Source organism: Indicator indicator, chromosome 1 (assembly GCF_027791375.1).
Source record: "Indicator indicator isolate 239-I01 chromosome 1, UM_Iind_1.1, whole genome shotgun sequence".
NCBI classification, from domain to species: Eukaryota; Metazoa; Chordata; class Aves; order Piciformes; family Indicatoridae; genus Indicator; species Indicator indicator.
This window is the reverse complement of record NC_072010.1, coordinates 6,500,423-6,644,601: the sequence shown is the minus strand read 5'-3', so window position 1 is coordinate 6,644,601 and position 144,179 is coordinate 6,500,423. Positions and strand designations below refer to the sequence as shown.

At 39.8% G+C, this 144,179-nt stretch overlaps 2 protein-coding genes across 3 annotated transcripts; one reads left to right on the top strand and one right to left on the bottom strand.

Moving 5' to 3' along the window:
* The first annotated feature begins 39,313 nt into the window (after window positions 1-39,313).
* Window positions 39,314-58,457, top strand: CCDC83 (coiled-coil domain containing 83). The gene is made up of 10 exons (XM_054383639.1): window positions 39,314-39,402; window positions 43,593-43,677; window positions 46,133-46,301; window positions 46,952-47,119; window positions 49,783-49,874; window positions 51,011-51,079; window positions 53,738-53,859; window positions 54,835-54,920; window positions 56,413-56,597; window positions 58,275-58,457. Exons 1-10 carry the CDS (start codon window positions 39,317-39,319, stop codon window positions 58,455-58,457), a joined length of 1,245 nt encoding a protein of 414 aa, XP_054239614.1. The 5' UTR covers window positions 39,314-39,316.
* Window positions 58,458-65,186: 6,729 nt separating this feature from the next.
* Window positions 65,187-136,277, bottom strand: PICALM (phosphatidylinositol binding clathrin assembly protein). Of its 2 annotated transcripts, XM_054383620.1 has the most exons (23): window positions 136,148-136,277; window positions 106,020-106,162; window positions 103,589-103,664; window positions 102,238-102,340; window positions 99,987-100,080; window positions 99,361-99,472; window positions 97,555-97,661; window positions 96,304-96,345; window positions 95,498-95,583; window positions 94,282-94,405; window positions 93,805-93,941; window positions 91,352-91,452; window positions 86,415-86,564; window positions 84,935-85,018; window positions 84,502-84,582; window positions 81,850-81,957; window positions 80,866-80,997; window positions 80,748-80,778; window positions 79,807-79,906; window positions 78,133-78,156; window positions 76,046-76,105; window positions 74,065-74,169; window positions 67,099-67,191 (listed from the first exon to the last, which is right to left on the bottom strand). In XM_054383620.1, the coding sequence occupies exons 1-23, from the start codon at window positions 136,275-136,277 to the stop codon at window positions 67,099-67,101; spliced, it is 2,223 nt and encodes a 740-aa protein (XP_054239595.1). The 2 variants fall into 2 exon arrangements, with proteins under 2 accessions (XP_054239603.1, XP_054239595.1); XM_054383628.1 differs by lacking the exons at window positions 67,099-67,191; window positions 78,133-78,156; window positions 84,502-84,582; window positions 84,935-85,018; window positions 86,415-86,564 and adding an exon at window positions 65,187-66,137.
* Between the last annotated feature and the right edge of the window lie 7,902 nt (window positions 136,278-144,179).

Below are 144,179 nucleotides of genomic sequence, written 5' to 3'. Positions count from 1 at the left end.
TTTAACAAAACAAACAAAAAACCCCACACCACCACAAATCCCCCAACTTTCTGCACAAAGAGCAATAAAACAGACCAAGTATCTTCAGATTAAAAGGCCAGATGCTGGGAGACTGGTAACAGAAGTCCATAAAGTCCTGTATATTGTATTATATATGGTTTGTGACTATAGATGACTGTTCACTTTCTCTCTCAAGGGTGATCAGTTCAAAACCAGAATGGGTAATGGTCACTGCTTCTGTGGGAAATCTTCATTTTAAAATGCCTCAAGAGACAACACGTTGAGTGTTAAAGGTAAGGTTTTACAGCTTTAAAGAACTTCCTAAAGAAATTAATGGGGACAAAAAAAAAAAAAAATCCAGAAAACACGTCCTCTATTTCAAATTGGCTGCAGGCTAGTCCTGGCCTTGGAGCATACACGTTGCCAGGAACTCTCAGAGGCAAGGTGCTAGGGAGGCTCTCTTTCCCCTCTACTCTGCCCTAGTGAGGCCACATTTGGAGTGTTATGACCAGGTCTGTGCTCCCCAGTTTGAGACAAGGATCTGCTAGACAGAGTCTAGCAGTGGTGCTAGACAGAGTCTAGCAGAGGCTATGAAGATGATGAGAGTACTGGAGGCAATTTCTCTTATAAATAAAGGCTCAGAGACCTGGGGCTCTTTATCCTGGAGAAGACAACTGAAAGGGGATCTTATCAATGCTTATCGATATCTAAAGGATGGGGGTCAAGAGGATGAGGTCAGACTCTTCTTATTGCTGGCCAGTAACATGACAAGGGGCAACCAGCACAAATTAGAAAACAGGAAGTTCCACCTATATATAAAGAAGAGCATTTTAACTTTGAGGGTGACAGAACACTGGAACAGGATGCCCAGAATGGTTGTGGAGCCTGCTTTTCTGGAGACTTTCAAAACCCACCTGGACGTGTTCCTGTGCAACATGCTCTAGGTGAGGGAGCTTTAATACAAGGCTTGGACTAGATGATCCCCAGAGCTCCCTTCCATCACCTAACATTACTGAATCAGACCAGAAGCCTATCTCACAGAGAATGGCTCTTATGTTCTGCTCTCGTTTTGTTTCTCTCCAAACAAAATACTATTTACTTCTGATGTTAAACAGAACACACTACCTTCCCAAGATAATCAAGTAAGACTTTCAGAATGTAATATTTATCATCAAGTGAGCACCAAGCTTGTCAACATTACTCAATTTACACACAATTACTTATCTGTACAACTAAATTAACATCTGCAACTGTTGTCTGGCATGTGAACACAACTGGCTTTAACAAACATTTCTAGCAGAACACTTGAGGGCATCCACCACGATGTGGGGGTTGGTGGATGAATTTAAAGGTAAAGTGGACACAGGATGTCAGTTCTGGCTGCCAGAGCTCCCAGCACACGTATTTCAGTAGTCATAAGCACCAGCTCTACTTCATGATCCCTAACATTTCCAAGCAACCATTGGGCTCCTGAAAAATAAAAAAGGAACCACAGAGGTCTCAAAGCAAGCATGCAAAATCTTGGAAATCCACATGGAAGAGCAATTTTCTCAGTCTCCAGTTCTTTGCATGTTCTAGGGTAGCTCATAAAGCCTCAAAGATTAAAATGACAATGAAGTCCAGGAGTGCAGAGGACTTTTAGTCCTAAACATAAACAGGAGGCAGTCCCTCCTCTTGGCAGTCATCACAGAATTTTGTCTTTAATCCCTAGCATTGAGGGAGAGGAAAGCTTACACTGAGCAACACGGGACATCTCTTTTTGTATAATTTTGTAGAGATATTGATATTATTCTTGTATATCACAGACAACAGTGTCTGAAGTTAGCTAAGGGAGAGACAGCTTTTCCAAAACAAAATAGAAACCAAATGCTTACCATGAGGGGCAGGCTTCCGTCGCATGGAAGCTCTAATAATATCTGCTCCATGTATCTTATCTCTGTGCCTCTTCGACTTTGCTTCATAAAACCACTGCCCACTCATATTCTTCAGCTGAACATCATCTTTGACTTTTTCTGGTAAATGCCTGTGGAGGGGGGAGAAATAAATAAAATAAAAGGGGGGAAAAAAGCTACACAAGCTACTTACCTACATGAACATGGTAAAAGACCGTTTTAGGAGGTTTGGGGGTATTGTGTTTTGCTTTTGTTTTTGCTACTGTTTTGGATTTTTTCAATCCTGTCTCAGCACACTATGGCCTGTTACTCTCCTTATTTATTTATGAAAGATGACAATGAGCTGGAAAGGGAAAAATCCTCAACCCTCTTACCCTCAGAGCATCAGTAGTAACTCTTAAAAAAAGTAAATGCTTTGCTATGATAAAACTCTCAAGTAGACACAGCTGTGGAGAAGCTTCCCATAACTGCAGATCTTGACTTCCTGCCTCCAAAGGCCAGATTTCAAAGTTAAAATTGACATAAACTAGAAAGGCAGCATATGAAATCTGTGCCAGAATGAAGTCTGTGGCTGCTCTGGGGCTCAGAAAATGCCTTTTTAGGCTGTTCACATGCCACTATATTTATGTCCATATTGCAAAAGTGCACTGGAAAGATGGTGCCAATTTTTCCATGGGTTACACTAAAAATCCTTATATGAATACATTGAGTTACAAAGAAAGACAACATTACATGGTACAACAAAATAAGTTTGTGGAGTTTATCTATTGCACAAACCTCAGACATTTTAAATACTGTGAAACAAAATTTTAATTTATTTTCAGGCTTCAGGGTCATCTTGCTTTCCTGGAGCACAATTAAACAGAATGTAGAATCAGTGTGTGTAGTCTGAGGGGTTGTTTTCTTTCCCTGTCAGGCATATAACTCACTAGGCATATGCTTACACGGCCTGGAGAATAACCTGCAAACCAGGAAAGATACTACACAGATTTAAGGATTACTTAATTTTAAAAAGTCAAGTCAGGCTTCATCTGTGTGGTGGGTTGAAATTACCCCCCCCCAACATAAAATTGCCAGATGAGCTCAGTTGAAAGCAAATGAAACTGTATTTACAAGCAAAACTACAATTTAAAACGAAATGCAACGAATATGTACAAAATATACAATATTTACAGATATTTACAATTTATAAACAGTACAAGAACCCCCTGGACAAGCCAGGGGGCTAATAATAGCTTCCCCTTCCCTGCTCCTTTTCCTACCCCCCTATACATGAGATAGGAGAAAGAGTAGAGTTGTTTGTTAGATACTCTGACAACAAAGCGATGCAGCCAAGGTCAGCAAAGCCAGCAGAAGCCAGAACTACTATCTGCTAGAGCAAATAAGTCAAAAAGAAATCAAAAAGAAACAATTAGCTTATGTTTGTTATCTATCCAATGGGATTATTTAGACTTATTATTTTCCATTTTACACACAATGGGGATTTATTTACATTCTACTACTTTCTGTTCAAGATCTGTGGAAAATTTTCCAGGCACAGGCTGAAACTACCACAACCTGCTTTCTCCATTTATGTCCTTTATTTCAGCAAACAAGCTAATAAATAGAGCTCAGGGGAGAGATCAGAACAAATCAAGTTCCTCAGAGACTTTAACACTAAACACAGACTCACTCACAGAATGCCAGGTTGGAAGCACCCCCAAGGATCATCTGGTCCAACCTTTCTTGGTGATAGTATAGTTTAAATGAGATGGCCTAGCACCCTGTCAAGCTGAGTCTTAAAACTGTTCAATGCAGAGGAATCTTCAGTACTTCCCTTAGCAGATTATTCCAATGTCTAACTGTCTAACTGGTGAAAAATTTTCTTCTGGATCCCAATGGGAACCTCCCCAGGAGTAATTTGTACCCATTACCCCTTGTCTTTTCCATGTGATTCCTTGTAAAAAGGGAGTCTCCATCCTCCTGGTTAGCCACCCTTTACGTACTGTGGGATGGTGCTATCTTCCACAGGGTCTGATGGCCCATCATAGAATTGTAAAATGGTTTGGATTAGAAGGAACTTTTAAAGGTCATCTAGTCCAACCCTAAGGAAGGTCATGCCAGTTTTATACTGCTTATGAGTTTAGAAGGAACTTGCAGTGCAATCAAGTAGCTATGACGGACACTCACTTTTTTATATATTTGACTGTCAAGTATAATAATCATTCACAACAGAGAAAGGACAAGGAACCAGTTCCAGCCCCCACCTAAGATAGAGTATTCTCACCTATCATTGAGCTTCTTCATCCTTGTATGGCCAGAAATGAAAAGACTTATTTGAATGCATCAACTATATTAGAATATGAATATCTAAACTTGTTTTTGAAAAGTACTGTCAACAGCCAGTCCCTCCTAGGAGTGTAAACCACTTCTCTGTCACAAATCAGCTACACACGGTCAAGGCTGCCAGGAGTTGAGGGCACCACTAGCATTTTTTATGTCAATATTCAACAGTCCATAGCTGAGCCATTTAAAATTTGGCTCTTCTTCTTGCTTGTAACTCTATGCTTCTCCAAGAGTCAAAATACGTACTTGACCTATGCTGCAGGTCTTCCAAGTTGGAACAGGAACAAAGCAGTAGCTTCCCTCTGTCCTCAAGCAAATATATTACTCAGGTCTGAACCAACTCCTCATTGCTCAGCCAGTTTATGAGCACAGCCAGCAGGAATAGTGAAAATATGGCATGCAAGAACGTTTTACACAGAGGACTGCATCTTCTTTTCACCTTCTTTCCCATGTGTTATTTGCGTTTCCAGAACAGATGCTCCTTAGGGCTAGGGATTGGCTTTTCAGCTGTTTGTACAGCCTGCAGGGCAGCAGAGCTCTGACCACAGCTAGTGCTTCAGGGCAGTACGACAACATGTGCCAAGGGAGGTTCTCTAGAGAGAAGGTACTGAGTCACAGGACAAGTATTTAATGCCCTCACCCTGTTTGGTTCAACCCTTTTATCCCAGACACTGCCCACCCTGTTCCCCTTTGTATTCAACCACTGAAACTAGGGTGTGTTAGGAGACCTTTACAAGTCAGGTCAAACCAATAAGTCACTGTAGAAAGAGACAGGATCACAGGCCTCTCAACTGTGTCAGCCTTCCTACCTGCTTGTTGGACTCTGAGATCTGTAACTCAATAGCATAACATAAGCAGGATGGAGACAGAGGCATGGATCCATCATGGCTCTAGACTCATTAAATGTCGCCCATGGCCAATGCAGCTAGAAGTGAATGCCAGGCACCTTGCTACCCACTCTGCTTGCTGGCTATGGAAATTAGCATAACTTAACTCCACCAGCTCAACAGACCTTCTAGCCTTCGGAGATAATTATGCTTACTAACAAAGATACACACGTGCTCCCAATTTACCCAGTATTTCCCCTACAGATCATCTGCCTCCTGATAGAGTTTATATGGTAAGAAGGGACAGAAGGTCATAGCAGCTGGCTTACAAATTACTTTTACCTTCTCACCTCAACATCGCTTGACCTTTGTTAGCTTGACTTACTTTCCTCTTCAAGAGAGGTAGTTAGCCTCTGAATCCCATCTTTCAAGGGACATAAAAGTATTAAAGCTATTCCCTGACATTCACCAACCACAAATAAAACTGCAGATTTCTATTGACAGAGAAACAATTTGTTCTAGATCTCGGCAGGAAAAAAACACTTTTAAGAACCTGTGTTCACTGACATCACAGACCTGCTGCAAAAGCAACTGCTGAAATTATGAATGGCAATTTTTACATAGCAGAGCTTGAGAATTCAAGCAGCAATGAGCCAGTCCTAGCAGTAATATCAAACTGAATCACAGAGTATCTTTGGTTGGAAGACACATTCCAGATCGTCTTCAACCCAGCACTGCAAGATCACCACTAAACCATGTCCCTAAGCACCAGGTCCACACACTGCTTAAACTCCACCAGGGATGGGTAACTCCATCACTGCTCCTGAGCAGACTATTGCATTGGTTCATAACCCTTTCAGTGAAGAAACACTTCATAATATCCAGCCTAAAACTACTTACGTTGTGTAGGCCTGTTTCCCTGCTAAGCATTAGATTTAGGCTTACTTTGAGAGGAATCACGAAGAAAGACTGCAGGCATGGTTTTCCACTGGTACATATGCCTCCCAGCACACCCCAACAGGATTAAAAGCCAACAGCTGATTCTATACAAGCTGCCCAGTCAGCAGAAAGGCTCACCAAATTGTCATTACATTTTGTTCCTTCCTGGAGACCAAAGAACTAGTAGGCATCCAGACAGATTCAGATTGCAGGCTCAGTTGCCAAGCTTGCAATTAGAGAAAATGCAATAACAGCTTTGTACATGATTTAAGCATGTATTCTGGAATCCCTCAGTGGTCTGTTAAAACACTGGTTAGCTTATGTTAGTTTTTGGAGTGAAACAGCCTAAAGTTATAATAAAGCTAGTGCTTATCTCTTCTATAGGAGCATTAAACTCAAGAAAATGAAGGAACTCTAAAATCCTCTTTAAAATAAGTCCGACTTCCCCCATTACGTAATGTGATTTTTCTACTGTGTCTAGGTTAAACATTTTTGATGGCAAGATGACAAATTTTTCATCCCATTAGGGCACTAAGTACATGCAGAATTACACTAAATTGGGCACAGGAAGTAACTGTCTGGCACAATGCAGGCAAAGAGAAAATTTAGACACATACTGATTGGGCTGTTTCTCCCCACCTCTGAAACATCTGATAATGGGCTAAATCACATGGTAGCACTATAAGGCAGGAAATCTGCTCTGATATAATCAGCCCCTCTCAACCTTCCTATCACCAAATCCATAATGGTTATCTTGTGCTTTGCAGGCTAGTGGCGTACTGCATGTTGGCGTGAAGCAATCATGGCTTCTGTTTCTTTTTTTGAAATGGCATCTAGCAATATATACTTGTACCTAAAACTGTTCAGCTACACCTCTCCTCAGTGTCTCTTAATTCATTGCCCTGCACCTCACTTATTCATAGTCTATATTGCAAACCACCACAGAATTTGCAAGATGTGACAAGAGAGCCTATATGGTGTTAGTCCATTCTGGATTTTTGTTTTGCAAACTAAGAAGTATTTGAATCGAGGGTCTATGTTTGGCTCAAGGAGAAAGATACATTAGCTTCTCACATCCCCTGTTCTGAACCCATGAAAAAAGCACCCCAGTAAAGGTGGCAAAATAAAGACTTTTTAAAGTCTGATATCACCACCCTATCTACAAATTCACTCCCAAAAGCTCCCTCCTGCAAATGAAATGCCAAATGAGCAGATAAGGTGGAAGGAGAGACACTTTTGAGGAATTTATCCTCAGTTCTATTTGCTTCAAACAGGAACAACAAACCCCAAACCAACAAAAAGATTACAAATGATTTAGTGTCTGGGTTTCCTTCCAAACACTGACCAGATAAACTTTTTGCAGTATCACTCACACAAGTGCAGGAGTAAAAAGGTGTTAGATCAGGCATTACAAGTGTCAGACTTGCTGATTAGATCTTTATTTTTCTGTCTTCAATGGCTGTTTCTCAATCTTACTGAAGTTTTACAAGGCAAAAGGAGTAATTGTTTGAACACTCCACTCTGTGTGAGCATGCCTCTTTAGATTGCACATATCTAGACAGGAAAAAAGTCTGTTCTGGCATTTGTTAGAGAACTACACCCAAAATGTTTGTAATGGCCACCCTCACGTTGGAAATATGGATTATTCCTTTTGCACGGCAAATGCACATTTCCAAAACAAGCAAAGTCTGCCAGCCTTTGGTTTCTGTTAGCTTTCAATTGTTTCATTTCTGTAACAGCCTTCCATTGTTTTGTTTGCTTGTTTTAAAAGAATTAGAGAAAGATGATCTGGGGGCTGGAGCACCCCTCCTATCTTCACAGGCTGAGGAAGTTGGGCTTGTTCAGCCTGGAAAAGAGAAAGCTCCAGAGACCAGGTAGCAGCCTTCCGATATTTGAAGGGGGCCTACAGGATAGCTAGAGAGGGACTTTTTACAAAGGCATGTAGTGACAGGTCAAGGACTAAGCTTCAGACTGGAAGAAGCTAGTTTTAGGTTAGACATTACAACTAAATTCTTCCCCGTGAGGGTATTGAGGCACTGGAGCAAGTTGCCCGAGGTTGCGGAAGCCCTGACCCTAGAAATGCTCAAAGCCAGGTTGGATGTCGCCTTGAGCAACCTGGTCTAGCAGGAGATGTCCCTGCCCATGGCAAGGGCTTAAAACTAAATGATCTTTAAAGGTGCCTCCCAATATAAACCATTCAATTATGCTATTTGCATGGATGGTCCCTAATCCTCCCTTTCTTCATATACAACCCAAGTATATCTGCCATGAAAAATAAACAAAAACTTCACAATGAAGGGACACCTATCCTGGGACAATACACCTTTGGTATTAGAGTCAGCCTGGACAGCAGTACAGGATGACCTGAATCTGGGGAGCAGGGATCGCTAGAAAGCCTAAGTATGTGCATTCACTTACAGGTTCTGCCAAACAGCATTCCTGGTACTAAGACCTCTCTGTTTGAATTTCCAATAAAAGCATTCAAGACACTTAATTCTTAGTCTCGTACAATAAATCAACCCATGCAGATTTTATCATCACTAAGGTTAGACTTTATTTCAATTTAAAAAGCTGTACTCCCACTGTAAGCAAGCATTTGTTGACAGAAACATATGACCTAAAAAATACAAAAATTAAACATGCTGCAAAGTGAGTTTAGGGTTTATATATGTGTTTTAATAATCATCTCCACAAGAATTGTTGACTTGATTTTCTTATTAGTTGCATTTTGCTTATTACTAATTTGAATCCACAAAGGATTAAGGATGACATCAGAATTCTGATAAGAACCTCAGAATCATGTTGCTAAAGGGGATGCTCTGACAGGATCTTAACATATCCTTAGGTCTATATTTTTAAAAAAAGAAAAAAAAAAGTAGTGCTGATCAGAAGGGATGACGGCCAGCCTAAGAGACCTCAGTTAGACACAGAAAGTGCCATTTCATTTATTGGTCAGAACAGAATGTAGAATACATAGATGCATACTCTGCTCTTGCCTTCCCTATAAGCCTGTGTTATTTTTTCATTCATTCATTTATTCATTCATTAATTCATAGATAACCAAACTTTTATAATGAAGTACTGCAAATTTATATATAAAAAGGTGTTTATAAAGAAGGAGGTGGAGAACTGGTAAAATCAGTATTTTGGCAGAAATTTAGCTTTTGATGAGTCCCCAGGTATTGTATAGCAATGAGAAAGAGTGATACTTCATAATTATGAAGTTGCAGTTGGTGCCTAACTGCGTGGACATTATCAAATTGCTACAATCATTTTGAGTGGATGCTGAGGACAAATTTTGAAAGTTGCTAGAACTTTTGGAAAAAATACCCTGGGGGCTGAGTAGAAAAAAGAGGTAATTTTCAGAAGCAAAAAGGGTAGCTCTGGCAGCACCTCTAAATTCTATCTTCATCAGCCCTTTAAACTTGAACTGGTACCCATGTTCAAAACCATCTCCACCAGGAACCTTGTCTTTGTTAAGCTCACCTTGTTGTACCTATCAGAAAAGTATTTTATGAAGATTTTCAAAAGGTATTCTGGCAAGTCATTGAATATCATTTTGACACCACAGCGGTCTCGTTCCCCAATACAAATATTCAGCTCACCTCAATGCCTTAAATATATCCCATCCTAAGAAATAAAAAGAAGCTTTCCTTCTGACAGCCTACAATACACACAAAATTCATTGAAAAGTGGCTTTAAATGGTATCTGTTAAGCTGACCAGGATCAAAACACTATTTTCACCACAGTTTCAACAGCCAAGCACTCCCACTAAACACTGACAGAGTTAAGCATATGTAGCATGCAGCAGAATCAGAGCCCTGAAGATTTTTTTTTTTTGGCAGTGCTACACCATGTATGTATTAAAAGGGTTTGGCACATGGCAGTCACCACCCACAACACAAACATCTCCACACCAGAATTTCCTCTATCACCACTCTCCTTCAGTTTGCACAGTGAGCAAACAATCCCAAAGACAGCTCAAAGACATTGCCAGGAGGTTCTGCTGGGAAGGGTTGATTGCTGCAGCAGGGAACCTTGTCACAAAGGCAACCAAAACAGCTTTCTGCTTCAGACACGCTGGTGCCAGGGGCCAGTCACTCCACCACAGACAGTCACCCAAACACAGTCCAGAACTTCACAGGCAGTGAACTTCTGTTCCACATTACTGTCTCCAGAAAGAGCCTGAAACTCTGTTAATTCTGAACTACAAAACAGTTAAGAGTTAGGAAATTCAATTTAATACCCAAGCTCATCTGGAGTAGGGTATTTCAGAGATTCCTAGACAAGAAGGGAGGACAACAACAAAATCAATATGTAGTATGCTGAAAAATAGCTTCTAGTCATGACGAGCTGCCCCTCAGCTCTTCCATTTCCTATCAGTTTTCCCCTCCTCAGCAACATGCTCTTCAGGGGCTGGCAGCAGCTCCTGGAATAATGGAGCAAATAGAGGAATCTTCCTGCACTAGGAATAAAATGGGATGCATTTCCTTGCATTGCATCCCCTTGTCATCTGAAATTTCATCACCTTTTCACCCATTAGAAGAAAATGACCATATCCACTTTCCTTTGGGACACTGTACGCAAACCCATGCTGTTCTTGAATCTATCAGCCTGATTCAGATCAACAAAAAAGGAGCCACAGGACAGGGCAAGAACTTATTGCAGCACTCAAAGAATTCAGGCTGCTGGGCTAGTCTAATCAGCACAGCTTTATCACACCTAAGCAATACTAGGAGCTGTTAGCAGCAAAGGGACTCTATCAGGCGATTTGTAAAATTCCACTAGGAAGTTGCTCAAAGAGGATTTTGTCACATTACCAGTTTGTCCACACTCCATGAACCTGGCATAATTAGAACACGCTTTAAACCTTAGAATTTATTCTAAAGGGAAAGAGATCACATTAAAAGGCTTCCATTATATACACATACAAACAACACTTTGTGAGTGTGCAATGTTTGTGTGATGACATTTGATCACAGCTCGTGGGATCTTTCAAGTCTGCAAGGCTGTAGAACTCCAACTAAAATATATTGCATCTCCTTGGCTGAAGATATAATGCAGGTAGTGTTTTAATATATAATATATAAGATCCATGTGCCACATGTATACAGGAAAATCAGTTTCAGATGTAAGCTTCCAGCTTCTCAGAAGTTGTAATATTCAAAAACCAGAAGAGACATTTAATTGTAGAAACAAACATGCTGATTACAGGCTGCTACAACCTGCAGTCCCTCACATTTTCCACCACACCCTCTTGAACTAGAATTATAAAGTTATTCAGACAAAAATACTTGTTGACAACTCAGACCATGACTGAGAGTGTTTTTTTTTTTTTTATTTTCTGTTCCAGGAAGGATTCCTTTCCCCAGATACTGTTTTCAAACTCACATCTAGAATTACTTTCCCTGAGCACTTTCAGACCTGGCACTGATGCACCATTCCATGACTGAAGCCAGTGTTTGTCTGCCTGAAGCACCAAAAAAAAAAAAAAAGGCAATTCTGTTTCAGCAGATTCTGTTTTCTGCTTTTTGAAGCAAGACACAAAACTATGTGGTGAAAATATCTCCTCCTCAAGCTGAATTAACATAGTAGGGAGAAAAAGGAAAGAAAAAAAAAGGAATGTTGCCTGTGTTGCCTGTAATGATTTTACCTTCAGTTTTCATTGAAGCCAGTGCCTTGAGAGAAGAAGCCTTACTAACCAGCAAAAGCTACTGGTTTGCCCTTGGACTGAAAGGAGCAAGAGGAATAACTCAACATGCTGACCAAACGACTTCAAGTGGTAGGCTGCTATTTCATTTACAGGATAGGGTATGCCTGCCTACACAGAGGGCATTTGTCAAAAAGTATTTCTCAGCAGAGGAGAAGCATCACAGATGCATCATGGTAGGAAGATTGCAATGAGAAAAAAATCCTAGAGAAGATTACTGAAGGAGACCTGTAAGCATTTATTTGTGCTACATTCTTTCCTTCACATTGACAAAAAAAAAAAAAAAAAAAAGAGGATAACTACTGTAATTTTCACTCTTGAGCAGGCAGCTATCTATATTAGCTGAAAGCGCTATTCAAATGCTACTTATGCTGCTTCAGCCATGGATTGCAAGGACTTCTCTTGGCAATGGAGCATATTCTGCAGCTTCAGTGCTCTACATCTGAGGTATACCTTTACGCAGACATACACTGCTGACTGCATCTCTACAGGCTTATTTGGGGTGCTAGTACTCCTTTTGAATCAAATCACCCAACTTATTACACCTTAGTTCAGCTTTCAGAGGTTTTGATACTTGTAAACTGAATCTGTCTCTGAGGAAATCAAGCCAGATGCACACCAGGCATGCATTCCTTATGGAATTTTAAGGGTCAGTAATTTTGGCCAGTAATGCACCATTTGTGTGGTAGAGACATTTCATCCAGGGACTATGCTAAATCCAGTCCAGAGTAAAAAAAGTCTTCAATCCACATATACAGTGGGAGCCTATATATGGGGCCCTCAGCAACAACTGTTTTATCTACTCCTGTGCTCTGAGTAGCTCAGTATGTGAACTGTGTAGGCCTTCCCAGGACAACCCAGGGCACTAGATGCCTTACCTGACTCTTTCTTCTTCAGTTCTTTTAAGCTCTGCATCCCGTTGCAGCACCTTCATTATTGCCTCTTGTTCCTCCTCCGTTAGGAAGCTTAAGTCAAGCATCTTGTTATGTGTGTAGAGGTTGGTAGAGGGTCCAGGAAGTTCTTAAATCCTGCTGAGGAGGGTCTTGTAGTCTGCTTTAAATGTACAGAAAAAGAGAAGTCTTTTCCAGCAGGCTCTGAGAAGGTTGGGCCAGGTTACAGTCAGTGGTTTAAAAAGCCCCAAATGTTGCCTTTTTATCAGTATAATATGTGCGTGCTTCTCTAGATGAGAGACTTTTGGGAAAGTGTTGTATTTCTTCTTGCCATGGTAAGAGTGTCTTCTCAGATTGTTTTCTCAGTTCTGCTTCCTGGAGTAACAGTTCAGTGACCCAGCACATCCAGTGTTCAAGAACAAATAAAACATGAACTAAAAAGAGACAAGAAAGAACAAGCTGTAATATCAGGGAAATATATTATGTATGCATTTTTAATTAAAAGAAACAAGTTTTTCAGTGTGATTAAACTACTTTGTGAAGTTCAAATAGTCACTTAGAGTCAAACCTGTTTTACAGCCTCCTAAACAAGGGGGCCATTAAAATATATTCCTTTCCAATATGACAACTCAGATTCTAAAACATGGAGCCAAATGTCATTCAAATGACAACATTTTAAAATAAGTGCATTTTGAGTTGTTCCTTAAATCAGCATAACAATTTGGAGTAGAGGGAAGTGGAAAGAAAAGACCCAATCAAAAAAATAAGCCAAGAATACTTATCACATTAATTTAAAGTTTAAAACAACAGAGCAGTCACAAGTTGACATTATATTCAGGAGCACACAAGAAATCTGCGTCTATGTCTTTCATATACAGATAGACAAGAGTCAGGTGTCTCAGAAGAAAAATCCACTGCAGCTCTGATTCATAGCAAAGCAATAGACAGAGTGAGGTAGCCCGATGCCCATCCATGGTGTTCACCTGTCAGCACTGACTTAGATCAAGACCATGAACTCGCTTGGCAAGGGCTAGAAGTTGGATTTTGTTTATGTAAAGAAAGATTGACTGAATGCCAAGAACAGAAGACTTTAAAAAAACAAAACAACAACAAACACCCCCACGCCCCCAGCCAGTTAAGCTAAAACTCATAAGCTTGCCATGCTGGTTTACTTATCATTAGCACATTTCTAGGACACCACTTTTTTTTTTTTGGCAAATCACCAACCCAACAAAACAAAAAGACCCATCCCATTAGGAAAAGCCACTGAACTTCTGGACCCTACTGCACTCCTACCAAACTGTGTGCCTTGCCCTCCACACCTGTCTTCCTACTCCAAGTCTTCAAAGACTCCTTTCCCCTCTCAGGAGATCAGAAAGGCAGCAGTTATCACAAGCCCTAAGGAAAACCCCTGAGGAAGTAATGAGAACCCTGCCAGTTGCAACATGTTGCAGCAGTGAGCTGAGAGGAGGCTGTAAACTTTAGAGGAATTTTTGTGCTCCAATTCAAGACCAGGGAGTGTGTTTACAAATTGGTGCAATGTCTCTTCCTGCAGGGCTTCATGTTCCTTCTGTAACAAAAATGTCTATGTTCATAAAAGCTTCTCACTGGTACTCAGACTAAAATCAACAGGTTTAAGAGCTTATTTCCTCAGAATCCCCTCAAGTGGGAATTCTGTAACAGACTTTTAACCAAAATAGTCTTTTCCCCCCAAACACATGACACTCCTCACTGAAATCAGTAAACCTTTTAAACTTTCATGCATGTATCAGTAAACCTTTTAAACATTCCAGAAGTTGCTGGATGGAGTCAGAATTGTTAAATTGTTCTGACTGGTTACCTTGAGGCCAAGAGGAAGGTAACCATTCATTTGAGTCATTTCCCTTTCCTTTGTACTAGCCCCTGCTTTGGGAAGTCAAGTTATCTATGGTCATCACAGGCTGCAATACAACTTAGTTCCCAAGATATAAATGTAACTTTCACTCATAACATTTTACCACTAATAGTATATAATTATGTCAGGAATACAACCCTATGTATTCAAATCACTGTCCTACAGAACATATGGAATAAATGTGAAGCAATTTCTACAAAACCATCTTGAGTATATGGAATTAGTAGTCATGTGGTAACACGAACCTTACTGCTTTATCCAAACCAAACTGCATTTACAAGCAGTAATTTAAAATACTGATTTGCCTCTGCCGTTTATAGGCCATCATTCCAGAGGACTATGCATTTACAAGGCAATTTCAGCTGCCAAAGACAAACCTCTTCTTCATTAAAAAAAAAAAAAAACTCAGAGAAATAAATAGGGGGGGGTGGAGGGGTGGGGAGTCAATTCTATCTGGCCTAAAGTCTTAGTGCCTCGAGGTTACAGCACCATGGATGTCATAAAGCCAGAGAAAAATAAATAAATAGCTTGAATTTAAATGTAAGCCTCAGAAGTGACAAACCTGGTGAGAGATAGAAGAGTAGATTCCCTTGGACAGATCTCTTTTTTTAGGCAGTGATTATCACAACCAACCCTTTAGGTCTGCATGTGCTTGCCTTAGGCTCTTGCAGACCAGTACTGTGATCTCGCAGACAGGATGGTGACATTGTACTGATGTGATTGGTAGCGCTCATTAGATAAGTCATTGTGCTTGCTTCCCTGGCCACAGAGTCCATCCAGAACATTAAAGCCAGATATTTGCACTGGCACTAGTCAAGGGGAAGCTTCATCTAAAGATAACAGTATTTCTTACAGATGTGGAAAGCAGCTGCAGCCAAGTTAATGAGTAACACCTTGACTACCCCAATGCCCAGCAACATTTTGCAGGTGGTTATATGTGATTGCCATCTATCTGCTCCAGGATTCTCATTGTGATTTCATTCTGTGAAGTTGCTGTAACAGTATCTCAAACAACCTGCCAACTTTATTTGTATCTTGAAAACTAAAACTTTATGATTAAGCAAAAGTAAAAAGTGCTTACTGTAAGGCTACCAACAAACATGAGAGTCTTTAATTTGTTGAGGATCTACAACAGCACTCCATCTTACGAAGAACTATGGATCTCTCTTTTGACAATCATATGGAAACTTTTCGTACCATCTGGTACACCTGTCAGCTTCTACAGTGCTAAACCAAAGCCCTGGAGGCTGACTGGATGGCACGTGTGTCAATCAAGCATTAAGAAAGCTGTTGTAAGAATGATGTCTTACCATGTCTTTGTGTTTAAAGAATGGAAGAGGTGCTATACTATTAGGTCCATTTAGAAATCTAAAAAAGAAAAAAAAAGAAAGGAAGAAAAAAATGTTGGACGGCATTTACAAAACCAGTTGTTGCAAGCTTCTTGAAAGTCTCGCAATATACAAACTAATGAAACTAATTCCCTAAATCAGCCCTCCCCAAAAGAGCAGTTTGCAAGGGCTGAGCATCTACACACACTGTGGGAGCTCACAGCAAGCTGCACTACTGCTAAACTTCCTAGATACCGCCATTCCATAGAGCAGTTTCTGCAACTCAGGTGGCATGTCCATCTTGTTTACAATCAGGTGCAAGATACCACCTATAGAATCCTTTAGGCTGGAAAATACCCTTAAGAACATCAAGTCCAACCATTAACCTACCACTACCAAGTCTGCTGCTAAACCATGTGCCTCAACACCACATCTGTCTTTTAGGTACCTCCAGGGATGGCAATTCAACCTCTTACCTGGGCAGCCAGTTCCAGGGCTTGACAACCCTTTCAGTGAAGAAATTTTTCCTGATGTCCAACCTAAACCTCCCCAGCACAATTTGAGGCTATTTCTTCTTGTCCTATAGCTTGTCACTTGGGAGAACAAACCAAACACCACCTTACTACAACCTCCTTTAAGGTAGTTGTATAGAGTGATGAAGTTTCCTTTCTTCTTCTTCAGGCTAAACAACCCCAGTTCCCTTATCTGCTTCTCATAGGACTTGTTCTCTATACCCTTTACAAGCTCTGTTGCTCTTCTATCCTGGCAGGCTTTTAACCATTTTATTTTTTTCCCTTCCTGGTAGATACCATACAGTATGGTTCCACCGTTCACAAAGTCATGTTTTGCAATGTTTAACATACCGACTATGTCTGCCTTAACTGGAGCACATTATCCTTCTGGCTCTCAGAAGAGAATCCTACATGAATTTGTTCTGACAATCCACTTGCACACATCCTATATTCAGATTGATATGGTATCATAATTGGTTTTCCTCCCACTTTAGGTTATGATCTAAAGCTTCCCCAGTCTTAAGCAGAGAATCTTTAGGTTCCTTTGCAAAGCTAACAACGATTCAGTCAAGGCATGTCCGAGTACCTGAAAAACTGGCCCTGATCTCACTGGATAAGCAGCTAAAAAGAAAAAAAAACACCACAAAAAAAAAAAAAACAAACCCCAGCAATAATCATTTTGGTTCCCCCACCTCCCTTTAATGTCTATTATTCATATAGTGCAAATTGGATCATTTTTCACTGTGATACCAAGTCTTTAGTCACTGAAACCACGCCAGTCACAAACTGAAACCAGAGTAGTTTTTAGTCTGCAGAAGCAAGAAGCAGCCTCTTTCTGTGTGTAGTATACTTGGTCAACCTCATGAGACCTGCTGACAAAAGTCACTGCAAGGCTGGCTTTCTGCACAAGACAGCACTGATTCCAAGCAGAGAAGGTAAAAAATGGTGGCCTGGAGTATAGCACCTGTTATAAGGCCTCAGGCTACTTTAAAAATAATTAAAAGGTGAATTAAAAAAAAAAAAAAAGGCAACCAAACAAATCAAGGCCTTTCTCCAAGTCACCCACTACTACTATTGCAAGCTCAATTCTTTTGATTTCTTTTTTTTTTTGACAATTTTTTTCCCTATCTCTTAAAAGCCCCTATTTACTGAACAAAAAGCTGAGAGTTCTCAGCAGTTTCTTTGGTGCCCCTGCAGGTTCAGTGGGAAGTTTGCCAGGAGAGTTTTCAGACCCAAGCTTCAAATAGGACTGAAAAATTCATATCAGATTGATTAAATCACGAAATCAGCAGAAATACCACACTGACTGATTTCTGAAGAAAGGCTGTCATGTGCTGTCGGCTAACACTTGTGAGTCTTCGGATATTTGGTTTGTTTCGTTGTTGGGTTTTTTTTTTTTTTAACACCCTTAAACCTTAAATTCAAGTGAAACCATATAAAAATGTTCCCTTTCATAAAAATCTCCTAATCCCTGTAATAAACAGGAATCTGAAATTATGTTTTATGTAATTCATATTATGTTTTGACAATAAAAAAAATTGAAAACAGATCCAAAACAAAGTTTCCACATCCATTAAGTCACTCAAATTCCAAATGCTTTAGGCTAAGCACTCATCCAAAAAATTGATCTTATACAGTTTCTCAAAACCTCTCAGGCAGTTTTACACCTCAATTCCTTTAAGGAAGACTTTACAGTTTTCTAGAACAGAAGTCATAACAGAATGACAACCTTGTCCACAAACTTGTTTACCCTACAGAGAGCTTTGTTTGCCCCACCTGCTGCTTTCTCCCAAGAAGGGAACATTAATTCAAATACTGCATTCCAAACATTATGAGACATCACATTAGGAGGCACTACAAGCATAGTTTAGATTTTAAGGGTTTTATGCAGTGTATACATATGGGATGTAATAAGGGAGAGGCAAGGAAGAGGTTGGATTAGTTTGCCATGGCTGACATGAAGTTCATCAACAGGAGCAGAAAACAAACAGCAAAACCCCAGAGCCAGCTGTTCCATCCAAATCAACAAGACTTCCTTTTGCATGCAAAAAACAACTCATAATGGCCTAGATTTACATTGCTAAATTACTTTTCAAGTGATCCTTGCACAGTAAAGCTAAGCTGCTAGAGTTTTACTCCAGAGAATCTCTTGCAGGCAGATCTTCTACAAGGGGCAGGAAGTGACAATTAATTCCACACTTTTGGCTGCCTTTACATCCATTTTCCCAGCTCCTTCAGCTGAACCTGGAGGCCTGGCTGATTAAGTGACTATCACCTGTATACATCACCATCCCATAAAGCATTTATTCACTTACAAGTAACCTCTTTGCTCTTAAAAATGAGAGAGTTTGGGGTTATGCATTTGAATGCCATGTATTTTACTAATTGTTTCTCCACTGCTGACATATCTGTGTTAGCAATGAGGATGAGCTGGAAGCCCAAACCTAAGGCAACAGGAAGCTGAGGAAGACAGATAAATTAAATTGTGTAACAACAATTGGTATCTGCAGAGAAACTCATTCTCAGAAGAGAAGTAGTTAAGTTTGGCCTACAACCATGCTCAGGAAATAATAAACCTTTGTTTTGAAGTAAGGAATCCTGACCAAGAGCAGTAGCAGCTTCACAGAATTGGTCCCTGCCACTCTGTAAGGTCACATTAGGCAGTAATGGTACCTCTGAGTTCTACAAGCTACAGCTTTAAAAATCATCATGCTCTCCTAAACAAATGTAATTCCCCACTGACATTTTAAGCAATACAGCCACCATCTTAGGCTTCAAGAAAACAATTTCTCTGTAAATATGAGGCAAATAACATGAAGAGACAGCAGCTAATGAAGCTAAACGCCAGTGCTGGCACAAGTGCAAATAATTTAAGATGCTCATCAACATATTTGTGCAGAAAATCAGAGGATTATGGATTTCAGTTTGAACAGTGGAGAAACAAAGGCTGTTAACATCCTAGAGAGGCTTAAGTCATCATTCAAGAGTTTGAAACATGGTTGCCTGCAATGGTAAGGACCATTCAAGCAAACTGAAGGCAAACACAAGAAGGCCTGTTGTCATTTTAATTCTTAACGGGGTAGAAAGGGAGAGATCATTAAGACAGTATGTGTATCTGTAGCAAATCCAGTTGCTCTTTCAAAGGGGTGTTATCAGAGTATATTCAAAATGATGATGCCTATGTGCACACAGCTTATCATATCTCCAACAGGCCCAGTGATTAACTGAGAGAATAGCATTTGCCAACATGTATGTTCAGTCAGTAGGAGGTAGAGAAGTTAGGTAGCTGATTGTGGAGAGTGTTGGAGGAACAGGAACTTCTGCAGAAGTGGGAGATATCTATAATAAGACAACATTGAACTTGCTCTTACCAACATAGCAAAGCTTCATTTCATTCCAGTAGTAAATCTACATGTTCTGTCCAATACTCATCACAATACAATTAAAGGAAATAATCTTACTTAATTATAGGATCAGGTAACTGCTTGAAACAGCCACAATAGGAAGAGAGAAAAAAAACCCTGAAAATATGATACACAACAAGTCTTGCTCACACCTCACCCTTGCTCAACAGCACCAAAATAATCCCTTTTGTGACTATTTTGCAGGTTAAAAACAATCTTAAAATACTCTCACCAACAGTCTTATATAATGATCTTCAGCCAGCTAGAAAAAAATGCAGCTAGAATAATACAAGCACTTCAGAAAAATTCCACGTTTCTCCAGGAACATCTGCTTTGCTGGTCCACATGGCTCTGCCTGTGATTTAATTTTACGCTTGCTTGGTAAGAAGTCAAAACCTCCATCACTTTGAAGACTATACAGGCAATTATCCTGCTTTTACACAAAATTTACTTTGAGCAAGAAGGAAAAATGTTGATAACACAAAGGACAAAAGTTAACTGAAAATTAGAAGAGAAAAAGAATAATTTGCTTTGGTTGAAGCCTAATTCCTCTAATCACACATGGCAGCTTGCCCTTTCTTTCCTAGGGCTTGGATATTGGCAGCAGTACCTAATGATGTCAGTCTTTCTATTATGGTATACAACTATTACATCAGTGGTTTCAGGAGGATATGGTTTGTAGAAAAAGAGGTTCATGAATTAAAGAGAAGCCTCAGAGAAAGATACCTAAGCTTTTCTTTTCCCTGTGACCACTTATTGTCAGATCATCTACAGATGCAATGCCATTTATTTCACATCACCCTAAGTCTAGAAACACTACCAAAAAAATTAAAAATTAAGCAGATTCAAAATTACAAAGATTCCAGCAAATTAATATCAATAGCATCAGAATATCTCATTATAAATTCCAGGGTTCTTCAAATCTAGTTGCATTTCCTTGCACACCACATCATTGGCACTTCATTGTGGTTCTATCTTGATAGACACATTGTTGGAATTAAAAACAGTTTGCTTGCAAGAACTTCATTATTCTTGTTGCTAATTCTTTTCATTAATATTTACAATAGAATTTTTTTGTTAAGGGTAAGAGACTTGAAATATAATTATGAAGGTGGCTCAGACCTCTAGATGTCTCAAGGCAGAGCACTGCCTACTGTGTAACAATTATTCACATGTCCCTTTGGAGAGGGACTAGATGTAGGGGGGTAGGCGATGGAGGAGCATCCTAAGACTCAAAATCCCATTGTCACTTTCTCATTCTTCATGTTAGCATTAGACCCAAAGAGGGTCCATCCTAAGAGTGCTTTTAGGTCTTGCTTGAAAACAGATTTAAGTAAAACACTACAACATTTAAGATTGGAAGCAAACCGATCAGTTGGAGGGGAAATTATTTCCTGACCGTACACAGGATTATCTGATGCACTTCTGCATTTAATGGCTAACTCTTTCTGAATGTTTCCCAATGGAATTAGAAGACATTCAAATCCCAGAGAGGAAGTTCCACAAGAAACAGCCAGAAGACTGCCACCCAAAAAACCTGAAAGGCACAATGCAAATAATTAATAAAACATTTTAAAATTAGTCAAAGATGACAATTGAATCTTCTCATTTTATGGGAAAGAAGTGCTCATCCTCTTCTGGAGACTTGCCACCCTAAATGTACAGACTCAGTACAGAAATAAAAGTGAGAATGGGCCACCAGCACCTCCACTCTCTTCTCACAAATATTTGTTGCAGGTTAGAAAACATGCCTGCTTTCCCTCTCACCCGCAATGTTCCCCAGATAGAATGTGCTATGAGTGTAATTCTCCCTTGTTCAGCCTAGGTTTTCCTTCACTCAGTAGCTTGTACACATAAGAAATCTGAATTTCAAAAAGGCAACTAACCCTATATCCCCCTCCTCTTTGCTTAAAAAAAAAAGCCCAGATTCTGTGAGCAGTTATCATATAACTGTAAGACATCTAAGTAGTGATTTGCTTTATTTTGTTTCCTTCCTAGGCAAGTGATCACAAAGTCTTCATTGTACTTATAGGGTGTTTTCTACAAGAATTCTCTTGATATGGATGATCAAAGAGTATTGCTCTAGAATTGATAAAACCTTCTGTTGTCAAACTTTTTTGGTTTTGACAAATTTTAGTCTTAAGAGCATCAAAGTCACAATGTTCCCAGTGTAAAGGTGTTTACAAGTTTAGACACTAGAGACTTCAGCAGAACTCTCCTACCTCTATTCTGCTTTCTTGGCCTACTACTATTTACCAAACACTTGGGTTTGTTCTAAAAATAGTACCTCTCAAGAATGGAAGTGTGCAAAATGGTGCAACTAATTAACAATTATTTCCCACCATTGGCTACTGGGAAGTGACACACTTCCGGCACCTTGGTTAGATATGTCTTTATGTGAAAGCAAAGAGCTGAGCAGCACTTTACACAGCACTGTGTGGCTCTGACTCTGCTAATGCAGCCTTTCCAAAGATGGTTCCTCAGCAAGGGGCTAGCAGTGCTGATGCAAAGAAATTCAGATTACAAAAAGCAAACAGGTCTGCATTGAAATACTTAGACTCACTCAGTCTCACTTACTAATCCTCACTTAGTACACAAAGAGCAGTTGTAGAGCAGTTTCAGTCTTGGACAGCCATTGGAAGACTCTTAAGCATACAGTTTCTGAAGAAACTTTGAAAAACACTGATTTCAAAGCTGGTCCACATGACTTCTCAGATGATTTTTATCTCTTTGTTATGGGAATGCATTAGTCAGTATCTGTTGCATTCCTGTGATGAGTCTCCATTCTCACTCATATGAATTGAGGCAATGAGCTAGTTGAACAAGGACAGCCACTTGGCTGGTTAAATAGATTGCCCCTTTTACACATCACCATGATCTGCTCTAAAGCACTGCCATAGCTATGTGAAGGAGCTTTGTGGTACAGGTTGAGCACAAAACTGCCACATCAAGAAGGCCGTCCTTTCTGCATCACCTTCGCCTCCTCTGAGGGAGGCCAACAATCTCAGTTTCACCAGAGCAGCTTTGCCTGTAGACCAGTATGAAACCTAAACCACACTGAACATTCTAAAAACCACTCCATCATTCTCAGACATGATTATCTGTATAACTAAGTAGCTGTGAGAAACAAAATCATCCCTTATTGACCTGAACCACTCTAATTTGTCACTGCCCCCCTTACCTATCAGCCACTAACCTTATTATTTTAACTGCAGCTCTGTTTAACTGATGACTAATGTGCAATAAGAGCCAGTGAACAAAACAAGCCCTTTGGCTGTCCTTTCTCATGAGATGGCTAGTTACTGACCTTAGACACTCATACAAACTTTTAAGGTTAAAATTACCCACCTAACAATGGATGTAATCTGAAGGTCACTAAGCAAGCTTCCATCAATTAATCCGGGCCTTGCTACAGTAACCAAGGCAGATGCCTACCCAAGAACAGGGCCTTACACAGGAATCAGGTGCCAGAGGAGGGGGGGAAAAAAAAAAAAAATTGTTCTTTAGGAGTCCTGCAGTGATAAGAAAGCTAAGGAGGGAAGTGGGAGAACAAGCATATTGGAGAAATTTCCAGACAAAAATCAGAACTATTCCATCTGCCTATAGACTGCAGATAGAATAGTCAGAATCAGATCTCTACTCTATCATCAAAAATAATCCTTGCAATTACGTTTTTATTTCAGAATTACTGTTGGTTAACAGATTCATTTTTTAAAAGCTTACTATCACTCCCTAGGAAGAGGAAAACCACTCCTCTACCCATGCATAATGATGTGTTAATGGATAGACCCATAATATGAATATTTCCTCTGCTAGCAGGTTCATTCTGGCCAAGTTGAAACCAGCTAGCAGCAATGTCAGTCCTCCTTAATAGTGCTATTAAATTGGAAGAATAACAGGAAGCCTATGAGCCATGAAAACTTCACTCACAAGATTATTTGCACTGCTAGGCTGGGCCATGTCATGCAAAACCCAGTCTTCTCCCTGACTAGCACCGGTTTCACTGAATACTTACAGCCACATCTAAACAGAGCACTCAAGCACCTAAAAGTGAGGTGGCTGGCTCTGAGCATAGAGTGGTATGATGCAAGGAGCCTAAATAGGCATGCAGGCTAACCCCAACTACTACACATAAGGGAGGGACAGGGAACAGTTTCTGTGCAGCCTGTAGTTGCACTAAATAAGGTGTGTCAAATCACACTGCATAAATGGGATTTGCTCTGTAAATGCTGCTGAACAGCACAGAGATTCGAAAGAGGGAGCTGAAGATTGTCACTGAAATTGTTTCTCAGGCACAGGTAACAAAATCAGGAGTTCAGAGCTGGTGAGGCTGGAGTGTAATGCCTGAATAGGTATTTAGTTTTGCAGGAGTAGCTCGTTCATTAAGAGCATAGCTGTGCAAGGTGTTAGCTCTGTCTTGCCCAAGAAGATTCAAATTCACACCCCCAAATTCAATCCATCCCTGCAGATTTTAGTTGGTTCACTTTTAAACTTTCCTAGCACCACACTGCCAAGGGTTAAACCATCCAGCTCACAGAATGAGTATTAAAGTGCTGTCACAATGAGGCCAGCAGAAACAGGAGCCCAGGTCCCCTTCTCTCAAGTCAGGCCAACACGTCACAAACCAAGCTCACTCCCAACTTCCCTCTTCATCCAGGGAGCCCTGTACTCTTGGCTACATAGTAGCTGAGTTCTACTAGAGAAAAAGCAACTGGAGAATAGCCCAAGGGTATTAATTTTCAAACCAGGTTTCTTAATCTCCAGATAAGTACTGTATTCAGAATGAAACAAACCAAAATTCATGAAATTTCCACTAACAAATTATCACAAACCTAAAAAACAAAACAAAAACCCACAACACAAAAAAAAAAAAAAATCAAAACCCAACCACCACCAAATAAAAAACCCAACCCATAACTCAAAAAGCTAAATATCCATGCAATATCCAGGTGGAATATAGGCAACCTGCAAATTCAGCATTGTCAAAAAGAAGACTAACAGTTTTGTTAAGAAGGTCAAGGGCTCACTACTTCTGGTTGCCTGATAGATTCCTACCTAGGACTTAGACACATACCTTTTGTTTATGGTATCTAAAGTGCGGGCAGTCTCTCTGTCTTTCTGTCTGGTGCTTCTCTGCTGAGCAGTCTGCTGGCTTTGGGAGGTAACACACACACACCTGCATACTGACCTTGAGAAGCTAAGTCTAACCTCTGCTTCTTGGCTTTCTTGCCCTTTGCATGTTTGCTCTAGAAAGGGGGGCAGAGGGGAGAAGAAGCACAGCCCCTCTGGGGGTCAACGGGCTTTGTTGTAGTTTGCTGTTAATTGTACATATTTGTAAATGTTGTGAATAGTGTATATTGTACATATTCATTGCATTTCATTATAGATTGTAGTTTTGCTTGTAAATACAGCTTCATTTGCTTCCAAACTGAGTTAGCCTGGTTATTGTCAATGTGGGAGGGGAATTTCAGCCCACCACACTGTAACATAACATCACTGGCTTGACATACAATAAGACCAAACTAAGGAGCCTCCTCAAATTGACTCATGAACAACCCAAACAGGCTGACTTCAAGTGTAACAGGTGATGGATTTTAAGCACCAGAAGGCCACCTACTGCTTTTAGCAGCTGTTAGTCAGCTGCCAGCCTGGATGAAGAGAACTTTCTGTGCAGAGAAAAAAAAATTCTCACTATGGTTGACAAGAAATCACTACTGAATAAAGACTGACTTCCACAGAACAGAACAATCACCTTTAACTAAACAAACAAAGTACTCTTTCAGTAGGAAAAAAAAGTTTATGAATTACTTTCATGTTTCCCTGGAAATAATGATTTATTACGTTTTTGTTTGAAATATGTTCTATTCCTCTCTGTAAGGAGCACAGAAAACAATGCAGGGTAGGAAAAAAGTCATTCCCTGGACGTCATCACAGCATTCAGCTTCCTAGTTAAGCCTTTCTTCTAGATGTAACAGTTAAAATTTCATCTTCTGGGCAAGCATTAAAGGAATTTAATCCAGGGAATACCTGTCCATGAGCTCTACCCAGTGCTTTAGAGAAAAGACTAATTCACCTTTCTGTCATTCATTTTTGGGGGCAATGGATTGTTGTTTTCTCTGGCTTTTGTCAGCATTTACAAGAACATAAAGAACTATTTCACTGAATTTTAAACATCTGACAAAGTAACTGATAATACATAATTCTAGACTGCAAGAAATGCTAGAAGGAAATTTCTTTTACATCAGACAGGTCCAATGACAGCTTCAGAAAATTCAAGAACGTGCTCTGCAACCAAAACAGAGGCTGCTGGACCCGTAAGTAGGAAGCAGACTAAGCAACATGCTTGCCTTAAACCTAAGCACAGGCAATTAAAACTATGGTGTGTGTCTTAAGAGTGCATAGGCATTTTGTAACATTAAGAGAAGTATTTTATAACACAGCTGTACATAAATATATTGGTAACACACAAGTGCAAATGGGCTGAGACTTGTGGCATACTCATTTGAATAGCACACAGAAAAAAACAATAGTAAAATCTGCAACATAAGAGCAAATTATGTACAGTGGGGGAGGTGAAACCAAAATAAACTTGCAGAACAGAGGAGATACATCTGATGGAACCAGAATAACCCTGCAAAATAAGTAAGATGGATGCCTAGCAAAACTTGGGGTTTAGTCCCCCAAATAATATGAACTATGTCAAAGGCAGGTGAGATCACCCTCTTCTCTTCCAGGGAAGCAGAAAGGTGCATAAGTTACTAACGATGAGCAAAGAAGTATGGTAATGCAAAGCACAAAATGCTGCCTTTGATTCCTCTTGCCAAAAGGCTCTCTAGTGCTTTAACTCTGGCAACAGAGACCGTCAGAAACTGCATTCATAAGTGCTAAATACAGTGCATCAATTCCACTGCCCTGAGCATCTCCAGGTTTACTACAGCTTAGAGATGTGATATTCAAGAAACGTTTGGACAACGTAGTGATAACCATTGATGCTAACTGATAAGTAATGACTGGAAATCTGTACTGCTGCTATCAGTTTAGTAAAGCAGCTTGATTTATCAGTCTTTTGAATACCCCATCACAGACATCTCCAATTCTTTGATGCACACAAACACAGAAATATTTGGTTGCAACACTTTAATTGCTTTGTTTACCATTATGGTTTTCATCAAAATGCTTTAAGTCCCCTCCCCTTACACTTTTGAGAAAATTCAGAAATATTTCCCTTGCCACTTGACAATCTGCCCCCAGATTTAAGTGACCCTTATCCTGCAATGGCAAACGCAGAAACAGATCTTTCTGCTCACACAGGAAAGACGCAACCGACTTAACAGACTGCAGTACCAGGTCCAAGTCACTCCAGACACAGCACAGAAGATGCAACTAATTTAGTGTTTTAAAATTAAAGTGTTTGCTATTTACACAAAGGTCATTAACATCTCCCAACTGAGATCTAAGCATCCTTTTTAAATAAAGAGAGCTCTTTTATTAAAGCAGACCTCTACAGAAACAAGGTGCAGGAAAGTTTTCACAGTTACTCAGCTCTCACCACCAGACAGGATCCCTTGAGCAGAACAGGAGTGTCCCAGGGCACAGCCCCCGCTGCAGGCAGGAGCCAGCAGTTCTTCACACCGGTTCTCGAGAAGGGCAGCGCATTCCCCCAGCCTTAGTAACAGAGGCTGAGCGGGGGAGACCCCTGTGCGACCTCCTCCATCCTCAGGCAAAAATACGGGGACACGGGGCAGCTCGGCTGCCGAAAGAGGCATTCCTCAGCTGATAACACCCCTTCCTCTCGCTGTCCCAGCATTACAGGTGGTGTATGTGCTTTTTTTTTTTTTTTTTTTTTTTTGGTCTCACTCCATTAGCAAGACACCCCCACTCCCCGAAACCTCTCAGGGCAGCCTCACCTCTCCCACCGCCTCAGCGAGCTGGGGCAGCGCGACACCCTGCCACCTCAACGCCGCAAGATCCCTCTGCGGCTCGTTCAGTCCTTCCCCTCCGCTGGGAGACAGCCTCAATTACGACGTCCCATCCAACAGCTGCTGCCCACGCCACCTCCCCGCTTGTCTGAGGGGAAAGAGGCGGTGGCGCGGGGCGAGGCAGCCCCAGTCCGCCGCCGCTGGGCCAATGGCGGCGCCGCGTCCCTCAGAGCAGGGCGGGTCCCTGCGTCTCGGGGCTGCTGGAGTCTCTCCCGCTGGAGCCGCTCTCCGGTTCGTGTCACCTGTGGCACCGAGAGGGCGTTCCGAGGGACCGGAGAGGAGCGGTTCTGTCTCAGGTGTAGTAGAAGCCTTTGGGGTGAATTTGAGCGGCACTTCTGAGGCAGAAGCTCGTGAAAGCGGGTTCGCTTTACAGCAGAAAGGACTCCACGAGGAAAACTTCGTATTTCATGTTTTACAGGAAGGCTACGCAGGGAATATCCACTGGACTTGACTAGCTTTCCTGCGGTAAAATAATCAGCATTTCACTTACCAGGTGATAAGTAACCTAAGAGGTGTAAACATACGCCCCTGTTTGCAGTAAAGATACAGGCGATGATAAGGGAGGTTTCAGTCATTAGTCCAGGAAGCTGCTGTTAGTGCTTTGCTGTTTAATTAGTGGCACAAAGTGCACAAGACGCCATTTCATAGGATATTTCAGCAGGTCATTCCTCTTGAAGCCAAGGCACCAGGGTGATCTCTGGAGTGCCTCTGAGTGCTGGGGGACAGCACCGAACCCCTGCCATGGGGAGAGTTGGTGTGGTGGCATTTTTCTGTTATTCATGTTCTTCTCACAGCTCTTGCTTTGTATTTTAATAGTGTTTTGTGGCAGCTGGAGAATTTCAGTCTCTGGAGTACCTGGGAGTGAGGCCTGCCTTGTGGGCAGCCCAGAAGGCGCTTGCTCTGGTCTCACTTGCAGCAGCTTGGTTTTAAATTAGTTCCTCATTATGTTCCTAGCCTGGACCCATTCACTCCCCAAATCCTAGATCATTTGCACTAGTTTCCTGCTAACCATAAATTCTTGTTTCACCTCCTACTCAAACTTGGATATGTTGAAACTATTTAATGCTTTTTAAAGAGAATTTTGTATACATGGCATTGGTATACAGGCTTGGCAAATTACTTGTCTTTTCAATTGTTTGTATTTTACATGTGGCCTTCCTTATGACAAAAATAGGGACTAGAGCATGCTTTACTCACTATCCAGTAAAATTCTGGCTTAATAAGCCTTTAACAAGTCTTCAATTCATTTTGCATAGATCAAAGTGAATTGGAGACCATGTAAAAGCTTAAAATTTGGTTACTCCCCACAATTTTCATTCAGGTATTTCTTATCCCCGTATTTTTATTCAGCCTAATGCAGTGTACTAAGCTATATCTAGTCAAACTGGCATTGAATCTCTATTCAGATCAAGAAACATTCATTAGAGGTGGAGGCCTTTTTGGCACTCTTGGTATATGAAATGTATTTTCCTGTCCTCCAGTCCCAAAGAAGGAAGACAGAGGTAAAGCTGAGTCTTTTTAGACCAGACACACTGTATCAGCTGGCAGGTATGGGGGTGTATGGCCTCTGCTGGAACTGATGAGCATAGTGTCCCCATTGCCCAAACCATCACCCCTTTAAGCACGGACTTTGTACCTAAGTTTAGAGGAAAGCAGCTCCTTGCTGTTGGAAGCTCCAGGTGACAAAGGCTACCAGCATTGTTACGAGTGACAGGTGAGAAACTGTGTATGGGGGTGTGTGCTCTGTCTATTAACATATATATGTTTTCTCTCCTAGTCACATTTAGCTTAGTGATTTGTTCTTGAAGTGGATTCAGATTAAATCTGCGGGACTATGTATGCAAGGGCTGTCCCTTCATAACGAAGAAATTGCATCTTTAAAAAGCAAGTCTTCAAAAAACTCTTCTTACAATAATTTTAAAATCCTTTTAAAGCATAACAAGAAAATGCATACTGACAGTGTAAGCTGTGAAAAGAAACTGTGGGTGCTTTTAGCTGTATATGGTGCCCTCTGTGGTAAGAAAGAGGTTGGCTTGATAATAATGATCATGAAGGAGATGGCTTTAAAGAGCAGAAGCAGGGCCTGATTCTTTTTCTGTTCTTTTGCTGCAAAACAAAACAAACGTAAGTCCTGCTGCCACTGACCAGTACATCTTTAAATGTGAGCTACTTTGCAGCATTGCTAGAGATTGCTTTAAAACATCAGTTGAGGAAAAGACATAAAGCCTTAATGTGCTGTTTGATGATTACTAGCAGGTGAGAAGCAGCCCATGAATAACTGTAGTTTTTCTCAAGGATTGCTCAAGATAGTTTGGGCTTTTGAGAAGAAATGTTTCCTCATGCTTAATTAAGTTAACTCTTTATAGTAGGTGTTTTCAGGTCCTTTCCATATACAGTTTTAGTCTGTGACAATTGTCCTGTGTGTGCATGTCTGTAAAAAGGTGAATTTTCAGATTTAAACTTGATCAGAACATGAAGCCAAAACAAATTTCATGTAGTAGTGATACATAAAAAGTGGCTCTGGCACTTAGCATGGAAATTTCCGATGTCACTGTGGCTTCGCCCTCTCTTATCACATTTCCAAAGTAAAAAAAAAAAAAAAGAGAGAGAGAGAGGGGAAAAAAAATGTTTAAAGAGGCAATCTTGCCAGAGCTGCTTGTTTCTCTGTCAGGAACTGCCTATCACCTTCACTCCATCTCAGCCTTCAGACAGAAGTTTTAAAAGCAGAACAAGACTTCCAATGCTTACTGGAGTATTTGAACACCTCTTGTGTATTTTTGCAATAAAAAGAACAGCAATTCTCATTCCCTCTTCAGATTTTCCCCAGACTCTTCTTGGACAAGCTCCCACTGAGTGTTAGGCAACATAAAAATCAGAGCTGAAACTCCCAGAAGTAGCCCAACAATGCTCCTCCAGACAAGGTCTTGCCAAGAGACCATGGGTCCAAAGGAAGTGCCCTGGCTCCTGTTCAATGTGCAATGCTTTAATCTTCTCTGCTGATGGCATTGGCTCTGTGGTAACATCAGCAGCCAACTCTCTGTGGCCTGGTTGCTATTTCCTTGACTGTATGGTCTCCCTATTCTTCACTTTCCTGTGGGAGGTGCTTTTTGATTACCTCTTCCTTGCTCTGAAGATTTTGCAGATCTTCCCAGTTCTTCAAGAGCTGCTGCCTGCTGCACAGTAGGATACTTGTCTTCTTGCAGTCAGTGGAGGGCTGTAATGACACAGGAAGATGCATCAGTGACTGAAATCCCAGGTCAAAAGTCATGTGCTCCCTGGCTTTCCAGAGCAACACCTGAGATAGCTTGAAAGCCTTTCCTGGGTTCAGTCTCATATGCAGCATTGGATTTGGGACGGGGCATCAGAGAGAAGAGGCAATGTAGGACAGGAGGTGACATCTTCTCCCAGTCAAGGAGACAATTTCAAAGAGGAAAGACAATTTTAACCTACATATCCTCCTAAAACTCATACCCTATTCAGTCAACTGGTACATCTGGCCAAATGTGTGCCCTTGAAAGTCTTTGTGAAGAAGGAAGCCTATCATAGCCACCACAACTCCAGTGATGGCCTAGTTAAGCTGCCCTGGTGAGGCCACATCTGGAATATTGTGTCCAGTTCTGGGCCCCTCAGTTCAAGAAGGACAGGGAACTGCTTAAAAAAGTCCAGCGCAGAGTGATGAAACTGATTAAGGGAGTGGGACATCTCCCTTATGAGGAGAGACTGAGGGAGCTGGGGCTCTTCAGCTTGGAGAAGAGGAAACTAAGTGGTGACCGCATTAATGTTTATAAATACATAAAGGGTGAGTGCCAAGAGGATGGAGCCAGGCTCTTCTTGGCAATGCCCAATAACAGGACAAGGGGCAATGGGTGAAAGCTGAGGCACAGGAAGTTCCATGGAAACAGGAGGAAGAATTATTTCACTGTGAGAGTGACAGAACACTGAAACAGGCTGGCCAGGGGGGTTGTGGAGTCTCCCTCTCTGGAGATATTCAAGACCCCCCTGGCTGAGTTCCTGTGTGGCCTGGTATAGATAATCCTGCTTTGGCAGGGGGGTTAGACTAGATGATCTCCTGAGGTCCCTTCCAGCCCCTAACATTCTGTGATTCTCAAGGGCAAGAAGAAAGATCCAGGGGACTACAGAGCAGTCAGCCTAATCTCAGGCTCCAGGAAGCTTATGGATCAGATCTTCCTGGCCTCAGTGTTCAAGTTTGTTAGCAGAGGGTCAAAGAAGATCTGAAAGCACTGCCCAGTCCTGACAACACTGTCCACCTGCAAAACAGGTGAACATAGTATTATCTTAGTATTTTTTTTTCTTTCTGGGTATAAGATAAGACTTTCTGAAAGATGTAAATATTGCTGGCCATGCAGATAGAAAAAAACAAAGGTTGTCCACAGGTGAATTTAAGCCCTGTACCTTTTTGGGATAGTACCATTTAAATATGTCCAAGTTAAAGATCTTGTGCTACAAAGTTACAAAGGTAAAGTCTGTGTCTATCTTTGCCTTAAGATACTATTCTTTCCTATTCTCTGTCTTCTATTTAATGCCTGGCTTATGTGTCAGCTGGCTACTGTGTAGCATCAGTCAATCCATAGTATAGGAGAAGGACATTAAAATTGCTAGTTTTTTATGATTTGGTTGTTTGCTGTTGGTTTTTTTTGGGGGGTAGGGGAGTGGAGAGTGTTTGGATTTGTTTTTTTATTGTTTTGGGTATTTTGCTTTCTCATTTCTTACCATATATGAGGCCACTGAATAAACATAAATAGCATTTTCCTACTGTCTTCCATAAAGATATATTACAAATTAAGATTTCTGCCCATAGGCCTAAAAGTGCTCTGTCCTTGCTTTAATGAATATGTCTTAATTATGAGACTGCTGTACTTTGTCAAACAGGAATTATCACAGGATAACAAAAGTCCCCACAGGACTGGACAAAAGCTCTGAACAAAGTAGGCAAATATGACTTTCACCCAAGAATGAGGACAAAGGCATTTATTACAGTTATTTACAATTTAATTTTGTTGTAGAATGTGGCTTCCAGGGTTATGTGGCTCAGATACCAATGTCCGATGAAGGAAGACAATGTACAGAGCTCATCCAAAAACAATGGAAGTCTGCTGTCCAGCAAAAGTAACACAGAAATAGTTTGGGATTAGCCTCCATCTCTCTCTGCCATCTTTTTATGCTCACTCTGTCCCTTACTATTACAGCACAGCTTTTTGCACAACACTGCTATATGGGGCAAAGGAAGTTACAGGCAGTAGTGCATGGTTGCCTGTTAGTGCATGTGCAAGAGCTTTCTCCAGCTCAGTGCTTTGGATGATTTAGGCAGCTTGTTCCTGAGAGAACATCTCTGCAGTCAGAGCTGACTGCACAGTTGGTTTGGAACTGCAGGTACCACTTCAGGGCTTGGAAATGCTCTTTTTCCTGAAGACAGCAGTAATTTTACTTCAAAGCTCTTAGGCCCGCTGCTGTAGGTATCCATTTGGATAAAATTCTGGCCATCCATATGGAAATCCCTCTCAGGGCTTGAATTACTCCTATGCTGTTGTTAACATTTGCTTTTCTCATTTCATAGAATCACAGAATAGTTTTGTTTGTAAGGGACCTTTAAAGGTCTGCAATAAGCAGAGCATTCTTCAAGTAGATCAGGTTGCTCGGAGCCCTGCCCAACTTGACCTTGAATGTTTGCAGGGTTGGGGCACCTACAGCCTCTCTGAGCAAATTGTCCCAGTGTTTAACCACCCTCATAGTAAAAAATTTCTTCCTTATATCTAGTCTTACTCTCCCCTCTTTTAGTTCAGAACTGTTACCCTTTGTCCTGTCACAAGAGGCCCTGCTAAATAGTCTCTCCCTATCTTTCTTATAGGCCCATATTCTGGTTTTGCTGGGACTCACAGGCCAGCCATGTGCTGCAGGCTATCAGCAGTTCCTGAGTTAGCGTTGGTTCACATGTGTATCCTAGGCCATGAGCATCACACTCAGTATAAAGAAGTTTGCTGAGTGGAGTTTCCTGCTTGGGCTCTTCCTCTCTCTGCTCTTTTTTCCTTTGCTTGCTCTTGAGCACTGTTTTCCTGATTGTTGTGACTGCTGTACCTTTGCTGAGCCTAATTTTATATACTTTGTAATGACATTGATAAGAGTTTTGCTCTTTCATTAAATCTGTTTTCATTTCAACCTGTGGGTCTTCTCTCCTTTTCCTGATCCCCCCTTCCCTGCTGGGAAGCATTCACTGGGTGATAGAGTAACTGCTCAGATAGAGTTCACTGGGTGATAGAGTTCAGCTGCAGATATGGACTGAATGTAGATAGACCTCTTTAATTATTGAAAGGCTGCAATAAGGTCTGGAGCCTTCTCATCTTTAGGCTGAACAAGCCCAACTTCCAGCCTTTCCTCAGAGGTATTCCAGTCTCTAATAATTTTTGTGACCCCCTCTGGATCTGCTCCAACATGTCTTTCCTGTGCTGAAGACCCCAGACCTGGACACCATACTGCAGATGAGGCCTCACCACAGTGGAGGAGCAGAATCGCATCCCTTGACACACTTGTGATGATACACGTTTCTTTTGATACAGCCTGGGATGTGATTGGCCTGGCTGCACATTGCCAGCTCATGTCCAGCTTTTCCAAGAATCGTAGAATCATTTTTGTTGGAAATGGCCTTTATGATCACTGAGTCCAACCACTATTTAACACTACCAAGTCTGGTGCTAAACTGTGCCCCTTAGTACCACATCTGTGCATCTTATAAACCTGCCCAGGGATTGTGATTCAAGCACCCACCTTGGGGAGCTTATTCTAGTGTTTAAGAACCCTCTCAGTGAAGATTCTTCTAATATTCAACCTAAACTTTCCTTGGCACTGTGTGAGACTGTTTTCTCTTGTTCTATCACTCGTTATTAGGGAGACGAGACAAACCCCCACCTTGTTACAATCTCCGTTTGGGTAGTTGTAGAGAGCAATGCGGTCTCCCCTCAGCCTCCTTTTCTCCAGACTAAACAACCCCAGCTCTGTCAGCTGCTCCTCATAGGACCTGTTCTCCAGACCCTTCACCAGCTTCCTTGCCTTTCTCTGAATATGTTCCAGGACTTCCATGTCTTTCTTGTAGCGAGGGGTCCAAAACTGAATGCAATATTCAAGGTGTGGCCTCACCAGTGCAGAGTACAGGGGGTCAGTTACTTCACTGATCCTGCTTGTCACACTGTTTCTGACAGGAGCCAGGATGCTGTTGTGCTGTTGGCCACCTGAGTGCACGGCAGGCTCACGTTCAGCCGGCTGTCAGCTAGCACTCCCAGGTCCTTTCCAGCCACTCTGTCCCAGGCCTGTAGCTTTGCATGGGTTTTTCATCTACCAGTACCCCCAAGCCCTTCTCTGCAGGCTACTTCCTAAACTGGGGTGCCAGCAGAGGGCTCACAAGGTGAACACATATCCAGCGCCGCCGACAGTTCCCGCAGCCATGGCCGCCTACCTGCTCGGGGCACGCCGCTTTTCGCGGGCTTTTCCTAAGCGGCAGCTTCCTCACGTCGCCGCCAGAGGGCGCCGCCCCCCTTCGAAAGGCGGGGAGGGAGGGGCACCAGTTGCCTCGGCGACCGGCAGGGTCCTGGCAGTCGTGGTGGCGCCGGGTGGGTCCTGATTGACTACCACCCGCCCTGCGTGACCGCCCCCCCGCCGGCTGTACCTGCGGAAGGAAGGGCCGGGGAGCAGAAACAGCGTGTGGGTGCAGCAAGAATCCGGTGCTGACTGGGTGTCGGGAACAGGGCGGGTTGTTGTGACTATTGAGGCCTTGGGAACGTAGGTGCCCAGGGCCATGAGGAGGACTTGGATGTGGGTGGTGGTAGAGCATGGTCCTGTAGGGAACCTCCTTGGTGGTGGTGGGTGCTCGGAGGTCATGGGGGGCAGAGGGGGTTGGGGGGGGGGGGGCATAGTCACAGAGTGACTACCGGTGGGGTTTGGTGGCAGAGGACAGGCAGTTTCAGGCCACTGTCAGTAGCGATGGCCCAGCTGTGTCCACTGAGGTATCCAATTGTGAAGGGGGTAGTGGGGAATATGTGCTAGGGACTTGAAGAAAGGCATTGAGGATGGAGGTCGAGAGGATGACAGGACAAAGGGCAGCGGGCACAAACTGGAACACAGGGAGTTCCGCCTGAACATGAGGAAAAACTATTTTGAGAGTGACAGAGCACTGGAACAGGCTGGCTAGAGAGGCTGTGGGGTTTCCTTTTCTGGAAACCTACAAAACCCATCTGAATGCATTCCTATGCCACCTGGTCTAGGCAAACTTGCTTTACCAGGAGAGTTGGACTAGATCTCTAAAGGTCCCTTCCAATGCCTGTGATTCTGTGAGAGCAGAGGAAATTTTTAGCCTGGTTTAGATATTAGAAAGCGGTTATGATGTAGCTGCAGAGTGCTGATGTAATTATAGATGGGGGCTGAGGGAGGAGAGGGTACTGATAATGCAGCTGCTTGAGATGCAGGGTTAATAGTGTGAGCACAGGTGTGGGTGGTGATGGTGATAGTGGCTGGGCTCCTGGAACTGGTGAGCTGCCATACAGGTGGTCCCAGCACTGAGTGTCTGGGAGTTGAGTTAGCATATTAGATCTGCTTGCTCCTCCCAAGGATGTGATAGCAGTGTAGTTACTGATTTTAAAAGTGCTGGTAGTGATAACGGAGGGCTGGCAAGAGTTATGCCCCATGATTTATTAGTTTGGGAGAAGAAATAAATCTTGCCCTCTGCAAATGTTTTCCTGCTGGTTTAAAATTTGAAGTCAATTTTCAGTCCCCTTAAACATTTCCTTCTCTCTTGTGTGTGTGCATTTTCTATGGTTTGCAAAATCCAGCAAATGTATTATTCTAGATTTTTTTTTACCTTGTTGTACAGCCTGCAGACTTTCCTGTTGCTCTCTGCACAGGAAGAATATCATAAATATGTCATTGAAGCTCACCTGTGGGTAAAGCTCCAAAAACCAACCAAAGAAACAAACAATCCCGCAAAATTTTCCAAAGTGCCACTCCAAATGTTTCTGTTTATATCCAGTTTTAAGCATGGGATTTGATTATGAGTGATACAGAAATAATAAGAAAACTAGAGATTGCTTCAGTGGTCTTCCATTTCTGAGAAAAATCAGTAAAAAAAAGTGCTTAAGTGAAAGTGAAGTCAATACCAGTACAGTTAATTCTGCACTGAGGAAGAATAACAGATCCTTTCTCATACTTAAAAAAATGTATCCTGCATTTGTGCTTTTGGGCTGTAAATTTCAGAGGGGTCTAGGGGAGCTAAGAACCTAACTTCCTGTCACAGTGAGATTTTTTTCTTAATTCACCTGTTCTCTTTTAAAAGTCTCATTAAAAGTTTCATGAAAAATACTTTATTGTTATCTGCAAAGGTTGTGTATGAATATTAAGGGCTTAATCAGCTTCAGACTCAAGTGGATGCTCTGGTACAAGAGGTTTTTCTTGTATGGTAAAAGTAACATTTACTGCAATCACATGGTGATATTGTGACACAGGCATGATTGCATTGGAAGTTCTATGGTATAAATATTTTACTAATATGTAGCAACCATTAAAACTTACATCTGGGACATTTCAGGAGTTCCAGGTATTACTGGTGGCAGTCAGAGTTGTCCAGGTTTCTGTGAATAGAATTAGCTGTATCTGTGACATGATTAATCAGATAGTGCAAAGATGGTGATTGATAGCTCTTAGACAGTTGTCAATATGAATGTGAACTTTTCTTCAGCAGCAGAACAGACAAAATCTGCACAAACAGGTTTTCGTCAGAGTGTAAGGAAAATTACTCTGAATCAAGCATTGTAAGAAATAGATTCCCAGGTTTAAGGACCTGTATGGGGACAGAGTCCAAGATATGCTTACCCTTTCTCTCGCTTAACTTATAGAGCTGCCACGTAGTGAGACTTCCTTTTACATGTCTTTCTGCCCTGGCTGCCCTCAGCACCCTTGCTTGTTTCATCAGCAGGTGTCAGCTATTCATCTAGGGTAGAGAGTGGTTTTGTGTACAGAGAGCTGACATTGCCACACCTTAGGGTACAGTGAGTGCAGCAAGAAGGCATGTGCCAGCATATAGATTAGAGTGTGTCTGTTGATAGTTGCTTTAACTTCATTCTCTTGTTTTTGCATTGATTTGGCAGGCTTGCTGTGTGGTTTTTCACTGATTTTTTTTTTTTTCCCCCCTCACACCCATTTAAATATAGCAGGCTGGATACTGTTCTTATTAAGTCACAAGAAGTTGTTACAAATTTTAGCTACTAGAATGGTAATTGTTAGAATTCAGAACTTCAGAAAAGCAGTTTAATAGAAGAACAGGTTTTGTACAATGTTTATACTCATTCAGTAATAAAACCTCCTATGTTGTATGAACTAAATCATAGAATCATTTTAGTTGGAAAAGACCTTTAAGATCACCAAGTCCAACCATTGACCTAACACCGCTATGACCATTAAACCATGTCCCAATTCTGATGCTCCAGAGTACACTTAAGTGTGTTGCATTTGCTTGTGTTGCTTTGCAGTGGTGATCTTTTATTACCCCCCACAAAAAATATCTTTATATTTCATATACTGAATTACTAGGATGGTTAATGATTAAATCAGATGTGTTCTCTTGCCCAGTGAAATAGTTTCATTTTAATCTCTCCTTCACTAGGCTTCCTTCTGCTAGCTGACTGGGATTAGAAAGATGGTATTTATTAAGTTTCTTTAAATTCAATCCAGGCAGAAGTAAAATGGAGTCTATAAACCAAAGAGAAACATAAAACTTACTTTTTGTCTCTCTTTTTGTAAGAAAAGTGGGAAAGTATTTGTTCTACGAGTTTGTAATACTGAGGTGTTAGCCCACCTTGGGTCCCAGGCTCTGCTGGATATGCCAATAAGTGGTAGATGCCAGTAATATGGATTATGACATTTCATAATGTGACCACTAGAAGTGAGAAATCTTCCTAAGTGCCCTTTTCTTGTGACTTTTAAATTTTTTAATATAATATATGCTGCCACTACAGAACTATTCATTGTCATTTGCATTCCGAGGTTGGTCGTTGAGACAACATGCCTAGGGAGAATACTGCTGACATGCATATCCCTTCAGAGAGTGGTTTTGTTCCAGCTCCAACAATGAAAACTGATATCAGAGTTGCAGTGAAAGGCAAATATTCATAGTGCTAGGAGAACAGAAGGAGAGGGAAAGAGATGCATATTAACAAGTGGACTTGATAAAACAAGCCTGAAAAAGAAACAAAGGACTGGGAAAGGAACAACTGCTTGTTTCATTTGCAAGAATGTAAAACACAGCCTGCAGCAAGAGATGCAATAAGTAACTGGTGATAGAGGACACTGTTCACAAACGTATCTTTATTCAGGACAACAATTCAGGGTGTCCCAAAACCATAGGACTGAGTGCTAACCCGAGCAGAATTACTGTTGTCAAAAAAACCCATCTTGTTCTGTTTATTTCAGAACTGTTGGGAACTTGTCACAAGTGACAAAGGCTGGTGAACATAAGACATTTTGTAAATAATTAATTTAGATTTTTTTTCTTTTTTTTTTTTTGCTCGCCATTTTCTCCCTTTAGATCTAAGTTCTAGCCACAAGCACAGCAAAAAAGCATGGAAGAGAAGAAGAAAGAGGAGACATCAGAAGAGCAACTTACAGACCCTGAATCAGGTTTTCCAGAAGTCTTACTAGAATTTCTGTAAGCTTAATATATTTAACTTTTCACTTGTACAGAATATGTGATTGGATTGGCATACTCTGAAGTTGAAAGATCACATTTGATTGTCTTCTTTTAGGGTTCCTTGCTGTTCACAGAGAAGTGTAGTTACTAGCCAGACCCTCAAGACCTACAGTTTGCTCCCTTGGTGGAGCTGAGAGTGGAGCACAAAGGAAATCGGTTTATTTTGATAATAATGGAGGGATGACTTCAAGGTCTCTTAAAATCAATCAAAGAAAAATAAGAGCTAAGAAGGCAATATCGGAAGTAGTTAAAAAATAGTCTAATTTACGTGATCTCCAGTCTTTTGAGGAGATGATTAAAATGAGAAAAAATAGGCTCTGTGACTTTCACAGAGTCACAGAATTGTCAGAGTTGGAAGGGACCTCAAGGATCATCTATTTCCAACCACTTTCCACTAGATGAGGTTGCACAGAATATCATCCAGCTTGGCCTTAAAAGCATCCAGGGATGGGGCTTCCACTACCTCTTTGAGCAACCTGTTGCAGTGTCTCACCACCCTTATGGGGAAGAACTTCTTCCCAATGGCTATCTAAATCTACCCTCCTCTAGCTTGGATCCATTCCACCTAATGCTATCGCTACCCAATATCCTAAAATGTCCCTCACCAGGTTTCTTTTAGGCCCCCTTCAGATACTGGAAGGCCACAATAAGGTCTCCTTGGAGCCTGCACTTCTCCAGACTGAAGAACCCAAATTCTCTCAGCCTGTCCTCATAGAAGAGGAGCTCCAGCCCTCTGATCATCCTCATGGCCCTTCTCTGGACACGTTCCAGCATGTCCATATCTTTCTCATAATAAGGGCTCCAGAACTGGGGTGGGGTCTCACAAGAGTGGTGTAGAGGGGGAGAATCACCTCCCTCGACCTGCTGGCTATGCTTCTATTGATGCAGCCCTGGATACGATCAGCTTTCTGGGCTGCAAGTGCACCCTGACGGCTCACATTGAGCTTCTCATCCACCAGCACCCCCAAGTCCTTTTCTTCAGGGCTGCTCTCCAGCCAGTCACTGCCCAGCCTATACTGGTGCCTGGGATTGCCCCAACCCAGATGTAGGACCCTGCACTTGGTCTTGTTGAACCTCATGAGGGTGTCATGGGCTCACCTCTCCAGCATGTCAGCTGTACCACACGTCTCTTGATAAAAGAGAGAGCAAAAGGGGAAAACCTCAGCAGTATCCAGGATTGAACAGCAGTATCCAGTATTGAACAGCAGTATCAGTGTTTAGGGAGCGAAGATTACTGCCTTAGTGTACAAATGAAAAGTGGGGTAAACAGACTGAAGAGTAACTGCATATATTTTGGAGACATCTATAGGAGTTTACAGGGTTTGAGTGGGATTTTCTGTTTCATTTTACAAAGAACAGAGCACAAGTTTCCATAGCAAAACAGGCTGGATTTAGCTGAGTCACAGTATCACAGTATATCAGAGGTTGGAAGGGACCTCAAGAAATCATCAAGTCCAACCCCCCTGCCAGAGCAGGATCACTTAGGATAGTCTGCACAGGAATGCATCCAGGTGGGTTTTGAAAGTCTCCAGAGGAGACTCCACAACCCCCCTGGAGAGCCTGTTCCATGTTCCAGTGCTCTGTACCTGCACTGTAAAGAAGTTTCTCCTCATGTTGAGCTGAAATCTTCTGAGTTCTAGTTTGAACCCATTGTTTCTTGTCCTATCACTGTGAACAACCAAAAAGAGCCTGGCCCCCTCCACTCGACACCCACCCCTCAGATATTTATAGACATTGATCAGATCCCCTCTCAGTCTTCTCTTCTCCAGACTAAACAGCCCCAGGGCTCTCAGTCTCTCTTCACAGGGGAGATGCTCAAGTCCCCTAATCATCCTGATGGCTCTCCGTTGGATTCTCTCCTGCAGTTCTGTCTCTCTTGAACTGGGGAGCCCAAAACTGGGAACAGTATACTAGGTGTGGTCTCACCAGGGCAGAGGAGAGAGGTAGAAGAACTTCCCTAGACCTGCTGGACACACCTTTCTTGATACATCCCCAGATCCCATTGGCTCTCTTGGCCACAAGGGCACATTGTTGTTCCATGGAGAACCTGCTGTCCACCAGCACTCCAAGGTCTTTCTCTGTGGAGCTGCTTTCCAGCAGGGCAGCCCCTAACCTGTACTGGTTCCTGTTGTTATTTCTCCCCAGATGTAGGACCCTGCACTTGTCCTTATTAAACTTCATGAGGTTTGCCTGCACCCAGCTCTCAGCCTGTCCAGGTCACGTTGGATGGCTGCACAGCCTGACAGGTGTCAACCAACCCCCCCCCCAGTTTTGTATCATCAGGAACTTGCTGAGGGTACTCTCAATGCCCTCATCCAGGTTGTTGATAAAGATATTGAACAAAACTGGACCCAGTACTGATTCCTGGGGGACACCACTGGCCACAGGCCTCCAAGTTGACTCTGTGCCATTGATGACGACCTTCTGAATTCTGTTGTGGAGCCAGTTTGCAATCCACCTCACTGACCAACCATTTATGCCACATCTGATGAAATTGTTTTTGTGCATATTCAAATAGCCAAGTAAACTTGTTCGCCTGAAGAGTCTTCCACTGAAATAGGTGCTATATTAACACAGGATATTTAGTTCCTACAGCAACAGTAGGAGAAAAAGGGAAGAAATTACTCTTTCTGTCTTTGCCCCCTCTCTCTTCTTTTTCACACTCTCCCTCTCTCCTTTCACCTCTGTAATCCATAACTTGATTGAACAAAGTAGCATGGAGAGAAGTGTTGTTTCTGGATTATTAAATTGTCTCTATGAACCTAATATACAGAGAATAGTATCAAAGGTAGCATCAGTCTATCTGGTTTGTAGCTTTAATCTGACAAATACCATAGAAAAATAATCTAAAGAGGAGAGTTCCAATATGTAGCATGCAAAATAGCAACTCCTACTCATGTAAATTGTTGACATTAACAAAGTGACAGATACAGACTGCCACATCATGGGAAATCTTTAAGCAGCATAAATTAAGACTGTCAGCAGTGTTTCAAAATGCAGAAATGGTTTAAAATGGCTGGTGATTTATGAGGTCCTATTGTGTGGACAAGGTGTCACCTCTGCCTAGTAAGTGATATATTTTTCCTGTAGGTACCATGATCATACCCCTACATCTTTGTTATAGTCTAATATCCCTGTACTTAGTAGAAAACCTGAAGAATACCTTGGAGCTCACTGGCACCAGAGGATGCAAATCTAGCAATCTGGAATTTGCATGACTGAGTGATTCAGGAAAAAATGAACAAGGAAAAAAATTGTTTTACTTCAAAACAACTTAATACAATAGGGAGGAGCAAGAAAACCCTTCCCAAACAAACCCCCAAGGAGCAATAGCTGTTGAAACAGTAAAAGATATTGTGATAATTGTAATACTTGCCTCTATTGTGCTGTATGCTGAATGAATTCTGGGAACAGCAAGAAAGATTACACAGAATTTTGCAAATAGACAGCATCTGCAATTGACTGTTTCTCATTCTAGGTGAGAGAACACCAAAAAAAAACCCCAAAACTTATTTTGCAGCCGTGGGAAGGAAGATAACAAGTAGTCTATGAAAATTGTGAAAGCAGTGAGATAGTTCTTTGACAAAAATGTGTAAACATACTTAGAGGGTGCTACCTGGATTCTCCTCATTCCCTTGGCATTTCTAAAAGGCTAACTAGTTCTTGGTGTACAAATGCAGTTTATGAAACTCAAAAAAGCACATTTTCAGAAGAATTGAATCCCATTTAATTCTCCCATTCAGGATTCATCTGACTTATGTCTGAGTGAGTTGCCCAGGCTTCCTCTGTAGTGAGCGGTGAGTAATTATTTCCAGAGGACAAATAATCTTGTCCTAAAAAAGACCTGTGCAATAGGTCAGCAAAACCACATCCAGAAAGAATAAACCAGCTTAATGGTCTCTAGTGTTCACAAAGGAACAGTATAATTGGGGAATCTGTTTTTCAGGAGGAGAATGAGGTCCAAACTAATATCAAGGTCCAGATGTATATGGGAAATAATTTCTTGATGTGGAATAAGCACAGAGTGGTATCTACCCAAAAGAGCCAAGCAATCTGATACAAAAATAAATATTTCAGTAGTATTTGTGTCTGTTTAAGTAACATTCCTTTTGTTCATGTAAGAATGTCTCTTTACTCTTTCTCTGTAGAGTTGAGACGAAAGAAGAAGCAGTTGATCAGCTTTTGTTTGATCTGAAACAAGTGGAAAAAAAGAACAAAGAATATCATGAAAAAGTAAGTAACCACGTATCCTTCTTCCACATTTGGTATGTGGTATTCCACCCCACAGATTTAATTTTATTCTTTTAGTCCTAATACTAGGTTCACTAGGTTGCAGTGAATTACTTACAAACAATGAAGCTAGAGTTAGTGAGTCTCTTTATGTGCTAAAAGTTGGTGTTATCTGAATTAAATGTGACATGAAGCATAAATGTTCTAAATTTAACCATGCAAGAAAAGGAGTTGCAGAAGCAGAACATTGCAGAACAGGAGTCAGCAGTAAGGTAATGAGAGTTCAGTGAAGGTGGCACAGTAGCCAAGTATTTAATCTTCATTAACAAAGTATTTAATCTTACTCAGCAACAAACAGGACAGTAAGCCCCCTTCCAGTAGGTAACTTCACTGCAGTACATTCAGATGTGTCCTTTTAAGCAGTCCTGCAAATACTCCTCAGTATTTTAGCACAGAGAGAATAAGTGATAATAACTTCATTTTTTGTCAGTAGTATTAGCAGACCTAACCAAGTGCTGACTTTTGATTCACTCCTGAGGTAATGGAATTGCACAGGTTTCTCTGAGAGTTTAGTTATTCTTGCAAACTTACTTGCAGTGAAAATGGAACAGAGAAGAAAGAACATCACGTAACTGTCTAGGTGCAACTTCTAGCACCGATTGATGAAGACTTACTTTTTTGGGCTTTAAGAGTTGTGTTGCATCATTTTTAGAACAAGGTTTTATAACTACTGATTGCACCTGAGTGATACTTTAAAGAGCTGTATATAAAGAACTGTAATATGGCACCTGATGACTGACAGACTGAACTGTGAAAGCGGATATATGGACAAGAACCTAACAAAATTTGTTCAAATCACTCAAAAATCCTGAAAATAGATCATGTGGTAAAACAATGCTGCACCCTGCACTTCCTATAGCAGCAAAACATTGAAGTAAACAATGTGTCTCTGTCCTTCTCATACCTTGTGTTGCCCTGCTTTTCTAAGCACCTGTTTAGCTTTTCTTAGTGTCCCTTTCAGTGTTGAAGCCCGGATAGTGTCTCATTTGTGACCTAAACTATCAGTGGAAGTGTCATTTGGCTCTTTGCAAACATTTGAAGTCTCTCACGGTTATTCCCCCAATACGCAGCTATTTCAAAGAGTCTTTCGTATTTTAGACTGTGCAAGGTACTTCAGGGCATGCTTGAAGTGCTGTTTACCTAATTTACCCATGTTTTGACAGTTCTTTGAGCTCCTGTCTTTGTTTTCTGTTTAATGTTTCTGAGTGGTTTAGAGTTCTATCCTTCTAGAGGTCAGGAATGCTTGAGAGTCTCTCTACTGCATAGTTACTGTTACTGTTTGGCTGGTGTGGTTATTTCATAGAATCATAGAATCAAGAAGGCTGGAAGAGACCTCAAAGATCATCGAGTCCAACCTGTCACCCTAAACCTCATGACTATCTAAACCATGGCACCAAGTGCCACGTCCAATCCCCTCTTGAACACCTCCAGGGATGGTGACTCCACCACCTCCCTGGGCAGCCCATTCCAATGGCCAACCACTCTCTCTGTGAAGAACTTTCTCCTCACCTCCAGCCTAAACCTCCCCTAGCGCAGCTTGAGACTGTGTCCTCTTGTTCTGGTGCTGGTTGCCTGGGAGAAGAGACCAAACCCCTCCTTTATGGTCTCTTTTGGGACCAAATATACATATGGTCTCTTTTGGGAGCAAACATACACGATCTGTCATTTCAAATCATGGTAGATATAACTATCCCAGCTCTGACAAGACTCTTTACTGCGGTTATATGCAAGTGACTTGATTGTCTGATGACATTTCTATATGAAGGTGTTACATTCTTAGGAAGAATGTTGATGTGATGTAAATAACTCCTACCAAAAAATACTGTTATTAAATTGATCCACAAGGAACATTCTTCCCAGGCATTGGAGGACTGCTGATGTGCTGCACCAAATACAGCAGTCAGAATCACAGAATCATAGAATGTTAGAGGTTGGAAGGAACCTCCAGAGATCATTGAGTCCAACTTCCATGCCAAAAGCAGAATCATCTAGGGCAGTCTGCACAGGAATGCATCGAGGCGTGTTTTGAAAATCTCCAGAGAAGGAGACTCCAAATCCCCCCGGGCAGCTTGTTCCATTTCTCCATCATCCTCACCATAAAGAAGTTTCTCCTCATGAAACCTCCTATGTTCAGGTTCATATCCATTGTTCCACTGTGCACCACTGAAAAGAGATTTGTCTCTCATTTCCTTGCAATGGTCTTGAACTTACTGAGAAACTTATGAGACTTTCAGATTCTCTCTTCTGCTCCATCCTTTCCAAATACGAAGACTAGGTGTTCAGCTGAGTGCATCCTGGCTCTAGGTCAGGTTTTACTTTTTATCATTACTTAAGTTTGTCACTTTGAAAACTGGTTTGAAACTGTTTTAATACCTTGTCTTCTTTTGTTCTTTCATAGAATGACCTTCTGAAGAAAGAACGGCAGGCACAGATCAGACGCATAATAGCACACCTAGAAGATGAGGAGAAAGAACGAGATGAAAAGGAGGTTGTAACTAGGGATGATGTGGAAGAGTCACTGAAAACCAAATGTCAGTATGTTAAGGACAAAGAACAACTTCTGAAAGGTATGTTGTGAGTTATGGAAGTGGAGATTGCAATTGATGCAGTCGGGATTGACTACCTCTTTTTGGTATTTTAGAGACTCAATTTCCTTGTTGCATAAAATGCATAAGCCTTTTCCTTCCCAAAATAAAGCGCTCTCAATGTGGTATGAGATTGTGGAGGATTTATAAGTAAATGTTTCTTCCATGTGTTATATATTGCTTTGCAAGTACAGAGCCCTTGATTTTATTTTTTTTTCCTATAAGAGTGAAACTCATGAAAGCCCTGTGCACTGGTTCCACTAGAAGATTTGTAAAAAAAAAAAAAAAAAATCTGCTGCTGATGGCAGCAAAAATGACCAGTTTAGATTGTTGCAAGTTCTGGCTGCCATCCCCGTGATTCTCTGTGGGAGATACATGTGTCATTGATAACAAAATTTCAGTGAGAACTGTTGTCTCTCCTTGGCAGAGTAAGATCAAGCTGTGTTCAGCAGTGATGGTGGCCCTCAACACTATTCAAGGCCATCATGTTGTAATGCATTGTAGTGTAGAGGAATCATCCTTAATTCTCCAATCCCAGTGAAAGTGCCTTTATTAAGGAATTTGTTGAAGTTGTAAAGATGATGAATTATCAGTTCAAGAAATTGGTAATGAAATTGTTCTTATTTCAATAGATCTGCAGTCCCAAATTGAAGAAACTGAACAAAGACTTTTAGCAAAACAGAAAGAAAGAGATTACTGGTTGGAGTACAAAAATGTGGAAAGAAAAGTACAGGCCATCAGGATTATAAATCTGGGAAAAGACATTAAGGAAGTAAAAGATGATCTTCACAGAGCTAAAGGTCAGTTTACAGCTGGTGTAACACAAGTCTTACAGGCTCTTTGTGTATTACTTGCAGGAATTAATTAAATTATAAAGTTCTATTTTTTTCTATAAACTTTTCCAAGACAATGCACCAAAGGTGGGCTTCTTACTCCTGGAAAATGGAATAACTCTTTCTTGCTCTATCTTTGTGAAAATCCTCTTATTAATGAAATCCATAGAGTTACAGAATTTATGAGCATTTAAAGAAACAGCTAGTCTTGCCTTCTAATTGTTTTTGTGTAAAATACAGGCAAATCATTATAAAAAATGTTACTGTGAAGGACAGCAGTTTTCTAAAAATAAGTCTACAACTATTTAGGTCACCTACACACCAGATTCCCTTAGCAGTAGTACTTGAAAATGTTGATTCCACTCTTGTTGCATCTCATCACACTACAAGCATTTTACATGTTGAAAACTCCTTTGACAGGAAAGTAGCATGAGCTCATTCTTGGAACAGTCTTTTCAGCTGAACATACAGGTTTACAGAATTAGAGGGAGCTGTTTAGCCAGTGGTCTGAATGTTGCTATCTAGTTGCATAGTCTCATGTATGAGGCCCTGTAAAATTGCCAGTACAGCCATATCCAAACACTGGGAACTGTTTCAATAGTGACACAACAGGGGAATTGAGAGCTTACGTGTTCTTGTATTAAGTGCTTTACAAAAATTTCTTTACTACTGCATTATTTTAAAATAATTTAAATATTTTACTGTTGCATAACCCATGCTTCTAATGGGAGAGGGATGTCTTGGTTTTCTTCCTTGATGTCCCTCTCAGTATGCATGACAAGCAGCTGGTAGTAACAGGCAGTGACACTGCTCTAAGTGTCTCTGTATATTCTGTGCCAACCATTACCAGGCATCAACTACTGTGGATAAGAGCCAGCCTAGCTATCTTTTTGTCCCTTGATACATATTTTATCACAATTAAAATCTGCACTGTTTTCTACATTGATAGACAGCTTGTCAGATACCCATCTATGTATTCAGGAGAGGTTGATATTTTTCACTGTATGTTTTCAGTGTTCTTAATCAGTTTTGAACTTTTCTGCTGAAATATGAAATGAAGAAAAAGAATGGGCTTATTATATAGAATGCCAGAATGAGCCTGTAGGAACATTCAGCCTGACCTCCTGCATGTCACAGGGTACAGATACGATCTTTTGTGGTTGGACGGAAGTGTATTTATATAGACAGATTGTTACAGAGGTGCATATAGCAATTGCCTAATTAATATACTGGCCAGTGATGCCCATACTGAATATTAGCATTCTACTTTAATCAACTTCTTAAAATCGAACTTAGAAAGTGGCTGGGGAGTACAGTCTTTTAGCATACGAAACCAAAAGCAAACACAAACAAACACAATCTAACAAGCTTCCAGAGTGATGTGAGAGCAAATTGGCCTCAAATGTGTGACAGGCTTAGGGAATAAGGTGAAGAGGCTTCTGTGTCTGTAGGTACCACTGAAGGGCTTGATACCTGCACAGTCCATGTGGTCTGGAGATGACATTGTAAACAAAATTACTGGAAGAGAGAGGAAGCAAAAGAAGATTACCTGAGGTGCAGAGAAAACTCTTGCAGTGAGAGAGTTAGGGAAAACAGCCTCATTAGAAGCAGTAGGTACGCCTGAACAGTTCTCCCTTTTCTTCATTCTCTCTGCTTGTGTAGCTGTCGGAAAGAATGAAGAGATTAATTAATTATACTGCATAAGTAATTCCATTCCATTTCATTCTGCCAAGCCTAGGTGGTGGATTGATTAAGGCAGGCCAACCCCCACAGTGTTAAATTAAGAACTAATGCACAACTAATGCACCTTTCATATTTGACTGCCTTTGTCAGTGGGTCCATGACCACATACTCATTTACAGCCAGATCAGCAGTAGGCTATCTCCAACACAAGTGCAGAGCTAGGATGAATTTCAAGCCTCTGGAACAAGTGTGAAGTGCCTTCCTTCAAAGAAAATTACCACAGTCTCCTTAATTCCTTTAGGAAGGAGAAAATACTAGACGGCAATGGGCTATTTGGGGTAGCAGCAGAAGGGAAGGATGAAATAATTACATAGCAAGTGGCTAGAACCTGAAGATGAACAAAATCTGTTTGATGGAAGATGCAGTTTCAGAATAATGACCACAAGTAATGATGAAAGCAAATCACTGAGGCAATTGCCATGTTCTCTGTTTTTATCCTGTTGTCAAATTAGAACCCCCTGACAGGCTTAGATAAGTCAGAAAATTTATTATGCTCTTTATAATAACTGACTTTAAAAAATAAAAGTTTTCTATCTCTCATGTGACTCCAGCAGCTCTATTATTGATAGAGACAACATTTAGTGTTAAGATAATCACTACCAATATTTTAGCAGAGTTGGTCATTTAGCAGTGAATTGCTCAGCTGTTGTAGTGGTCAACAGAAATGTGTAAACCACTTCAGGTTTTTAGTTTTGTAGATAGCATTACTGTCCTTTGGGGTCAATTTCTATGGAGAAGGATGTTTGAATCCTTTTCTGTGCAGCATCTACGTATGTGGTGCTGGCTGAGAAGTTCCAGTTTAGGATCAATATGCCAATTATCTATTTGTTGTCAGGAGAAATTGATGTCAAATGATGATTTCTGATTCATGTTTCTTTGTTTTGAAGAACATTATAGAAACATTTTAAAAGCAGTGCAAGAGAAAAATGACATACTACTTGAGAAGAATGTGGAGATAAGTAAGGAACAGGCCCTTGAGGTATTCCTTCTGTCTTTTTTAAAAGTGCTAACTGCATCATAGTTAGAATTTATTTTAACTCAAATTGAGACTTGGAAATATTCTAATAAATTGAAAGTAAAATTAACTGTAAATCATCTTATTAAATATGTCATTGATTACTATTAATCACACATACTTTTTTTTTTTTCCTCTGCATCAGATTAACAACAAATGAATGTGAGGGCATTTCACAAATGAGATATGTGAAATCCAGGTGCCACGCACTGATGTGCCTTGTTCAAGAATGTGTTACTTCTGCTGTGACTTAGATTTTGGTGTTTGCATTGACTTCAAAAAACAGTAACACACTAAGAGATTGTCTGCATGGAAATATGCATCAATTTGAAATTTTTTTTCCTACTTGTAAATTACGTTTTTAATAGTGGAATCTATGGTAAAATACAGGATTCTTGGTACATATATTTATTTTTTTGGTCATATCTGCTAGCTTTGATTTGCAGATGATTGACAAAGTATTTATAGTGATGACTCCTTACACTCATACAACTCTAAGCATACTTCAGTACAACTCACTGGCTGATCCCATTAGATATTTAAACTCCCTGGCTTCAGTGCTGGAATTCAGTCATGTGAGAACATAATCCGAAGTACTGTGTTTATGGTGATCTACAGAGGCATCTTCCCTCCCAGATATTCCTCTCCACTTCCTGATGATAATTAAATTGTAGCCTTGGCTGATTAGCATAGATCTCTACATGCTTAAATCACTTGTCATAGATCACTGCTGCCTCATCTGTGATTTTTCCTGGATTTTTTATTAACTAAAGGTTTGATTTCCTGAAAACAGGATTTGAGCAGTAGTGGGAACATAGCAAAACTCGTTGGGCAAAAGGAAATGTCCTATTTTAATATGGGAAATTATAAAATATCGGTAAATTGCTTGACATATGAAGTGCCTCAGGCAGGATGATGGGGAAGAAACAGCTGGCCTGGAGGCCTAAATCCCCCTGTAATCCCTCAGGGGATGCTACAGTCTGTTGTGTGGATGTTTCTTAATTATTTTCTGCTAAACAGCAGAAGGTTCTTCTTTATAGTATGCAGCACTGTCAAAGTCCTGCTTTCAGCTGAGATTACCTTTAATTGTGTTTTCTCAGAATGCTGTAAGATATTTACACAAAAACATTTGCAGAGAAATTGAAGAGAATGCATGGCTAAAAGAAGAGGTAAGAGGATCACTTGTGTATAGTTTACCCTGATGATTCCTGTTTGAAATACCATGGCCTACAGCCATAACTATTTTCAGTGATGGCCTCTGAAGACTTTCATAGAAAAAGGAGAGCAATTTTCCTGTAATTAATCCATAATCCTGAGTAGCACACAGTGTATGTGGTGAATAAAGGTAAAGATGAACATATACTTTCACAAATAAAGGGTGCCTTTTCCTGCCCAAGCAGTTCTATGAAGGACTACAACATTCCATACAATTAAGTATTGGTATCTCTAGAGCCACAAATACAATGTAGAATAAAGGCTGAACCATGTAAGTATCTGAAGGGTGTGGTTTTGACTTGCATTAAAGTTCTAGTGCTGCTGTATTGAAAGATAATGGATATGAATCTTGGAAACATTTTTGGAGAAAGAGCTTGAGAGCTTTAAACAGGAGATAAAGTTATCCTGGAGATTAATACACTGAAGAGAGGAAAATTAAAATTGTGTATAATTGTAATTCGTTACTTAATAGCTTTTATATTGTCCTTTAATAGGAAATTAGAGCTATATATTCTTGAAAAAAATACAAAAAAACCCACCACAACTTATTTGTGAACCATGGTGGAAGTTGGATTGTGCTTGTTCCGATCAATACAGGTTCTTTGTTGCCATCAAGTCTAAACAAGAGATTGGAGGGAGCAAATACCCTTCCACAGCTTTACAACCTCACAGTTTAAAACTGAGCAAAAGGGTTTGGGAAATTAATAAATGAACTCACTATTTTTCAGTGCCACATCAACAAATATGGCAGAGATTTCTCTGTTTACTTACTAGATTAAGATACTTGCCAGTATGCAGGGATACAGCTTTCCTTCTTCCCCTTAATGAGCTCTGAGCCCTACATCTTCAACTTTCCAGGGAGGGTGTCCAAACCACAACTTCTGAGCCAATGAGGTAGGGGTCAATAGGAAAGAATTAATGTTTTAATCTGTAAAAACAAAGAAGAGCTTGAATTTATGCATCCTATCACCAAATGAGTATGAATTCCTGAACACAGTGAAATTTACACAGGCAGTATCCACAAGGGAGATCTACTTTGGAGTACCCTTATGCCTTGACAGGCTCTCACTTTGGAGTTGAGGGATTTGGGTTTCTTTTCTCTCAACTAGAATTTTCCTATGATGTGAATTAGTTTCCTGTGTTACTAGTTTCCTATGTTATGAATTAGTGCTTTGGATTATTGTGGAAAACAAAACTATTACCACTAGTTTATCCAGTCCTCTGAATTCACCCATTCATTGTCTCTGCTTTTCTTACACAGATTAAATATTTTCTGACAGACTAATGTTTATATGTTGCTGACAGCTTCTTCCAGTATTTTCTTTTGAGATGACTCAAAAATTGAAGTTTTGTCCCTGTTAAAAATCTATCATTTTTTCATCTTGGCCACTGAACTTATCAAAACAGTCCTGAACTAGTTACCTCCAGCTTTTAACAGATCTGGAGACTTCAGCCACATTTTTTCCATGGCTACTGTGTCACACCATGATGGTACAAAGCGGCATCACTTCATTGTGCCAAGCTGTATCCTGCTCATAGAATCATAGAATGGTCTGAGCCAGAAGGGACCTCCAAAGGTCATCTAGTCTGACCTCACTGCAGTCAGCAGGGACATCCTCAACTAGACCAGGCTGCCCAGGGCCTCGTAGAGTCTTACCTTGAATATCTCCAGGGAAGGGGCCTCAACCACCTCCCTGGGCAACCTGTTTCAGCGTTCCACCACCCTCATAGTAAAGAACTTGCTCCTAATATCCAATCTAAATCTGCCCTTCTCTAGTTTGAAGCTGGTTCTTCTTCTTCTTTACTTTGTTACCAGTTAATGTCTTGTTATTTACATCTTTTCTAATCCCTGGCAGAAATGGGAACTGTTTTTTAACTGCAGTTCTGGATGATTAGAGATGGGTTAATTTGACTTTACTGAGAACAGATGCATTCATATCACTAGGTACTGCTTTTCCACACATGCACAAGGCTAAGATTTCTGGGAAGATATCTGTCTCATAGTACATTCCACTTCCCAGTGAAGAGGTAGGAACTTGCTTGTACATCAGGAAAATTGAGAGGAATTGCGAGATTTGAATAACTCTCATCCTTTGGTTAATATAACTTCATGACATAACTTCATGGGTAATCACCAGTCCAAGAGAAACCAGAACCTGGGGTTTAGTCCATGTCGTAGCCAACTTGGACTGAAAGCTTCACCAGTAGGAAGGTTTTGTATATTGGCAGGAATTAGAAAAGCAACACTTGCTAAGAAGGAGCCTGAAATTAACTCTGCAAAGAATGTTTTAGTCAAAGCTCTGATCTGAAAGAACAAAAGAAAAACCCAAAGCTCATTTTTCCCACATGAGAAGGTTCTCCTGTCAGGATTGCATCACCTGACTCTGCAGCTATCATTGTCAGAGTTGTGCTAGTAAAGGGTACTTAGGAAAGGTGTGAAAGAATCAGAGGCCTTCCCTGTGCCTGAAAATGTGTCTTTATATTTCTCCACTGTATGCACAGCCTTTCTAGTACAGCTGCATCCTTTCTAAGTGTGTGCTATTAAGATAGTTATGATAAAAGCTTTCCAGAATGCTAAGAGGATCCTTTTTTTTTTTTTGAACTGTCAAAAGGTTAAGATATACCAAAAGGAAGTAAATGATTTAAAAGCCTCTGTTCAGCTCCTGGAAGAAGAAAATATCCGTTTAGTGACAAAACTGATTGACAGCAGACTTCAGAATCTGAATGTTCCCAGGTAAAATGATGCCTTTACAGTCTCAAAAGTGATTTGTTTTTTAAAAAGGGATAGTGCCTTCTCCTGCCACTAGAGCCATTTGGGCTCTCCCACAACAAAGTCAAGGTAGCTTCCCAGTTCAGGGAAGGCAGGATTTGACTATGTGTGGGATTTGTGACTCTAAAGGATGGCAGTGACATTGTAACCTCCTAAATATTAAGACCTAGTGGCACTCCCTTTTAGTGGGGATAATATTGGATAATGCTTAGAAATAACTTCTTTTTGTTGTAATTGTCTCAGCTTCTCAGACCAAGTGCTGAGTCATAGATTTTTCCTTTGCTGTTAGCAAAATGTTTAAGGATGTGAAGATTAATATACAAATATACAGAGCCTTGCAATCTCAAGTAGTACAGAAGAGCTGGTACTGAATGAGGAAGAGACCTAGGGGTAGGTCTGTAGAGGTGTCTGTAGTATTAGTATCTTTTATATTGAAATTATTTAACTGCTTCCCTAGAGAAGGATTAATTTAGCTGCAAAATGTCAGCATGAGTGGTATCAAAAGCACAGTGTAACAATGGGAAAGATCCATCTTCATTTTCCAGTCCCAGCTCAGTGATTCCAGCCATATTGCATAAAAAAGTTCCAAGTCTTAAGAACTGACCATTTTTCTGTCCAAACTGTTTTTAAGTGAGAGCTGCCAGTTGTGGTTTGAATCTTGGACTGACTGGAGACTGTAACATTTGTTTCCTTTTAGTCTCATGGACATAGTTTAACTTAGGCAGTAAGAATAAAAAGGAGCAGCTTATTAGCTGCTAAGCTACCTGGCTGCCTCCATTGCATTTTTAAACCATTGCGCTGTTCTGCATTTGTGGTTAAGCAGCAAATGACTTTCAGAAGGGGTGTCCTCACCCTCACCCCAGCAGATTGCACAGGACAATTTAAAGAGAAAATTCAGACCTCTAATATGAGTTTCACTTCATCTTCTTAATTTTGTAGGCATTCGTTTCATATCCAGGCAACTGGTCTGCAAGATGAATTTCCTAAGGATGAGATGAAGGAAGTAGCATGTAAAGAGCATGTAGGTAATGCACATACCAGCACCTTGTAAGAACTGATAAGTTAATGAACGTTTTCCTACTTTTTATTTCTTAATTTTTTAATCAAATTGCCTATTTGGTGGGGCAAACTTAATTTCCACTTAATTGCAGCCATCACAGCAGTGACAGATTGTACTTCAAGTTAAGAGGACAAAACCACTACCTGTAATACAGTTTTAAAATGGGAATTGATGTTTAGATTGCTGAATGCAATTATTTATATAGAGCTAGCCTGAGATGTGATTAACAGCATCAGTCATCCTTTATGTAGATATGATTCATATCTTAATCAGCTCTTTACTGATCCATATCATCATAACTTCATTGCCTCTTGTCCCTGAGAGGACACTCTTGAACTCTGCTCTGGCTTTCACTTGAAGTGTATGTGATCTTACAGTCGTTCAGCTCATAAAGATACACTGGAGTGAAATTATCAATAAATCCCTAGCTAGAGCAGATGAAGACTCATGGAGCTCAGCCTGAACCGAAAATCTTGGTATGCAATACTTAATTTGGGGCTGAATCTCCATCTATTCTGGTAGGTGTCCTCAGGAAAAGTTATATCACTAGGCAAGAAGGACTGTATGAGTGTGCTTATCCATTCAGGGTGGTTTGTATGGATTCCTTAGTATCTTGTTCTGTGTATTCACTTTGTGTGAGTAGAGGAAAGAGAGGGGAAAAAAGGGACAAAATTTAATTGTTCAGTTCCAAAAATTGAAGTCATACAGTTATGAATATGTGAACAAATCTGTTGAAGTTCTGATCACTTCCAGCCATACGTGGGCCTTTCTGGAACTATAAGGCAACAAGCGAACATGTTGACTAAGACTTCAGAATTCAGTAGATGTTTACTTTGAACAGTTGATCTCAATTTCCTTTGTTATACCTTTACAGTAGTTACTGGGAGGAGCAGGTTTTGTTCCAATAAGATGGGGTCGAGTCACTGTCCCAGGCAAATGTAGCTTGGCAGTCCATGTCCAGAATTGTCTATCACCCTGAGAATTGGTCACCTGTAAATGTAAGCTTTTCAGGCAGTTATAAGTAGACTAGCTGTTCTTCAGGCACTTGTATATATGTACATATAGAGATACATACGTTGTTATAGGAAAGATTTTACTTGGGTTTGCTGCCTTTCCTGTTTTTTAACTATTCATGGTTATATGGGATTTAACCTGAGCTGATAAAAGCTCATTTTTTCCCCCTGCCCTGTCCCACAAACCCCTTACTTGTAACTTCTAATCAATTTCATTCCTGGATCTTGAAGAGAAATCGCAAACAGAAATAAACATAGAAAAATCAGTGTGCAAAATCAACATTTGGCTTGGATTGCCAATTAAAAATCTTATCAATCTGTTCATTACATCACGCTGGCCAAGCCACATTAAAGATTGCAGGCTAGTGGTCATACTGAATACTAATTCTGATCTTCATAAAGATTAACAACTACATACACAGAATTGTTCATCTCTTTAAATAGCAAAAGCAGATGGAGAGGAAAGTCTCAGAGGTGCCACGGTCCCCTGTCAGGAAAAGAAGACCTTTTTAGAGATTGAGTCTAAAATAGAGACTGGGAAGCCTCAAGACAGTGATGAGAAGCTGCAGGTAAAGCCTTTCCCTCCAACTCTTGACAGCTTGTTGTATGAAGATGAAAAAGATCTTCAGGTATGAGTTAAACTAATTGAGTCTTTCACTGACACAAACCTGTTTCAGTAGCATGAGCTACTGCCAGGAGCTTTCTATTCCCAGTGGTGGTACAGCAGAAAAACTCCCATGTCTTTTACCTAGTGTACAATTCAGATGCTTAATCATAGGCACCTGGTGCTATTTGAGATGGTGAAGACTCTCCCTGTCCTTGAGATGCTAATGCAGAAGAGCACATAGCTTCTGCCATACAGACCAGCTTCACAGGAATGTTTTTGATGCTTCAGAACATTTCTGATAGTACCAGACACATTGAATGGTGTCCCAGGAGTCAGGATACACAGAGTTTTGGATTCCCACCATTCCAAATGTCACCAAGCAGCAGTTTTCTATGGTGTTGCACAGATTCCTGTCTGCTTGGATGCTGGTCTTTTTAGAACTTTTTATAGTGACATTAAAGGATCAACAAGTCATTTCATCCTTCAGTGGAAAGCTAGGATGAAGGTGTTCCTGAGTGCAAAACACAAGGGTGAGAGAATTGAAAGGTACTGGTTATATGTTAAATAGGCAGTTTGTGTGGTTCTTGAGAGAGGTGGTGGCACCTGCTTCAGGAGATCCTCCATCCTAACCTGTGAAAAGATGTTTCCTGGGTGCCCTTCAAATGACACTTTTGGGTATGAAAACTTGAATACATTTCTAAATAATTACTGTCAGAAAATTATCACTCTACATCATCAATTTCTCCTGCAAATGAAAGAAGATCTAGACATAATGCAAACTGAAGGGCCTGCTATGTGAAAATACTTCCCTGTAATGTCTCTTTACTCTTGAATATTGTATTCAAACTTACTCAATAATGATTCAAAAACAAACAAACAAACAAAACCCAACCAAACAAAAAACCAAAACCCCCCCAACCACTCTTTTTTTTCTAGAAATACATTAGCTTGATTAATACCCTGCAACTTGTGGTCAGAGAAATCATCCTGTTGCCTTGACCAGAGACTAAATTTGAGGAGTGGCTCTGCCCTGAAGAGTCATTACAGAGAAAATCTTAATGTTTAACAAAAAAACCCCAATCTGTCCAGGTGTTCAGTTCCTTGCAGTGGTTGTCTTGGGATAGGAATACTAACTTCACTTCTTTCTTCCTCCTTTATTAAATAGAGGTGATTCAAGAGCTTGCACTGCAAGGTTCTTGCTTCACCCTCCCTGGCCTTGGCTGAATGGTCCTGTTCCTGCCCTTAGGGGACTCGTGGTGCACATTGGCCTTTTCTGTAGCTGATGCGCTCACTAACCCAGCAGAAAAGTTTCCATTTTTGACTCCTCCTGAATTAGTTTTCTGTTGGGTTAGTCAAGCAAATTGACTCAGAGGTTTGGAGAAGACCAGAGCCACCGCAGACATGGTGGAAGCATATGGCTGGACTTGGGCCTCTCTCTTTTGGCAGTCATGAGCTGTTGGATTAGCTAAATTCTTCTCCAGCACTGAACCTGGGAGCAGAATTTGGTTTGGAAAGAAAGTAGGCTGCAGCCTCCTAAGGTGAGCTGACTTGTAAACCAAACCCATTAACACTAACACTACCAAACACAGCAACCCCAGGGCAGCATCTTCATAGCTCCTATTGAAAGGAAAGTTGTTTTTTTTTTAAAAAGGATGGCCACTTTTTATGTAATTGCAGAAAAATATTCTTTCTTCTTAAGGAACATGAAAAACTGGATCCTTTGGAGACAAACCTGATGTTTGTGGTTGGAAAAGCAATGCCTATTCATAAAGAACCAGAAGAAATGCCAAGTAGCAGCGAGAGAGATGATGTTGCTGGTAAATCAGATGGGCACATCACAGCTCAGATGATCAGAGCCCTATGTCAAGAAAAGGTTGAATGAAAAAGAGAGGAGTTGGACTCTTCCCATACAAATGTAACATTCTCAGTTCATTAAATGTCTGCACTTTTCTTCAGGCAGTGTGCGGCACTGGGCTTTGTGGAAACTATTTCTGAGTGTCCAAATCGTGATTTACACATAGGGTTTTAATGAGAGGGATATCTGTGTGCAGATGGCTCACTGAAGGGTTGCTTTCCTTGGCACTTTCAGAACTCCTGTGTGCTTCTTGGGCTTCTCAATCCAAGTAGCTGCACAGGTACCTAATAAAGGATCCGAGTTAATAGTTAACTTTTGTGGGCCCCACTTGCAGTCACTCTTATGTGGAATTCCTCTCTTGATCAGCCACTGAATGGGTAAATGCAGGCTGCCATACAATACAGAACCATTGCAAAATGCTTAATACTCTACTAACGCAGAATCCGATTTATCCAAGCCCGAGTCAGCTGTTGCTAGAAGTTGAACGTTCGAATGCATTTTGTCTGTCTGCATAAAACCCCTACAAAAATATATTGAAATAACCAAAAGTTAATTGGGGAAAAAAAAACCCACAAAACCAAACAAACAGGAGCATGAAAATAATCAAAGTTTTAAACACTCTGTTTATTAGAATTGGATAAATGTATTGTATAACTGTAGCTGTAGTTTGTGTCTTTATGGACACATACCTTAGTGCAGTGACTCAGTGGGGATGGTTCCACTCTTACTGTGGCCCCAGCACACCCTATCAGGCATAGACATCACGGTTTCTGCCCACAGGCACAAGCAAGCATCTGACCTGTGCGTTTCCTGTTTACAGACTTGTGAAAGCATAGAATAATCTGATTTTAACCCCTATCAGGTTAACCAGCTGTTAGGATGAAAACATTTTTTAAAGTGAAACATTTTAAGCAAGCTATATCTATGTAGCGTCTCATCTTATCTGGTACTTCAGCACAAACAGTTCTCATTCTTCAAGCGAGCTCACATATTCCTGCCCAGCAGCATCTCCTTGCAGGTAAGTTGAACTGTTCCCTGGGCTCCACTGATTGCAGCTCCCCAAAAACTGGGTTCACAAGCAATACCTAAAGGTTTGAGCCTTAATCTGAGACTGAACCTTTCTTGCATTGTCATGTAGTAAACAAGTAAGTTTGGGGGTGCCCCTGCTCTAACCCAGCTAAGCTACTGCAGAGGCTGAGGTCACCTGTAGTGGTCCAGTGTCCAGAGAATGGGGATCTGTACTTGCAAGGTGATGATGTTTTCAGCACAGCAGGTCTCCTCTCAGCTACAGTGGCTTTCTTTGGGTGAAGTACAAGCCCCATTAAATGGTTTACTTGAAAGAGATTAGTTCTGCTCAGTGATGAGTTCAGCTTTATCTTTTAGGTGCAGAACTAGAAGGCGGCTTATGTTTAGCAGCTTTTCAGTGGAAGGCCTCTCCTTCCCACTGCTCCTCAAAGGGCATTTACATGTCCCAATGATGTAAATGTAGGGCCCATCTCTACACTTCTCTTTGCTTATGCCCATAACACATACCACCATGTGTGGAACATATGGCTGGACAACATAAACTTGAACCTTTGGAAAAAGAAACTTTGCCTCTTGAAGTCACTGTTTAGCCTTTTGCCATCAATGCCTGTGAGGGTGAGAGGGAGTTGAAAAACCATGTGAAACATGCTCATTAGGGTAGAAGCCACAGGCAACCTGCACAAGCCAGAAGCAACAGCCTGTAGCAAAACATATTTAGTGAAGTGTCCCAAATCCCCCTGATTTCTATAGGATTAACATTAAGGCCAGCATGAGGCTTTCATATGAAGAAAGCCAGGCCCTCAGCAAAGGAGGCATCTGGATTTGATAAATCTGTTGCTGGCAAAATCTCTCAGAAATGAGCAACATGTTGTAATGCAGAGGGCTGATCAGTCCTGCTCTCTAGCAGCTCCTACTTAAACATTGGGAGTGAGGGCTCACTGCTCCAGCTAGGACAAAGCTAACAGGAATAACCCTTAAATCCCTAGCATTATGAAATACCTTTTCTTTACCATGTTTGTGCTGCACATGACAACTCTAGGACACTAAGTTAGGCTCCAAGATGCAGTAAAGCGTCCATGTGTCCCCAGAACTATAATCCAAGCAAAGCCTCGGTTGAGCTGGATGTAGTTTACTGGCAGATGACTAAGAAATTTGCAGTTTCAACAAGAAAAAAACCCCTCACAAGTATTTGTTGGAAATCCGAAGTTAAAGAAATATAAGCATCACCCAAGTTGCATGCAAGCTGGGATAATAAAAGCCATTTTAGGAGAACTGAAGTCCATGTGTTGGAACTGAAAAACATCAATCCATCAAATGCTTAACAAGCACAGTGTGTGGTGGGGTGTACTGGGAGCCTGTATCCACTCAAGCGATGAAAGGAGCTGCTCACCTCAGCACACTGCTGGTTTGAAACCAGTCTGAGCAATTTCCATGTAAAGGCAGGCAACTGGATGATGTTGCTTTACAGTCTGGCTGTGCAAGCATGAGCTGTGGGGAATGTAGGTTACTTGTGGTCTGTTTTTTGAGAGGTCTGCAGCTTCCACTGCAGCTGGGTTATGTAACAAGGCAATCTTTCCACAGGTTCAGACCTGTGTGTTTTGGGAACTGCGAGTAGGAGACTCGTTCTGCAGCATTTGTTCTTGTTTAGGTGCTTTCTGAGAGAGAAGTTGTTGAACACTGCTTCTGTGGGCCAAAAGGGAGTTTGCCAGAATGAGGTCAAGGCAGAAGCTAATGGACTCAAAAGTTACACCAGAGCAACAAGCAAGGGACAGAGACTTTACTGGTATTAGTGTCTTAAGCCACTGCTGGTTTGCAGTTGGGTGTTCCTCTGAAAAAGGCTTTCCCTTGGACTTCCAAGTCCACTGAAAAAATAAAGATGTTTCTCTGTAATGTTCATGTTCCACAGGTCACCACAAACATGATGTTGTTCTAGAACATGACAGGGTAGCAAGATGCCAGCAACTGTTCTCATATGTGGCCCATCAAACATCTCTGCTAAGCCATGGAAAATTGGCATTTGACGTGGTGCTGGATATTTTCCTCACTTTTAGTGAATAAAGTGCAGCAAGAGGCTAAAATGATATCAAATAAAGGTTTTCTAGAAAAACAATACTGGGGCAATTGCTGTAGCTGGCATGGAGAAGGTCAGCAGTTACCATGAGGAGCTAAGTGGATATCCATGCTACGAAAATAAACCTGAGACCTCAGCTCTCCTCAAACAGCACAGCTGCCAGACCCCCACAGCAGTAAGCTTGCACCCAACACATTTTCAGTACCATTATCAACTCACACGACTGAACTGCTAAGAAAGTTGGCTGTCAGTTTCCAAGGCTTTTCGGTCTTTGTCTCAGGAAACTTCATCAGCAGAAGCAAGAATAAACTGATCAACAAAACTTACAAACTGATTTGTTGTCTGGGGCAGCTCATCTCCCCCAGGTGAGATGGATATACTATTTACCCGGCCTTCAGTGACCAAAAGGTGCCAAGTGGGTAGCAGCAATATTACACCTTCAGAGGAACCTATTCCAGGTTCACTCCTTGCTCATTGTCTTGCTGAAGCCGGGACACAGCATTCTGATCAGCCAAAGTCCCTTGATTCTCCAGTTTGACCATGGAAAACAGCAGTAACTCACAGATTGCTCTGTTTGGGCAAAGTCAGCAGAAACTGTCAAGACCATTTCTGCTCTCTCCACAGCAGTGTGAGCGAGCTTCAAAGGTCAAGAGACTGTCAACAGGCCAAGGAGAAAGCTCTTACATAGCTTACACATGCTCACATTAACACTGCTTTTTCTCTTGTATCTGGTACTTTTCCTCACTACCCCTCACATTATCTTGTCAATCTTCTGCACCCAGCAGCATTTCCTATCTTTCCAAGTGGTTTTGGCACCCAATTCTGTTGTTTTTCTTTTTCCTGCCACAATCTTTATCTCAATTATGTCATGGCCTTCAAGTTGCAATTCATTCAGAGCACCACAAAATTGATAGTAGACTGTGAAAACAGGCACTTTTTGTCTAATAAAAGATGCGAGGTTTCACCCTGTCCCTTCTTGCTGAAAGGCTGTTTGGCAGGGAGGAGAGTCTGTGACACATTCCAGCAGCTGGCTGAATGGACCATCTGATCTCATGTAAAGTCAGGCAACGGGTTTTCAAGTGTTTCCTGAGGTGCTGTCAGTGTCAATTTACTGCACAGAACAGTTCAGTTTGGTTTGTAACGCTGAAACGAAGAGAAGCAGCAAGAGGATTTAAACTTCTTTTCAGATGAAGATTCTACATGTGGGCTTTTAGAAAACACTAGTCACACTCATTTAGGAAAAGAACCTCTAGCATTATCAAGTCCAACTATTAACCTAGAACTCCCAAGACTGCTGTTAAACCATGCTCCTCAGCACCATATCTATAGTCTTTTAAACACCTCCAAGGATGGTGACTCAACCACTTCCCTGGGCAGCCTGTTCCACTGCTTGACAATCCTTTCAGTGAAGAAATTTTTCGTACTAACCTTAACGTTCCTGTGTGCATGATGTTACTGTTAAGGATCTTGTTCTCACAAGAGCAATTGTCTCAAGAGGAGACAACTGTCTTAATTGTAGAATTCTCTGATAAAAGAAATGTAGAAATACTGTGACAGTGTTACCCTGTAAGTTGCCTTCACAAATTTCTAACAGGAAGCACATCCCTCTAACAAAGCTCTGCATCTGCTGCTTGCCAAGAACAGGCAGCCTTCCCGGACAGCCTTCTAGGTTAAATTACCTTTGAACTCAGTTTTGAGGAGAACTGGGTTTCCATGACCCCTCATTATTGCAGATGGTCAGTAATTCAAAAGAAACATGTCTATCAGCTATGCTTTTTAAATTAAGCTACAACTGTTATTCCAGTCATACTGCAAGCAAAATGTGCTTCTTAGGAGCAAGAGTAAAAGGGAAAATAACCCTCAGGGAAATTTTCTAGCCAGTTTGTCTCTAAGAGTAAACCAAAAGCAAGGTTTATTAGCAATGCCTCCCTCAAGAAAGCTTCATCTGCACAGCCACTGTTACAGAACACAGAGCAGCCATGAGTGAACAGTAAAGGACAGCAGATGCATTCACCATCCCTGCAGAAGAAGTCCCTTTGTCTGTTCAGAGATTTTGTCATCTGCATTGCAACCTCAAGTCTACAGCCCCACAAAGAAGGTCCGAGGGATCAAAAGGTTTTAAGAAAGCAGATCCATCCTCAGTCAATAACCTCATAATGGAGGCTGAACTCCCTGTACAGAGCTAGACAGATGGCAATGGTGGTGTCTGTTTTTTATCACAACCCAGTACACTGGGATATGGAGGAGGAGGAGGAGGTCTTACCTTAATCTTACACAAAAGCCCTGGACTGTGCTTCACAACAATTTGTACCCTGCTAGTTAGCTAATAGCACATGAAAGCGCACCCTTTCTACAGCTGACCCCTGATTCAGACAATCCACATTTTTGATATTCTGAGCATAAGCAAAAACTAAAAAGCAGTTGTTTTCTGGTGGCAACACTCCCAGGCTGAAAAGCCTCATTTGTAGAAAGATTCAAGTAAACTGTGCATGAAATTCCCAAATCTAGGCACATGCATTATACACCCTAAAAGTATCAGCATCAGGGTTTGGTTGGTTGCTTTTTTTATGGATGCTTGTAGAAAGGAATTTTAAGTCTCCTGATCTGTACTGATCATTTTATGATCCTTCATTTTACTGGTTTCAGTGCTGGGTTGAAGGTTGAACTAGACCATCTTTGAGGTATCTTTCAACTGGATATTTTCTGTGATCCCTTCAGTACAAGCCTTGGGTAGTTGAGAAGAAGAAAGTTCCACATCTATCATAAAAATACAATTGCTTAGGTTGGAAAAGACCTTAACTTTTCACTACATGGAGATCTTTATGTCTAAACGAGATGATCTCAAACTCTTCAAAGCTTCTCCAGCATTACCTTCTGCTGGAAGATTAGGGAAGATACCTAAATAATTTTGGGGGGCATATTTATGCATCTTGCTCAGTTATACACAGCACAAGTTTATTGCCATGAACACTTTGAAAAACTAGCTTGTGAAATATTTTAAGTAAAGAATCCAGCTCTTCATGAGACAACTCCTGAGGGTGGAACTAAGGCCACCTACCACAGCACTACGAGTCATGTCATTCACAGGTCGATGGTGCTGCACTCCCTGCAATACACTATGCACATAAGAAATACATTTGGTGTTTTATTAAGGAAACAAAGCAATTATTGGTGCACATTTTAAGCAGCAAAAAAAGAAAAGAAGCACCTCAGACGCTCATACCGTAACAAAAGTTCTGTGGAAGCTGCATTTTATTTGAAAATCCACCCATTTTTGCTAACATACATTTTAATATTTTAAACAAAAATAGAATCTGCAGAGACAATGCAGCAAGTATGCTTAATTCATGTACAGAATTGCTTTCATATCGTGGACTATCCTTCTGAAGGCCCTACTCCACCCAGAAGTTGTGATGTATTTACACAAAGCACCGATCAACAGTGCTGCTTTAATTCTTCGATAACTAAATACCCACTAGACACGTGTACGGAAGCTACTTCCCCCCTTTTTTGACTTTTTTAAAAGGTACATGATCAGAAACGTGGCACTAGCCAAATGAAAAGGCTTTCACCCCCACCACACATCTTTTTTTTTTCTTTTTTTTTTTTTTTTTTTTACAGAAAGGAAGGAAAGTCTTAAAGTGAAAGCAATTCCTCACATTCATTTTGGAAAGGCCTTATAATGTCAAATGTAAAAATAATGACATGCCAAGCACAAAGCAGTAAAGTTCCTTCCCAATGCACTAATGCTGAATTAAAAATGTAGTGCTTCTTCTAGTCAGTTAACTGTTCCCTTGCAAAATCCTAGGCACAGAATTGACTATAAGGATTAATGCATTTTACAGCTCTTCCCTAATTCCCATATATATTGAGAATTCATTAGATTCAGACCTTTTAAAATATTTAGTGCTCTGTATGTCAGCTGAAAAGCTTTCTGAATCAGATTCATTCTTCGTGGATAAAAATCAGACATACTGTATACACCCATACTCATTTTCATAAGGAGGTTTGGTTTTTTTTTGATACAATATTAATGTTAAGTTGATAATCATAAATAAATACAAACAATAATACATAAGGAATGTCTACTGCAAACTGAATATATCATTTAAAAAAAAAAGTTAATTTCCATTACTGCTGTGCCTACATTTGTGAGGACTGAAGAAAAGGTAACTGCAGAATTAAGAGTTAGGATTTGACCCTCCCCTGCCCAAAGTCTTGTTTCATGTTATGGTAAATGACACATCTCTATTCCAGACAGCACTTCCAAACACCAATCTCAATTACCAGAATAAAGGCTTCTTTTTGATTGTTACCAATTATGGATATTATTAGAAGCTGAACGTATTGACGTGTTAGTCACCAGGACAAAAAACAGATCTGTCTGAATCCATGGCAATTCTTGGCTTTGTCTTGTACAGTGACGTTTTCTGACAGAGTTGTCCCAGCTTCCTTCGTCGGTCTTCTTCATTTCACTGCATCACTTAATGGAAGAGGAGAGTTTGAGAGACTGAAGTTCATTTTCTCCTGGAAGTGAGGGTTCACTGGTGAGCACATCTTTTTGGAAACCTTCCTTTCTCTTCCATTTAACACAGTTACATAAACTGAATCTGGAAAGATTAAAAATCCTCGTGTTAACATCCAACAGAAGTAGGACTTCACTATAAATCTGTTTTCTTCAAAAAACTTCCATTCTTCGATTGCCCAGGCTACCCCAAGATCTGGAGGTTTGACAAAATCAGGGGCAGAAAACAACCAAAAGCCATCAGGATGTTCATCCAGCTACACCAGCCTATGGAACATCTCTCTGCATTAAGCTGACTTATCCAACAATAAGAAAATGCCCTGACTCATCCATGCAACATTATCACCAGTGGCAGCAAAACACAGATCAATATGAAGAGAACTCAAAGTCATTTTTCATGCTGAACCAAAAGAAGTGCAAAAAAAAAAAAAAAGCAGACACTGTGTGCAGTAAAGCCCACTCTCTTTATGCTGTCACCTTCCTTATGCTGAATTCTTGAATTTTTCCAGGTTCTCCCTCATTTTGGTATTTAATTCCCACCTGCCCCGACTGGAAAGAACAGAAGAACTCCAGTGCACGCGTACCAGAACGGAGCCCTCGCATGCATGAAATGAGTACCTCCTCCTGCATAAAGTGAGCTCCTTGATGTGGGTGCTTGTGCAGGCTGCCAGCAGCAGCCAGGGGTTTGATGCTGACCAAATGGCAAATACCAGGCAGTACCAACTCCTTCTCCCTAACTGCAGCAAGCACCATGGGTGCTGGTGCTTGCAGGTCAGAAGGGAACTATCACACATCACTTCCAATGAGTCAGATGGGAGCTGTCACACATCACTTCCAATGACTTGATCAGGCCTTTAAAATACTGCAGTTAGATACACTGAGTTTCCAAGTCACTTCCACAATGCTTCCAACTCAACATGACCTGTTTCTATTTTCTTCAGAAACAGTTCTAGTCACGTTATTAAAACTTGAGTTAGAGCTTTAATTTTGTGTTATATCACAAAAAACAGCATCTCCCCAGAGTAACGGACAATACCTAAGTTGTTCTACAAGAAATCCTGGAGAGAGAGCTCTGCAAAAGGATCCTTTCCTGAGGCTCTGTGAGGACTCTGACTGGAAGGGCTGGATGCTGCAGACAGCTAGTAGGAAAGACGACAGAGAAAGGGAAAGAAAAAAAGAAAAAAAGGTCTCAGAATGACAGAATATGAAAGCTGAACATGTAATGAAAGGACAAAGGGAGGTTAAGAGGCAAACCTGGCAGAAATCAACTATTAAAACAAGGTGCTTGGTCATGTGGAAAACAGAAAGCCTTGTCAATGGTTGGTGTAATGCAGAAACAAGCTGGACAAGACCCTCTAAAAAAATAAAGTTCAACTGTCATTTGCCAAATCAGCTTGCATCTTCACTGCAGCTTTCTTCAAAAGAAGATACAAACACTAAGCCTGAGTCCTGTGAAACAGGTTAGTGCTCTCCCTGCCTTACTGGCAACCATATGTACTGGCAGGGACAGATGGGCCCAGGGTCTGGCCAGAGCATGGCAACTTTCCAGATACCTTCTCCAGAAATAACAGCTCTTGGCATCTTTTCCCTTGACAGCAAGATCTGTATAGAAAGAGGCTGGAGAGCAGACAATGGGTAATTGTCAATTTGGGGCCTAGAAGGAGAACACAGTATATATTTTGCAGGTAGAAAATTAAAAATAGATGAGTTTGTTCACTGCTGCCATTTAAAGTGAGAACTGAAGACTGAGACCACAAGTGTATACTATCTGTATTAAGAAAAATCACATCCTGTAGCCAGGTACTTAAAGCACCACATGACAAATTAATCCACATAAAGCGTATTATTTACAAGTAGGTAATATTGGTGTTCCAGCTGCTGCTGGTGGAAAGGACCAATGACCTGCAGGCTGTAATTGCAGGAGTATCTGCTATTTGTTGATTTATTTTTCTTTTTAGTCCTTTTCCTTCTTTATTAGTGCCTTCTCAGTTATAAATGGTGCTTTATTAAGTTCTGTTTGCCTCCCTCATAGAGCTTGCATGTTTTTGCACATACAATTAACACAGTCAACTTCCTCCATTTCAGGTTCCATCACTTTAAGTTTACTCATAATTGAGTTATTGATCACCACTGCACCCCTGCACTTCATACCCGTAGCAGAAAACATCTTCTGAAGATGTATTTAGTATGGAAATCCTGAATGCCTGCTGACCTAGGCATGACAGAGAACATGCTTATGGGAAATGCTGGCAGAAGTGCCTAGAGTGTAAGTATTGCCATTGCACATTTAAAGCTTTCAGGTTAATGTCTATCTCAGAAACCATGTGGGGAGAAGGATTTTTTTTTCAGGATAAATATTCTCTGTCTGGGTTGAAATCTTTATCCCCACTCCCCATGGGACACTTGGATCCAGTCTCCATAAATAGATTGTAGAAGAGTCATGAGACAGAATGGGAAGTGCTTGAGAAGCAGTTTCAGGATGTCAGAAGTTCCCCTTTTAAACTTGGTTCTTCCCTTTGGAAAGCTGTAGCTGACACCCCCCACACTCTCCAGGATTTGAGCCAGACTAATGATGAAGTCCAGCAGTCACAACTTCAGCAAGCCAGGCCTCTGACTTGATTCCATGAGACATCTTCCTCTTCATGGTCAAATGGCCTGAAGTCATGTATGAAAAGTCCTGTTAAATTGAGTTGGCAAATCTCCAGTTGATACCAAGTCCAACGTAATGTCCCAGTTTGAAAGCAGTGTGGAAGCCTGGTAGAGCTCTGTCATTTATGCAACATCAGCATGTAACCAGAAAGAGGTGAAATTTTAGGAAGCCTGTTCAGATTAAATACTGGGAAAAAAAAACAACTTGACAATGCTACTTCCTAGATGCCACAGCCAGATTGAGACCTGACACAGCATCTTACAGTAAATACACTCTTAAATCAGCTGCCTCTAATTAAAAAAAGAAGCCTAAAAAAAAAAAAAAAGTATAAAGTATACTTTGATAGTTTCCTACTTTGCATCTATATAGAATACTGGCTATAAATAGATCTGAAAGCCTGAACCTACCAGAGCAGTTTCTAAGCAGCAGCATTTGAAACAGCAGCACTGGCCACTACTTTCTCTAGTGCAAATACATTTAGAACTGTGATTTAGCTTCCTTACTGCCCAGCACTTGTGTGATCCAAAAGGCAACATCCTGTGCTGGATCTGGTACAAAGTTTGCCTCACCTCCAACAGTGGTCATCACCTCTTGCTGCTTCCAACGAAGCCAAAAACTCGCCAGAGACACAGCAACACAGAAGAGCCCATCTCTAACTGAGTGTTGGGCTGATTGTCATCACTAGATACTGATTTCTCATCAAACAGGTCTACTTTACATGTCTGTAAAGTCTACTTTCTGGCATAAGTCTGTTCTTATGGCACACCCTGTTCTTCCATTTTAAAAAAAAAAAAAACAAACAACAACCAACAAAAACAAACCAAAACCCCAACTAAACAAACCAAGAGAAAAGCCCAACAAAATTCATCCAAAACACAACAACAAAGCCCCACCCAACCACACAAAATCAACTTGCTTACTTGCACATTTGCCTATTCTTTATTACCAGGCAATCACTCCAACCACCCTTTCTGTCCAATTCAGTGATGTTAATGACTGCAGCGTTACAATTCCCACAGATGTGAGCAGTAGGCCAAGTAAGTTCTTAACTGTTTTTTCAAATCTTAAAATTTTCACTGCCTAGCTGCTCCCCCTCCTAAGGCTACCTTGTTTTGGGGATAATCAGACCAGAGTACATAACACTTAAACCCATACCAGCAGTTTCTTAATATCACTTTGTACTAGCCAAGATCATACAATCAGAGTAGTTTGAGTCAGAAGAGACTTTAAAGATCATCTATTTTCACCACCCTGCCATGGGCAGGGACACCTTCCACTAAACCAGGTTACTCAAGGCCCTGTCCAGCCTGGCCCTGAACATCTCCAGGGAAGCAGCACGCACAACCTCCCTGGGCAACCTGTTCCAGTGTCTCACCACCCTCACTGTAAAGATTTTTTTCCTAATATCCAGTCACATCTATTCTCTTTCAGTCCAGCTTAATTAAGATAATGCTTCTTTCAAAATTATGAATATTACCTTTCCCATGATTTTCAAAGCAACTCTTCTAGTGTCATTCTCAATTGTTTCAAATTATTTTGCCCTTAAAACCCCTCATATTACTCTTGCTTTTGATAGCAACAATTGGAAATCAAGTTGCATGCCTGTAAACAGAACATTTGAAACAGAAGCAAAATATGTATGTCTAGAGGTAGGAGAAGTATTTAGGCTAGTCTTTAAAGAGTATCAAGTCAGGAACACCCATTTAAATTACAGAGAAACTGGACAACACTGGTATGCATAGTTTACCAGTCTGTGTACAAAGCAGGAGGAACTCCCAATATAATTTTTTGGCAACAACTTCATATCTGTCATTATGCCTTTAAGTACCTTCAGGTTTCTTTATTGTAGACAACAACTAAAATCCATCAGCAGACTAGAGGTAAGTGATGTAATCTGGTGCTTTAAACAAATATTAAAAACTATTTGCTTTTTCTCACCAGGATGCCATGGACAAAACCTGTATCAGAATCCTGGTGTTTAGAGTGATCCATGTAGGCTGCAGGCACTCTGTGTGCCTTTCCAGACAACCACTCTACGCTTTGTACTCCAAGAACATACATTTTTCATCTTTATTTTCTGATGTCTGCCACAACAGCAACATGAACTAAACACAAAGAGGCAAGTACTCTCAGAACCACCTCAGGACTAAGCATAAAGTAAATTCAATGTAACAATGTAGTTCTCTGAGGCTGTAAGTTAGTAAATGCCATCTCTGCAGATAGGGGGCAGCTCTCACAAGCAGCCTTTGTTTCAGTTCAGTTGCTTTATTGGGGTCAGACTTCTGAGAACACATCACCTGAAAGCAAGACAGATTCTGTGTCTCAGGGAAAACCCTTCCAATGATGCAAATGATCCTTCATGATCCAAAAGGTGTGCTTTCTACCAAATTAATTGTCACAAGAGCCAAACGTGTTGTCAGATAAGCACAAAATAAAGCTCTGCATACATCACTTGTGACTAATTCCTCCTTTTCCTGTTACGACAGCCAGCTGGGATTCAACCTAGACAAGACCTGCAATGTCAAACAAAGCAGAAAGGCTCACCCAGCTGTTCAGATCTACCTACCTGTTACAACTAAATTAGGCAGGTAAGCAGATTATTTTTTTTTCCTCAGGGATACTTCCAAATGGAAATTGCAGAAAACAACTCCTATTCCTGAGGATTCTTTCACTTTTTCTCTATTTAAGAGCTGTCACACATATTTTCCCCCTTGAAGTACTGTAAGACCCATGTGAAAGATACTGAATCACTTGTCTGATGTGTCTGTGACTGTGCAAAGCAGCTCTCAGAAGTTCATGAAAAGGTCAGTAGAAAACTGCATTTCCATCTACAGGTATCTAGCAGTATCCCTTTCAAATAAAGCCTTTAAAAATAATAATAATAATAATAAAATCTGTCCACAAGGCTGTGTTTTAAGGAGGACAACACACATGCTGTATGCCCACTGGCAGAACCCAGCACAGTCACTCCTGTTAAAGGATCAGGAGTCAGGCACTGCAGAAGGTTTGAGGCTTTCCCCTTCCAATCTTCTGCTGAGTTGTTCTCCCTCCACAGTCCAGTCCCCAGCAGCATACATACACTTAGGTGAAGTCACACATGCATGATTTTCTGCATGCACCTACAGAGACAGAGCTCTTCATAGTAAGATCAAGATACAGTCCTGATACACTGCATTTTTCTAACAATCCATGATGTACTGTGGGAACGCTGACAAGAGCATTTGACTGCTAGCTAAGTAAAGCCACGCTTAACACTAGAGTTCCTAATTTAGCTGACAGATTGGCTCTGCCTCTAGCCACAGTCCAAACACAAAATCTTAAGTATCTCGATATTTTTGGAAAATAGCATGAAGGTGTTCAAGGTTCTCCATCCTTCCTCACCTCTACTATGGGGTTAAAGTGAATTTGGTGACAGAATTTTGCAAAACAAACAATAAAAAGGTAGGCATTTAAGTACCATTATTAATAAAGTCAGTTCTTATTGATACTCAGAGTAACTCTTCAACACACTTGCATTCTTGTATGCTAGGTGATGAATCAACACTCAACAGGAGAAGCAGAACAGCAGGCAATGTAAGGAACACTCCCTTTAACACCACACCTTTACCTAACAGGGAAAGGTCAGACAGGTTGGCATAGCTATTATCTTCACAATCGTGTCCTCTGCAAAACATGGAGGAATGCAGAAACCTTTGGACAAAACAAGGGTTAAAACTGGATGCACATGCCATATGCCTTCCACAGAGTGCTCAGTTCCAACAGCCAGGTGCTGGGTTGAAGTTCCACCAGGTTTTGATACAAAGTTCTTTTCCAACCCACCTATAACATTCATTCATTTAAAAGGCTACATACAACCTGTTTCTCCTTTGCAAAATCATAGAATGGTTTGGGTTGGCAGGGACCTCTGAAGGTTATCTAGTCCAACCGCCCTGCAGTGAACAGGGGACACCTTTAGATCTGATTACTCGGAGCCCTATCCCACCTGAGCTTGAATGTTTCCAGGGCATCTACCACCTTCTCTGGGAATCCTGTTCCAGTCTTTCACCACTCTCACAGTAAAAATTTCTTGTTTCTATCTACTTTAAACTGACCCTCATTTAGTTTAAAACTATCATTCCTGTTGTGTCACAAGAGGTCCTGCTCAAAAGACTGTCCCCATCTTTCTTAATAGTCCCCCTGAAAGGCCACAGTAAGGTCTCCCCAGACCCTTCTCCTCTTCAGCCTGAACAACCCCAGCTCTCAGTCTGTCTTCACCAGCAAGGGTACTCCAGTCCTCTGATCATTTTTGTAGCCCTCCTCTAAACCTGCTCCAATGCATCACATCCTTCTTACACTGAGGGTCCCAGAGCTGGGCACAGTACTCCAGGTGTGATGTCACCAGAGCAGAGGAGCAGGAATCACCTCCCTTGACCTGCTGCTCACTCTTTCTGGTGCAGCCCAGAAGTATTCTGGCCTGCAAGAACTACCACTTACGTTGTCGTATAAACACACAGCTTACACTTAGAAGCTTACAGCTACAGTCAGACTGTTACTTTACAAACTAATACTTTTAAGTGTAACAGGTCACAAACCAGTGCCACCTGTATTTAGCAAAAAGCTATAATGGCACAATCTCACAAAGCCACACTTGGAGGAAAAGCAGCAGAGAACATGAACTTCAAGGAAGAAGCTTGTCTTCATCAAAGAGAACTGTTATTAACTATTCCTGTCCTTTCAGTCCAGAGTTGAGGATAATCTCAAACAAACTGCCAGAAAAACAATACCTTCAAAATGCTATCTTCTTTGCTTCTTTAAAAGAAACTTGATACTGCTAATATATATATTAGAAGCTAGGAAGCAATCCCTACAGGAACCACTGGGCTTGTGCAATACATTTGCCCAATGCAAGAAAATATCAAAATACTTTTGAAGAAACTGACCCACTACAGTTTTAGGCTCCTAGTTCAAGAGGGACATGGATCTACTCGAAAGAGTCCAACAGAGAGCTACCAGGATGATTAAGGGACTGGAGCATGTGCCCTATGAGGAGAGGCTGAGAGGGGATTTAATGTATGTTTACAAATATCTGAGGGCTGGTTGTCAAGAGGGAGGGGACAGGCTCTTCTTGGTTGCACCCTGTGATAAGACAAGGGGTAATGAACATAAACTACAGCACAGGAGATTCCACCTCAACATGAGGAGGAACTTCCTTAGGGTGAGGGTCATGGAACCCTGGAACAGGCTCCCCAGAGAGGTTGTGGAGTTTTCTTCTCTGGAGACTTTCAAGACCCACCTGGATGCACCCTTCCAACCCCTAACATCCTGTGATCCTGTGACCTATCTGCAACTGGTCCCTAGCACCAAGGATTTTGAATGCACCTACCTGTGCTCCCGGTACAGGGCCAAAAGGATTTGGTGGTCTCATGACTGGCTGACTGTATATTAAAGTTGGCTGTGTCATTACTGGTATTCCTCCCATCTGTGATGGCTGAAAAAAAAAATCCAGACAACATTAAATCACACATAGCATTAACACACTGCAAGTATTTAACATGAGAAAGGATAATGGCGAAGAAGTGAAAACTCTTCATCATAACTAATAGAAACAATTCTAGACACTGTTTCCACAATATTCTGCAAATAAAGGTTAGGAGAAAGGGACATTGGAGCCTTTTCAAGGAATACTCTCAATAACAACTGAGCCCATTTAATTTCTTGCTGCAAAGATGTAAGATGCTAAAGTACTTAAGCACAAGCATTTGTGCTGGTTATCTTGGTCCCAAAACTGAGGTCTGACAGCACTTCCCTGTCTGCCTTCAAAAGCACAGGAACAGTTTTACAGATGCCAACACAGAGCTGACAGGGCTCAAAAATTTTGAAAACTGAGAACTATTATGTAAAGTCATGCTGCAATCTAAATTGTTACTGACACTCCAGCTGAGCCAAGTGAAGAGTTTAAAATGTTTAATAGTCTTAGAAGTCAGTTTTTGTTTCTTTTACAGAGACACCCATCTCTGGGGCTGCTTTTGGCACATCCCTCAGGCTTGGGTTGATGCCCAGCAGTACTCCTACTAAAGCAATCCCATTCCAAGCAGCTTTTCCTTGACTAATCCTGGTATTCCTCCTATCATGCCAACCAGCTGTTTGGGCAATCAGATGGTCAGTCCATTCAAGAAAGCGACCCTGATGAAAACACCCTACAAAAGATGTGAATTAAACATGACTGGTGGCACAATGAAGACACAGTAACCATCAGTTAGGGAATTCTAAGGTAGTAATGGAACTGCCTGTCCCAGTATGCCCTCACCAAGTCGAAAAAGCCTGCTACTGGACTGCCACTTTGAAATAGCCATGCTCAGAACCATGGAAACTACTACTGCTTTTAAGAAAAATTAAACACAAGGGTTACAGAATGGGTCAGTGTTTCAGAGACTCCTAGGAGTAATGTTTAAATGATCCAGGACAGTGTTCAGGATGTATTATATAGCTCACTAACAAATCAAAATAACAAGAAAATGCTTCCAGTACCATCAGTGCAGAGCTGTGCAGATCAAGTCTGAATTAACACTAAAGGTGGTTTTGGTTTATAACTACGACTTAAACCAGAATATACTACAGAACTTCATGGATGGGTACTGGGAACCATGATACTCTCCAAAAGCCTTTCAAGAACACAGTTGACCACTTCTGCAGTTCACTTACTAATTGTATACAAATGATAGATCATTAATGTAATCTAACTGTGATGCAACATTTATCTTATTTGTTACACTATTCTGTGAGTTGAACAGAATAATTGTCCTCTCCTTCTTTGTTCACTGCATCAAAACCAGAGAAGTTAATGCATATAATTTCAGAAATGTTTCAAAATTTGATATAAGAACAAAAATTTTAATAGCTCCTCAGAGAACATGCATCAAGGTCAAGTTTGTGTCAAAAGCATTCTTGTACTGGTGTTCAATTCTCAACCAACACCGTAACATGCTACAGTGCCACAAACTTGCAGTTTTTTGTACTGATCGTCACAGGTACCTTTTGCTCAATTTAGAAGCAAATATTTAAGGAACTTCACTTCACTGATAAAACATTCCTGTTGTGAAGGTAGCTATGCTCACATGATACATTTATTTCTATACCAATGAAGTCCATTAAGAATAGATACTGTCTTAATTTTTAGAAGTTTATAAAAACTGAGGTAACAAAGGGCAGACAATTTCAGACAACACCCACTTAGTGCAGAATAAACCAACAGGAGCTGAAATTCAACCATCAGTAAAAAGTTCAGAAAAAAGGACTGCTACCAAACTACAAGCAACCAAATAATACAGAGCATCTGACTTGTGATTTGCAGGAGTTACACTCACCATCCCGTAGCCCATCATTCCTGTTGGCGTTGTGGCAGGATATGCCATAACAGGTGGTGCCTGGTGTGAGAAACAGTGATGAACTTAGAGGAGAAGAGATCAGCTGCATACTGGTAAGACATTGTCTTCTAAGCTTAGGTCAAGTGCAGCATTTAGCTTATTATGAACATAAAGAATAAATAGGATTTGCAGTCTTGTGTGTATCCAAATTATTTCAGATGTAATGGAACACCTAAGCTAATCTTGGAAAATCTGTAGTTATGTTTTGATCTTAAGCTCTTAGGATCCTGGTTAACTAAAATAAACTTCAAGCTGCTATTCTCTCCACATCCTGTTTAAAGAACACACTAGGAGACAAATTTGAGAGAAAATACTCAGGAAGCAGAAGCATTTTTTTTTTCCAATCACATGAAATATAAACTTCTCTTTCAATATCAGAAGTAAGGGTGCTCAAGGAGTCTCAAGAACAAATTTCACAGACGGAAAGAGCAAATGACCATTGCTTCTGCTGAGATTACACGAATTCTCATCTCTTTATCCAGGATGTGCACACCATGGGGATACTCCTAGCATGCTTCAGTACAAATTCAACCCTAACAAATATCTAACCTGCATTACCTCTCACTCACCCACTTAGTACAGTGCATTTGAGCAGGTTAGGTTCTCCTAGTACTTTGCAGCTCTTTTTCTATTATCTTTAATCTAAGTTAGCTTTTCTGGAGTTACAGTAAGATTGCTGTGAACAGACAAAACCTGTGGTGAAACTATATTTGGTCAACAGTTTGGCAAAGTATACGGAGAAAACCAGCTGATAACTCTTAGAAAGAGAGGTGTATTAAAGACAGCTCTTTATATCCTAGCCATATTATTTGTTCTACAGTTCCATTATCCACTTTTAGTATTAAGTCTTAGAAGGACAAAAACTTTCTCTCAGGCTGTAAATTGGTGCTTATAAACATTCAGATAATTTGCTGTCTGTCCACTCCACCTCCTATTTGTCAGTCTCTCCTTTAAGAAAAAAAAATAGATTAATTCTCATGCTATTACTGTGGGCATTACAATTCCTGACAAGACGAAGACCACACACATCTCAGTACACAGATTACCGCTAGAGGAAAGAGGGAAGTGACCAAATATTTACTATTGGATTAAAATAGATAAATTTTAACATCAATAGGATATCAGCAAAGCTGCTTCTGAATTAGTTTCTAAGGTATCAGCTGCCTTTTCATAGGTAGTAGCCAGATAGGTAGTAGCCAGCGTCAGCCAGTGTCTGATGGCATTTCACTTGCCATCAGAACAGATTTCTCTGGTTTTCTAGACTCTGTACTACCCATATATTTCACACAACTGGCAAAGCTATTCTGAAAATTACTTTATTTCCCTTGTGTATCTACACCTACATACATACAAATATCTGACTGAATTTATTTTTGAGTGCTCAAGTATGGACCTACCATCCTTTAGATTTACCCTGCAATAAAAGCAGAATACAGGGAAAGACCAATATCACTGTTGATGTAAGGAAAAAAAATCCTTTGAAACGAAAGGCTGCATTCCTCAGACGGCAAGCACAGGTTGTTGCTTGCCCTTTGTAAATTGTCAGCATGGGTTTTCTCTTTTTATACAAGCATTAATGACATATTGGTCTCTCCCCACTAAGGAAAAAAATAAATTAGAAACAAATAATCAAGATCTACCATAAATGTGAATAAAGTGCCAAGTGTCACAGAAGCCCATGAGGTTTCATGCAGTTATTCAAACACAAACATTTTTATCTTCATTCAAAATTCACCAAGTGCATTGAAGGCAGCACAGACACGCACCCCAGCTCTCCGGCAGCAAATGGTACAGTTTAAAGCAAGGAAAAAAATAATCTTGGTATTTCCCATGCCATCATTCGAGTCAAGAGCCTGCAGACCACCTATGAAATTCGTGTATGCTAAGGAAAGCTCAATTTTTGGCACACCAAAGATTTTAAAATGAGAAACGTGTAAATAGCAAGGAGGTTATGAGATTCTGCAAGAGCAGTGGTTAATATCAGCATGCCAGTCGATTGCAAAAAGGCTGTGGGTTGTTTCACTTACGTATTGTGGAAAATGCATGCCATTCTGTATTTCCCAGGGAGAACAATTACATAATGCAATAACACTGGATTAGAAGCAAATACTTACACAATGGAATACACACAGATAGCATTTTAGTTCACAAATACATTAAATGTTTACCCCAACACATTCTTGTAATCCAAGTCATTCACTGAGACAACAGATCCCCATGATACTGTCATTGTTACTAGGTTTACAATTGTTTTGCATGGTCCATTTATTTGGTATATGCCTTTTTTCCCAGGATGAGAAAGCTGTATTTTCAAAAGCATATTTATTTAGCAAGCAGCAGCAAGTCCACAATAAATAGACCAGCAGAGGAAGATAAACTTTTTTCCCTCTAGATGAATTTTTTTGAGATTTTATTATGTTAATAGAACAGTATCACAGGAAGTGTCTCAACAGTACAGTAATAAAAGCTGTTAAATGTAATGACTTATCACAAGAAGATGCATATAATCAAGACATAAGTCATTAAACAAATTCAAGCACAAGTAAACCACTAGTCATTAAAGCAGGTGAGTAGTTACAGTTTCTTCAGCATATATACACCCTCTAATAAAGTCCACAAACATTTCTCCCTACATAGATGTAGTGAGTTGATAAAGGACACCCAGCAAAGGAGAGGGAGTGGATCCAGAGAGACAAGGTTTTTCTTTCCAAATCCACAACACTGTATTATTACACTGTGGATTCAACCTCCCCCACTCATTTGCAGAGTCAGATGCAATAAATCTTTGGGGATGGATTGTTATCTGTTTTGTCCATGTACAGTTTCTCCAGGTACTGGAGAAAGGGTGTGCAGGGTTCATGTGCAAAATTGTTAACATTGTGAAGATTACTCATGTAAATTATTAACCTCTTTTTTCTTGTGTTTTGAAGGTTTTTGGGGGTTGGGGTTTTTGGTGGTGATGGGCCTTTTTTGTTTTGCTTTTGTTTGTTTTGTTGGGGTTTTGGAATTTTCTAGGGGGGGGAGGGGGGTGATGCAGGGGCAGGGAGTGTTGGCATGCAATTAAGATTCCTCACTTTACATACTACCCTTGCCAATTCTACCTGCTACAAAGATCACTACAACTGACAGAAACAATTGCACACATTTGAGCAGGAAAGTAGTAGTTAAAGTACATTAAGAAAGCTGAAGCCCACACCACTGCACAGACACCTCTATGGCTATCAAGAGGCTTAATCTCTTGTCCCCTTCTCATCCTCAGAGCAGGCTGAGCTGTAACGTTACACAGTTAACAAATCAGCATGCCTGAAGAACTTTTCACACTTCGACTTTTCTGGACTGCAAAGTGGATCCCCAAATACCACCACTGGAACTCAGTTTTACTTTAGTTGAGTGAAACACAGGCTGCTAACTTGCCGTAAGAGAGGCTGGTCAAAAACTACTGGAGTTAGTAAACTAAACTAGTTACTAGAATAATGGAACTATTGAATAAATTGTTTATGCAAACTATTTACTAGAGCCATACAGCTAAAAAAAAAAAAACAAAAAAACAAATTGCAGCAGCACACATCTCAAATTGACCACTTCTCCAATGTTCTCCTACTCTTTTACTGCAACTATGGCTTACTTCCAGACTTCTCAGTCACACATCAACCCATGTATCTAAGTTGTGGGGAGCTCACTATTTTAAAATATTTGCTTACCAACGTTGGAGCATTCCATGCAGTTGTAGGTGCAATCTTGGGTTGCCAGTTGGAACCACCTGTTAGTTTCTTTTCACCTGGCTGAGTCCAGTTTACATCACTTCAAATAAATGTTTTAAAGATTGGTTAGAAAACATTGGATTTTCTTACAAAATTCCATCAGGTAAACACAGTTTTCTCATGGAAATATATCTTCTTTTGTAAGTGAAGAAATGCATTTAGCAAAGGAGTCGATCAAAGATCTCAGGACAGGTTGTTTTATCGAGGAAAAAGTAAAAGATGCTCAACATGAGCCACCTCAGCTTTATCCAGTCTTAGTCAAGTTACCCAGTATATGGTAAGTTAGTCTAGCTTACTTTCTTTGGCTTATGATAGTTGCCAAGATAGTTGGTCAGGAGCAACTGCATACATTTCTGAATTATTTCACAGTTGACACAGATGGTCCCAAAAAGCCTAAAATTTGCTAATCATTCCAAATTTTCTGCTCAAGCAGATGTTCACTATCTAGAATATGCCCTGCTTCAAAATTCACTTGTCTAAAGGTCAGTTACAAGTCAGAGCCTGTAGTTTCACAACCATTAATACAGCTCGGGACACCGAGTCTGTCATACGTTACAATGCACACCCTCAGGTCACAGAGTATGTAAAAGGTGTGCTAAGATTACCTACCATGACAAAAACATTTTGGTGAACTCATTCCCAAAATATATACAAAGCCTGAGATGAATCAGTATGACGTCTTGCCTGCTGTTCCCACTGTCACTACCACTCTGTCACCTTCCAACAGTTCTCAACAATTCATTATAGCTTGTAGGACAAACAAGTACATTCCCAAACATGCTCTGAAGGTTAACATTGCATTGCCACACCCAGGTTTAAACCTGTACTTCCATAAAAATTTATTAGCAAGAAAATCCAAACTTTGGATTAAGCATACTCACTTTTTAGTAGTTCCGTTGCCAATGCCCAAATCTGTCACAAGTAGAAAAAGATACTATTGAAATTCTGCTGGTTTAAAAGAATTAAATGAAGCATTTACATTAGTAGTTCAATACTTACTGCCTACAAGATTGGCTAAAGATGAATCCAGATCATCTGACACTAATTTGTTAGGTGGAACTTTGGCAACGGGAAGACTCTGGTTTTGAGAGGCCACTGTTGGTTTTAGGAGACCACCTAGTTCATCAAAGCCTTGGAATGATAAACAAAAGGTCATTTGAATCCCAGGCCTCCCACGAACGTCATGACATTCACTATTATTTAATAGACAGCAAGTTCAACACAAGGGTTGAAGTACAAAATTCAACTTAGTGATGCCACGCTGTTAAAGGATAAAACACATCTCTGACAGAAGAGTTACTACAGAGATTGCACTTTACTAGTTTAACCTTTGTGACATCAATTTTACAGGGAATGGATTCAGAATGACTGCAATCAAAATGTAAAACAGAATAAATAAACACATATGCCTTTGCTTTCAGCGAGTCACTGGCGTACTCCAAAGGAATCCAATGTCAAGTCCAATGTCAAAAGACCAGAAAGTTTGTACTTTTCAGAAGCTCAGACAGAAAAAGTACTAACTATGCCTACAATCCACATTAACTGTGGATGCTTTGACAATTTATCATTTTCTAAACCAATCATTGAAAAGTAAAGTATAAACACAGAAGCGCCCAAAATATTTTGCACAGATACCCAAAATTAATTGCAACTTTACCTCTTCCAACTATACTCTACAAATACAGACTTAATTTTGGCTGACAGCATGGAAAAGTTAAGGCTGTTCACAGCATGGAGTTTTAATGTGCAAAATATTTAAGTGAAGGAAATCAGAGTAAACATTTCAGCAGGGGGCACACAGAAACAATGTGTAAGGAAAAGAAAACTGGATGAGGAATGCTGCTATTGACCTTTTAAAGTCAGCTTTTCTTCAGCTGGAATGCTGTCACAGCAGTGGGAGTAAATACAGATTAAGAGATTTATACCTCAAGAATAAAAAACAGTTAAAAGGACATACATCATCTATTTTAGTAAGTGTCTTACCACCAGAATCTAGGACAACATTAGAAGATTTGTTTCCAAACACAGACTCAAAGTCAACATTAAGGCCAGTTGATGGCTGTGGTTGAGCTACAGGAGACGGAGTGAACCCTGTGGGGGAAAAAAAGAATCTGAATGTTTTTGTACAGCATTTCCCATGAAGCCACCCTCTTTATGCAAGACAAATCAAATAAATATGTAGGTTATTTACATACTGCAGAGGGATTAGGAATACATCAAAGTCCAGATTACACTCTAACACTAAGAAGCATGTATGAGAAAGAGCTGGAAGCAGTTTATTTGGAGTGACTCCTCCAAAGAAAGGAGGTGTCTCAAAAAACTGACAGACAGGCCTCCCCCAGTTGCTAAATCTCTGGACTAACTATTCAGATCTTCCTTATTCTTTCACCAAACAATAAAATTGAGGAAACAATCACCATGCTTCTCCAGGAAAAAGAGACTGGCTGGGTACAGGATCTGTTTCAAGATTATTTGTCTTGAAGATTATTGTCACTATGCTTTATATTTGATTGAGCAGTTCTCAAATGCAACTGGACTAAGATCCAAACCATCCTAAGATGCCTAGCTAGTAATGCCTTGGATTAGACACTCTTCATAGTAATAATTTTTATAGCACATTATTTCTGGACACACACTTTGCAGGTCAACCATGTTTTGCAGTAAATTGCTACTAATTATGTCAAGATACAGGGAGTTAAAGCCAACTTAAAACCGAGTTTCAGCTCCTATGCCTATCTGAACTCAGTCCATTTGTCTGCTATGTCCCTGTAAAGGATTGTTATCAAATACACACTTCTTCAATACTGTGAAACTTTATTGCAGCACAAAGCATTGCATATGATGTTCAGCAATACGGTAGTGAATACTGATGTGTGCCTAAAATGACATTTTTTAATGTTATATATGATCACACACAAGTGAGCATCAACATCATCTTGATATTATGGCAATTACAGCTAATGATTACTTTCTATGAATGGCACCAAAACCATTCAATGCCATCTTGAAAACTACTACTTCTGGGTTCTAACAGAAATTTTAATGATACAAAGAGAAATATTTTTAGCTATCACAAATCTTTCAGCAGCAGAACACCAGTGAGCTGAAATAACTGACCAAGTTACTCTTGGATTTTGTTTAGCTTACTATGACAGCACCTCACTTCAGTCCTGCTGTTTTCCTGAAATAAGTCACATTTCACCTCATATTTAGTAATTATAGGATGCCATCCTCAAACAAAAGATTTACAGATATTCAGATTATTTCTATTTATCTTAAAGGGACATACAACTTGTAACTCAAAAATCACTCATCTCTAGGAATTCAAAGAATTCACTTTTCAGTCAAAACAAATCCAAGAAAATAGCATACAGCAAAACATGGGAAGCAGTAACATGGGAAAAGCCAGGGAGTAAATAAACAGCAAACCAAAATGAGTATCTTTATGACAAGTATACTCTCAAGTTGTAACAAGCCATTTCAGAGACTCTGAAGTGTGGATAGGAATTTCTTTCATGGGATGTCCTGCAACTCTTAAAACTGTGCTTGGACTAATAGAAAACTTGACTTACAATAGCTCATGTTTTTCTTTAGAAAATAGCCTTAACTGAAACAAGCTGAGTTTTCTGCTCTCACCTTTTAAGAAGTTTCAAGCTGTATGAAGCTAACAAGATGAGACAAGTTAGAAGACAATAGGAGTCCTTTCAGTAAGCCTCTGAAGAAGATTAAATCCTACTCCTGGTATCAACCACCAGCCCAGGGTATTTTGTCTAACATGGATGTTTTGAAAGGTCAGTATGCTTAGTGGAGTTCCTTCAGGGAATAAACAAAAAAGACTTGACAGAAACTAATCATCCCACTTTTTGGATATGGAACAAAGAAAAGGAGTCATAGGTAGTACTTAACCTTTGGTTACATTACTCTGGTTTCTATCCAGAGACACCAAACCAAAATGTAATTTTATGGTGCTTTAAGAACTAACTTTTCCACAAACCATTTACTGAAGGTATTCTGAAACTTTGCATACGAACAACGTTAGCATTCCCTGATCAATCAGGTTTAGACAGTTAATCATCTGTCACAGTCCAGAGCCTGTTGAACAACTGTCATGATGGTATTCCAGAGCCAGCGTCAGTACTGGGTTACTAATACAGACATTACACAGCTGCACAAACAATTCCCTGGTTAGTTAATGTATCAGATACCTATCTCATGTTCTGTTGCAAAGCTTTGTACTAGTTTAGTGCACTGTTTAAGAGTAATATATCAACAAAAAAAAAATGCCATAAGCAGCAAGAACATCCCAATTCCTTTATCTTAAAAGCAATGAGGTAGAGTTAAGATGAGAAGATACTTGTAACATGCAAAATCTTGTGTGGTATGTAGCAACATATAAACTAAGAGATCCTGAAATGGAGAGATACTCATTTCATGGTTAGATTAAATAATCCTTAGTTTAGCACAAACTGAAAGAATAGGTACCATTTGTGGCAGCATGTCTAGCACAAGCACATGAATAGAAGTTGGAGCTGCTGTAACACCATACTTCTGTAGCCAACAACATACCTACTAGTTCTAGGCACACAACACATTCAGATTTCTGTGTCTGTGGTAAGGCTGTACCCCATTACCTACCTCCAAATAGACCAGCTACAGAAGAAGGCTCATTGCAGAAATGAGAAGCGTTAGGGTAAGCTTGAGGACCACAAAAAGAGTCTGATAAGGCATATCACACAAGAGACAAAGCCAGGAAAGGAGAAGAGGCAGAGTTACAGAAAGAGAAGCAAGAGACACTGTTTATCTGCTATTCAAAAATTAATTTCAGGTCAGTCTCTAAAGCCACATATACTCTAACAACATCGAACCAGTGGAATGAAATCAATACACACCAGACACACAATAAGAAACAAGTTTACTTTATCTATAACACAGAAGGGGAAAGCACAGTTTCAAAGTTACAACTATACTAGTCTAAGTATTATTTTTAATTATTTTTTTCCAAGCAAATGCCATGTTTTACACCCTCAGAAAAAATGAGTGTAAAAGTTTCAAGGCATTTTTCTTATACCTGAAGTATAAGGATACAGCCCAATAGCAGATTCATATTTGGTTGCCACAAACGGGTTTAGTGCAGTAAATGGATTGTAATGATCTAAAGAACCAGAAAGAGTTGTTTTAAATCCACAGTCACCTTGTTTGTGCTACAGCTAAAACTGCATCTACATTTCACGTATCAGTCTGTCAGAAGGTCACCCTTTGGTTCTAGGTGTATCTATAGAGAAGGAGACATTGGAAGGGAATGTAATGCACCAATGCCATCCTTCTCTAGCAACTTCGGGGCTGCCATTTGATCACAGATCAGCAAGTGCCACAAAAATCCAACTGGCTCCTTGGTAACAGCCCTGCACTGACACAGCTTTTTGTAGGACTGCAGAACAAAGTAGAATGAGAAAGCTGATTTGACCGAGTAGCAGTCCTACTAAGACCCCCTCTATTTCAAATGAGCATTCTACATTCACATGAACCATATATGTTTCTTTGGAAGTGTGGAAAGACTGATTTGAAGCATAGGTGAGATTATTGTCCAGTTCTCTCCCTGGGAACTGTGAAGTTCACAACAGGAGCTTTTGTGCTTGATCTCAGCTTCTTTTACTCTCCACTAACCAAAAAGACAAGCTAAGAAACTACTTAAATAAGATGACAAAGCAGAGATAATGTACCTTGTGAAGAGATCCCTTTATTTTATCTCCATTAACCATCAGAGATATCAAAGACCTCTGTGTTCTAAAAGTCTGGATTCTTCTGGGATCAACTCTAGTGGGGTTCAATGTGCAAAAAGAAAGCCCTGGTGGTACAGCACAATTGTCTTTAAGCTTAGCTTAAGAACAGAATTGGCATGTAATTAAGTGATTTTTAGTTTATGAAGGCTAACTGAATTCTTCATATTGAAAAGTAATCAAATTACTATGCAGCTGCGCCACCAGCAATGTTAAAAGGATTTCTAATATGATAGTCGTGCTTAATCACCTCCAAGATTTCAACACTTGTAAAGAGGTGAGTCATTGGTTTATTGCCTAACAGGTAAATAGGTTGAGTAGACCACAAACCAGAATGTACATGGCTTTACTAGTTCTGGTAACACAAACACAATTAGAGAAAAAAAAAAATAATCAGCTACCAAAAAAAGTTAGATTAAGCTGCTGTGTTTAAAAATAACATTTCAACCTGAGGAACAAAGTAGCAGCATTTTTTCTTATTCTCAGGCATACCTAATATTTTACCTTAAAATTCCTAAGCATAAGAGACTGCAAAACTCAAACAACTGCCTTAACTCATTTCTTTTATATTAGGTAGAACCCCATCTTGGTAGCCAAGCAAGGATTTCAACACTATCATGATGGCACAATTACTAAATCAAGTTCTAACAGCACAAAATCAGCCCCAAATCACCAGGTTTAGTTCCTGAAAGGCCCCACAAATACACCTGGAATATACTGGAATGTTAATTACTTTAGGAAATAGGAAATTAGTCAAAAATGGTACTTTACCAATAAACATATCATGTGTGGGTGTCCTACTGGTGAAAGTAGACACATCAGAAGACACAGACAGATGAGCAGCATCATTAGTTTTTGTTAGGAAAGGATTTAGATTTGGAATGGCATCATCAACACTATCAACAGTAGCAGAAAAAGGATCTGTTCAATTCCAGAGAGCAAAAGAAAGAAGAAAAGGGAGATGGATTTAGTTACATGCTGCTTCCTAGATAACAGCAGAGTAAGTGTTAAGAAGAGTCCAGGAAGTACAGGGTTTTTTCCTGCCATCCCTAAACTTGGGACGATCTCACTAACTGCTCAATTTTCAAATTGTCCAGGATTACCTATTCTCTGCTCAAGAAAAATACTACAGATACCACCTACACATTATTTTATTTCTTTTTTTTTAATTAATACCATCTTAGTTTTATAAAGTGTGCTTCTTCCTGAGCGTGTTTTACACTGAAAATTAGTATGTTATTCCTCTGTAACCACAATCACTTGTTGCTTCACAGTCACATCCTGACACTTGAGAAATTCTCTGGAGCAGAAACTGCCTCCTAGCATTAGAGAACACCAGGAGTTAAGTGAGGATTCGATATAAGCACCCTGAGGATCGCTTTAAAAACCCAAACAACAAAGCTGCACTTGGACTTCTTCAGCCTGTGTTTATGGATTGTTGTTGCTACTGAGCATCATGAAATTTTCAAGAGCTATGAATACACCAAGGCAGCATACAGGACTACAGCTTTTTCCTTACTACCTGGGACAAGCTTTTAGCCATTAACTGCAAGCAAGCAAAAAACTGCTCTGAGGACACCTGCCAGCGAGCATTGACATAGAAAATGTTCCTCCTTACAAAGCTGTTGGACCACACTGAAGAATGAAGGAAACTGAGCTATGCGAGTCACTTCCCAAGGCATGAAGGAGAGTTTTGAGGCTTCCTGAGGGTGGACACAATTCCCTTGCTAAAATACTCCTGTAACTCCAGGATCCAACAGATAAACAGGATAGGAAAGGCAGCTACAAAGCTTGCTGAGAAAGTAGCTGTGGTTTAGCTGTCTGGCTTCAAAGCATGTGAATCCTTGGTGAAAACAACTCATTGGGGAGATCACCAAGAGTTGCATCCAGCCTTATTTGTTTTATCACAGTGCCTAGAAATGCAGCTTACACTTCTAGATAAAACCACTACAGAGAAATGTCTGAATAATAATAACAAATCTCTCCTAAGTACTTCAATTTCTGGCCTTTTTCTTTTTTTTCCCCTTTAAATCTGGTTAATTACAGGTATAGCCACAACTTCCATAAAAACTACCATGATGTGAGCAGCAGTTTCAAAGTATAATTTTTCTCTCCCTGAATCCGACCTCCTGATTCTTAGCTAGAAATCCCACACAGGTGGGTAACAGATTCTGATCACATGCAAGTCCTAAAGAAAATTAAGACTGTAACTCCATTATTCTTTGCAGGTTTAGTAAATGTTTTGATTTCCTGCAAGCGCAAGGTATATTATTCAGTAAGATCTGACTTCTCTCCCAAATTGCTTGGCTATGTTACAAGAATGAGTGAAATACCTTAAAGAGCCCTTTTCTAAATCATTCAGTCAATAAAATGACAGTGTCAGACACTGCATAAAGGATAAGCAGAATAAGCTAATATAGTATTTGCAACATGTGATAGCAATATAAAACTCTGTATTGTCTTCTGTACTTTTTAGAGAATAAAATTATTACTAATGCCTCTGTGGACATGCCAATCAGTCATCTGAAACCAAGTCCTTACTTTCAGGTACTGCTTCAAACTGTTGCCTGCTTTGAATGGTATTCTAGAAGCTGCAGAACAAACAGATCTGACAATAAACTAGGTCAGATTATCCTTTAATCAGCTCCTGCTTCCTTTTTCTGTTGCTGCTTCACATTCTTCTGATTCTATTGGTTCTCCTTGTAATTGGAAAAAAACATCCAAACAGGTCAAACTGATTATTTCCACTCTGATACATTTGTTTTGCTTCTGAAATTTAGGTACAAATTGATAGCTGGCAAACACATGAGACACTGCTGGCAAGGTCTCCAAACAATCCCAATAAAAAGCTCAGATAAAAGAATATGAGAACAGGTTTTTAACCATGTTTGCTTGAAACTACTGCCCACTGGAACTATTTTACACATCTAATCAACAAAAAATTACTTTCTGTTCCAAAACCACAAGGTTGTGTGTGGAGTTTCATGTGTTTTTACTAGTAAGATAAAGCAATACACCTCTAGTTTACAATTTTCTGAGAAACGCAATCTGTTCTCAGGCTCTCTGCTCACCTCCCTCATTCTAATTCTAGCCAGCGTGTTCAGTCTTGTCCGAGTGTCAGACTTGCCAATGCTGGTGACAAAGGTAACTGAAGATTAATTGGGTTTGGGTCATTTATATCCTTGCATATTCAGATTTTAAGAACTGCTGTCTCTCCTGACAGCAGCAACTCAATGTTTCTAAAGCCCAATTTCATCCCTGAATACACATGGCATCTGTTTGTGTCAATTACTCTTCACCTTCAGGCTATCATTAGGCATTAATGATTCAGGTGCATTTAAAAAGAGTAATTTGAATTTTCCGAACTTCTAGTTGGGTAACTTAAAGGTAGAAGTATTTTACCTGAGAGAACAAGGGGTTTTCAGTAGCATCTCTTAGAGTTTTAAAGAAGTAAACTGAAAACATAAAATTACAGAAGCCATTCCCCAGGGGTTTTTAACATTATTAGCTTAACATGTTTTGAAGAAAAGACAAAAGGCAGCAAGCCAGATATAATAGGTTTGTAACAAATTATCTTTTTATTACACATGTAAGAGCTGCCGCATAAAACTTAACTGAATTTAGTCCACTGCAACTTGTATCTGGATGGGTACTCAAAGTCACTACATATACCAAACACAAACATCATCATGTCAAAAAATTACCTAAGGGAAGGATGCTGTGCAAGGGTTAGAGCACAGGACTGGAAATAGTTCAGGTTCCATTCTTGGGTCTGCCACTGACTTGCTGTATGACTTCAGACAAGTCAGTGAATTGCTCACATTTCCCCATCTGTAAAATGTGGAAAGCACTTTTTATCTAACCTCACCTATGTGAGGTGAGTGTTCCTGTCTGTAAAGCTGAAAAGACTTATGTATTGGTTGTTTTTTGTTTTGGTTTTTTTTTCCATGAAAGGTAACAAAAAATGCTGATCTCAGAATTTTAGCCTCAAATTTTAGCAGACAATCTGAAATCTTCGCAGTTAAACCTCAGAAGTCTTTAGAAATGTGTCAGCAGTAAGCAGGCGTATCAATAACTTACTGAAGACTTGTAGCAGGACTAACACAACACTGAACAAACACAGACTTTCAGGCTCAATTTCCAGGTTAATAAAGAAATGCTAGATTGTGATGTGTCCTTTTTCATTGCTTGCCCATGAAACAAATGTGACAAGCTGAAATAGAAGACGTTTTCCAGTAAGTGAACAAGATGAGCCACAACATTTTTCTCCATTTCTAAACTCTAAGCCTATTAAACACTGAAATCTGTGCATCACTCGATATGCTCCTCACTGCATTTCTCTCAAAAAGTTCTCTGCTCAGCAAAACTAAAGGACAAGTAAACTACTTATTTTTGAAGCTACCACATATATTAGTATTGCTTCTGTCACTCAAAATTGTGTGTTACTTCCTTACAAATGAGAAGGCAAACAAAACGTGAAGTACATAGCAGAAGGTAAATAGGAAAGTAGAATATACACACTGCTTATTATGATGATATCCAGATAACTGGAAAGACATTTAGGTAAAGCTATAGCTCACAAAAAGATTATTTCAGTGCCTACAAACTCCCTGAAGCAGCAACTCCCAGTTTTTTACATCGCAAGAGCATTTTTGCAATCACCTTACTGATCAATAAAAAAAGTAATCTGGAGATAGCCATGTAGTTCAAGAGTTAACTATTCTGTGAAGTCTCATTTATGTAGAAAAGTAAAAAGAAACATCTTTGCAAGAGATTTTTAATCCTTCACCAGTATAACCAACAGTGCAAGCAGGCAGTGTGTTACATGTATCATACGTAATCTGCAACACTACAAAGCAAAGAGAAACAGCTTTGAGTAAATGACTAAATGCTCTAATACTCAAAACTAATCTTCCAGTAACATTCATGACTTTATAAAATGCTCTTGCTTGCCTCCTTGATTTAAGGGCTTGCCTGTATCAGTAAGATAATCTAACACCCCATTCAGTCCATCCTAGCAACTGGGTAGGATGACAATTTAAAGTGTTCTGAAATAAATCTCAGAGGGAAGACTTCCTGATAAATTTTGTCTCTTAATTTAAAGGGCTCCAAATGCATCTTTTTGCTCATTTGCCTTTGTAGTTAAATGAAATACAGCAGAGGTGTACTAAGAGGTACCTTTTGTTTTCAATAGCTGACTGACTTATCTTGCCTTCTGTGCACAGTTGTCACAACTGTCTCCTTTCAGGCCTCATCCAAGCTCTGCTCTATAATCACTTGTAAATTTGATTTAACGTTAGACAAAACTGAAAATGTGCACTAAAAAAATTCTGTATTCAAATTCCCATGTACGGAGCATGGGCTATCTGGCAGGCATCTTCACACAACTGACTTCTCACAGATCAGTTTCTGTACCTTGCTATGTGCCTCTTGAAGACAGCTGTTATAAGGCTAACAGAACTAGTCAACAACTTGAGTAACTTTGCTACTAAGAACTCTCAAATCAAATATTTTTTTGTAATCACCACATGCTGCCACATTATTTTAATCCATACCCAGATTTGGCTTTTCCTGTTCCCTTCATCCATTTGTAACCTGTCTTTTCAAGGTCTCTGTCTTTAAGGAAGAAACAGCTCACAGACTAGGGGGTACATTTATAGGACCACAGCCACATCAATTAGAACTTTCATCTGATTCAGAATTCTTACCTCCCCAGGTACTTCCTACTTGTGGAGCAGCAGATATAGGATGTACAGACGGATGAAAAGTTGGCTGCAAATCAAGCAGATCATTTGGCAGCTTTGAAGTGCTATAAAGATAAATTAATACAACTTTTTGAACTATGTCAGAGTTTTCGATACAAGGCAAGTGCCAGGAATTGTCAACAGTAAGGAAAGCTTTGTTACAAATGTATTCATTGTTACAAAAACAGAACTAAGCCAAAAATCAGGCAGTCTGGTGAACTTCACATTTTCAGTTTTGCAGAAAAGTGTTAATTTAGCAAGCTAAGTTCTATCTTATGCCAAGTGATTTTTGTCAAAACTAAGTCAGAAAGACAACGACTCTTCTCATTTTCCTCATAGTCCAACACCAGGGCTAGAACATGTTGTTCAGCAATCTTCAGCAACTTTTAAGATTAACCTCATGAAAGCCCTACAGTGTGACAAAAACAGGCTGAGAGAATGAACTCTAATGGGCTGCACCACCAAAATGTTACATCTGAATTTCAGAATTCCTATCTTTCCACTATGACCCACTGCTGAGAAAGTGGCTTATATCTGTGAGTTATTAAAGAACTTAGGGGAAAGCAAAATTTAAAAAGCCTTGAAACACTGATCACACATCAGTTATGTGAAAAAAAAAAAAAAAAACCTCAGTTAAATGCACACTTTAGATTACTTGAAACCAAACTGAGACCCAAAGAAACATGGAAATGAGGAGTGAAGTCTTAGATACAACAGCTGCAATGAATTTCGAGAGCCAAACAGGAACAGTAAAAATGCATCCTCTTGCAGAGAGTTCATTTCATACTTGAATGTAGTCATGAAAATAATATAAAATGGAGCTCAGGTGTTCAGTCAGAGCTTTGACACATAAAATGAACAAAAAATTTGCACATATGGCTCTTAATATAGACAGAAGCTAAGTCACTGTGGCATCCAAGCATCCGTCAAAATGAGACTGGTAAAAGAATTCAAGGCTAGTAATGACATCTGAGGTCTCTGTATATTCTCTTGCTGAGCAAATCACTTGTATCACTCAGTTTCCACCATTTTATTTCAACAGTGAATTTCAATCACATTTTGCCACTAGTGCTCCTATTAAAAAGCAGGAGTCTGGCATAGCCCTAAAACGTGAGCAGCAGAACCAAGATAATTATCAAGGTAAAGCTTGTTCGATGGTTTGCTTGGACATATTGCATCTAATAGCAACCAGCTGAACTTATGACCTAACATATCCCCTTTATGGCAGCTCCTGCTATAAAAATCTGTTCTCTGCCCATAGCAGTCATGCTGCCAGCAACTGAATTTAAATGTGAAGACAAACTAGCTTTTTTAGTTTTACTTTTAGAAGAAAATGCTGCTTTGCAGCATTTCTGGGTGTTTGAACAAGCTTTCTCAGATGTTTCTGTGTTTCAGAGGCAAGATCAGATATTCAAGTTTTAAGTTCCAAGCATATACCAATTTCCAGTATTGCCCTCTAAAAAGAATTTAAAAGAAAAAATATTTTAAGGAAGTCTTTCATTTACTAATACTGACAGAGTCTAGCTCTTCATATGCGATTCAGCTACTTTTCACAAATTTGGTGTCAAGCAATTTCCTACAACAGCTTTCTAACAGGGAAAGAAGGCTGTCAAAGTGCTGACTACTTTAGAAGAACAGCAGATTCTTATGTGTTCTAACAGAAGACCTAAGCACAATCCTTTAGGTTTAGGATCACGCCCAAAGCAAAAGCATGCTTTCAGAGAGCTCCTTCCTTCTATACTGATAAAAGCACTGCACCTTCTGCTGCTGCTTGATTTGACAGGTATTTTACAGAATGAAGATCACACACCTACTCATACCAACAGCTCCTGCTAGTTGAAGATCAGGATTAGTGCGCAATGAGTATCTGCATTATCTTTGCAAGCCCTTGCAGATAGAGATGTTCCAGATACAACTTAAGACTGCAAAACCTGCCTCTTTTCTTTCAAACCCAGTTTCAGGCTTTCCTTTTTTCTGAAAATCTACCAAGAACACTTGTTACTGTTCTACTTTTAAAGATCTAGAAATGCAACATTGTATTAATCTTTATGACCTCCCAAACTGAATTTTATTTGACTTTTCCCAATTAACTTCTAAGGTTCCTTGGGGCCAAAGCATGCATATTTTACAGTTCCAACCATCTGGCTGACTGACCAAGAACACCTACAAGGGCTCTCAGCAGTTGGTTCATATCAGAAGCTAACCTGCAAATGGGCAATAAAACCCACACTTTTAATGCCACTTATAGCAATGAGTTATTTTCTCATCAACTTCCACCCAAATCATCATTTCTTATCACATTACTAATGTATTCTACACCCACCCAATTACGTGGAATATATATTTTGCAGCAGAATTTTAGAGGAAACCCCCTAACTGCAGCACACCTCACAGTGAAGCAACACCATTAAGCATACCTGTTTGAAGAGCTAGGGGTAGAAAAAATATCAATGGCTGGTGTAGTCATTATGCTTCCTGCTGCGGTTGACACAGGAGAAGCTGCAGTTGTTAAAGAGGTATGAGGTTTCTTTGCAAGTTCTTTCAGACGTTGCTCCTGTTGGGAAAGTGAGCTGGCATAAGAAATCCAGAAACATCATTTGTGTGTATGACTTTGGAGGTAAGTAAAGCAGAACTTAAGAACTCTCTTCGTTTATCCCACACAGTAGCGTCAGCTACACCACAGTGTCGGTAGTGGTATAAACCCTTCAGAAACTATTTTAACAAACCCTCCACAAGTTTTATACGTACATAAGATTTCACTGGCAGTGCTCTACCAACAGTACATATTCAGTATAATAATTCTGTTTTTTCCCTCTGTTCCTTTAGGAATCCTAATAAGCTATTATCTACAAGAACACAGAAAAAGTGTTTAATTACAAATTCTGTATGCCTACCTTTAAAGCTTTTAAGCGAGCCTGTTCTTCCTCTAACGCAGCCTGCTTTTCCCTTTCATCAACTTTTGTGAGGGACAGGCCAGTGCTTGCAAGGGAAGAGACTGCATTGGAAAGGGTGGTAGCCCTAAAGTAATTGGACAGGAGAAAAGTCGGCTGTTAGTAGCTGACACGTGATAGGAACGTCGAAAGATCACTTTCCTGGTATCCACCCAGCCTCCTGAACTCTTTATAATGTTAGTTATATCTTATACTGTACAACACAAAGTTTAAGTAAAATTCAGAGTATGAACTGCAAAATTAACACATCTAGAAATTGTACTGCCTACTCTTACATTCTGGATTTTGGATCCTCCTCCTTAAGTGTTTCCACTTCAAAATGCATCACAGAAATGTTTGAAGCCTTTGTGCTTTTCCTGCTTGCCTAAGAAGGCATTATTTGTAGATAATCCAGACTCCAAATTGTTGCTAATTTAACAATTTTAATTAAGAAATTATTAATGCAACCAGTATATCCATGGGGAAAGTTTGCAATTTATCATCATGTGTAAGAGTGTGCAAAAAGGTTTAAAACAAATACTTGTAAAACAATCTAAAGGAATCTTTCAAAAGAAAGCAAATATTCTGAAAAGTAGGTAACAAAATGGTGCTAAGCCCTAATATTGTCACTACCATAAAAAATATAAAACATAACTGTCTTATTTTTTGAACATGAAATAAAGAAATGTTATTTATCTTTGCAAGTATTATGATTATGAAGTTAGGTCCAGATTGTGCTTTGTTTTAATCCTCTATTAGTTTAAAAATCCACTCTTACGCATCTATTCTGGAAGCATTTCCTTGCTTTTGACAAAAAAGTGATAAAGTGATTTAAGAACATTTATAAATAAATGTTGCAGACCTCACAAAAGTCAAATGATTAAAGTGAACATCTGTAGGCAGTAAATGAAAACAATACTTCTCAGAAGTTCAAGATTAAATGTTAAAAGTGTAACTACTACACAAGAGATTCTACAGCAAGTGATTGTAGCTCCCTAGATTCTAGCTCTGTTGACCTGGAAGAAATTAAATACTCAGCAAAAGATATGATAACTTGCTGTTCTATCACTGCTAATATAGTATCTGCAAGGTAGCCTACACAAAGCTTAGTTTATAATGAAACTGAAAATAAAGGATTTAACATTCAACAATTGTTTAGAAGGATAAGGGGCATAAGCACCTGCTTGCAGCTGTGGAATCTTTGATTTTCTTCCCTTCTAGAGAAGCTAAATGTTGTTCCAAAGCATCAAGTAGGCTACTTGGTGCCTGCAAAAAGACATTCAGGAACAGATTTGAAAAATCTAAGACAAGACAAATCAGTAGTCAAAAAAAACTTTCAGAGAATGCAACTATAGGGCAACTGGTACAGCAGCTCAGAATACTTAGACGACATCTTGGCATCCTATACATATTTAATTACTTCAAATACCAGGTGATGTACTCTTCTCACTAAATTACTCTGTCATAATGACTCGCCAGTGAGTACTGAAATATGTCAAGAGATGTTAAGATTAACAGTTAGGAAACAGCAAGCAGACAATCGGAAGCAGTCAAGAGTATTTTAAGAGACACTAAAAAGGAAATTGTACCTAAAAATCATTTTTATGTGCATGTCTGCAAGCCTTCACAATGACTTCCATGGGCATATAGCCAAAAGCAAGCTTGCTAAAAACTACGGCTTCATAGTATCATGTAGAAGTTTCATTATGTGAACTCACAGATATAAATTTTGTCTTCAACTATGATAGAAATCAGTGGCCTTAAGCTCAATTAGAATATGTCAGAAATTATCTCTAATATTTTACAATAGGATCACTGCATACAAAAGTCAGGCTCTGACAGAGGTTGGATTTAATCACAAACTTGGAAATAACCTGGTGACAGTGTATGCAAGAAAGCTTAAGTGAATGCCATAATGCCAGGTTTTTCTGATTAAGCAACCCCGAAACAGACATGTGCTGGCAAACACTGAATAGGTTTATCTACCTGTGAGAGATCTGGTATGTCTCCTCTGTCAATTCCAACTTGCTGTAATAAAACAAACGAGCTTTAGAACCTGTTTGCTTTTGTTAAAGGCAGAGATGATCAAGTAAACATTAAGATGAAGTCATGTAAAAAGCACAAACCTGTCTATATATGTTTCACAACTCCACAATCCAAACTTTATAATGGTTAGTTATAAATTTTTGTTAAATGCATACACATTTAAAGTAGGTGTGTTACAGAGATATTTTAAGGATACAATGTTAGAAATAAACACAGTAAGAATCACATTTCAGAATTTTAAGGCTAGAGAGGTTTGCTTATTCCACAGTTTATAGGATAAATTCTCAAGACCTACACAGTGCATGCATTTGCTAAAACAAAACATCTTCCAAGTTTTGTAAAGAATCTGTTTTCTAAAATGCAGATCAAGCTTAAAACGCTCTGCAGCAGGATATATATTGTTACAACAGAGAGACTAATGCTATCAACATCAGTTCAGAGTGTTATCAACTAGAGAAACCTGAAGGCAGTATCTCTGATAGATTTCCACCCCTCCAGTCAGGACTGACAACAAATCAAGCTTTATGACTTAATTTCTTCCTATGAGGCATATGAATGCTGACAGAAAGCAAAACAAAACCAGAAGCACATATCACCTGTGAAATCTGCAATACTAGGACATTAATTCAGCAGTGCTTCAGAAACAAGACAGTAACATACATTTTTAAAAAACCCAGACCCACAAAACAAAACATTTTGGAAGGAAATGGAACTACTATTTCCTCTATAAATACACCTAAAGCCAAGATATGCTTTAAGAAAAAAAAAAAAAAAAATCACATGTTCATCTATTTGTCTCCATTTCTTCTTTGTGAAGCTGCTGTTTCATCCAAATCTTATGGCAGATTTGTTTCAAACTAGAATACAGCTAGAATCACAGAAGGTAGCAGATCACCATGAAGTTACTTTGTTAAAGCAAAGCTCTTCAAAAGAAAGCTCAATTATCATGTAAACAGGGAACTGTTAACATTCATACTTATATACTCTTCTCCTTAAGATAAACCATTAAGCATTCAATTTGGATTTTTCCACACAGTCCTCAAATGAACTAATCACCAGGGAAGAGACTAACAAGATGGCCACTGATGGAACCGCAATCAGGCTGGAAAGAAGTATCTCCCTTAAGAGAAAATCAGCACTTTATAAAGCTTTTCAAATAAAGGGCAGCCAGCTTCAATGACTAAGGTTTACCTCTGCAACTTTAAGGAACTCTGAGATCCGTGTCATTCTTGTCAGGAACTTCTTATATATATCAAGGCCTTCTTTGCATTGGTTCTTTTTCATATCAAAGTATTTTTCTACAAGCAGTAAGAATACTTGCATTAAAAAAGAAAATCAAGCATCCTGCAAAGGCTATGCAAAATAAAATCAGATAAACCAAGACAAACAGAAAATGCCTGCAGATATATTTTACTGGGTTAACTGCAGAAGTCGCTACAGCACCTAACTTGCACCAAATGACAAAAGCTCCACTGAACATAGGCTAATGATCACATGCATGCAATTGCACCTTACCTTGCTGGTACTAGATCTCACAAAAGCAAAACCACCCTGAAGAGGACAATCAAGTTTAAGAATAGGTCACCCAAAGAAATGTAAATTCATCTTCTTGGGTTGGGGGATGGGGGGGGAAGGAAAAAAAGGCAATTTTACAATCTGGCAGTAAAACATCTACTCAGTGGCCATGATTTAGGCCAGATTTGGATGTTCTCTGCCAAGCCGATGTCTCTTGTTATGGTGTGATCTACAATGAGGTGCAACTGATTACAAAATACCAGTGAAGAAAACAAGAGGGTCCCACCCTCCTTCTTGCAATAGTGACTTCAAGGCCTGTTTCTACATTAAGCTTCACTCGAAACATGAGTGAAAGCAACTGCATGCTAGTTATTATTGAGGGAAAGTAAAATACGAGAGTGGTGGTTGCCAAAGGGAGGTGTTTGGGGCCCCATCCCTGGAGACATTCAAAGTGAGGCTCAACAAGGCTCTGGGCAGCCTTGTGTGATCTAGTGAGAGGTGTCCCTGCCCATGGCAGGGGGGTTGGAACTAGATGATCCTTGTGGTCCCTTCCAACCCTGACTGATTCTATGAGGATGCCCCTGCTTACTGCAGAAGGGGTTGGACTAGATGGCCTTTGGACGTCCCTTGCAGCCTAGACCATTCTATGATTCTAAACAGGGGCCTCCCAACTGGAAGCATGACTGTCCTTTATTGACTAATTCTGAGGGCTTCTTTCCAATTTGCAAACATCGGGTAACAACAGCAGTTAGGTAGCTTCATCCCATCACAAAATACAACCAAACCAACCAAATAAGATTACTTTCTAGTTTATTTTCCAAATTTAGGCTCCCCTGCATCTCCAGTACATGCAAGTGAAAGGGCCTAAACCTTAAGGTTGTAATTGAGCTAAAAATCTAAGACATGCTCTAGAAAAAACCCAATCAACTCATAAAATCAAGCAACATTAAGGTTTTGATAGCCAAGCAATCACAGATGCTGTGGACTGCAAATTTGTAACTGGCAACTTATCCCACTGTAAAAAAAAAACAACATCTGATCTTTTTTCTTGGAGAAAAGACATTGATATCATGATTTGGGTTTGCCATAGAGTTCAATGAGACAAAAGCAAACAAGCACAAAACCCCCAAAGCACAAAACCCCCAAAACAAAACAAAAAACCCGCACCCCACTACAACCCCCCAAAAAAACCCAAAACACTTCAACCCAAAAATCTCCAAAGCAAGGCAAGAAGAAAATTAAGTAGAAAAAAAAAATCTTCACTTCACTTTCAGAAGTTTACCCATCCCTGTGTACAATGCAACAGAAGATTCAATTGGGTAGAAAAACCTTGGAAACAAATCTCAATTTGAAATAACAGTAATATTTTGATGGTTTACAGTAAGACTATATTTTCAGTTTCTCAAAAGAAAAGGCAGTTCTTTGCAATTGTAAACTGGGGAGGGAGCTCAGTAAAAGATTGCAGAAAGCAGTTGTATTTACCCAAGAGGTTAATAATCCCTTCGTTATATGCTGCAAACAGTCTAATGGCATCTTTGAAGAGAAGCATGAAGGCAGCGTTAATTACACCATTTGTAAGTTCATTGCTATTGACCTAGGAAGATCAGAAACAATGTTAAATTAAAGGAATTGATCTTTTATTGGAAAACTTCTAGTTGAACTCCAGTGCTCTATCCCAAAGCATGCTTTCCAGTCATCTCAGTGACTATTAGCAGAAAGTAGCAGCACAGCAAATCAACACAGAATCTCTCAGCACAGAATTAAATCAAATCATTTTGGCAGACATTTTTGTTAACTAATGTTAATTTTAACTAACATAACTAGAACGCAGAGAGCAGAAATAATCCGCTCTTAGATGAACAAACAGTTCTTACACAACATACATAGTAAACAACACTAATTCAGCACAAAGTATTCTCTCCAGTAAGCTGCATATTTTTTCTGTTTTCCTGGGTGTATATCTATGAACAAAACTATTTAGGCTGTTTAATTTTTGCAAATAACACAGACCCAAGCTCAAGACCTTTGATCTTGACCTATTTTACAAGCTCATGCAGGTTTGTACAAAATCTACAGTATGCTAGACGTGTATATGCTGCTACACTTACATTGAAGTCAAGAAGTGCATCCATTTGATTTTGTATAATTGGTACAGTTTTTAGGAGTTTTTCTGTGTTCATTGTTCTCATAACTCCATCAGCCCTGTACAAAACAAAAGAACATTCTTCACGTGAATTTTGAGGGTGTTCATGAGAAACAAAAATAGAAAATGAGAGGTCAGAGAAGACATTGAAATCTTAGTCATTCAAAGCAGGCATTTTGGTGTTTAGGAATGACATCCAGCCAATAAAATCATAACAACTGCAGCATAAAAAAGCCACAACCTTTATTTAGCCAAAATATGAATCCAATATGAGTTTTTTATTCAAAGGAAATGAAACTGATAGTGCTTAGAAATACACCAAGTAACCAAAACAATGCTTCTAAGGTTATTTCTGAAGCAAATTTTTATCTACGCCTCTTCCAGTCACCTGATTATTTCATGTCAGTTTGGATTATTTTCTTTTCAACTAAAATCAGTAGGAAAGAATAAACAAACGCAGCAATGGTTTTTTCAAGCCTTTTCTGAAATTCAGAGACCGCGTGACACTTCCTTTTAATGGCTGACTACTAATATTTGGTTGTTTATTAATTATCCAGATTAAAGAGACAACGATCAAAAATATCCAGGAAAAGCAACAACTGAGGAAGAGAGTAGATCACCTCAGTGACAAGAAACAGCTGCTTTCCGTAAGACAAATCAGACAGCCCTGAAGTTCACCAGCATGCACACAGCAAACCAAGTGTTTCCTGCAAGTGCAAATCTCAGTGCATCTGCACAGAAAAGGCTGTGGCTGTTCTCCAGGCTGGAAGGCAAAGGGGAGCACATTGATTACAGCTTGCTACTCTATTTGTGCTGTATACTCACTCCCTCCTAACAGCAAACAGCAGCTGCAATAAACCTAATGTGGCATGGCCCCTGGGAAAAACAAACAAACAAACAAACAAAACCAACAAAACCAAAAAACCCCACAACTGAGGTATGAAAAAGGTTGATTGCTGCCACCAGAAGTTATTGCTGCTGGTTCACAGAAGGCCCTGCAGGCATGTGCTGCTGGCTAAATAATTATCCTAGTTAAGTCTAAAATACATGATAAAACAATTGTGTATCTCTGTAGCGTTTCTGCAGTTACCTGGCCACACACACATCTTATAGGTGTTGGGACTGCAACCACCTCCAACATAAAAAACAGTAGGAGATCTCAAGTGTTCCCCTTTCACTTTATCATCACATTTCAAATCCAAATGTACAGTGTTAGCAAGGAGGCACAAGGGATCTGGATAGTGTTCTCAGGTCAGCTTCAACTGCCTTTGTAACACTAATGCAAGATACCATTGCACTAATGCAAGACAGCTCACTAATGCAGTTAGCTCATTTAACAGTTTTAAGTTGATATTTTTGTGGGGTAAGAATTTAGCTTTCAGCATCAAGATACATTGCCCTGTGTAGGAATGATAAAGGATGCCCAAGTGCACAATTAAAATTGTGGTTTTAACCTTTAAAAAGCACTGCATACAGAGATGATGGACAAAGATGGAAAGATTTTCAGCCATGATCAGTACACTTCCTCCAGCCTTCCCAATGGAAAAGACCTCCAGATTAATTCCATTGTTCATTACAACATGAAATTTACCCAATTACTGGTGCTCTGCACTTATTTTACATGTAGACAGGTACCTAGCCTCAAATTACCAATTTCTCCTAAAAGTGCTCACATCCCAGGGAATCTTTTAATTCCTCAAACTCAGAATAACATCTACAACATTCTGTTAAGATCATGAGTTGCACCTTTGCAAAGGCAGTAAGCTTCATCCAGACATTGAGACAAGAACAGAGAAACACCAGGAAGGACTTCAAGGTGTTTTATAGAACACCTGCCATTTAAACATCCCAGAGCTAGAAGCACCAGTAAATCACAGTCCACTACACTTTGGGCAAGACGAAATAACTTTGTGATGTATTTTGGAAGACTTGTCCAAACTTCCACTTTTTTGATATATACCATTTGATGCATACCATTTTTCATTTTTTTCTATTAAACTGTTAATGTTTGAAGCAGTAACATTACAAGAGCTGAAGTAATGTTTGCAGTGGTGTGCATAACCAGGCAGTTGAACCTGTGTGTGTCATGGGAGATACCCAAGAAAAGCAGACATTACTGTCTGTACTAAGCTGAAGCCAACACTGGTACTTTTCCACTTGAATTACAGGACATAAGAAAAAACCTCAAGATAAGCAAACCAAAATAGCATCCTTACCCTCTTTTTACTTTTGTGAAGTCAAAAGCCACTTGTCTATAGGAAACTGCCTTTTCATTCAGGTATCTACTATACCGTCTGATAAATGTTGACATGTCATAACCTAAAAAACAAGTTTCAGAACCTTATTACTTATCTAGTCAATTAAAGATCAAGAACGTGTCTTTAAATCAAGTGTAAGGTATTAAATACAAGACTGCTTCATTATTATTTTCATCTGATTTCATACTTATGAAGAACCATGTCTGTCATTGCATTCACCATGTAAGTCAAACACATAATACTGTAAATATCTAGAAGACCTGAACTATGTAGAAGTTTATATTTCACTTCTTAAGGAAATTACTTCCAAAAGCAAAACAAAGTTTTTTAATGAAATTTCTATCATACTATGATAGGAATTGCTACCAAAAAATTTACATTATACATTCACCAAGGTGTTCACATAAACTTCATACTACGTTCTCTCTCATTTACAAATGAATGGGGGGGAAAAGAGAGCATTGAGGATAACATTAAGATATGGCAAAGTTTTCTTATGTTAAGAGAGTGGAAATCTGATACATTTTTATAACTGTCAGCCTAAGGATACAGACCAAGAAAAAGACCTGTTGTAATCTATACCGGGATCATGCAAGTTAAAGACTCAATAAAATAAGGCGATTTGGTAGACCCTTGCTTATCCCTGAGGTTTCTGTGCCAAGGCAACTGCTCAGTGTGTTCGTTTACATACACCTGTGGTAAAAATTAGCAGTTACAGAAAAAGTAATGCAAAAAGTAAGAAACTATCTCAGGAGATAAAAAAAAAAAAAAAAAACAACCCATGAAGCTACATGTATGACCAAAACTGCACTGAGCTGAAGTCTAATACTTAAGAAGGGTATTTCAATTGAGAAAATGTGAACCAGAGAGACATTCGCCCACAGAATGAGTTTCCAAAGATGAATGGAATGGTCATCAAACAATTTACCAATAACTTTTTTTTTTTTAAGACAGTACCTGCCTCTATTGCATACTGCGTCTGATATACATATGATGCATATTTTAAAATTTAAATTACTAATCAGAACATACCTCTCCCAAAAGGAAAAAATCTTTTCATGAACAGGGGGAACAGAAAGTCAGATGTGTATAGCTAAGAGAGTTAGAAGCACTTGTAAGTGAGCCTTTCCTAAAAGATGCAGCATGTTTCTCTAATAGACAGCTTCTGCCATACCACAACAGCCTTTTAAATTAATTAATGCAGTCTGGGGTAAAACAGACATAAAATTTAGTCATTAAATGATGTGGTCCATTAAAGCTACCAAGATTTATTTACTGTTACTAACTATTAATGAAAAAGATGCCTTACCTTGCAATCCACTTTTGTCTAGAAAATTGCTCAAATTAAACAATGTGTTTCTGGACGCCAGATACTGGATGAAACGCTGGATGAAAGACAAAATTGGAATGCTTTTACTATACATCAATGAGCTGGAACTAAGTGTATAGGTTTGGGTTAAATTAACAAGGTGGGAATTACAAAATATAGTTATTTTTATTTTCCCAAAAACCCCACCCCAAAACTATGTACAAAACTGATAGAATTATTTACAGGTTCACACTAAGGTAACAGTATCAGAAACTTTATCCAATTTATGAAATTCAGCTGTTATGCTTTAAGACTGATTTCAAATCCAGAAGCTCTTACAAAAACTCACCTAGCTTCATTTGAAAATTTAGCCATTATTTTTAATATAAAAATCTGAACAAAGTCATGAAGATGCTGCATGAAGGCCAGACTGAAAGACCTTTGTATTTTAAGCCAGAATATGGAACTAGAAACTTCTGAAACAATCCCCCCTCAAACAGACTCTCATTTTAGATGCTTACATTTGTTTCACTAACTGCAATTTTATATAACCATTAGACAAGTACACAATTTTAATAGTGTTTAGCTTTAAATATGAAAATAACGTGATATGAAAGGTTAATTTCCTTATAAGTAAAACATTAAATAAACATAAGAATTCATATAAAACATTGCAGAGTATCAAACTTGGTATGTGCCATTCATTAGTTACATATTCTGAATTACACTTCACAAATATGTGTGATGCTGTTTTCATGTCATGAAGACATTTCAGATAACTGGAATCATCTTTTTTAGTAGAAAATATATTTTTATCTTATGAACCATTATGTAGAGAGCTGCTACAAAAATAAACCCATCATTTACTTGTAATAACATTTTGACAGAGGGAAATATAGTTCTGTTTAAGTGCAACAGGTACCATTGGATTATCAGCACAAACACAGGTTACATGGAAAAAACACTGGAAAAGAGTAAAAGTACTCAGTATATGAATGAATTAAGCTACCTTCAGCTATTTATAGCTTAATTCAGCTATAAATCAAGCAAGCCAAAGCTGGGGGACCTAAAACTTAGAGTTCTGTTATGTTTATTTGTTGGGGTTTTTTTGTTTGGGCTTTTTTTTTTGGTTGGTTGGGGTTTTTTTGTTTTGGTTTTTTTTTTTTCTGGAGGGGGTTGGTTGGTTTTGGGTTTTTTGGTGGGTATTTTGGGGGGGTTGTTTGTTGGGGGGGCAGTTTTTTTGTTTTTGTTGGGGGGGTTTGTATGGGTTTTGTTTGTTGGTTTTTTATAAAGGGATTTCCAGATTGTCTATAAACTTCTGGACATTTTCATTAGCACCATAGTTCCATGTTCATTGTTCAAGTACTACTTCTACCTGTGAAAAGCTTCATCCTGAGCAACAACCCTACCCTCGTTACTTCTGCAACACATTCAGCCACTGAAATTTGTTTGGTAGCTTCATTCTTAAATAAAAAGTATTTCAGACAGCGGCCCCATGAAATAACTTTAGCTACTATGAATTGTACTGGAATCAGTTTCAAATGTCTATGACTCAAAATGCAAGCATAGCAAAAGTATAGACTATTTTGAATAGTATCAACTATCCCTGTGATAATGCTTAAAGTCAGCATGAGAAGTTTGCCCTCTTGTGGTTTACTTCGTTTCAAAGTATAGACTTTCACCAAGACCAGAAACACTGCAGCTGACCTGCAAGAGAAACCAGTATGTATGTTTATATTTTAAAACGTAAAACCCTTTACAAGATAGTCAGTCAGCCAGAGGAAGTAATTACATGACCTATAAAGAGATCTGAATGCAAGCCAAAATTTTGGTCCTCTGTATAAGAACCTACTTGCAATTTTCTAAAGTTATCCCTCTTAATTCCAAAATTCTTGTACCTCATGTTATACTGACTGCTGGCAGTAAAAAGCAGTTTTGGCAAACACTTTCTAAGAAAGCCTTAGAAGTATAGTTTGGGGGATTAAATGCAGAAAATTCACACTGTTGCTGACCTTGGCACTTCAGAAAAGAAGGTCCACAAGTTCACAAGCACACATTTGGCTTCATTGCAGAAGGTTAGGGAGTAATGGTGGAAATCAATTCAGAATTAAGCTGTACAGAGACCACCTGCACTAGCTAGAGCATTAAGCTAAAAACACTTCAATTTTCAGCTTTCAGAAAACTTTTTTTTTTTCTTGTTCTGTTATTAAAATAACACCACAATAAAGGTACCTCTGGCATTCAGGACACTTGACTCCAGAACTACAATCTTTAATGTAGAAACAGACTAAGTGGGCAAACACCTGTGTTTATGGGAAGTTAGACATAAAAGGGTAAAATCCCCATTTTATTACAAAAATAATTATTGGAAGCACTTAACTGATATTTATAAAGTGCTGTAACTGTTCTCAGATAAAAAAAAAGGTATTACCTCATTTCCATATACCATTAGATGATGGGTTGTGATGAGGGATTTGAAGACCACCACCCAGCTACTGTTGGTAGTTCTTTCAAACAAACTGTCAGCCAGTTGTGGGATGTTCACATTCATTTCATTTGTGCACTGGATTAAATCTGCAATACAAGATTTTTTGTTATTATTAGTTCTGTGAAGGAAGATCAATGATACACAAACCCAAAAAATCAGTACATTCATTTTATAGAGTATTATTTTCCATGAAAACTGAGGGGCTTTCAAGTAAAACAAACAATTTCTTGAAAAGCACCGTGGCCCTGGTCTACCAAAGCCTTGTAATACCAACTCCACTCTGCTCACTGCTGAGATTCCAGGTCCTCAATTGCTTTTGCAGTTGCCTTAGAAGGTCCTGAAATAGAAGTACCATAATGACTTCCGTGATTTTTGACTAACAACTCCGAGCTTTCAAACATCTAAAGCACTAAATAGCAAAAGAATTCTTACATGCTACCATTTAATGAAGTTTTACTGGAAGATTATGACTAGAATTAACTGTAGCCTCAGATTTCTGGACTCTTAGAGGACCAGTAAACCCTTCTAGACATTAGTTCAATCTGACTAATATAGGATTTGAATACTGCTTAATCTTGATGAAATGCAGTCAACACCTTCAAAAGCATAGAGGAAATGTTAAGTGAAAAGCCTCTAGCTACAATGCCTGAAGCTGGTAGATGGATTTTGTTGAAAAAATGGCTTGGTTAACTGAAAAAAATGGTTAGGAGCACAGCAAAACCCAAGGCTGGACTAGCTACAAAACATGTATGTCCAGTAGACAGGATCTAGCTGTTTAAAAAGTTACCCTATCTTCTAGATTTGCTACCATCACAATTGTATAGCTGCAGGGAACAAGTATGTAACGATCCAGAAACTGCAAAATGCCAATGAAGGAAGCAGTAACTTATCATGATGCTACAGTGACAAATTAAAAAGCAACTTTGTTAACATCCAAATGTAATACAACAGCTTTCTAGCATTTAACATGAATCTTAAACTTAATGCAACATAGTACTGATTCTTTACTGCTACTACCAGCCCAAAAAGTAAGACAGTAACCGTGACTCAAACTACCAGCCCTACCAAAAGCTCTAGCTCAGTAAGGATCAAGAGTTGAATAAGCTCTATGCCTGCCCGTCTATGGGATACTAAAACTGTAACCTGAATGGAAACATTTAACCTTTGAAGACAATTTTATGCCTAGCTATGAACAATCATTCACCATAAAGAACTCCTGAAAGATAGGACCCTTCCTCGGACAGAGGCAGGTAAACACAGCTCCTACAAACTCAGAACTGGAAACACTGCTATTTACAAGCTTAAGTGTTAAAGGAAGCAAACAGGAAATGATTTCCACATTCAAAATGTAATGAGATGGAAAGATTAGCCATTCCTTTATCTACAAGTAAAACTGTGATGACTACAGGCATTCATGACCTCATTCTCAAATCATGGTTATCTATTATTGGATGGTGATTTGGGGCTGGTAAAACAATGCTAGGATATTACTCAGCAAGAGACATGCTCTGAACTGGATCATTAAAACCAAGCCCTGCAGCTTCTTGATCTTCAGGTCCTCCCATCTAAGTAATAACACAAGCAGTTTTGTGCAAAGCTAACAGGAACACACATTAAACACAAAGGTATATGTACCGCAGGATGTCAAGTCATACATTTCAGCATAAGAGGTGCAAATGCATGCTAGAAAGCAAGAACTTCTATTCTTAAAGTCAACATTTACCTGCTAGTCAACAGTAACAAAGAATGAGGTGCTGCTTGAAAATCCACTGTCTAAAATTACTAAAAAATAATTATATCCATTCTAGATGATATCGTGTGCTAGCAGAACTGTTTTCTAAAAGGCCACTGAACTTTAAAATAACGTTTTGGTATCTGTAAAAGAAAACAGGGTCTGTAGCTCAGCAGAAAATCATCCCTCTCAGAACTGATGAGTGTTTATGTGGAAAGCATATGAATGAACTTGGGGGGCAGGGGGAAAGACAACAGGCACATTAGGAAGGAGAACCAGTAGTCAACTGGGAGAAAACATAGGCAAGAACAGAAGTACACAGGCAAGGCTAGCCTTGAATAGAAGTAAATTTGCAAATACAAACAAGGGAAGGAGTCACTCTGATAGTCATTACTACGAACCAGATTTAGTAAAAAGTCAGGTTTCTTTCTCTGTAAAATGCAGGCTGAACAACATAGAATCTTAGTAATCACAGAATTTTTAGGGGTTGAAAGGGACCTCTAGAAATCATTTAGTCCAATCACCCTGCCAAAGCAGGAACACCTAGAGCACAGGAATGCATCCAGGCAGGTTTTGAAAGTCTCCAGAGAAAGAAACTCCACCACCTCTCTCGGCAGCCTGTTCCAGTGCTTGGCCAACCTCATCATAAGGAAGTTTCTTCTCAGACTGAGGGGGAACCTCCTGTGCTCCAGCTTGTACCCAACTGTTCCTTGTCCTGCCACTGAGCACCACTGAAAAGAAACCATCACCTTCATCCTGACACCCACCCCTCAAAAATTTATATACAGCCTTCTCAAGACTAAAAGAGTTCTTTCAGTCTTTCTTCATAGGAGAGATATTCAAGTCCCCCAATAATCCTTGTAGCTCTCTATTGGAGTCACTCCAGTAGATCCCTGCCTTTCTTGAACTGGGGAGCCCAGAGGTGGACACAGCATTCCAGGTGTGGCTCACCAGGGCAGAGTAGAGTAGTAGAATCTCCCTAGACCTGCTGGACACACTTTTCTTGATGCACTCCAGGATGCTACCAGCCCTCTTGGCCACAAGGGCACATTGCTGTCCCATGGAGAACTTGCTGTCCATTCAGATTCTAAGGTCTTCCTCCATGGAGCTGCTTTCCAGCAGAACAATCCCTAGCCTGTACTGGTGCCTGGTGTTATTCCTCCCCAGATGCAGGACTCTACACTTGTCCTTATTGAGCTTCATGCAGTTTGCCTTTGCTCAGCTCTCCAGCCTATCCAGATCTCATTGGATGGCAGCACATCCTGACAGGGTGTCAGCCACCTCTCCCAGTTTCATATCATCAATGAACTTGTTGAGAGTACACTCTATCCCCTCATCCAGGTTATTGATGAAGATACTGAACAAACCTGGACACAGTACTGATCCCTGGGGAACACCACTGGCCACAGGCATCTAACTGGTATGTACAGATACCACAAAGCTCCTACATCACATATCTTCCAGAAAAGTTACATTTATCTAAAAGCTTCTTTTAAAGTATTTGCATGAGCAATGTTAATTAGGTAAAGAAACATTTGAACAGTTAAATCCAAATTAGATCAGCAATTTTTGTGCTAACCATAGCATAAGAAGCATAGTACAGATACAGCAGAAGAGAAGACATCCCCCACAGCTGCACTGCCTGCTCAGGAAGACTGTCACATACAGTGCTTACTTATCCTACTCCTACAGACACTCTTCATTAAGGGAAAGGAACAAATATGTAATTATTTTCACATCCTACACTTTACACAATTTGTCTCACACCCACCTATGAAAATACTAGCTACATATTTTGAGACTTCAGAGCCCAAAGCAACATCAAGACTCATGCTTGGATATGGTATGAACAATACAACAAGCTGGTATATAACCAAAGGGCAAGGCACTAAGGGGAATGGATTTAAAGAACAAAAAAGAAACAACAAAAATATAACCAAGGAAATAAGAAAATATAACCCTTGGCCAAAGCGTGATGACTGTTTCATCTCTGATGTTCTTGTTGTAGGAGAGAAGAAGGACAACTGAAAGCTTATCCTCACTGATACTATAGGAAGTCACTAACTCTAGTGACCTGCATTAATACCCACAACACCTTACAGGTGAAAAAACCCCAAACTTTCCCAGGAAGTATAAACCACCTTCCCAACTCTAAAAGCTGCTCCCACTTCCACAGCACAAGACATACAGCATATGGGCCTACAGATACTAAATAATAAACATTGATCAAGAATTGATTTCAAAGAAGGCAACAGTCAGCCACAAGAAATTTAAGTTAAGCTTGCAGCTCGCTGGAAGAGCTGCACAAGCAAAGCTTAGACAGCAGTGAACGCACAGTCATATCCATGGATGTAGCTGGAGATAGCCCAGAGAAAGGCTATCAGGATGGCCAGGGCTTAGAGCCTATCACAGAATGTTAGGAATTGGAAGGATCAAAAGACCATCTAGTCCAACCCCACTGCCAGGGCAGGATCACCTACAGCAGGTCACACCAAACACACACAGGTGGTTTTTGAATGTCTCCAGAGAAGGTGACTCCACAACCTCTCTGGGCAGCCTATTCCAGTGTTTTGTCACCCCCACAGCAAAAATGTTTTGCTGCACAAGAAGCCGCTGAAGGAGAAGGGTTTATTTCATCTGCAGAATAGAAGGGTAAACACAGGGAGGGGGAATATAAGCACTATCTCCACAGTCAGGTGTTTCTTAGATGTTCTCTGCAAAAGGATGCGAGGCAGCAGACATGCTGTAACAAGAGAAATTCTTATCAGACAAAGAAATTAAAATCTTCACAATAAAAGTGGTCAGGCACTAGAGGCCATAGACAACCAGATATTTTGAGATTTGACATGGTTTAAGGCGGTGGTTGATTCTGAGGTACCTCCCAAGCTAAAGCAAGCTACAATTTCATGTATTGTCTATGGACAAAGAATGACAAAATGGGAGACAAGTAGAAACGAGTTACAAAGCAAGTTAAAGTTCAAAAGAGAAGTGCAATAGGAGTAGACTTCTAAGAGATTCCAACCTATTTAAATGATTGATAAAACTTATATTGTGAAGAACTCCATTTACCTACATACACTAAATTATACACCAAATTTCAGCAGTCAAAACCGTTCTCTTCTAAAAAAAACAGTCCTAGTTTGTTCTTAAATAGAAGAATCTACACCATTTTTGTTGTAGCAGTTAACATTTTTACTGTTAAATGACTTCCCCATTATTCAGTTCTGGGTTTTTTCCAGCAAAGACTTTGCAAGGAATTGTAACAAAGGTCTGGTCTACAGGCATTTCAGGAACATTGAAGATATGCAATTGCACCTGTATCAAAGACATTGTACTGCCTAATCCTGATGAAGTTAACTAGTACATGTGCAGTAAAATACTGTATAATACTCTGGGAGATACAGTCTTTTTCTTACGTAGTCAAGATACCTACAGTCTTTACAAATGTTCAGCCTTCACTACAAGAATGAACCAAACGATCAGTGCATTTAACCAGCTTAAAAGTGAGAGAAGTTGAATAGTAGAGGAAAATTACAGCAAGAGCAAAGATTCATGTAGATGTGGATTAGCCAACCTGTCATAAGTGATCACGAGTCTTGACCCATAGCAAACACGAGGCAGTCAGGCTAGATAGGAACACATCAAAGGCATCTGCCACAAATTGCCCTAGATAATGTGTGTGCTTCCAACATGCCTGTGGCCTAATTCCTTATGTGAACTTCTTTCTGCACTAAGCAGCTTCCTAAGACAAAGCTATGAAAAGCTAGTTTACTTCCCCACAAAAAGAACCACCAGGTAAGCTGATGATGAATTTCTTTACAGAACATAAGAACAGGCTTCACTACCTCAGCCTGTATCATTTGCAGAAACTTGAACACTAAACTGAACATAAACTAAGTACTTCGTGCACTGATAACTTCCAATGGTTTAGCTATACAAATAGAAACATTGCTCACTACCTCAGCCTGTATCATTTGCAGAAACTTGAACACTAAACTGAATATAAACTAAGTACTTCGTGCACTGGTGACTTCCAACGGTTTAGCTATACAAATAGAAACATTGCTCAAAATAAAAGTATCAACTTGAAAATATTTGCAAGAACCCAGATCTTCCAGACCAGACAGTGTGTCCTAGACGTCGTTACTCCAAGATATGTCAAGCAAATGTGACAGATTACAACCTTGATAACTATTGCGTTTTCATCTATTACAACAATGATTATCTGAAGTGAGAGCTTAATTGGCTATACTCTCCAATATTCTCACAGCTTGGGTTTTGTTATAATGCAAGAGAGAGTATCCATCCAACAAGCCGGCAATTGAAATATTGATTGTTCAACATTAGTAGGCACACATAGTGCCAGGAGTTCAAACAAACAAACAAACAAACAAAAAAAAACCAACACCACCACACAACAGACCAAAGCCATAAAAGGACAGTAAGGTAAATGACATCCCAGTTAGTGAATATTTTATATGCTTCCTCAGATACAGATGAAATTCAGATTAAATCAATTCCTGGCAAGCTTTGGCCAAGCACCAAAGAGTTTAAAAATGCTGGAGTACTTTGCCCAGTAAGTCACCCACGTATTTTCTAGATCTCAATGAATCTGAATTCATGTGTGATAAACCAACTAAAAATGTAAGGCAATTCTGCTACAAGGTTTGGCAGCTGAGCTTGTCCAGCAGAAACTGCTGCAGAAAACACTTATGTGGAAATTACTTGGGAATAAAAAATATTCTACATTAGATACTGCCCTCACAAGTCAGGAAGCTACAGCAGAATGAGTCACCTATGGAATATTGTTGCAATGAAGGAGCTCGTTATCCCAGTGCTGATGAAAAAAAATTAAGTGAAATCATGGCAATATATAGTTAGATGGCAATAGATGGACTAAATGTAGTCTGAAACTGGACCAAAAAAAAAATGTTCAGAATAAGAGCACTTTGCTCTTCACTCTCACATTTGTGGATATTACAGGTTTATAAGGCTGACCAGAAAATTATTAGGAAACCAACTAGAAAAACTAAGTCATGGGTCCTGCCAGAAACTCAAGAGGTTTGCATTGGAAGAATCAGCCCAATTGTTTTTTTTTTTTTACTTATTTTTTAAAAAATGTATTAAGAAAACAGATCTCAAAAAGAAAAGCTCCACAAGATTACTGATTCTGTTTAAAGGATCTAGTTTTCGTACTGTAGCTATCCAATGTGTGAGCAGCTTTGCTTGGATGGCAGGGTTTCTTTTGAACCCTCCTCAAGGTACTACTGTTATAAACTCAGTGTCCCCCAAAGCAGCTTCTTACAGGAGGCAGGCCTGTCTCTCATCTGCTCAGTCACAAGTGCAGCACTGAATCTTAGTGCAAAATTCAGTATGAAAAGTACCATCTGAACAAAAGGGGCAAAAATTTACTTCAGAAACTAACACAAGACATGATTAATGAAAGGCATGCATACCTTCACCATATTAAACAAATATTTGATTTCTCCCAAGCCAGCATTAAATTAACATACAAAAGACACTTGGGATAATTGGTGACCTGGACAGGCTGGAGAGCTGGGTTAATAAGGACAAGTGCAGAGTCCTACATCTGGGGAGAATTAACAACAGGCACCAGGACAGGTTAGGGGCTGCCCTGCTGGAAAGCAGCTCCACAGAGAAAAGACCTTGGAGTGCTGGTGGACAGCAATGTGCTCTCGTGGCCAAGAGAGGCAATGGGATCTGGGGATGTATCAAGAAAGGGGTGTCCAGCAGGTCTACGGAAGTTCTTCTACTTCTTTACTCTGCCCTGCGGAGACCACACCTGGAATACTGTGTCCAGTTTTGGGCTCCCAGTTCAAGAGAGACAGAGACCTGCTGGAAAGAATTGAACGGAGAGCCATGAGGATGATTAGGGGATTTGAGCATCTCCCCTATGAAGAGAGACTGAGAGACCTGGGACTGTTTAGTCTTGAGAAGAAAAGACTGAGAGGGAATCTGATCAATGTCTATAAATATCTGAGGGGTGGGTATCAAGTGGAGGGGGCCAGGCTCTTTTCGGTGTTTCACAGAGATAAAGACAAGGAACAATGGGTTCAAACTAGAACACAGAAGATTTCACCTCAACATGAGGAGAAACTTCTTTACAGTGAGGGTGATGGAGCACTGGCACAGGCTGCCCAGGGGGGTTGTGGAGTCTCCTTCTCTGGAGAGTTTCAAAACCCACCTGGATGTGTTCCTAAATGATCCTGCTCTGGCAGGGGAGTTGGACCTGATGATCTCTCGAGGTCCTTTCCAAACTCTGATATACTGTGATACTGTAATTAATCAAGCAAACCACATGCTAAGAGCCAGAGCTCATATATTCATATGCAATAGGAGTCTCCAATGTATCCTATGATCTTCCACAAACACACATTTACATAGCTATGTCCAGTAACAGGTCCTATATATGAATAGTCCTTTGTTTATTATTATCTTAAAGATTATTAAAGTACTATCCTATTAAGTTAAGCAAATAGGTGATTTCATTGTACCATTACCTTTGGGTGTATGTGCATGTTGTACATCTCTGCCCTACCACAAAGTATTGTCAAAGCCTAAAGGTCATTTTGAATAGACTATACACTTTTCAGATAAATTCTGCCCAGACAAGAAAAATAACATGAGAGTTACATATATAATCACACAAATTACAACTTCCATGGAAAATTCTTAAGGCCCTACACTTGCAGAACAGCCTAAAATACAACTATCAGGAGGAAAAGTAAAGTTACCCAGCAAACTAGGAAGTTGTCTGGAAGCTGTCATTTGCCTTAACACTTCATCTTTTCCTAAGAGAAGGAAAGCCAAAAAATATTGATGGTTTCAAAGTATAAGCCAAGTATGCATAAGATCAAGTTTACTTAACTGGTGAATAAATTTATAGCTGAAACAAAGACACACATTAAAGCCATTTTTTTAAAATAAAAGGAAATATAAAACATTTATTGAATGAGTTGATTGATTATTCTTGTGAAATTATGACCACATAACGAAGTTCAACATAGTATGATCAACCTAGGATATGGATTAGCTTTTGAACTGAAGAGAATGTGCTGGTGAATGACATTCTACTGGCACAAAGGAACATTTGTGGCTAATCATTAATGGTGGAATATGGAACAGTATCTATAGTTCAAACAATTTTTTTCAAGAGTGTGCATCTGCTTGTGATCACTCTTTTCCCTTTTCACCTATGGCCACACAAAAGAATTTTAGTAAGGCACCTGAGATTAAAGAAAAGCTCTTGATACAGGATTATTTTTCCCTCTAGGGGAGCAGTTTCTCCACAAGACAACATTCAAAGCTGAAACTCTATTTTATTACACTTCTGAAAATCATGCACAGTGGGGGAAATTTTGGCGTCTCCACTTAACCCAGCCACTGAAACAAACATAGATATATGCTCTGTTAAGACTTCAGTTCTCTTCTCAAATTGTCTGATTTCTTCTTAAAACTCCGAAGTTATACCACTTTACACTACAGTAGGGTCTCCTTATGTTATACTTCTCATTCAAGACAAATATTTTATCAGTAGAACAGAGCAACAAACGTGAAGCTTTCCATCGTTTGCAAATGCTGAATATATTGATCTGTACAGTTCCACAGGTAAAGCATTTATCAAGGAGTGGATGACAATATCAGCACAGACAACTGTTGCCCACATGATGACACAACATAACAGCAGCTAATGCTGTCAACTGTCTTTAAGGATCTAGTGAAACATTTCAAAGATCAGAAGTAAGCAAATCTGTGCCAAACAGGTTAACACACTGAAGTGATGGGATTTAGGCTAATAAATTTGCCACTAAGCAAGAAATCCCCTCATTTGATTTTGTGTTTGGAATACAGTTTCATCAAACACTAGTGGTAAAGTTTAACTTACTACTTCTAAAGAAATTGTATGTTTTCTGAAGTAACTTCCTCCCATAGTCCTTGAAATTGCTAACATAATCCACATACTCGACACTATCATTTCCAGGAGGATGTGGGAAAATGTTACCCAATAGGAAAAACAGGTGTTATTGAGGGGAAAAAAAAAAACACACCAAAAAAACCCCACCACCAAACATGCACACAGAGATGCTCTATTTAATGGAACATTTGACAGCAAATCTCAAATGGAGCAGAAACTGAATTTAGGCACATACTGCAGCAGCTGCACAGTCTTCCATGGTCAGTTTATATTGTGTCATTTGCTGAACCAAAGATTTTTTTTCTAGCCTGGGTGGTTTGTGTGGCAACTAACATGAAAGATTACATTTACCTCATCTCTCTATATGAGATATTTTTCCAGTTGCATTGTTCTCTTCAAATCTCCATTACTTCCTACCTTTTACAGAAGTCAAATCAAGTTAACCTCTTGTCTTCAAATGTCCAATATGAAGCATCAAGAAGAAGCTTTTTCCAACTGGCTGCTGCTAACAGCAAGTATTTTGGATTATGGTGGTTATTTTTTCTCTCATCTTGACAAGCTGATTATGAAGATAACAAGCACTTAAGATATTTCTTATTCTAATTTTATTCAATTTCCAAATGTTTGGTTTTGTTTGTTTCTTTCCAAAGACACCCCAAAATCTAAAATTACTCCAACTACATACCAGTTTTCCTTGAAAGTTTATGAATTCTTTCATGAAACCTCTGAAAACATTTATAGAACATGTAACTCTTCTTCAAAATTTAAACACAAAAGATTTAGCTATGCTATGGAAGGATTTTAGACACTTCAAAAAGACAAGAAATCTGGAATATAAAAATAAGAATGGAATACAGAGACTGGCTGTAAAATTTAAAATTAAAATCTACGTTTAACAGTTCTAATGACCATGAACCCTGACACCTCAAATGTGATTCTACACATTCCCACTGACATTTTAAACACTTAATGTGTACACATAGTAAGTTTGTAAATAATTTCCCACCATAGGTGATTGTGCTTACTTAAATATAGAACATAGGATTAAAAAGTTCCTGGACATAAGTCATTTTCATTAGAGACTCAATCTGTCTGATAAACATTAAAGTAGTTTTGAACAGGAATTCATGCATGCAAAATTGACAATATTTTTAAATTGATTTCTTCCTCAAAGAGATACATTTACTAACTGCAAATGAAGCCTGTGCCAGAACAAAGAAACCCCAAATCACATACTGAAGTGATTAAAGCTAGAGAGTGTTGTTAAAATTCAGTCTGAGGCAATAAATGATACTTAATCTGATTGAAGAATATTATATAACCAGAATGTATCTGAAAACTGAGCAATACTTAAAAGTTCTCACAATTACCAGAAAATACTTACATTTGCAGTTTAAAGCCAAAATATGTTATGAACTATATCATTCTAAATTTAGGGGGTTTCTCTTCTGATTAAACCCATTTGCACCAAACTGATTTACCAGAAGAAGTATTCTACTCAAGACTTCTCAGAGGCTTCACCCAAGCCACCTTGAGAGGGGGACAAGGAAATCTGCACCACAAATTTCTCATAGTTAACAATAAAAATTAAAGATGAAAATTCTTCCTCTGCACATTTTTTTTTTTAAGAGGTAGATACACTGACTCAGGAAAATTTATGGAAGGATTACAGAAATGTGAGAAGACACTCTGTTCAAGGGCTTTCCACGTTTAAAAAGGAATGTGATTTAATCTTATTTGTATTAGATAAGCAGGATAAAAAAAGGCAGAAGACAAGTTTAATATAATGTAGAGTAACTTGTTCTATAGCCAACATTTTATGTTTTAATTTTCTCAAGTAGCATCTTTTGTTTTTCTTCCAATTAAAAAGGAGACAATCGTGTTCTCTCTGCTACCTAAAACCACAATTTCTAACCACAATTCTTAGAAACTATTTAAAAATCTCTAACAGCAACCCTGTGAACACAGAATTATTGCCTCAGGTGTCTCTGTCCAGATTTACTCTTAGGGTATCTCTTTGACTAACCTTTTCTTCTTATGTTTGAGAACTGTAAAAAAATGATTAAGATACTTTCTGTGAAAGAGTAAAAATGGGTTCAGCTGTACAACTGCTTCAATGAAGACTTCTCCAAGTAGCATTAGGATGGTCTACCAAACCTCATCAGCAAACAAAGCACCAATAAATCAAACAGCAAAAGAAGTTAAAAAAAATAAGGGAAGCATGATTCAAAAACCAATAGGTAAGTCACACTCAAGATTATGTTTTGAATTTCTTATCTTCATTCCCATGTACAAGTAGATGCCAAATTGCCATTTTGATCCATCATTCATAATGACCATACAAAGTTCTCCACAGTTACAAATACTGTCAAAATAACTATTCTGGCTATGCTACCAAGACATAACAAAACATAACTTCTCAAATAACGTACCTTTAGATTTGCTGGGTGCTCCCATCATACTTTAAAGGCCAACATTAAAATACTGCTAAATTCTGTCTCAACAGCTCCAGCTGTATATTAGAATTACATCATGGTTTGGGTTGGAAGGGACCTTAAAGCTCATTTAGTTCCACAACAGGTAGCTCAAGGTCCCATCAAACTTGGTCTTGAACAGTTCCAGTTTTGGAGCCTCCACAACATTTCTGGGCAACCTCTTTCAGTGCTTCGCCACCCTCCCAGGGAAGAATTTCTCCTGAACATCTCAGAGTCTTGACTAAACTTACCCAGGCTCCAGTAACCTCCTCCTCTAAGTTCTCAGAAACATCCAATTGTGTAGCCATTATCAGTGACAACTAGTTTCGTTTAATTTTATGACACTCTCTTCCTTTTAACATAAGGAAAAGTCTATCAAACTCACAACTGAATAGACTTATTGCTAACAGATCTAGCTTGTTTCGCAACTGCTACAAGCTAACTTACTCCTTCGTTTCCTCAACATTTCTACTCTTCAAGTTGAGTACAAACCACAGCTTAATTCGCCTAGATATTGATGCAATTTAACACATCACAAGCTATTTTTTAAGACCAATAAAAATTCATAGGAACAGGTCAGGGTGGTTACACATACAGTTAGCCCAGGAGAACCATCAATGGGGAAGCAGGAATGAGCCTTAAATTACACTTCCCTTCTGACTCCAACTACCTATGCTTTTTATTATTTCAAACAACAGCTACTCTATTTTCAAAGCCCCTCATAATTAGGTTCAGCCTATCACACCTCAATCACTATCAAATCAGAAATCAATAAAGTTTGGAAAATACCTCAGTTAATTTACCTGCTTCATCTAAAACATGATTACCCATCCGTAACAGCTCTCTGACATGAAGTAGAGTGGTGCCTTTTCTACCTCTACCTGCTAAGAGCTACACACTTCCATTGTTTGTTATGCCACCACTGGTGTGCTTCCCTCCAAACCAAATTAATTTCTCAGAAAAGATAAACCCAACACCTTAAGTGGTGGTGGGTGGGATGATGATGGATGACACACAAGGAGACAAAACCCTGCATAGTTTTTCCATTGCCTTATAAGATTTCATAGAAGACCAGAACTGACAAAAAGGCATTCCAGAAGAGATGACATAGTAAGGAGTAATAAAGTAAGGAGAATAAAAGGAAAAAGGGAAGTGGGTAATTTTTCTCCACTTTCAGCAACAATGAGCAACATTACTCAACCATCCAACTAGAAGCATCCACTCTTGCCCAAAAATGTCTGCCTTGGCGTTTAGTGGTTACTCCATGTTTTCATAATTCCAAGTTTCCTTAGACCTATCTTATATTCCAAAACCCAAATGTTCTGGTGAATATTAAAAAAAGGAACTTCCTCTTGCCCTTCTCAGTGGAGACAAGTATCTACCCACTGAATGAATGCCATCAACACAATTAAAAAGCCACTCCTATCTACTCAAAGTATTTTTCTTTTAATGTGACCTAACTTTTCAGTCTTCATAATTCAGCTGATATCTGGTTTCTCTATCAGTTTCACTAATGTTTTTGCTTATTTTAAATATAGGTCCCCAATCTGGATAATGAAAACTCCCCAGCACCAAATACAATGGAAACAGCTATCTCAAAATATATCCTTCTATAGATACATGGAAGGATCCTCATCTTCCAGGTAACATCACTTGAGTGGTTTATAATGAAAATGAAATATAAGCCAAAGGCTCTTGTGGTGCTCTCACTTTCACGTAATCCTTTTATACTCAACTTTGACACATTCTTTATCCATTTAGAACTCAAGCATTCACTGAGTACTACTACAATTTATAAGCATAATTTTGTTTTCTAATCTTGGTCTGAAGAGCAGCTGCAAACATTCCCCACACAATGCTACTCCCTGCTAACATATGATGTATTCCAACATACCATTCTGTTATTAATAAAAAGCCTCATTTGAACCAGATACAGACATTCTCCACCAAATATCCTCCCAATTTGATGGCACAGTGATGTAAGCAGCTGAAGCACTTCTCCCATGCACTACTTAGAGTCATGCAGACAAAAACAAATTAAAAACACAGGCTTTTTACCTGAAACCACTAAGATGATTTTTGTAACAAGAGAACTACCTTTTTTTAAATCTTGTATTGATAAATATTTTAACCTAAAAGATATTAGTTATCCTTCTACAGATGAATTTTCCAGATACTCTCTTCTTCCTACAACTTCTTTTTTTGCCTGCTGTTCTTCAGGATTCATATTGTTGAGATAGCCACCTAAACTTCAAGAGATTTAAGCTAGAGTCAGAAATTTTATTTCAAAACATATTTACTGGGCCATGTCAATTTGAATTCAACTAATAATAGTAAATATTCCTTAGTACAGTTTTCTGGATCAAAAAGAGAACGCTCCTTTCCTCTTCCAAAGAAAAACTAGACTAAGCATCAAGTCACAAATACCTCTTGTGAAAATTCAAGAAAAAAGCCTGTTAATGCTTAAGCATTCTCAGTATCTTTTTCTCCTCCTTTAGGCAGGCATGGGTTTAAGACAATTATTATGAAATTAAAGGTTATGGATCTCTGGAGCTGATGCAGCATAATGAAAAAAATTCTTTAGATAAATAATCATCAGTGATTCCACACTTTTCTGCAAAAGAACTGTTTTGACACAATGAACTCTGTCTCCACAAAGGATTTCTGCTGGTACTGTGGCTTTTTTCAGCACAGAATCCTCAGTATGCCATTTAAGAGAGTAAGGTCCAGGCTCTTCCCAGTACAAAAATGTCTTTCCAGTATATTTCTATTAAAAATCCACAGAGACAGTTTTTAAGCATATATATATATATATATATATATATATTTATTTATTTATATATACTGATGTCATGCTCAGTGACTACAGCTAAAACACCCAAAGAACAGAAGTCCACAGCTATATAGGGCACAAAATGAGAACAGGATTACCAGCTGATGTTCACACCAGTGGAGGTTTCTGTTGACACCAAATAACCCATGGCTCACTGGAACTATCTTGGCTGAGAACGTGAAAGCAAGACCTTGCATCATGTCACACTTGGAAGTGATAATACTGCCTTCCTACATACCATGGTAGCAATTTGAAGGATATCTTAAAAATTACAATTTGCCACGTGCAACATTATTATTAAACTGAAATATGTACACCAAGTTTAACAAATTTAAGTGGGGGGAAGATCTATCAGCATGCAAAGACAAAACATTTTTTCCCAAACAGCACTGTCAAACTTTTCTTCCTGCATGCCATGTACACATTACAATTGTCCAAGTTTATGAACTTCTAACTGCCTGTATGTCATAAAGAAGAGATAGAGATATAGGATTACTTATATAGGTAAGATTTTTCTTCCTGTCTAACTTAGGTAACATTTCTCACAACATCTTTTCAGATATTCAATTATTTTTGTTCTGCCAAAATATCCACTTGTGAAGTTCCAAGTTTTATCAATATTGCATTACTCCTAGGAAAAGATCCTAAGTTGTTGTTCTAAACAAGACAACAAATCATCTACTGTTTCAGCACCTTAAGGCTGAGAAATACACAAGACATGTTAAAAAAAAAACTTCCTAAATGCTTTTGTTCTACATTCAATTCCTACAGCTCCATTTTAAAAAAGCATTTTATCATGAAATCTAGCCCAGAGTATTAGCTCTCACACAAAAATCAGCGCATTATTTCCACTGAAGAGCATCTGTAAACTTCGAGCCTTGGTCCTAATCTTTACAAACATGCTTAATAATGAGCCTGTGAATCATATTCTAAAGGTGTACTGGCCAATGACCATGACAATTCTTGCATGAGCAGTACATGGAATTTAATTCATTGGCCTGTTTAAACCAGTGAGAAACAGAAGTTCTTCTTCACTGATCAAATGCTAGTTTCAATGCATTCCCAAACAAAAGAATGAATTTTTTTCAAGATTAAGTCAGCATTTTCAAAGCATGTTAAGTGCAAACAGTTGAAGATGCATCCATGTCTTTAGGATCTGATGAGTTAGAAAGCAGGTACATACATTAAGGGTTCTGTATGAGCAGGGCTGCTTGAGGCAGGCAAGCCTGGATTTTGAATGACAGCCCTCTAATTCAATATTGAAATTAATATTAAAGTTTGTAATGTTAAAATATATTATTAAACTATATTAATAATAAACGTTTAAGTTTCTGATATAATATTTATAATGTAGATAGTCATGCACTGTGGATGGATACAAGCACAATGAATTGCATTTGGTGGAACATTTTGATGAAGACTAAATACTTTGAAAATCGTACAGCTTTAACACTACTTTTATCTCCTACTGCAAACATGCAACTATTTCAAGCAGTCTGCACACATGCAAGTCTATGCTATGTTTTTACCTTGAAGTGCATAGAAAAGGCTCAGTATGACATCACATCAGTATGTAATGTCAAAAATCTGGCCCTCAGGTCTCTGCATCACCACATATATATTGAATATGTTATCATGCTATTCTTTCTCTCCAAGAAGACTACTACTCAAGCCATCTGCCTTCACATACTGTACATTTGTTGGTTATAGCATGCACTTATAGCCTTTTCCTTCTGCTCAAGAGGAGCTTAGTCTGTAAACACTCCATAGCTATTACACCTCCATAAGATAAAAAGATACTGTGCTAATGGACACACGCTAGAAACAAGACTCATGAAACATGTACAGGCTGCTATTGTACTGCCAGTAGTATGCAATCCATCACTGCATATTGCTCTGGAACACCTCCTAGACACATGCAAAGTATTAACATATGCCCTTACCTAGTAGCTTGCCAGCAGTGGCACAGTAATGTTACTGTAGCCCAGCCTAATGTAAACAGCAGACAACGAAGAACAAAAATCCTCAATGAGCACAACTCTGCAGTTGTTTTGCTGCAATGTAACTTCTTTGTTTTGAAAAGCCATGTCTTTAACATATCTAGAGTTCACTTCAGTATCTAGCCTTCCTCAATCCTGCAAAGAACTCCTGATATCAAATTGTGGGAACAAGTTCTGTAGTTGTAGATGTCAACATTTGTGACAGAGCTAAATAGCCTGTCTGCAAAGCTTCTCGTCACAAAACTCAATCCACCACACGGCCCATACAAAGTTCAGCTCAAAAAGTATACCCAAAGGTTACCCGTGCCACCTCCAAACATCTGTGACTCCATTAATCCTGCATTACAGAAAAGCAAATAGAAAAACACACTTGACTTCATGCACAGGGCATTCTGTCACTCAACACCCCTAGCGATTTCTAAATCTATGAATCTTCTACATACATGAAGTATTCATGCAAGTGTAACTCAGGTGCTTCTTACATGTTTAAACTTCCATGTCCCTTTACTCCAAAATATGCATCAGAAAGTAATTTTCTAGTGTGTACTATCTAGCATACATTTGACAGCGTAGCAAAACTGAATCCACCAGTGAGTGTTAACACCAGCCTGACCTCCTGCCACCACAACTCACAGAAGAGATTTTCAAGACCTAAAATTCTACTGATCTTTGTTATTTTAGAACTAATCACACACATGTAATTCACAGGTTTTTTCTCCTTTGAAGGGCAGACCTGCATCTTTAATTAGACAGTTTAATAGACAAAACAGAAGACAAGAAATAACCAAAACATCTAATCTGAAGTTCCCGTACTTAATTAAATATCTGTCTTATTTCACTAGTTCAAAAGTCTTACTCTGGCACAGCTGTTTGGAATATCTGCTATATCTGTTGAAGAAAGACTTTGGAAATTGTATTGCCTTCTATACAGAACTTAATTCAGAGCAAGAATAGTACATTTTTCCTGAATGCCTTTGGGAGTTGTCAAGAAACATGTATTTGAGTAACAGGAGTTATGCCTCTCTATTTGCCTACACCCGTTAGTGCTGAAACTGCAGATGAAGATGTGCATCTCCATCTCCACACAACGTTTTCTGGTCAAACTATGACCTTCTCTACATTAAAGGTTTTCCAGTTTCTGGAAAGCACTTGTGCCAAAGTACATCATCTGTTAGGCAGCTTCCCAGACTGGGTAATGCCTGCAGCATATTAATCGTCTTCAGCAAATCCGAAATTATATAGGGCAAAGAATTCAACATAATTGTAAAAATATTTAAATGTATAGTGGGGACATATTTCTTGGCAGACACCATTCTCTGCAGCTTCACCTACAGTAAAGGACTGCCCAGTTACTGGCAAAAAAACAAAAAAAAAAAAAAAAGGCCAGACATATCACTTTGTGGAAATATGCCTTCTTTTGTCAGAAGTTCATGCTAGTTTGTTATACAAAATCAGCTGTGCTGTCAAGTTTCTACTAATGCAACAGCATCTATTACAGACCCTTTTGCCCCTGCAGTACATAGGTTAAAAAAAATAACACTCCACAATGTACTCTTTTTCATGTACTTAGAGGAAAAATTGGGTGAAGAGGAAAAATCGGTGAAACTTTTGCACCTGATTTTTTAGCCACCACCTAAAATGGTATGATTATCAAACCACGCTCTTTCAACATCATAAAGATGCAAAATTTACTTTAAGTAACCTAGGTTCATGTTAATATAGGGAGTGTCAAAATCTTAGTACATAAACTTACTGCAAGTGGTGAATTTTCTGAAATGAAACAAAAGTAAGTACAAAAGATTTAGGTTTTTTTTTTTTAATTAGTGCTATTTATTACAAGAGAGGACTGTCTGTGTTTCTTTATAAATAGCACAATGCTCACCTACTGGAGCAACACTCCTCAGATAGTAGCCTTCAGCCCAGATTCTTGCTATGAATAAACTTTACACACATCATACCACAATCCAGTCATGCAACATTTCCTATTGTGTGGAAAATCTGTGTCTCTTACTTCTCTGTTGATGTCTTAGGCAATACCTACAGCAGTATCCTGTCAGATGATCACTTACTGCTTTAGCTGACTAAACAGATCTGAACAGGTCTTAATGAAAATTGTAACTTCAATTTAAAAGCTTATGAACCACAGCATAAGAAGTAGGCCAACAAAAATGGAATAATGAGAAAAGTGGGGGAAATTAGGCAAAGCAAGAAGATGCTGCTAATAAGCAACAAAACAAAACTCAGATTCCATGAGGAAGTTTTGCTGAGGAACATACTTTTTCTGTAGTTTCTGTAAAAGAAGCTGACTGACCCCAAACTGGTAACACTCAAGATTTTACCCTAAGAGTTCTGTCTCTGCTGACAATGCAGGGCTCAAAAACACCTGCCCCAAAAGCTTGCTGCAAAGCTTTCCTAACAGTTTCAGTTAACAGACCAAAGGGGAAAGCAATTTAAATTATTTTTCCTATCACACAATGCATTTTCTTAGAGAACAAAAATTCCTTACAAACGATCCAAATGTGTAAGGCGGCAAATCTTCAAGCTTCAAATATTTATCATTCAACGGAAACCATATAACAGCCTTCTCCTACAAAGTGACTGGCAGAAAACAAAACAAAAAAAAAAAAAATCACAGACAGGTTTACACAGAAAGGTATGTGGGCTAGTACCTCAGAGATCAAACAGACTAAGTTTTGTGCTCCCTGATGTTGCACATAAGAGTTTGGATACATGCTTTTGCAGAACATTTCTGAGATTTACCTTTCTCTATCCTAAAAAAAAAAAAAAAAAAAAAAAAAAATCAAAGGAAAAGCCAACTTTGTAACAAAACACAGGGACTGAGATGACACTACAAAGTCTGAAACGACTTGTAGACATGAAATTGTGAAATAGTGTTGCTTACTTTCTATTCTTTGCTCTGTCCCCTAAATCTCACAAGTGATTTTGTTATGTGAAAGGCTACTTTCATACCTTTTCTTTTGGCCTACATAGGAACAGATTTTGACATGACCTGTTAGCAAACTGGCTAAAACAGAGCATCAAAGCTCAAATAGGTGATTTTTTAATTCAAATTTATTTTTTTAAAAATCACATATCTTCCCCCTCAAAACACAGGTATCTTCACAAAACTCTTTTGACTGGCGTTCATGTACTTACATGCATGCAGCTCTCTCATGAAAGGAGGCAGCCAAGTAACAGAATAGCTAAAATCCTCCATGCTATTAATAGAAATGTTGAAAATTCCTGCCCAATTTAGCTTTTACTTCCTTCATTTTAGACTAACATTTCCCATGAATATTTGGATCTCTGAGCAAACTTATCCTGGCTCATCCCAAGTACAGCTTCAATGAACATTTGAATAATATTCTTTTACAAGAACCCAACAGCTAAAAGATCAAACCCATCCTTTACAGCCTGTGTTCAAGTTTCTCATATACTATGGCAAAGCTTAGGGCTGGAGTAGGAGTGGTCTTCACTGAATACAGAGCATGAAAATGAGGTTGCATTTTGCAGCACCACTGATTAAGCTTTACTGATTTTCAGTAAAGCAAAGGATCTTAACAAAGACAAACATACTCTCTCACAACAACATTGTTATGTCCAAGTTTCATAAATCCAGATCAGCTCTTCCCCTCACTTCCCAATTTCAGATATTGTTCATGAGCATTTTACTAGTGACCATGTGGTTATCGAGTGTCACAGTTTCAGAGAAAACATGGAACATCAAATCCTTAGGTGTAAAACTGGACCAGTGAAGGAAACTGTATACAGAAAGAACTCTTCCGTATCATCCCACAGCTTTCAGATGGGAATTTCTTTGTTTACCATGTACAAAGACATGTCGCTATCACAAACACCCTCTAAAATAAACTAAAGCAAAGAGCAGAAGTAAATATATCATCTGCCTTTTAGTCTCCAGTAAAAGAAAGATTACTCCACCCAGATTCAATCTTTAAAATGAAATTGTTTCATAAAGAAAATCTCTAACAATGCAAAATATAGTTATTCCATTTGCTTTGAATTGAGATTTGGTTAAAAACTTTAGAGAGCTAAAAAGAATATGCAGCTATAGTAAAACTAGGTGTTATAACGGCTTGTGTCAGCCCTGCTACATACCAAGAGGCTGGCCACATTCCTGTCCACAAAAGCTCCTCATTAACCGTTTAAAAAAGGACAAAACTATCTCCTCTAACGCACTGTGTTTCACTTACATATAATTAAATCTCAAGAGTCTCCTCATAAAGTAACTGCTTGTAAACAAAAAGAAAAAAAACAACAGAACAAAAATCAGCCTCTGGAAATGTAAGAGTTTCAAATTCGTAACAATGCAATTCCAAACATCAGAGGTTGAACTAATTGTGCTGTTCCCTGGTATTCAAGAACAAACAGAAAAACTTTTCTGTATTTCTATCCACTTAGACACCAAATTAGCAAAAAAAACCACAAAAAACAAACAAACAAAAAAAAACAACTACCACCACAAACTCAGAAAACAAAGAACAACCCAAAAACCCCCATCAATCCTCACATATTCCATTTTTCTTATGCAAAGTAATCTGCTAGTAAATTTACTTAATTTATGGGTTTGCTTTAATTACATTTGATAGGCTTAATGATCCTACTGTTGGGGCAAAGTATTCCAATCAAACAGACCTGAAAAAAAAGTGTGAACTAGCACCCTATTAACTGCCAAGAACTTAAAAATAAACATCTGCCTTCAGACCATGATTTCCCCCTAAATCCCAACAAAGTGTGCTAGTCCTCATGTTTCAGACAGTTTACAACCAGGAGTTGTGCATCTTGAGCTTTTCTGTTCTATGGGTAATCAAATGCAGCAACTTGCTATGCATTTCATATTCTTATTACAAGTAACTGCAGGCCAGGAACGCACAGGTGTTCATATTTGGTTTCCGATGACTTTTCCTTCATTCCTATGATTAAAATCCACTTCACATATACTTTTGGTACTTTAAATTTTATTCTACCATGTGGTACTGTGACACTCATAACTGAAATACAAGCACTCCTGGGAGAAATAACTCCTACTGAATTTAAAGCAGGTTATTAATATATTACATAAAATTCTACTAAAAGGATAATAAATTAAAATTCAGTAAACCAAATTAAAACTAGATAATTAGAGTATGTCTGTATCAATGAAAGCAAGGGGACACAGACCACCACCCTGAGAATTAATTCAAAATTAAAATGTACCTAAGGATTTCAGTATATTTCTAAAGCAGCAAACAAACCTGGCTTCTCAAGAGGGAAAAAAAAGAGGACAAGATATTGTTCAGAAAGGCATTTTTACATGTTTCTACATTTTATACAAAAAGTAATGTTGGATCAAGAATATGGATAGTTGGGATCAGGAAAAAAAAAAAGTTTGAAATAGCTTGCAATGATGCCTGTAACTATTATAGCAGCATTGGATGAGGAGGGAGGGATGGGGATAAATCAAATTCAAGTGTGACCCAATTTCCTATTAGGTATTGACCCATTTGTCAGCAAGAGAGAAGAGAACAGCCAAATAAGCCAAGTACAACTGGTAACAAATGTAAGCAAAATGCTGATGTGATATCTGAACACATGGGGAGAAAGAGGGAGAAGAGGACACAACACTATATAACAAAACTAAACCCCAAATGAAAAGCAAGACACAGGTAGAGAAACATTGTCTTATCACATTACAGCTCATTATCCATGCCAGAGGAATCCAAACATCGCCAACAGCAAAGCAAGTTACAAGCAGCCCTTAGGAAAGCCAAGGAACATGAAGACACCTGTTTCTAACTTTTGGTAGGCAAGACACCCAACCTTCTGATTTGGCAGAGAGAGCAACAAACCACAGAGCTTCTCTGAGTGTATTTACTGCCAGATTGAAGGCATTAAAAAAAAAAAAGCCTAAAAAATGTCAAGCATTCATTTGGAACCTGAGTTTAGCCTCAATTTTTTTATGCTATCCACTCTGGGTCTAGAAATCCAGTTTATTATTGTAACTTTAAACACTTCTAGCTGAATACCAGTGAGTAGGTTTGCTTTGTTGGTTGGTTTGTTTTGGGTTTTTTTTTTTGTTTGGTTGGGTTTTGTTTGTTTTTTGTGGACAAAAACTGAAGAATGATACAAGTTTCATTATCACTTTTTTCAACAGGATGAAAAAAAAATCAGTTTTTACAAGTTATTAACATGGAAAAAATTAAACATGAAATATTTTACTATGGAACAGTGTTAAGGACTCATAATTTCCTCTTTAAATTGTATAAAGCTAAGTATTAAAAACTGATAAAGATTACAACAAATAGATACTTTTTGATGTCATAGTACACAGTGCTACATAGCTGAGCTACATGTTATTGCAAGTACCATATTTAGAGTAAAAATGTGAAATACCAGAGCAATTTCAACCTCTGCAAACTTATCACTTCCTACATTAGCAAAGGAATCAGCGCTCCTAGAACAGCACCACTGTAAGAGCGTACAGATGTTGTGACGGAAAGACTGCTTGCTTGGGAGGAAACAATAAGAACGTTAAGATTTCAGAAGTGCTCTTTTCCCTTTTCTCCTGAAAAGGAATTCAGGAGAAAAGGAAAAAGAAGGGGTTGATGTGGAGATCTCTTCCTCAGTAAATTAACATAGGTCTGGAGGAAATTATATAAAGAGAGCTCAGAATGAATAACCACCCTGCTCTAACAAGGGGGCTGGACTGGATGGTCTTCAGAGATCTCTTCTAACCCCTACCATTCTGTAATTCTTTGTGTGGTAAAATCCACCTTTTTTATTTTTTTTTTAATTTTATAGACCATGTATATGAATTTAAATAAAAGCTTTGGATTTCCTTTCATGCCACCACTCTTCACTCCAGTAAATTTCCTTATACTTCATGCCCGAAACTAACCCACAAGTTAAATTCTGATGTAAATCTTGTTCTTTTACCCCGTCTTGACATAAAACCTATAAAAGCCTAATTTACTCATGTTTAGTATTTCAAATGATCCAGATAAGCATTACTTTAAAGCTCCTTTAGCAAAACAGCACAGCACAATCAGAAAATCCAGCGTATTTGTTAAGTCTTTATGAAATGCTTAACTTCACTGAGTTATTTTCACACAGCTAAATACAGCTTAGGTCCCAAATTTCTCAAATCTCAATACCAGATTTGTCACATATTACTCATAACTTGGATTTGCCATCAGCAGGCTTGGGTGTACCACACTGAACTTACTAATACTATTTTGAGATTTAGACACTACCAGCTAAGGGATGAAGCTCTAATGTAAGGCTAAAGGTGAAATACAAAATGCAAGAGTACTTCTACTTCCTTCAAGTTTAGAAGGATATACAGTTGATAAAAATTTCATCCCCTGCCTGCTCACGGTCACATTTCACAATGGAGAAAACTGCTAGAACAGCAACAAAAATACCAAACCCAACAATTTTATATTAACATTGGGTTTTTTTCCTTTCCACTTTTTTGGCCAGTTATTACTTGTTTACTTGTAACCCAGTGCAGATGTAATCAATTATAGAATCTTTCTCCTACCTAAGCCTTTGCAAGATAACATTCAGATCCAAATTACTACTACTTTTAGCATTAAGACTTCAACCAGCAGGAAATCTAAACCACTATACATACGTATCAATGGACAAACAAAACCCAAACAGTTCTTTGACAAAAAGCAAAGTTTTCATTGTTGAGGCAGTAGAGTTTGCTAAGATACTCAGAAGTAAGGACACGTATTTGATATCATTGCTTAAAGGTGTTTTATGAACCACTTGGAAATGATTAATAACTGTCCCAGTACAGGACTCCAAAAAATTATAAACAAGTCATTTACAATACTTACCTGATCTCTTCTGTCAAGCTTGAGGAAGAGCTTCTGCACAGATTACAGAATTTAAGAGTGTGCATATCTGACCAGTAGAACTAGGTTATTTTTCAAAAAGCAATGGATGTTTGAGAAATTAATAAGCGAGAAGGCCTTGAAGATACTGAAAAACTGAAATTGAAGGAAGCAGTTAAAAAAAAAAAAAAAGGCAACATTTTGAATACAAAAGGTGTCTCTGCTGCAGAAAACATGTTGCATTTTCCAGGGCAAGCAAAACCCTTTTTCTAAGGGAGCTTTCTAAGTTCCCTTTTTCTAATGGAACCCCATTTTCTAAGGGAACTTTCCCAGTATTCTACCATTGTAAGTACTTTACTGATCATGTATTTTACATAATGCAATATACACAAAGCAAAAAAGGTAAGCTTTAAATTACATATTGGATAAATCATCTCTTTTGAATTATTATGCAAACTATCGTGGCTTGGCAATCCAAGTCACTAGGAACAGCTTAAAACTTTTATATCTAAAGATCAAAAACTGATTTGAGGATGAGGAACTAAAGACTGAAATAGATCATTAGGTCACAGGCTGAACTGCACAAGGATACCTCTTCCAAGCACCACATGGCTGCACCATTAAAAAAAAAATTAAAAAATTTCACAACTAGAGCTAAAGCCCAAAGTTACACGACACCTAAAAAACCACAACTGACGGGAAACAATGGAAGTACAAAGATTCACACTAAGCTGATTGCAGGTGTCTTACAGCTTCTCCTCCTTACTTCCTGCCTCTTACTTCATACCAAGTAGAATACTGCTTCAGGCTAAGTAAAATAAAACAACAGCTGCAGAACTAAATGGCTATTCTTTCTGCAAATGAGCAGCTGTGGTAGAAAACTGGCCCTCTGGCAGTCTAGAGGAGTATCATAGTTCTTGTACTTTACTAAAAGGCACAAGCAAACACTCCAAAGGAATTCTAGTAATAAGTCAGGAAAAGTTGTCTAAGGAAGAAATGATAAAGGAATCATGGAAACACTCAGAAACAATAATGAATACCTCAAAAGAAAGTTGTAATAAAGCAATTATCTGTATTTGAAATAATTAGAGTTACACATAATAGTTCTAAGCAGAAATAGCAATTGCCTACAGAAATTTAAGTCAACTATAAAATGGGAAATGACGCTGTAAGAAACTTCAGGTAATCCTGCCAAAACCAGAAAGAAAATATGAAATCGGTGAAGTACCACAATACCATAAAAGGAACATGGATAATCTATTTCTACTGGAGAACAGAGTAGTATCCACAGAGACCAGGAGTTGGCCCACAGCACCACTGAAAAAATGCAGTTATACTTCAGTACACCCAAGGCAGGTGGGTATTTGAAACACTGGGTTTCCCTGCTTGAGTACAAATCTCTTGTGATACACAGGGGAAAATAAAAGATCTTTGTCCCCCAGTTCTACAAGACTCCCTCTGGAAGCAGAAGCACTAACAGAGGCCTCTAAACAAAACCAAACTACCTGACATAAGGTACTTGAGAGGTAAGTCCCCAACATGCTCAGTTACGTTTACTTTCACTTACACAGCTTCTTAAACACCTGACATAGGGCAGTGTTCTGCTTTGCTGTCTTCCTTAAAAATTCCTTCACAATAAGACGTCAAGGAAGTTACAGACTCACATAACTATAGAATGACTTCCTGTTAAGAATAGGTAATGACAGCATTGCAACTTCCTTCCAAGCCATTCATCCACATTCTCTTTTAAAGAGCACTATTTCATTAGCTAAAAACTGACAGGGTCACTATGCCATCCTCATTCAGAGCCCAACCCTAAAGAAGTTTCAGGTTAAAGTTGTTTTAACTATACAGCAAGCAATTGTACACACACACCCCCCCACACCCCCCCCCCATTATGCTACTGTCACAGGTACAGCTGCTCCACTGAACTGTCCCAGTGAAACACAGTTAATGCCAAGTAGGAGACACCTTCTGGGTTTCCTACTATCCACCACATATACATATGAAAGCACACACCCCTCACCTGCACCCCACCCCCATTACAATCACCTAAAAAGGAGTGAAACATGATAAACAACCCAAAGCCCTTGTTCTAAGCATCAGTATACCAGCACTGAACACAGCAACAAAAAGCTGCATCTCAGTATACAAGTCAAACCCACAAACCAGTCTTGAACTGTCACTGCTTGGAGAGGTGTGAAAACTAGGACAAACTCCTTGTCAAATTTGATTTTCTGTAAAAGAAATTTCATGAACTATGTTTTGAGACTATTAAAACTGTCAGATTACTGTAAAATAGGTAATCCATCATTACAAAATCAGCACCTAGGTTACAAAACTGAGAATCCTTACACCAGCCAGACGAGTGGACTTTCAAAGTAGCAGAAAAACATATCCTAAGTGCAAATATATATATATGTGACTGGAAGATGGTTGTTGCTACCTATCATTAGCCATCTCCACTTCTAAACCGCAATTCCTTCTCCCTTAAACCAAGAAAACCCACTAAGTTTTGTAACAGCAGAGAAAGAACATTATTTGGAGTAGATTGCATTTTTATCAGCATGGGCTACAAATGCCTTTTTCCATTCTTTGATCATTAAGGTAACGGCCACATTGAAACACAAAGGGAACATACAAACCTAGGTAGAAGAGCACTTGAGTTTTGGCACTCCACAGACAGTCAAGAACACAGTAAGTATAGGAATAATCATGTGCAGAAGTACCTATGTTGTATTTCTCCCTATTTGTATGAGTTAACATGAAGCTGAGATACTTAGATGCGTTTATAATGGCTCAAGCTTAAAGAAATTCAGACAGAGCAGTCAGATTTTGAGATCTGTACAAGCAACACAAATACCACATTAACAAGAACACATGTCATGGTCACAGAAAATGCTACAAAACCAAGGCTTTGTTCCAGGACAGTATTAGAAAACCCATCTTATCAACTCACCTGGGACACCACCTTTAACAAATTAAGTTCAAGCCGTTATTATCATAATAAACACTAATTAAAAACATTTTAAAAGCATGTTGTCTATGAGAATCGGTGTCTTAACCGTCATTCATAGCGAGATGTCAGTTCATAGGACTTACCTAGTAGTTCAACTGTTTGTTGTTAAAGGAAGATATGTGCAAATAATTCAGAGGTGGGGCTTGAGCCACAGCTTGTGCAAAAAGCATTCATTTCTAAACATGAAACCATAAACAGCATGAACAAAGAAAAACGTTCAAAATACGACACCGTGTGTCATTTCCTGATGCCAGGAACAGAGGTTCCTAACAAAAATAATACGGACAGCATACAAAACTTATCTGTCCGGGATCTATTTTAACTAGAGAAAAAAGCAGACCAAAACAAAAAGCCCTACACAACAAAACAAACAAGTGACAAGTAGTAAAACTAATTAAAAAACCCAAAGAAGCTTGCTTTGCTCTGATAAAAGAATTCTCTAAGAGGCATGAACTGGGGAAATTATGCTCTCACTCAGCAACTACCAGAGCACTTTCTAAGGAAGTTCAAGCACCCTTCTACAGCAGCATCCTATAGGCCTCAATGATGATGTCCCCTAGCAACCATGTCCAGAACACCACCACGAATACACATGCCAGTCCGAAGAGCAGTTGTCTGCTCAGTTTGATGTTCTTTTTCATAAAGCTTGTATCATGAAATACATCAGCTGCTAAATGCCCTATTACTGAAACTGCACTTTTAGCACTATTCCAAGGTAAACCTGACAACGTCTTTTCCAGAAAGCCTCTCTTCTATTGTGTGAAAACCATTACCACCACATCTTCATACATAAGCCATATGTATGACAAGGTGTACTCTCCACCTGAAACTCATTTACTTAAAGTCCAAAGATTTTCACAGCTTTCTGACACCCTGGGCTGACCAGAAATACCAAAGCCACTCAGTTACTCCTCAGACTTCAGGCAAGAGATAAAATTGAAGAAGGAATACCAGAAAGAAACTAAAGTAGCTGTTCTGGGACTACCCTAAAAACCTCTTCCCATCCCACTGGTACTCACAGAACAGTAATTTCCTAAACCTTTAAGTCAGACATATTTTTGTGGATAAAAGAAATAACCACAGTACAATTAATTAATTATCATCTGGTACTCTTACCTTAATATAGGGCAACTCAAAAGACAGAAATTCGAGACACATGAAGACCTAATCTCACAGATGTTGGTGAGGGGAAAGGAGAAAGCACACATACAGAAGGCATAGCCACACATCTCTCTTCAGTGTATTTCCTTACATACTGTATGGGGAGGGGGAAAGGGTCCTTAAAAGGCCTAGAATAAACATATGCAAAATAATTGGGTATTCAAACCAAGAACATCCTCTGTCCTTTGACTTAACAGCTTAATGGGAGGCAGACGCATAGGAATTTTGGTGGAACCTGGATAGAACACAGTTGATAGAAAACCTTTTAAGCCTTCCCACCTTGGATCTATTTTTAATAGAAGCTGAAAAGTGGCGAGTACCTGTATGGGGTGTTAAGCTTAGGTACCAATGGTCTAAAGAAGTCTTCCAGGCCCATCTTCCCGAGTGAAGAAGACAGACTACAAAGGTAAGACTGAGAAGAACACTCTCGCTGAAAGAAGTTAGCCCCGCAAGCTCTCTTTTCACATATTCTTCTACGTGGAAAAGTTACAAGAATGACAGAAAAACATTTTTTTTTCCTTTTTCCACTAGACTACCTATCAAAGAATTAAGTTAACTGATCGGCTATTCCCTTTTGAAACTTCTGCACCTCCTCTACAGAATAGGGGAGTGATGGCTCCAGCAAAACAAAAATCAGATCAATTAGTAAGTAAATTACAATCCATTTCTCTGCTTGGCCTCGGTGGTTCTCTCTCTGAAGCAGTACAGGGTAAGTCCTATCGTTCTGAAGCTCACGTTCTCCAGGGCCCTGTGCACAGGGAAAGGCTAATAAGGCCCCTTCTGGAGAGCTGATCCACTGAACAGCCTCTCCCAAGCTCTCCATCGCCACGTCCTCGATCCTACGCTCCCCCCACCCAAGAAAATGTCCTGCGCTGAAATACACAGAGCTCCTCTGCCTGACGAGGCTTTACGTTCCGGCCAGGCCGGTGGGAAAGGAGGCAACCCCACAGCGGGTACTGCGCTCCGCAGGACCTCGGGACAGAGGGAAGCCCGGCGGGACGCGCCGAGGAAAGCCCTTCGGCCGCCATCCCCTCGACCGCCATCCCCTCGACCGCCATCCCCTCGCGGTACTCACAGTCCAGGTGCTTTTTCTTGGGCCCCATGACCTCGTGAGTCGTGGCCTTGCAGACGGTTTTGGAGACCGCCGAGCCGGTCACGCTGTGCTGCGCCGCCGTGATGCGGTCGGTGAGGCTTTGGCCGGACATGGCGGGTTGCTGGTGGCGCTGGAACCAAGAGCGGCTCCGCTCCCTCCTCAGGGGCCGGGGACGGGAGGACTAGCCGGGCGATGGAGCTGCACGGACTCCTCACTTCGCCGTGCCGCAGACGGCCCCCGCTCCGCCCTCAGGGACGGACCTGTCACCCGAGGAGGGACCCCTCCTCCTCCTCCCACCCCCCTCCCCCAGCCGCCGTCCCCTCCCCCCTGCGCGCCTTCCGCTCGGCCGGGGACAGGGGACACAGGCTGGGCGCCGCAGGAAAATGGCGGCGGCGGAGCTCCTCCTCGGAGCTTGCCGGGCCGCCCGCGTCACGTGACCTGCCCAGCGCCCCGCCCACGTGACACGCCCCGGGTCCCCGCGCGAAGCTGTTCGGCGCAACGAGGCCGTGGGGAGGGGCGGGAGGTATGTCACGTGGGGCCGCGCGCCCCTGCGCGGGTGCGCCGGGCTGGAGGCGTTGCGGGGCGACCGCTGGGCTGGGAGAGGGTGGTGACAGCTCCGGCCCCTCAGCGGCCCGGCTGCAGGACGGGCACAACCCGCCAAAGCTTGGCGATGCCAGAGTTGGGGGGCCCGGTGTCTTTTCCTCTTGTATCGTATCCCCTCGTATCTCTTCTTTCGCAGTGGTGGGTGCGTGGGATCGTCTGTGGGCCGCTGCTTGGGTGCAGCAGAGCGGGTTAAAGGGCCGTGTAAAAATCTTGTGGAGCAAGTGGGGGTAGGGGTCTCCGCCCTGAAGAAAGTTTTCGTGTTTCTCAGCTCGGAAAGTTTTGTGGAAACTCCTTCAGTGTCACCTTAGGCAATGGAAGTGTAAAGGAAAAATCAGTTGACAGGCAATGAGGAGTTTGGAGATGTGTGGCTGCTGCGATCGTGCTTCTCCTCAGTTATTTTTTATTTGAAAGTACATCACAGCAAGCATAAGAAAAAAGGTGGGTTTCAGGTCTTTCATGAGAAGCCTCCCACTGTTTTGCTACTCAGCTGATGCTTCCCAGGGCTCTTGGTTTTAGTAGCTCTATCCCTGGCTTGTTGGGATTTTGCACGAAGTTACTTAGTGTTTTTGTTCATAAAAGTCAGGTTACTGTTCCTTAACCTGCCTTCTGTAAGCCTGGTACCTGTATGACCCAGACGCAGTGACAGAATAAAAAGGAACTGGAGTCATTACCTCCTGCTGTGCATTGCCAAAGCGCAGTCACAGCCTCGCAGCTATCTGCAACTTTCATTACTTATTACAACAGGGCTGTTTCCCCTCCCAAACGCACAGCAGCGAATGATACAGCGAAACCACAGGATTCCAACAGACAAATGTTCTTCCTCTCCCAGAAGTGCCTCCTGAAGAGTCTGTTTGGAACTGTCCCACATCCATGAAACCACTGAAATATTTATTAGGCAATTTAAACAAAAGTAGTGTACCAATGATACTTGTCTCTGTCTGCTTGACAGGATATATAAGTAGGATTATCTGTTTATAATGCGTAAGGAAAATCGGTGTCAGAGGAAGGACATCAGGCAAAAGCTGAACCCAAATAATGCCGTTGCTTTGTGTGTGGAAGGAACACTTGCACATGTAGAACTTGCTTCCTCCATAATGCCAGGCTCTTTGAAGATATTGTCATGTTTGTATTTCTTGGCTCCTGAATTGCTTCTGGAGTCCCAAATACCCATACTGGGGAAATAAATCAGAGACATACAGCAGTGGACTCTGAGATCTGACAGCTTTAGTACAAGGCTTTGTGCCATGAAAAGCCTGAGACTGCTATATGCTGTTGATACAGCAGCACATATCACTATGAAGATACCATCTTTTTTTATTGTTTTCAAATTATGTTATAAATCAGATATATAAATATTTTTGACATTGCTGACATTTTTTTATGCCAACTTCAACTACAACCAAGATTTCAACAGCCCACTTCAAGCTGCTGTTTGGAAATGTTCATGGCATTGGCCTAAGTAATTTAGGCTCTGTCAGTTCTCCGATTATGCCTGTTGCTTTCTCAAGGAACAGTGAAACTATCCAAACAGGGGAAACTTATGACTCTAGGAGTTACTTGAGACCAGATTTGGACAAAATATCTTATTCCTAAGGGGACAAAAAGTGACCTCAGTCTTAAAGATCTGAAACCAAAAATAAATTTAGCCTTTTTACAGTGCTTCATATGCACAGAAACCTCACAGTTTTACCCCATGGTTAAAAATTCCTCCTGTTATTTTTGTTCATAAGGAAAAATGGGAGAGAGAAGTGCTGAGTAAACAAGTTTTTGTAGTTGTTTGCTGCTTTTTAATTGCTTGGGAGCCATGATACCATTCCAGTGAGGAGCTTGAAGCACCATGATAGATAATATCTGAGCACCTCCCAAAGATTTGGAAATTGAAATCAAAATATTATCTCTTTTCCTTTCCAACCTGAAGAAAACAAGTTTGATTAGTTTATAACTCATTTGTTTTTGTTTGTGTTCCTGGGTGTGCTTGGGAGTGAAAGGAGAAAGTAGTACGTATCTGAAGAGAAACTAATGCAAAGATAGGAGAGCTATATTTAGCAAAGTGACAAACCTAAACAACCTTCTTTTCTCTTGTGAAAAGTTATTCCAGAGACTGCATCCAGCTCCTGCAAAAACATTGTATCTTACATTCATAAGCTCCCAAAATGTCAATGTTTTACTGGCATCCAGCTATCCTGGAAGGACAGACAAGCTGACAGGGCTGTTTCTCCCCCTCTGCATTGTATAGTGCTTAAAACCTTGCCTCAGCATGACCTCTGTAATTTATTATGTATATAGCTTTCCTGCAACTGTGTCATTTCTACTCTGTGTGGTGTCTGCCACACTAATGCCTGCAATCCAACTGGCTGCTTTGGTGTTCCCAGTGCTGGTGGAATCCATGTCCTTCCTCTACCTGATTCTATGGCAAAACAGTTAGAAAAGCTGTGGGGTTTGGGGTAATGTTATTCAGGCATAACTTCAGAATTAAAACAGGTGTTTTGGCTGAATTTCAGGCATATTAGTAATCATCCCTTCTGGGGCACAAAACTAGTGAGGCACAAAGCTGAGCACATGTTATAATAAACTAGCTGGCTCATTACCAAGGATTTGAGGGCATATCTGGAAACAGCAACAACAACAACAACAAAACTCGAACAAACAAAAAACCCCAAACAAAACAGAACAAAAAAACCAAACCAAAACAAATCCCCCCCCAAACAAACAAACAAACAAACAAAACCCCAGCAAGCATAATTTGAGAAGTGAAGGAAGCTCGATGAGGAAAAGTTGCAGAAAGGCAAAACTTTGAAATTGGACTGGACTGATGAAACAGAAGTGGAACGGCTGAAGGAGATACTAAGTGAGACAGTGACCTGACAATGGGGAGGAAAATCAGAGGCAGTGAAGCCACCTAGGTAAGGTTAGGAACCACTCTTTTGGTATTGTATGAATGGTTTGGAAACACGTTACAGCCCAAGATGTTTCCCTTGACCCATTTCAAGGATCACCATTGTTTCTTTTGCTATTCAGCATTACAATATTTCCCCCAACTTTTAAGGAAAGGTGAGTTTGATGTCAGCCCCAGGAATTTAGCATCTGAGCTGGAAGGTATAAGATATGGATTGACTGTAGGACCAGGGAAACACCAGCTCTTTGACTTCCCAAATGTAGCTAGCTATAATATAAACTGATGTCCATAGCCTCTTAGGACTATATGGTTCATTTCTTGTGCACCCCTAGCAATGCAGAACTCCAGAGCAACTGCAGGGCTAGAACACTGACTGTATACAGCAATCTAAGGTTATTGATGCACTTTTGAGTAGCCTAATTTTGCCCAGCCTAGTAGAACTCTGCCCATTCACTCCCAATATCATCATTTCAGATTATTTTCAGTTTGGCAAAGATTTACCTAGTGTTGCTTTCCTATGAATGACATTTCACAGACTACAGTACTGTGTCGAGTTCTGAGCTCCCTGGTCCAAGAAGGCCAGGGAACTGCTTGAAAGGGTACAGCAAAGGGCTAACGAAGATGATTAAGAGACTAGTACATCTCATGAAGAAAGGCTGAGGGATTTGGGGCTTCTTAGTGCAGAGAAGAGAAGACTGGGGGGCGGTTTTTATCAGTGTTTATAAATTCTTCAAGGGTGGGTGTCAGGAGGATGGGGCCAGTCTTTTTTCAGTGGTGCCAGTGCTAGGACAAGAGGTGATGGGTACAAACTTGAACATGGGAACTTCCATCTAAACATGAGGAGGAACTTGTTTACTTTGAGGGTGGTAGAGCACTGGAAAGGGCTACTCAGAGAGGTGTTGGAGTCTCCCTTTCAAAACCTGCCTGTGCAACCTGCTCTAGGTGAACCTGCTCTGGCAGGGGGTTTGGACTATAGGATCTCCAGAGGTCCCTTCCCACCCCTACCATTCTGTGATTCTGTGATTTAGTCATGCTACAGCTTGACTATCATAAGAACTCAGTATAATTTGCATCACCATAGCAATTTCATAAATAATTTTGTGTACAGTAATTAGTTTGTTCTTGTAACACCTGTAAGAAGATAAACATAAAGAAATTAGGACATAGAAAAGTTATGGTTAAAGTAACACCTGGGACAGTGAACTAAAGTAGCCCAGGTGCATGGTTCTTCTTGCTCATTTATGCCTACAACAGGCAGCCAGCAGAGGTGTGCAGAGTGGCCAGATCACATGTAAGGGAAGGAGTTGGCATGGCGATGGAAGACTGCTGGAATATAGCAAAATAGCCATGACGCACACCAGAACTGGGATACTTTTTTAACCGATACCCCTCTCCACTACTCCAGATGTGCTTCTGTGCACCTCCAAGTCCTCTTGCACACGTGTAACATGATCACAGAATCACAGAGTTATTGAGGCTGGAATAGACCTCTGAGATTATCAAGCCCAGCCTATGACCTAACACCATCACATCGCCCAGGCCATGTCACTAAGTACCACATCCAATCTTTCCTTAAACACCTCCACCACCTCCTTGGGCAGTCCCTTCCAGTGTTTGATTCCCTTTTCCATCAGGAAGTGCTTCCTGATATCCACCCTAACCCTCCCCTGGCACAGCTTCAGGCCATGCCCTCTCATCCTGTCACAAGGTGCCTGGGAGCAGAGCCTGACCCCCACCTTAGAATCATAGAATCAGTCAGGGTCGGAAGGAACCACAAGGATCATCTAGTTCCAAACCCCCTGCCATGGGCAGGGACACCTCACACTAGATGAGGCTGGCCAGAGCCTCATCCAGCCTGGCCTTAAACACCTCCAGGGATGGGGCCTCAACCACCTCCCTGGGCAACCCATTCCGGAGTCTCACCACTCTCATGGTGAAGAACTTCCTTACGTCCAGCCTGAATCTCCCCACTTCCATCTTTGTTCTATTCCCCCTAGTCCTGTCACTACTTCATATCATGAAAAGTCCCTCCCCAGCTTTCTTGTAGGCCCCTTTCAGATACTGGAAGGACACAATAAAGTCACTTTGGAGCCTTCTCTTCTGCCTTTCCCTGTAAGACTAATATCCAATGTTCTTCCTCATACATATCCTTCTCAGCTCTGCAGCTTGTGTCACCTTCTCATATAGCTCCAATTAACAAGTACTTGATGTCCTTTGCTGTTCTGTTCCCCAAAATGAAGCTGACTTTGTCAAGCAATAAAGCAGCTGCCCGAGAGCTAATGTAATTCTGACATGAGAAAAGCAGGTAGGAAGAGAGAAGAGTGAGTCAATAGGATTTCACAGGGGGGGAGCAATTGGAGCTAATTCCACTGCATTCACTTAAGGGTAGGGTATCTGGGTAGGAGCTGCTCCCATGTCATATGAGAAGATCTAAGCAGAGGGGGAATTCTGTTGTGTGTTATAACACCTTTGCCTCCTTGCCCTGACATGAAACTTTCACACTGCAAAATTGATCGTGTCATTAACACTATAAGCAAATGCCTTCAAACCCAGGATTGCTACTTAACTGACAAATGCATGTAACAAATGTCTTTTCTCGTGCCAGATAGAAAGGAAACAATCTCTACATTTTGTTCACACTTTCCAGTGTATGTGTCAAACACTGACACCTCTGATGAGCGAGAGGTATGCTGTCCCCTGTGTCTGCCACACATTGCCCATCAGCAAGCATTCCTAATGCACTCCTGCTGGTCTTTCCTAAGGACTTTTTGTTACACATCCTTTCTCAGCAGCAGGCACTCTCACAGTAACTCGCTCAGATGCTCCAAGCAAAAAAACAAACCTTGCAAAACAGCCCTACCAATATACTTCCCTCAAATTTCTAGAGACCATCTTTTGTACAGGAAAAGCAAGTGGCCCAGCTAGTGACCCTGTCTCAATCCCTTCCTCCTAGTTTCATCTCAAAAACATTTGCTGCCAAATACATCTCCCCATCATTCCAGGCTGGCAGTGTTCATGAGACTTGGCAGGAGATAGCTTTTGATAAGAATCATTCTCTGGGCCCTTCTGAGAGGGCACTGTCATTCATTTCTCTCCCCTGCCAGTTCACAAGCACCAAGCCAGCAGGGCTAGTGCAGGAGGAGCTGCATTCCTTTCAGGCTCCTGTAACTCAGAAGCAGCTCCTATCATTTCCTTCAGTCACCTTTGAGCCAAAAGCAATCATGACACACTTGAGCCTCAAAGGAATATTTTTAAGGAAAGTTATAAGCAAATGAAAATGCAGGATATGAATGGAACAGCCACTTCAGCTGCTGCCAAACTATAATTGGTACTTATGCTCACACTCTTGCACACACATACGTGCAGCAGAGCTTAATAGATTCTCTCATTAATGTTGAGGCTCATGTGCTCATGCTCTGTGTCTGGGAAAGCTTTACACCCACATGAATTTTGATGTGGAGCTGAAACAAAAATGTTGATACTGGCAATGCCAACTATAGAGAGTAAATAGCTGGGTCCAGTCCTGCCAACGCTGTCTTGAATGGGGCTTCTCACCCAGAAGAAAACCTATGTGTGAAAAGTATTCTCACAATCGAGTCCCTGCAGCAAAAGTAAATCCTGGTTCTCTTCCTCAGATGAATAAATCCTTTTATGCCAACGAGGTGGTTTCAAGTCTTGTATAGGTAGGTCCCACTCCCTGGCCTTTATGTCAGATCTGAATCTTGCCCACTGGAGTGAGTCAGGCTATCAGTGTTTGGCTCTCTGCTTCAGGGGTCAGTGACTGCATTTACATGTGGGCAGACTTTGGGGCTGATTAAATCAAACTGCTGCACCAAAAAATACATTAACTAAATGCCTTCCAAAATTCTGTTGGTATATAATCTATTCCGAATCTTAAAACCAGTAGAAGATTTGTCCTAATTTTTTCCAGTATAGACAAGCATATGAATGAAAGTGCTTTCTGTTCAGTGAAATGGAGGAAAAGCATAAAAAGAGAAATTAACTGGATATTTAAAATTGGGGTTTCAGGACCTGAAAAGCAAAGAATTACAAGTAATAGAGGAGTGACTGTTCTCACCTTTGTTGTCATCCTGTGTTTCCTCCTTTTATTTCTTAGAGCTCAAAAAGCAAGGGGTTTGGACTAGATGATCTTTTGAGGTCCCTTCCAACCCCTAACACTGTGATTCTGAGCAGCAGTGGTGCAGGCTTGTCTTGATGATGTGCTTGAGCTGTGACCTCTGTCTAGAAGTGATCACATTATATGTTCTGCTTGTTTCTTCCACTGAGGCCAGGGCCAGATGTGGGCCAGATGTGAAAGGCACGGATACAGCACTCACTTCACAACCCTATGTCAGGTACCTGCCTGATATTTATTGGGCTTGGGGAGATCCCACAGTGGAGCACCAAATAAAGGAGGACAGATACAGCTCTGCCTCAGATTGTGCCTTCTTTCCAACTCCCCACTGCTTGCAGATGGGGTTGTGATGTCAAAGAGAGGATGAATTGATACACTGG

Bases quoted from the DNA above. Each gene is read 5' to 3' on its own strand.
- PICALM (XM_054383620.1), bottom strand. From the start codon at position 136,277: ATGTCCGGCCAAAGCCTCACCGACCGCATCACGGCGGCGCAGCACAGC. The intron at 81,958-84,501 runs GTAGGTAATGGG...TTTCCCCCACAG, and splicing joins TGTAGCTGGTCTATTTGGAG to GGTTCACTCCGTCTCCTGTA. The intron at 79,907-80,747 runs GTGAGTATGCTT...ATTTATTTGAAG, and splicing joins GGCAACGGAACTACTAAAAA to TGATGTAAACTGGACTCAGC.
- CCDC83 (XM_054383639.1), top strand. From the start codon at position 39,317: ATGGAAGAGAAGAAGAAAGAGGAGACATCAGAAGAGCAACTTACAGAC. The intron at 39,403-43,592 runs GTAAGCTTAATA...CTTTCTCTGTAG, and splicing joins GAAGTCTTACTAGAATTTCT to AGTTGAGACGAAAGAAGAAG. The intron at 56,598-58,274 runs GTATGAGTTAAA...TTTCTTCTTAAG, and splicing joins AAGATGAAAAAGATCTTCAG to GAACATGAAAAACTGGATCC.